At 45.2% G+C, this 144,179-nt stretch overlaps 1 protein-coding gene, 3 long non-coding RNA genes and 1 pseudogene across 4 annotated transcripts; 2 read left to right on the top strand and 3 right to left on the bottom strand.

The window, feature by feature from the left end:
• The first annotated feature begins 696 nt into the window (after nucleotides 1–696).
• LOC146891261 (uncharacterized) lies at nucleotides 697–3,057 on the top strand. The gene is made up of 2 exons (XR_014997811.1): nucleotides 697–834; nucleotides 2,596–3,057. It is a non-coding gene; the product is annotated as an uncharacterized LOC146891261 (long non-coding RNA).
• Nucleotides 3,058–7,640: 4,583 nt separating this feature from the next.
• On the bottom strand, nucleotides 7,641–12,750 carry LOC146891262 (uncharacterized). Its single transcript, XR_014997812.2, has 3 exons — nucleotides 12,450–12,750; nucleotides 10,292–10,461; nucleotides 7,641–8,007 (listed from the first exon to the last, which is right to left on the bottom strand). It is a non-coding gene; the product is annotated as an uncharacterized LOC146891262 (long non-coding RNA).
• Nucleotides 12,751–24,143: 11,393 nt separating this feature from the next.
• Slc16a1 (solute carrier family 16 member 1) lies at nucleotides 24,144–45,653 on the bottom strand. The gene is made up of 5 exons (XM_085677880.2): nucleotides 45,513–45,653; nucleotides 33,181–33,440; nucleotides 29,857–30,000; nucleotides 27,914–28,759; nucleotides 24,144–26,044 (listed from the first exon to the last, which is right to left on the bottom strand). Exons 2-5 carry the CDS (start codon nucleotides 33,395–33,397, stop codon nucleotides 25,770–25,772), a joined length of 1,482 nt encoding a protein of 493 aa, XP_085534006.1. The 5' UTR covers nucleotides 33,398–33,440; nucleotides 45,513–45,653; the 3' UTR covers nucleotides 24,144–25,769.
• A 92,757-nt stretch (nucleotides 45,654–138,410) lies between these two features.
• LOC146891264 (uncharacterized) lies at nucleotides 138,411–140,549 on the bottom strand. The gene is made up of 3 exons (XR_014997652.2): nucleotides 140,312–140,549; nucleotides 138,704–138,842; nucleotides 138,411–138,618 (listed from the first exon to the last, which is right to left on the bottom strand). It is a non-coding gene; the product is annotated as an uncharacterized LOC146891264 (long non-coding RNA).
• A 3,072-nt stretch (nucleotides 140,550–143,621) lies between these two features.
• Nucleotides 143,622–144,179, top strand: part of LOC148119409 (small ribosomal subunit protein eS25 pseudogene) — a 1,599-nt pseudogene continuing 1,041 nt past the window's right edge.

A 144,179-nucleotide genomic window follows, 5' to 3' on the forward strand; every position in this document is an offset into this window, starting at 1 on the left:
AGGCAGGTGCAGGTGAATGAACCTCTGTGAGTTCAATGCCAGCCTGGTTTACAGAGTGAGTCCTAGGACAGCCAGGGCTACACAGAGAAACTCTGGAGAAGAGCCCAAAACCTTATGCTCCCCTGTAGTGCATACTGTGCTATGTCTTTTAAAGGAAACCTCTGGTCCCTTTCTATTCGTGTGTTTTTGCAATTCTTTGAATGGCATTGAGGCCTCACCAGACGAGACCTGACTAGGCCTGCTTCCTTCTGCCAGCCTCTTCCCTCAGCTCCAGATCTCCCTCTGTTTAAACCTAAAGCTCAGGCCAGTTCTCTGAAGCTGGACTTCGGGTCACTGGGCCCCGTTACCTATTCCTCCCTCCAGGGTGCACATGGGTTAAATCTCCCTTCTCTACTTCTTGCCACTGCTTGCCTCTCTAACAAGCCCTGAGATGGGGCCAGCCCTAGTGCCTTGGAGCTGCTGGAGAAGGGGCCTTAGTCCTAAAACTCTGGGGAAAGTTCAAGGCTGTTTGACTTATGATTTAATGCCTTGTCAGTCTTAGGAGCAGATTCCTTAGTCCAGGTCAAGCCTTCAGATGGCTGTGGTGGTTTGAGTGAAAATGTTCCCCATAGGCTCATAGGAAGTGATACTATTAGGAGGTGTGGCCTCGTTGGAGGAAGTGTGTTACCAGGGGCGGACTTTGAGGTTTCAGAGGTTCCAGCCAGGCCCAGAGTCACTCTCCTCCTGCTGTCTGCCTAACTGGATGCAGAACTCACAGCTACCTCTCCAGCGCCACGTCTGTCTGTGTGCTGCCATGCTTCCTGCAGTGACAATAGCGGACTAAACCTCTGAACTGTATGTAAGCCAGCCCCAGTTAAATGTTTTACTTTATAAGAGTTGTCTCGTTCATGGTGCCTTTGCATAGCCATAAAACCCTAATGAAGACAGAAATCTACAGCCCTAAAAGACAGCTTATCTGAAACCTCAGGAGACTCCTAGCCAGAAAACCCTACCACTGAACTCCAAGGTTCCTGACTTTCAGACCCCCGAGAAGAAATAACCACCCACTTGCTAGGGCTGCTAAGCTTTGGGCTACTTGTTACACAGCAAGCAGTAACGAATGCAAGTACCCTGAGAAACAAAGCGGGCTTTGTCTTTCCATCTGCCTATCTGCCTGAGTCCTCCCTGTGTTTTCTCCAGGAAGCTAGGGAGCATTTCTGAAAACAGCAAGGCAGGACTCTCATCAGCTCCAGAAACTGCTTCTCTGGTTGTTCGCTGAGTCATTTCCCCCTCTGTCCCCCACCACACCCCAGACCATACATCAAGCTTCTAAATGGCCTGTACTTTGTACAGGGATGCTACCCCTGCCACCCTCTCTCCTGCTCGAAGCTGGGAGGCTCTTGAAGAACACGCATTTCTTTCCTTGCTAATCTCCTTCTTTGTTGTGGTTTCTGGTAATTGACTCTCAGTGGATCCTAATTAGGGAACCAACTTCATCACTCTCCATCCTTTCCCCGAAATGAAATCAAAAAGACTTTCTTCCCAACAAATGCAGCTGCCTGCTTGCTCATGCCTGCAGCATTGTGTCATAATTGGGGTCCTGGGACCCAGACCCTTCCCTTCCCAGCACAGATCACCCACCACCCCAGGGCAAGACATGCTTTGGGTCCCGAGACCCTGGCTTCACCTTCTCCTCAGTTCTCACCCTGGCCTTGAAGTTGCTGAAGTCCCTGGGATTGGGATCCAGGAACCTAGCGCAGTTCCGGGGCATTAGAAATGGTCCTGGGCTCTTCTTTCCTGCCAAGTGTTCCTCTCGCCTGCATGGCTCCCCTCGGGTGCAGGAGGTAGCTCCATCTCTTGGGGCTAAAGAGTTGGGCTTTTCAAGTCTGAAAACACTGCTTGCCTGTCAGAAAGCCAAGACACACAGACTGTGGTGCCATGTGAATTTACATTAATGTTTATTCAGGAGAGGCAGGAAAATGGCACTCAGGGAGGCCTGAAACTTGACCACTACCTCCTAGATTCTGAAAACCACCGAGGGTGTTCTAGATCAGATCAGTAGCCCCTCCCGCTCACCGGGTGGCAACATGCTTCAGGCCTCTTGCAGAGGCAGCCTAGGGCCTAGTGTCTTGGTCTACTGGAAGGAAGGCCTCCTTGGGGACACCTCTGGGTCAGGACTGGGCTAGGGACAGCGTGCAGTATGAGCTTATCATACCAGCTGCTTTACAGACGCAGTAGCCAGGCGGTTGGTCGGGTCCGGCCGTCATACTGTGCATAGATGTCCCATGACCCAGGCCAAAGTGTGTGCTCTAGGTCTGCTGAAGCGGCCAGGAACCTGAGCCTGCTCTTTGGACCCTGCCTGTCTGGAGCTCCTCAGCAGAGCCTGGCACGGGTTCTATCCAAAGAAGCTGTGCAACAGAAAATCCTGTAGCCGTCAGTCAGAGCTACGTGGGCACCAGGAAGGCTGTGCTGAGGGAAGGTGGCCTCCTCGCTGTCAGCACTGCCCAGGCCCAGTCCCTGGGCCCGATGCTGAACTGGGGCTGCCCTGTGGGAGGGAGATTGGCCTAGATGCCTTCTGTGAGCTGTCATTCACTTAACATGCTTCTCTTCCCACAGTCTCTTCAGTGGAATCTCAAGCGCTGCTCACGGGTGGAGAGAGAGGTCTTTGTTTCTAATGGCTCAGGAGCACCTTGATAGTCTTTCGTCTTTTTATTTAATTTTTAATTTAATTTTATTTTTTGAGACAAGGTCTCACTATGTACCTCTGGCTGTCCTTGAGCTCACAGAGATTCACCTGCCTCTAACTCCTTAGTAATCAGATTAAAGATGTGCGCCCCACGCCTGGTTGAAGTCTTCTGAGGTCATCTCGGCTGGCCAGTGGCAGAGGAGCAGCAATCAGAGAGCCGATGGCCCGCCCCATGCCCTCCTCAGATCAAGGTTCCAGGTGGCAACGCAGTGAAGGGTATCCTGGGCCGGAATATCTTTTTTATATCAACAGAATGTTCTAAGACATGACAGCCCTTTCTCATTCCCACCACACTGGGATCTTAGTCAAATATTAAACTCATGTTGCCTTTTTGTCCTGTTCTGAATTTCTATGTTTGAATCAAAAAGGGAAATCTCGCTCCTGTTGTGTGGCCTAAAAACAGTAGGTCGTTTCTTGAGCACAGAAGAACTTCTATTTGGGATGGAAGTGAGCTGTGAAAGGATCTCATTGTATAGCTCAGGCTGGTCTCAAACTCATGACTCCTGTCTTAGCTTCCCACCTGCTAGGATTCCAAGTGTATACCATGATGCCCAGGTTTGCATAGGAACTTGTAATATAAAAAGAGAGAGAAGCATGGAACGGGGGACAGGTACATTTCATCCCAGTTGGAACCGCAGTCACTAAGAAAATGAATAGCAACCGAAGGCTATGGACAGAAGGGGAATTTACCTGCTGCTGGTGAGAATGTGAACAAGCCTAGCCACTGTGGAAATCAGCATGGAGGCTCCTCACGAAACTCAAAACAGACCTACCACCATTCAGATCAGCTATCCCACTCCTGGGTATTAACCCTGAAGACTACAAGTCAGCACAGCACAGACATGCGTGCAGATCAGTGCTGACTACAGCGAGCCACCCTTGCCAAGTTATGGAACTAACCTGGGTGTCCATCTACAGAGGAATGGGCAAAGAAACCCTGTGTTGAAAAACCAAACCAAACCAAAACCCCATAAAAATAAGTTAACCTGTACAAGTTAACCCAAAGAGGATTTCCTGTCCACACCATCTAAACTAGCCTACTTGGGATTGTAGCTATTTCTCCTTCCTTTTTATTTTATTTTGGTTTTGAGAGGCAGGGTCTCTCTGTATAGTCCTGGCTGTCCTGGAACTTGCTCTGTAAACGGGTTGGCCTCAAACTCAGAGATCTTCTTGTCTCTGTCTCCCGAGTACTCGGATTGTAGGCTCCACCACTACTGCCCTGCTCTCTTTTTTTATTATTGTTGCATTATTTTTATTGTTGTTATATTATGATTACTATTATTATTATTATAGGTCGGTGAACAGCTCAATTTTGGCTCCAAAATGTGGAGACTCAGGATGAGTGACTTACATTTTGGCTTAGCTGTGTGCCCAGTATAGGAGGAACTCTATCCAAACCAACAACCTCCCATAGGTTTTAATTAATTTTAATTAATTAATTTCAAATTAATAAATATGAATAAAAGCAATTCATATTTCCATAACTGGGGATAAACTGTTTAAAGTTCAATTAATGATGGGCCATTCCGGTTTTCTTGGGAACTTGTTTTGGTTTTGTAATGTTGCTTTGTTTTCCTTTTTTTTCTGCTTCCTAAACGAAGGATTTCAGTGTGGGCAGAGAGACAGACGAGGGAATTCACTTCAACAGAGTTGCTAAGTACCTCGGGATTCCTGCTCAGGGCTCGCGTCAATGGAAACAGCGGGTTATCCCAGTCTGACCCACCGAAAGCCTCAGTAGGAAGAACGGGTGGAGCCCTGATATCCGGTGGGGACAGCTGGGGGAAGCGGATGGGGGAAGGAATGCCCAGGTGCGCGAGGGGAATCGAGGTTAAGTGCGGAGCTGAGGTCCAGGTGGCCAGCTTGCAGGGTGGCCCTGGGCCACACGAGGGCGCCCCACACTGCCACGTAAGGGCCTGAAGTGCCTGTAAGGCGTTATGTCGGAGGAAAGAAGGTGGGAATAGACCATCCTGGGTGCCCAGCGTGCCCAGACACAGGCACCTCTCTTCCTGTGTCTGGAAAGCTTGAAGGTCGGCATGATGTCTCTCTAGACTCTAGAAACAGCCGGCGTTCAGGTCCCGAGGAATTAATGCCTCTGTAGATCAGGTCCATCTGTGTGTGGGAGGGCTGGGTGTGTTGGGAATGACTGCAGTACCGGGGTGTGAGGGTGGGCGCGTTTCTACAGGGTTGTAGGAGGGAGGGAGTGGACGTTTCTAACCCGGGGAGCTGGGACTAGTGTCCTCTATGAGCAGCACTTGAAGCAGAATGTAACCACGGGTAGAATCACAGGCTTTCCCATTCCTGTTGGAGACAGCGGGGGGATGAATGGTTGCTTTAGCCAAAATGCTGGGATAAATGGCTCCCTCCAGCCAGCAGAAGCTTCGATCCCCTAGAGCATCAGACCCTGGAGCCTGTCCAGTCACGCAGCTCAAGAGCCTGGTGTCACCAAGATTTGCCCAGGGGCACAGCGGAGATCTCGTGACCCAGGAAATAACACTGGTCTTAGTTTAGATCAGGACATTTTTCCCTGAAAGCTGCGTGGGGCAGTGGCCTGGCGCCCAGACTGGAGTATGGGAGGGGCAGCTGGAGGCTTCTGCCCACAATCACCTTTGCCACCCAACAGCTCCTTCACATGAATCGGCTCTGCAGGCCGTACCCTGGCCCGGAGGCTCAGCCGGGGATTTGAAGGCATTAGATTTGGTAGATATTAAACCCAGGATGTGAGCTGCAGGCCGGTAGGCTGAGGCCCTTACATGGGAAGAGGAAGTACTGACAACCGGGTATCAGTAAGCCCCAGGGGTCCCAGATGCTGAAAAAACGGGGGTGGGGGGGTGGGGTGGAGAACAGACTCTTCAGGGCCCAGGAGATTCTCAGTTGGCCAAAGAGCAACAGGAAGGGTTAGTTCCTTGACTAGACACCTCTCCGGCCCAGCCCCTTCACACATCAGCCTGGCCCAGGCAGCTGCAGTTCCTGACCAGAGGGACTGAGAAATGAGAGGAAGCAGCTTTCTGGAGGCTGCCTCTAGGAGAAGGGAGAACCGCAGGGAGCAGGTACCCAAGGTCATCTGGGAGTAGTACAAGGGTCAGGCCTGAGGGGATTGAAATTTCAGGTGGGGGGGGGGGGTATAGCGAGCATTTGCTTAGGAGGTCCTGGGCTCAAGCATGAACACTGGCAACCTTCCTCTCAGCAGACCCGCAAAGGGTCATGTGACCTTGATGAACAGGAATGACTTAACCCAGCTCAACCTCAGTTTCACCAGCTGCAGAGTAACTACCCTGCAGGTGTTTGCAGGGTCAAGCATCAGAAGGGGGAGAGCAGCTGATTCGAAATACATACTGTCAGGGCATGCTGGCTCGCACCTGTGATCCCAGCACTTAAGAGGATAAGGGAGGAGAACCAAGGTGCTTTCGGACCAGCCTGAACTACAGAGTTCCAGGTTAGCCTGAGCTAAGGTGAGCCTGCAAATAAAATATAAAGAAAACAAAAATTCTGTTGGTTTAGTTGTTGTCTTTGCAATGACCAGAGCCCTAGGAGGGCTGGGCTTCTCTCCCTCCTCAACAGTTGGCCCGGGGTTCCACAGAGAGCAGTCCTATAATTTGCCTGCATAAGTGCGATAATACGAGGTCAATAGTAAATTGGGTGTGGTGGTGCACACCCAAAGTCCCTGCCACTCGGGAGGGAGAAACGAGAGCTCAGAAGTGTAGGGCCATCTAGGCAACATCCTGAGACTGTGAAGGAAAGAGGAGAAGGAAGAGAAAACATTAACAATAAGTGTAAACCAGGTGGGGTGTCGTATGCCTGTAATCCCAACACCCCCAAGACTGAGGCAGGAGGCTGTCAAATTTAAAGAGAAGCCTGGGCTACATAGTCAGATCCTGCCTCAAAAGACAATCAGGGCTAGAGAGATGGCTCAGTGGCTAAGAACACTGGGTGCTCTTTCAGAGGACCTGGGTTCAAATCCCAGCACCCACATGGTGACTCACAACCATCTAAAACTAGTTTCATGAATTTCAATGCTCCCTTCTGGTGTGTTGATACACATGCAGACAAAGAACAATATACATAAATAAATAAATCTTTTTTTTTTCTGAGACAGAGTTTCTCTGTGTAGCTTTGGAGCCTGTCCACTTTGTAGACCCCTCTATCTCACAGAGATCCGCCTGCCTCTGCCTCTGCCTCTGCCTCCTGAGTGCTGGGATTAAAGGCATATGCCACCGCCGGCTAAATAAATAAATCTTTCAAAACAAAACAAGAGGACTGAAGAGATAGCTAAGCGGTTAAGAGCACTGACTGCTCTTCCAGAGGACCTGAGTTCAAATCCCAGCACCCACATTGCCGCTCACAACTGTCTGTAACTCCAAGATCCGAAACCCTCACATAAACATAATGCAGGCCAGGCAAAACACTAATACACATAAAAATAAATGAAATGTAAAAAACCAAGAACAGGGCTGGAGAGATGGCTCAGAGGTCGAGAGCACTGGCTACTCTTCCAGAGGACCTGATTTCATTCACAGCAACCACATGGTGGCTCACAACCATCTGTAATGAGATCTGGTGCCCTCTTCTGTACTGCAGGATACATGCAGAAAGAACCCTGTATACATAATTAAAAATCTAAAAAAAAAAGAACAGAAACAAACAAACAAAACAAACAAATGAACAGAAGCAAAGGTAAAACCCATTTGATGCCGAGTCAGCCTGATTTGATCCCCAGATCTATACAGTAGAGGAAGAAAATCAGCACTGTCAGGATGTCTTCTGATCTCCACATGCATTCCCCCCTCCGCACAAGTAAACAAATGCAATTAATTTAAAAATAAATAAATGAAATATTGACCTAGTGGGAGGCTAGAGCAGAGGATTGGAAGTTCAAAGCCTGCCTGGATGGTAGGATGGTTCAGTTCAGTTTGAGTAACTTAGCAAGACATCATCAATAAATAAATAAATAAATAAATAAATAAAGGTAAGAATTATTTTTAAAAATAAGAAACATTTAAAAACACAATATGTTTTATTTTATTTTATGTGTATATCTGTGTTGGGGGGTTGGTTACCCATGGAGGCCAAGAGATCTCCTGGAGTTGGAGCTACAAGCGAGAGTGAGCGGGACACGGGTGCTAGGAACCATGCTTGGGTTTTCTGGGAGAAGAGCAAGCACTCATAACCACCATGCCGTCGCTCCAGTGCCTCAGAAATAAAAGAGATCTAAAGGCCTGGAAATACATCTCCATTGCAGAGCACTTCGCCTAGCGTGTGTGAGAACCTCGGTTCAATTCCCAGGACTACGGGGGAAAAAAATAAGTGAAATAAATTGTCCCTTTACTCTAACTTGGCTTGAAGTGCAGCTTCATGGCAGATGTGCAAGGTTCTGAGTTCAATTCCAGCAATAAAAATTAAAGGTTAAAGAAGTTACTACTAAGTCACCCCCTGGCAGTGGGGTTCTTATCTCTGTTAGCAGGAGGCCTCTGGAGACCGCCTGGGTCTGTAGGGGTGGATTCATTGGCTAGTGGCTGGGCCTAGATCACATGGGATGTTTCTCTGCTGGACCTCACCAAGGGAGGACATAGAACATTCAGGTCGTCTAATCAGGAAGAGGCTGGGGGCTTCCTATTACAGTGGGGCTGGCGGGGACCCTCTGTATTTCCATCAAGTGAGTGCAAAGCTAGTGTTTTCTATGACAGAGGGCCCGGCAGAAGAGCAAGGGATCATAGCTCTCTTCCCCGTGGCTCGCCCGGCGCTCCCATCTTCCCTTTCGTTTCTGCTCAGCAGAACCCCACTAGGGGATCTGGGGAAGTGTCCCTTGGGCTCCTGGCTCGGAATGCCTTGAAAGCAGGGGCAGGGTGGAGGGAAGGGGCTTTCTGTGAACCCCGTCCAGGACAGGGAGTTGTGAGTGGGCACCTCCCTGGGACCAAGTGTCAGTAGATGGGTGCCCACCCTATCAGTCGGCACCTGCTGCCTAACCTGGCAGGCACCCTGTGTTTCTACAAGACCCCACCCTTCAGCCCTGCTGTTCAGCCTCCCCTATCCTCCTCAGGCTCACGCTGTCTCCCCCTCCTCTCCCCCACCCGCCCCGCCCCATTCTCCTCTAAGCTGCCTTTATTTCCAGACCAGATGGCCCAATTTTAAATGAAATCTTGCACGCAGTCCTGCCTCCTTCTAGTCTGGTGCACAAACTACATCAGAGAGAAACGGCTGAAAACAGACCGATGCCCCACCCCACCCCCAGCTTAAAGGCCTCCCCTGGGACCCCGTCGGCCACCAGCTAAAGCCCAGGGTCTCCAGAATGGTCTGCTATGCCCCATGTGGTCACCTTGCCCTGCTTTCCTCTCTGGCCTCATCTTGTACCCATTCCCTTTACCTATCGCACTGGCCCCCCACTGAGATGGACCTGTCCACGCCCGCCCGGCAGAGATCAGGCCTCCTGTCTTCCAGCACTGGCACACACGGATACATCCCTGAAGGTGGAAGTGAGTATTGTCACATTGCCACATTAGGGGTCCCTTCTTCAGGGAGGGCACCATTGGCCTCCTCATCTGTCCCATTTAAGACAGGCCGCAGAGTCACCTTTGACACTGAGTATTTCAGGCTTTTATGACACCACATTTAAGCTTACTAATTTACTTTATGGTCTGCCTCCCCTTTAGTCTATATGCCACTACAAGTTACGACTTATTTGCTGTCGAACCTCCTGAGCCAGGCACAGTGCTCACCCATGGCAGGCAGGGAGCAGTAACAACAGAAATGTGGACAGGAGCCCACGTTTACTCAGCACCTGTGGCTGAGTGCCAGGAATTGTTCAGGGTGCCTTCCAGGCACAACGCTGTCCACTCTAGGCTGAGCAGCAGACCCAACCCGCCCCCACCTGTTTCCTGTCTCTCCCTGACAGAAGACTTTTCAGAACGGCCCTTCCCAGGCCTTCACTATGCAGGCCCCTACAGATAGGATCAACACAGGGACCCTCACACGGGATCTGGAAGTAGGGGGAAGGACAGAGCTAACTTCTGCTGCCTTGGCTGGTTCTCTGGCAAAGCAGGGCCAGGCAGATGAGTGTTCTTTCCTGCAACAGGGTCTGGTACCCAGTTACCACCCCGGGAGCCAGAGGGCAGTTGGCAACTGCAATGAGGCTGTGTCTTCTGGAACTCAGCCAGATGGGTGGAGCCCGGACCTCAGTAGAGCCACTGGTAGCTTTGGACGCTTAGACAGCCCTGCCTCTGCCTCCTGCCCCACCCCTATCTCAAATCACTTTCTGTTCAGAACTCCTCCAGCGGCCGCGGTGTGCTGAGTGCCGCTGACTCATCCCACTCTTCTTACCCTCATTTTAGAGGCCCAGAGCCACGTGGCCAGGGAGTGCCAGGCTTGACCCCAAGTTTTCATGACCTCAGGGCACCAGTCCATCTTCTTACTGTATTGTGGGCTGTGCGATACTCCATGCCAAGTGACAGAAACGTCGCAGAGCGATCCTGTGCAAAGGGCTGGGCTAACCCCATAAAGGCAGGTGCCCAAGGGGTCTGGCACCTCCTGGGCAGCACGTTCAGCTCAGCATCCTGGGATAGTCTCCAGACTGACCTGACCCAGATGGGATGTGTGGGGTGCCTGGGAGAGCCGGACTGACAGGTCCTGACGTCATGCTCATGGGAGAGATATCCCCTTTGTTCATCTCATTGTTGTCGCCTAATTGCAGTGACCCAATCTGTGTACCGTGGATGCCTGGACCACGCGGTTTAGACCTTGGAAACCTCAGGGAGACAACAACACACATCAGAAGGAGGGAGCCGATAATGGGAGTGTGTTCCTCAGTCAGAGTCCTCGAGAGCTAAAGCAATTGAAAGCAGAGAGAAACTGAAGGCCGATGCGCCTAGCACAAATTATAAACTCAGTCTACAGGAGGAAAATAAATCTGATGAGAATTCCTGGGCTGGGGAGATGCTTGGCGGTAAGGCGTCAGCCATGCAAACAGGAGGACCTGAGTTCAGGGTTTAGTGACAGAGAGGAGAGAAGGAAGTGGGGTGGGAGGGGGAGAAGGAGGGAGAGAGACGTAAACCAAATACATAAATGTAATTACAAATAAATAAATAAAGCCAGTTGGTATCTTTAATCCAAGCACTCATGAGGCAGAGACAGGTGGATCTCTGTCGATTTGAGGTCAGCCTGGTCTAAGAGCACATTTGATCCCTAGCACTAACACACACACACACACACACACACACACACACAAACACAGAGAGAGAGAGAGACAGAGAGAGAGAGAGAGAGAGAGAGATTGAGAGAGAGAGAGAATTTTTATTCCTTTTAGGCAGATGATTTAAAAGGTTAGGAAACTGCTGGGCCGTGATGGTGCACACTTTTAATCCCAGAATTTAGAAGACAGAAGCAGGTGGATCTCAGTGAATTTGAGACCAACCTGGTTCACAGAGTGAGTTCTGGGACAGCTAGGGATATTACACAGAGAGACCCTGTCTCAAAAAACAAAACAGACCAATAAGAAAGAGGAGAGGGGGGCTATTCACCACAAGTCTTAAACCAGGCAATGGTGTCAAACTCCTTTAATCCTAGCAGAGGCAGGAGGATTTCTGTGAGTTCAAGGCCAACCTGGTCTACAGATCAAGTTCCAGGACAGTGGAGCCTACATAGAAAAACCCAGTGTCAAAAAGCAAACAGAAAAGAAATCTCTTATTAATACTTCAAGGAAACTATAGGTTACCAAATTCTCATTGTGATATGCTTAATTTTATTTTACCATTATTTGTATGTATTTAAAATATACATGTACATGTGTGTACAGGTATGAACACATATGCATATTAAGGTCAGAAGACAATGTCAAGTGTCTTCTTCACTTGTAAAGTAAGTATTTGTCCTTACTTTAGACTAGGGTCTCTCTAGCATCTCTAATTTATGCTTGATGTTATTATTATTTTTTAAATGCAGGGTCTCAAGTATCAGATACTGACCTTGAACTTGCTATGCAGCTGAAGGTGACCTTGAATTCCTAATCATTTTGCCTCTACAGTGTTGGCATCGCAGGTGTGTACCACCACACCTGGTTTATGTGGCGGTAGAGATGGAACCCAGGTGCTGTGGACTATTAGTTTAAGACATGTTACATTTGTTTATGCTGTGGACCATTTGTTTAATGATACAAAGATGTGTTGCATGTTTTTGCGTTACATTTGTTTAACTCTGTGAAGCTGTGTTAATTTGCCTGTCTAAAACACCTGATTGGTCAAATAAAGCGTTTAATGTCCAATAGCAAGGCAGGAGAGAGAAATAGGTGAGGCTGGCAGGCGGAGAGAATAAATAGGAGGAGAACTCTGGGAAGATCAAGGAGTAAGAGAAGGCAGAGAGGAGGACTTCATGGGCCAGCCACCCAGCTACACGGCAAAACATGGAGTAAGAAGTTAAAAAACACACATAGAACAGAGAAAGACAAAAGAGGTAGACAGGATAATTTATGTTAAGAAAAGCTGGCTAGAAACAAGCCAAGCTGAAGCTGGGCATTTATAAGTAAGAATAAGCCTCCATGTATTTATTTGGGAACTGGGTTACAGGCTCCCCAAAAGAGCAAAAAGTCAAAGGAGAGGGAAAAAAAAACAAAAAACAAACAAAACCCTACACCCAGTTATTCCTACACACTAAACTCTCTTCCAACTGAGCTATATCCCAGTCCCCTAGTTCTAGTTTTGACATTAAGACTTTAAAAACCAAGCTGGATACAGTGACATACCTTTAATCCCAACATTAGGGAGGCAGAAGGAGTTGAATTTCTGTAAATTCAAGGACCCCCTGTTTTCCATAAAGAGCACCAGGCCAGGCCAGCCAGAGCCACATAGTAAGACTTTGTCTCAAAATAACAGCAGCATGCCTGTGACTTATCTTTTCAGAGTCACCAGGCTGTCACAGGATAAGGAGATGATCAGGAGAGCCACATGAACCTCTTTCTCCTCGTCCAGATCCAGGTCACCTGGGGTCACAGGGAGCCTGGGACCTGAAAGTCTAGCAGAGCAAAGAAGAAACTGCTGTATCCACCCACCCGAGGCATCTCACTGGGCCTCTGCTGAGGATGTGTCTGTGGGAGCCGCTGTCCTTCTCACAACAGCCTTCCACAGGGAGAGAAATGCATCCCTGACCTTCAGAGAACCAGACACACCTGGATTTTCACTCCAGCCTAAGTGAGGCAACAGAAGGAAGTATCAGAAGTAAACCAAAAAAAGTAGAATCATTCTAGAGGAGCGGGCAGGAGAAACTGTCGGTAAGAGGCATCTGGAATTCATATCTCCGAGAAAGAAAAATGAAGGAGATAAAATAAACAGCTCAAGGCTGGGAAGGACCGGAGAGCTAACAGGGCCATTGAGTAAGGAAGTAGATGAGCTTCTGATCGGGAGGCACAGCCACGTGGGATTGTAGAAAAGGGTCATCATCTTCGGTGGCCGAAGAAATAGTGCTAGCACTTGGGAAGTAGTTGCTAGGAACTATGTCGAAAACCTGACTCATGGACACCACCTACCGATTCCTTCTTGGCAGATACTAAACTCTTGGAAGCTCACACTCTGCTGCTACAACCAAATGTTCACCTAGAATAATTCTTTTCAAGCAACAACCGTTTTTCTTAACTTCAGATTATGTTACATGTAATCAATGTACAATGCCATAAAGGATTCTACAAGACCTAAATGAAAATGGTACTAGAAGGGACCGACTTGCTTTTGAAGCAAGATTGTATACAAACTATTTTACTTAACTACTTAACATACATTATTTTTATTTATTTATTTTCAAGACAGGGTTTCTCTGTGCAACAGCTCTGGCTGTCCTGGAACTCATTCTGTAGACCAAGTTAGCTTTAAACTCAAGAGATCTGCCTGCCTCTGCCTCCTGAGTGCTGAGATTAAAGGCGTGTGCCACCACTGCCTGGCTGTAAGATACATTCTTAAAACAAACAAACAACAAACAAAAAAACCCACTTTGTAATAACAATCCTGTGTGCATGCATGCACATTCATGCATGTAGAGGCCAGAAGTTGATGTCAGAATCTTTTTGTTGTTGTTGTTGTTGTTTGTTTGTTTTTTGAGACAGGGTTTCTCAGTAAGTATGGAACCAGTCTTGGAACTCACTCTGTAGACCAGGCTGGTCTCAGCCTCATAGAGATACGCCTGCCTCTGCCTCCTGAGTGCTGGAATTAAAGGTGTGCACCAGCACTGTCTACTTGAGAGGCAGAGGCAGGTGGATCTCTGTGAGTTCAAAACCAACCTGGTCTACAGAGCAAGTTTCAGGGCAGTCAGGGGCTATACAGAGAAACCCTGTCTCAAAACAGAACAATAAAACCAAAACATTATTTCTTCTGTGTATTTTACATGCTGAGTTCTTTACTGTTTTTAATAGTTTTAAATACTATTTATTAATTAGAATTCCTATTTATTTAGCTGTTTTTGAGGCAGGGTCTCACTGTGTAGTCTTGACTGTCCTGGAACTCAATATGTAAACCAGGCTGAACTCACAGAAATCTACCTGACTCCTCCTCCCTTCAGCCCTATCCCCCACCCTCCCCCAGGACTGGGATTAAAGGCATGCACTATTCCACTACACCTGGCTCTTAATTTTTTTGTTTGTTGTTTGTTTTTAAGACAGGGTTTTACTCTGTAACCCTGTCTGTCCTAGACTCACGCTATAGACTAGGCTGGCCTCAGACTCACAGAGACCGGCCTGCCTCTGCTGGGACTACCACCACTACCCAACTATTAATATTCTTGACATATATGCTTGAATAGCTCATGAAAATTGAGAGACATTAAATGAACCTCACCAACAGCTTAAGTTAATTTGGTTTCGGTGCCCAATCCATCCAGTATTAGCAATGCTACAGATGTGTGCCTGAGGATATAGGCTCAGTGGGTAGAGTGCTTGGCCAGCCCTCATGGCACAAACGAGATGTCATGGCACACTGGGCAAGCTCAGCAACCAGAGGTGGGGAGGGGAGCATGCCACATTTAACACATGTAGGCAGCAATGATCCTCCTTCCCCTCCTAGTGTTGGGGCTGCAGTGCACACCACTGTACCTGACTTTGGCAGGGCTGACGATCAACCCAGCACTTCATGCTCGCTAGTCCGGCACTGACAACTGCACAACAACCCCAGACAATCAAAACATTGTCTCTATCTAGAGCAAGCATGAGTTCAAGACCCTGACTACATGCTGGGATGTGACAAAAACACAGGGCTCCATCCCTAGAACTGCTGGGAAGGATGGAGGGGAGGGGGGAGGGGAGAATAAAAACATTTCTGCCTAGGGTAGGAAAGTGATTAAAAAAGCAAACATAGTTGACCTGAGGACTTAGCTGATGTGGGATGTCCTTCAATATATGTGTTGCTTTTATTGGTTGATGAATAAAGCATTTTTGGTCAATAGCTTGGCAGAGTAAAGCCAGGTGGGATATTCAAACAGAGAAAGAGAAAGTAGGCGGAATCAGAGAGATGCCATGTAGTTGCTGAAGGAGAAAGATGCCAGAACCTTACCAGTAGGCCCCAGCCTCATGGTGATACACAGATTAATAGAAATGGGTTAATTTAAGATGTAAGAAGTAGCTAGGAATATTCCTAAGCTATTGACCAAGCAGTGTTGTAATTAATATTGTTTCTGTGTGATTATTCGGGTCTGGGTGGCAAGGAAACAAACGTGCAACCTCCACTTACACTTAGCTTTTTGGATTCAACCCAGGACCTTACCCACTTGAGATGAGCACTCCATCTCCAGCCAGCAGGCTCTTTTCCTACTTCCCTATTCTGTTCTTCCTCACACTTCCTCCCGCACCCTCCCTGGTTGGCCTCAAATGACCTCTCCACCTCCTACCCCGGAGCTAGGACTACACAGCTCGGGCTAGAGCTACAGCTCCATTACCTAGCCGCTTTAGGGGTTCAGGGTGAGAAGGTCAACTGGGCAAATTCTTTTTTTTTTTTTCCTACCAAATTAGTTGCATAAGCTTTTCATTTATCTTTTGGAAGAAGTCTCAAGTAGGCTTTCTTAAGGTCTTTTTAGGAGCTTCCTCATGACCAAAAATAGGCGCCTAACTTGGGAGCATTTACTGTTACCTCTTTCTGTCTCTCTTGTCAAAGAAGTTGAAGATAAGCCTACCACCTACAGTGGACTCTTGAGCCGTGAGTCTATACAGTAGCTGGTGTGGGGATTAAGTTTCTTTGCAGGACTCCAATTGGAATAGGGAAAAGGAACTCCACATACTTGGCCACAGAGTCATTTTGTATTGAGTATGAGCATGCAGAACTATAGTCTGTTTGTGCTATGGAGCAGCCCACAAGCCTCCAGCAACTCACTGATCTGTCGACAGCTCTCGCTGCTTGTTGAGTTTGGCCTGTGGACTTTACGGTCCTCACCATGCAGTGTTGTGGTCATTTCCTTGTATTGCTCCCTACAGACTGAAAGCTGCTGCGGAACAGAGACCAGGCTCGCCCAGGGTATAGCCTAGTAGCAGATTTGCCAATCACTTGCACCACTGGTCCACACTCGATTGTTCTGCAAGCTTTTCTCGGGTAGTGTGGTTCCACCCTGCCTGTTGTTGGAGGCCGCGTTAGTTCCCTGCCTCTTAGACCCAAAATAATCACTCAGAAACTATATTATTTGCAATTGTTTGTCCAATAGCTTAAATGTATTGCTAGCTAGCTCTGACATCTAGAATTAACCAATTTTTATTATTTTATATTTCATCATGAGGTTTGTGACCTACCAGCAAGGTTCCAACAGAGACTTGCATCTTTCCCCTCTGGCGGTTCCATGGCGTCTCTTGACTCTGCCTACTTTCTCCCAGCATTCAGTTTAGTTTTCCCCTGCCTAGCTCTGCTCTACTAAGCCATTGGCCGAAACAGTTTCTTTATTCATCAATGGTATTCACAGCATACAGAGGGGAATCCCACATCACCTGCCTTTTCTGTAAGCATGGCCCTCCTGCAGAAACCTCCTTAGACTCTAAAAATCAAAAAGCGACTCTCATTTTGCATGTTATTCCTTGCTCCCCATCTCAGGCTAGTCCAGTAGAGATCTGGTGGTTCCCCTTGCAGCACTAGCAAAGGGCACACTGGAGGTGGTGTGGGACAGAGGGCAGGGTGTTCTGGAACAGGTCTTGTGGAATGGGGCAGTTGGGGTGGAGAACAGGCTGAGGATTGGCACTGGAGGACGGCCAGTGGACAGGAGATATCAGGGAGGGGCCCTGTGGAGCAGGCCAGGAAGTTTGGACTTTATCCTCAAGCAGTAGGGTTTTATTTAGGTAGAGGAGTGACACGATTTTTATTATTTTTATTTTTATCTTTATTGCATTTGTTTAAAGTTATAAAAGTTGAATAGTTTTTTTAAAAAATTTAATTTAAAGTAACAATGCTAAGAAATTTTGTCCTTTCAGAAAAATCTTTTTGGCAACGGTGTCGGAAGGGGATAAAGTACAGAGTTAGGAGGAGCCGCCAGGGAGGTTATTAGGAAGCAGGCCAACTGCGGGGAGAGCAGATGTGGTGGACTATCAGGTCTGGAAGATGATAGGTATGTGGGGGCAGTTAGGGGAGATAAGGCTGAACACACAAGTGCCCAGCTTTAGGAAGCTTCTGCTGCAGGAGGCTTGTGGACGCACCCATACCATTTGAGAAACAAAATAGTACGTGGAGTTTTATTTACTTGTTTATTTTTGAGATAGGGACTCACTTTGTAGCTCTGGTTGTCCTAGAACTATGTAAACCAGGCTGGCCTCAAATTTACAGAGATCTGCCTGTCTTTGCCTCCCAAGTACTGGGACTAAGGAGAATTTAGTATTGCAAATTTACATTCATTGTGCACGTGTGTGGTTTGTGTGTGTGTGTGTGAGAGAGAGAGGGAGACAGAGAGAAAGAGAGAGAGAGAGAGAAAGAGAGAGAGAGAGAGAGAGAGAAAGAGGTGTGGAAGTCAGAGGACAATTTACAATTTTTGGGAATCAGTTCTGTTCTACCATGTGGGTTCTGGGGTTTGAATTCAGGTTGTCAGGCTGGGCAAGCACCTTCACCAACTGAGCCATATCACTGGCCCAGCACTTGGAATTTAAAAGGAAAAATGTTATCTACCACCTCCACAGCCTTCCATTCTAAAAGTCCACACAAACAGCCTGGTGAAAGCACCCAGACCTTAAAGAGGAATGAGAGAGGGAAGGTAAGATAAACCAAGAGCCACAGCAATCACAGGCCTCTTAATTATAACATCCAGACAGTAAGCACACTAGGGGACATACAGACTGTGAGCACACCAGGGGACAGACTGTGAGCACACCAGGGGACAGACAGACTGCGCACACCAGGGGACATCCAGACTGTGAGCACACCAGGGGACATCCAGACTATGGGCACACCAGGGGACATCCAGACTGAGCACACCAGGTGACATCCAGACTGTGAGCACACCAGGTGACAGACAGACTGTGAGCACACCAGGGGACATCCAGACTGTGAGCACACCAGGGGACAGACAGACTGTGAGCACACCAGGGGACATCCAGACTGAACACACCAGGGGACAGACAGACTGTGAGCACACCAGGGGACATCCAGACTGTGAGCACACCAGGGGACAGACAGACTGTGGGCACACCAGGGGACAGACAGACTGAACACACCAGGGGACAGACAGACTGTGAGCACACCAGGGGACAGACAGACTGAGCACACCAGGGGACAGACAGTGAGCACACCAGGGGACAGACAGTGAGCACACCAGGGGACAGACAGTGAGCACACCAGGGGGCATCCAGACTGTGGGCACACCAGGGGACATCCAGACTGTGAGCACACCAGGGGACATCCAGACTGTGGGCACACCAGGGGACATCCAGACTGTGGGCACACCAGGGGACATCCAGACTGAGCACACCAGTTGACATCCAGACTGTGAGCACACCAGGTGACAGACAGACTGTGAGCACACCAGGGGACATCCAGACTGTGAGCACACCAGGGGACAGACAGACTGTGAGCACACCAGGGGACATCCAGACTGAACACACCAGGGGACAGACAGACTGTGAGCACACCAGGGGACATCCAGACTGTGAGCACACCAGGGGACAGACAGACTGAGCACACCAGGGGACAGACAGTGAGCACACCAGGGGACAGACAGTGAGCACACCAGGGGACAGACAGTGAGCACACCAGGGGACAGACAGTGAGCACACCAGGGGGCATCCAGACTGTGGGCACACCAGGGGACATCCAGACTGTGAGCACACCAGGGGACAGACTGTGAGCACACCAGGGGACATCCAGACTGAACACACCAGGTGACATCCAGACTGTGGGCACACCAGGGGACATCCAGATTGTGAGCACACCAGGGGACATCCAGACTGTGAGCACACCAGGGGACATCCAGACTGAGCACACCAGGTGACATCCAGACTGAGAACACCAGGGGACATACAGATTATCAGCATACCAGGTGACTTTTAATCCCAGTCCAGTTTCTCCTTGGCTCTCTTAATGGCTTCTAGCTATTTCCTCTTGGGATCTGGCCAGCATAAGCTCAGGAAATGCTAAGTTTTAATTCTGGAATCAGCAAAGCATATTAGCAAAGGAAATCCACAAATAAAAAACAACCACATCATGAATTTCAAAGCCAAGGGAAAGGATCACAAACCGGACTGTGAATTGCTGGGGACAGAAGTCACTTTATTCTCTTTGTGTGGGGTGCTTGAGATTGGCCCTGGATCCCCAGGATTTGGCCCCTCTTGTTCCTGTTTATTTCCAGAACCTCTATCTGGCACAACCTTTGGCTCTTGTTCTGGCCTCTTCTGACAAGGGAGATGTTTGACCGGGATGCAGACTCGGCACTTTTCAGAGGGTGAGTAGATTTGGAAAGACTTTGGTAACCAATGAGCTTTACCCTTACCAGTTGCTCTTTATTGTTGCCACCCTGCTCTGCAGAATGTCCGAGCACATTGATTTGCATATACTTTTTCTCCCTTCCTTTTTTAAAGGAATGATAGTTTTGTATATGGGGGAAAGCATCCATGTATGTAGATGCCCGGACAGCCTCAAGCAGCATCCTCAGGAACACCATCTCCTCTTGAGATAGGGTCTCTCATTAGCCCTCACCAATGATGCTGGAACCGAGTTGGTTGCGAGCCCAGGGATCCTCCCATCTCTGCCTCCCAGGCACTGCAGATTACAAACAGGCCAGTAAGGATGTTCTGGGGCTCAAACCCTGGTCCTATTTGTGAGGCAAGCACTTCAGTTATTTTATTCTGCAGCTTCCTGACTTCAAACTGACGAAAATCCTCCACACAAAACCTCCTAAATGCTGGATTTACAGGCATGAGTCATCGTGCCCAGCACCTAGATTTGTAAAACTACTTTACACTTGACAGTACATTACATGCGTTCACACTCCTCCCAGCAATATCCTGTTTAGGCGACTTTGCTCAAAAGCACCTTTGGGCAGATGTAGCTCAGTTGGCAGACTGCTAATCTAGCACCTCTCAGGGTCTGGGTTTGATCCCCAGTGCTACCTAAATCAGACATGCCTGTAATCCAGGTAAGGATTAGAGAAAGGAGGATCTGAAGTTCCAAGGTTAACCTCAGCTACACAGTGAATTTGAGGTCACTAGCCTGTGATACATGAGAGATCCTCTCACAATTACAAAAAAAAAAAAAAAAAAAAAAAGGGCGGGAGTAGGCTGTAGGATACCCGTGAAGATTTTATTTTTGTTTGTCCTAATGACTGGGCCCGTCGTCTGCTGCAAGGAAGGCACGCAACTCTATCACCGACTGAGCTATTCTCAGTCCTACCCTTGTGTCATTAGTGTTTATTTCTGACGCTGATCTCAGGATAGTGATGCTGATCTCCACACCAGCTCTGTGAGGGGGTGAGTGTGGGCCTCTGGCTTCCTGAGTTAATCATTCAACTGGGCTGGCTGCTCAGAAGGGAAGCACAGGAATGCAGCCTCTAAGACATCAGCCTGCAGGAAGGCCTTGGGGTTGGCAATGCACTCCACTGCCTTCACCCTTTCCAGCAATGCCCTGTCCTGAGTAACATATGTTCACTTCCATTTCCCCAGACAGTTCTTGAAGTAGGGAAATAACCTGACTGAGAAGGATATGGACTTCAAGTTCAGTCTGTATAGACAAATAAACACCCCCCCCCACCATGAGTCAATATGCACTTGCCTAGTTAGGGCCCTGGTTCCAGTTCCAAATGTCATAACAGAAAAGCCTGAATCAACCCAAAAACTGTAGCTGGGTGGTGGTAAACACCTTTAATCCCAGCACTGGGAGGCAGAAGCAGGCAGACCTGTGAGTTGAGGACAGCCTGGTCTAAAAAAGCAAGTTCCAAGGCTACACAGAGAATCCCTGTCTTAAAAACTAAAATCAACCAACCAAACCAAAAAATGCTGTTGGGCCGTGGTGGCTCATACTTTCAATCCCAGCACTTGGGAAGCAGAGGCAGTTTGATGTCAGTCTGGTCTACAGAAGGAGGCGAGTTCCAGGACAGCCAGGGCTGCAGGGTTTTATGTAGCCTAGGCTGACCCCTAGCTTTTCTCTTCAATATAGGATTTTTCTGTGTAGCCCAGGCTGTCCTGGAACTCAGAGATCTGCCTGCCTCTGCCTCCCAAGTGCTGTGATTAAAGTCAGTGCCTGGCTGACCTTCAGCTTTTTAGTATTTTATTTTTAATTATGTATTATATAAGTACAAGTGCCCTCAGAGCCAGAAGAGGGTGTAGGCTATCCCCTGGACCCGGAGTTGAGTTACTGAGCTACCTGACCCGGGTGCTGGGAACCAAACCTGGAATCTCAAAGTGCAGAAGTGTTTTTTTTTAGCCCTGTGCTAGCTCTTTAGTTCTCCTGCCTCTGAAGCACTCAGTTCTGGCTTCATTTGCCCAGAGACAACGGTTTTCTTGTTGCAAACGCCTTAGGAGTTTTCTTTTTAATCCCCTCTTGAAAGCGAGGGCCACATTACATTTTTCTTTAAGGGCAGGGTTAGTGCACAGTGATAAATATGCAAAAACAAACCAGCCTCCACAGCCTATACCCACAGATGCTACTGTTTGCAATTTAAGTTTGTCACCAAAGTCCAGGGTATGAAGTAAACAGTCACTGAATCTAAAGGTCCAGGGCAAAGCCTTTAATTCCAAAGGCAGGTATCGCTGTGAATATAAGGTCAGCCTGGTCTACATAAGAGAGTTCCAGGACAGCCAGGACTACCTGGAGACTGTGTCACAAAGTAATGTACTTAAGCTGCCCGCCTACCCCCAATCACTTTAGCCCAGATACAGGTTGGCTTCAGGCCAGGCAAGCGTGGGCTGTCATTTCCCATAAGTACTCAAAATTCAGTTACCCAAGTCTATCATTAACTTCTTTCTTCACGTCTTCCAGGCACTGTGCCTGACTTGATTGTTGCAAACTACGTGCTGGGGAGGGCGAAACTCAGACACTCGGGTGTTCAGATAAATGTGCAGCCAATACCTCGTTTTGTCACTCTGATGTTCAACACAAGATGGTGTACGCTCTGATGTCAGCACTTGGGAGGCAGATCTGAGTTCCTGGACATTCTTGTCTACAAGGACACCAGTGTGTACACTAATGTGGAGGAGCACAAGAACTGGCTATTCAACACCAAATGGTCACCCCTAAAAACATACACACAAGTGTACACGGAGACTGTTTTTGTTTCCCGGCCACCCAGACATGAATAATCACACAGAAACTATATTCATTACAACACGGCTTAGCCAAATGGCTCAGGCATGTTACTCCTTGGCTTAGCCAATGGCTCAGGCATGTTACTCCTTGGGTGGCTACATGGCATCTCCCCGACTCCACCTACTCGCTCGCTCTTTCTGTTTGGATTTCCCGCCTGGCTTTTTACTCTGCTAAGTCATTGGCCAAAATAGCTTTATTCATCAACCAATAAAAGCAACACATATACAAAAGGACATCTCACATCATGTCTCATTCTGAGGATTCCTGAAGGCAGGATTGCCATTTTCAGACTAAGATAGAGGTAAGAGCCAGTGGTTGGCTGTTTTGCTTTTCTGGTCTTCAGTTGAACCCAGGACCTGTCTCTGAGCTTTTATTAATCATGCTACACGCAAGTATCATATGGACTGAGCAGTTTGCATATTGTGTTTAGTCACACACATACACATGTAACAATTATAAAAAAGAGGCCATGAATTTGAATGAGAACAAGGAAGAATGTATAAGGGAAGGTTGGAGGAGGAAAAGGGAAAAATGACTTAATTGTAAACTAAAAAAAAAAAAAAAGAAAACCAAAACCCATAATTTTGTGCAAACTATTCATCTCAGTCAGCTGGTGAAGATATTCTCAATTTCCAACAGACTTCACCTGAATGTGGTCCTAATCAGTGTGGTTTATTTACAATATTGAAATTGTTCAAACTATCAGTTTCTTAACCAATGAGGTTTCACATACAATAGATGTCTGTACTCACATCTCTTACCAAGCAGCCCAAATAACCACGTGAACTAAAATAAACCTTCAAATGAAGTCAGTATCAAAAGGAGCAATGGACAAGGATCAGAGCGCACTGCCCCCAGGACTCACTCGCAGCACAGCTGACAAACCAGCGCATCCATGGGAAATGAGGAAAAGACAGACAGGGCCGCGCAGGTGTCACAGACTTTACCAACACTTACAAACAGCCCAGTGACAGAACTGAGCAGTGAGCAAAAAAAGTTTAGTTGCAAGTTTCAGTCTGATGGCAGCTTTGGCGTGCCTATAAACTCAGAATATGCATCATAAACTCTGGCTCCAACCCTGAGTACAGGAGCACACCTGCCTGGCAAATGGAGCTTCAGCATTTGAGATTGGACAGACAGGACTCCTTTACATACACATGGCTTAAATTCTGCCACCAAAAACTTTCATCTTTTTGTTTGTTTGTTTTTTCAAGATAGGGTTTCTCTGTAGCTTTGGAGTCTGTCCTGAATGAAACTAACTCTTGTAGACCAGGCTGGCCTTGAACTCACAGAGATCCACCTGCCTCTGCCGATCTAATTTAATCCTGAGTGCTGGGATTAAAGGCGTGCGCCACCACTGCCCAGCAGAAACTTTCATTTTTATAGGATAAAAATTCATAGAGGTTCGACATGGCTTCACAGAAGGTGGCAGAATCCAAACTGGAATGATGTCCGCCAAACTCTCAAGGTTTCCTCTCTAAATCCCACCACAACATATACTGCAAGGCAGTTTCCCGTTGTGTCTTAGGCTAACTGCATCAGGTGACAGCAGATTAAGACAAGTGGGTCTAAAATCCTTCCCCGCTTGTGTTAAAGGCGAAAATTCAAACTGTACACAAGTCACAGATTCAGTATTAGTAAAGGCAAAATGAAAATAAAAATGAAAACACAATTGTCTCTCAAATAAACATGTGGAAGAACTGTTTTCTAAAAATAAAATAAATGTTTTATTTGGAAAAAGTTGGCTTCTTACACAGGTTTTAAATCTCTATTTCCCCCCTGTCAATTTCAATTACAATGGTATTTTAAATGCATTGAGAACAATTCAGTGTCTTATCTTCTCTGCCTCTATTTAGAAGACATCGGGTTAAAAAAAATACAGTTCCCATCCGGTCTATTCTTCCTCCCACCCTTACACCGAACCCATTTCCTCCATTTCAGGTAACTGAAAACGGTCACGAAAGCTAAGGTTTGTGGAGGTAAGACTATGTCCAATAATTCTAAGCATGATAGAAGTTTCTCTTTAAGCCTTGGTGTATGTGGCAGGGAGGGGGGTACTTACTGAACCAAGTGAATTCAGCAAAGTCCCTTCCTCCCTCTATTTTATCTTTATTGGCTTCCCTGGAGCCAAACTCTGGCCCTCCTGGTTCTGCAAATACTGAAAAACAATGTAAAAAACAAATAGCACACACATTCAGTTCGTACTGAATTATCTCACATACAGTTCTAAACTAGAATATAAATGGAACTATCAAAAATCAAAGAAAAAAGGTCTAAGGAGGATTCCAGGGTGCTGGCGGGATGTGGCTCAGTGGTACAGCATGTTCTTAGCATGCCTGTGTCCCTGAGTTCAATCCTCAGAACCACCAAGCCCCCCAAACCCACACATACTTGAAGATATCAAGAGTTTCATACCATAACCAGGGTCTTGGAAAACCCAAGTTGAAGTCAGCTGATGCCTGCCTATATTAAATCAGACTGTGTTGAATAATGTTTTGTAGATTTTAATACTAACCTTTTTGCAGTAGAATTCAAAAATGGCAATGACTTCTAACCACTCAATGTCTCTGAACAGGAGCGAAGGTAGCAATTTAGTGACAACATTCTAGCGCTAGGCTTGTAGTAAGCATCTGAGAGGGAGCACCCAGCAGGTGACAGACAGACTGTGGCTACGACAGCCAAGATGTTTCCAGAATTTCATGCTTTAAATTTCTTAAATATATACCTAGCAGGCACCTACGCCAGGCAACTATGATGCTAGAAAAATACTTTAGTCAGTTTCTTTATAAACCTCCAACTTTTAACTATTCTTTCTACCCATAAATGTTCCAGTAACAATTTCTGACAAAGCATTACAAACAACAACAAAACAAGATTAAGGTTAAAGTTACCTCAAGCAAGTTAGTTGTTATTTTTCCTTTTAAAATGACATTTAAAATAGATGAATTCAGCAGAATGGTTTTAAAAGTTAAGGCTCTCTAAAGAGTTCTAAAACTAAAACTTAAGGCACATTATAATCTCCATGACACTGTTAAAAGCAAAGATTAAAACAAAACAAAACAAGAAAAATCCCTACTTCTTTCCCATATCCTTTGCCAATCACTCCCTACCTGAAGCATACATAGTAAATTTTAAATTCCGGCATTGGTAAGGAGTGAACAAAAACAAAACAAAACAAAACAAAAAAACAAAAAAATTCCACCAATGAACACCTGGTAGGTTTTCCACACAAATGTCCACTGTCTGCATTGAGCACCACTGGTAGACTAGAGGCCAGCAGAATGGTTTCAGATATCTTGGGTCACACATTGCTCAATTCATGCTTCAGTTCAGACAGGACTCTCCTCCTCTGCAGGGTCCCCGGAGCTGTTTTGCTGCGGGGATGGTGCTTCTTTTGTTACTTCCTTTGGCTTCTCATCAACATCTGTGCTGGTCTCGTCTTCTTTACCTTCCTTTTTCTGCTTCTCCTCTGCTTTCTGTTCTTTGGCCACAAGTCGATAATTGATGCCCATGCCAATGAAGAGATAGATACCCGCGATGATGAGGATCACACCACAAGCCCAGTACGTGTATTTGTAGTCTCCATACATGTCATTCAGGCGGCCTAAAGATGTAAAAGACAAGGCTACATGAGTAAGAGCCAACAAGGACACCTTCCCCAAAGTATAAACATCCTCTTAGAAAGATGCCAAACCAAACTTCAAAAAAACCCATAAATGACACATTAGCACAAAAATGAATTGCTAAACTTTCTATTTATAATGTCTCTGATTTTGACTGGCCATGTATTTTCTATTTTCAAATTGGAAACAAACTTGGCAAATCTGAACGAGAAGACAGGAATTATAATCCATTCTCTTAACACACAATGAAAACCCAATTCAAAGGAAGTTTGAGGGTGTCCAAGGCCACAAGAGCTACTCCAGTCACCAAGGTCAAAGTTCTTTATCAGCACTTCCAGAGAACACTTAAGCTCTGTAGCCAACAGCACCCTCTCAGCACCAAATTCGCAATGTATCTTCCAGTAGTTACAGAAATTCAAGTACAATGATTTAAGTAACTTCTTCAAGGTCATAAAGCTAGTAAGGGAACACACAAAGAGTCACAGGTGGGGCCTGCACCCGCCACCTCTGTGCTACAAGGAAGCCTCTCTACTGTTTCAACACTAAATTAATTTGGAAAATTGCATCATAACCTCTCCCAAAAGTTTGTAATGTCTGATGGCAATGAAACCTCCCCACCTGACCAACGTGATTGGAACTCCACAGGGCTAACTATTGCACAAACTGACAAGAGCTACAGGGAGGGCTCTGAACCAGAACATGGGTGGTGGAGACCAGGGAGTGGGTGAGGAATGCTGCTGCTTTTGAAGCATCACACGGAGCTGAGACAGTACGAACACAGACCTGTCCAGGAAAGGAGGGTGGAGAGGATCCAGGCAGAACAGCCAGTGCAAAGGCACAGGGCTGTGAGCAGGAAAGCAAGGGCAGGGTCCTAAAGCAGAGAGCAAGAGGCCAAGGGTGGGAAACAAAGTTGGAGAGACAGGGCTAAGCTCTGCAGCCTTGGAAATCAATTAGGGAATGGGATACTGAAGCAAGACAAGCGAGTGTGTAAAAGGGTGGCGGTCATGATAGCGTGGGGGATGACAGCTGACATGATTACATGCTAAGCACCTCTGTGGGGAGGAGCTGGAAAGGAGCACCCTCCAAATCCATTGATAAGTTTGGTGGCACCTGCCTATAATCCCAGCACTTGAGGGAAGGACACAGACGGGTCAGGAGGTCCAGGCAACCTTTGGCTATACAAGTTTAAAGTCAACTGGGTTGAGTAAGATCCCATCGCCAAAATAAATAAATCACCATGAACACCCAAAAGGAGTTGGAACATCTGTGGAGACAGTTATTTGAAGATCTGATTGTATGGCCAGTGCTGATCTTGAAGTCACAACCTGCCTCAGCTTCCAAGTATGAAACAACAGGTGTGCACCACCAGACCAACATGGGATTTAAAAGATAAAGGGTTTAAGCCTTTAATCTTGGCACTTGGGAAGCGGAGGCAGACAGATCTGAGTTTTGAGGACAGCCTGATCTATAGAGCGAGTTCCAGGACAACCCTGGCTACAGAGAGACCATGCTTTGAAAAAAAAAAAAAAAAAACACAGGAGTTCAGTAACCTGAGTTCTCAAATTCTATAATGACTATTAACTAATGTAGTTGAGTCCAATTATCCCACCTTCTAAAGCTTTTGACTTCACTTATGAAACTGCTACTAAAATAATCTTAGATCCAAGATACATACAGTGGTTAGGACAGTTGTCCATGTACTCTGACCTTAAGAAAGATCCACTCTTCTGCCTATTACTAAAATGCTTATTACAAATGTATTGCCCATTTGTACTTTAAAGGTGGAGCTCCTTTCTACATGTTCCTTTTTATAACCAGGACAGAATCAAAAATGTAGGGATATACTATACCTAAAAGTGGTGGCCCTAGGAGGACAGGACAGCATTCCACAATGGTCACCAAGCCCACGGCACTGGAGAATCTCTGGGGTCCAACGAGGTCCATCAATGTTTCAAATAATACAGAGCTGAGCCAACCAAAGGCAAATCCAAAGACTCCCGCGTAGATGCAGAACCCGACGTAGCTTGTAGACAAGGGTGCCAGCAAATGGCAGATTCCATTTGCAACAACAGAAGCAGCAAAGAAGTACTGGATCCGAGGTCTGACCCACTTGGTGTTGGCGGCAAGTCCCATGGAAGGTCTGGCTACCATATCAACAAAAGCCAGAATGGAAAGGAGGAAGGCTGATTTCTCACTGGAATAATGCTTACTCTTACCGTAATTACTAAGAAAGACCAAAGGAGTGAAGAGTCCAAAGAACATAACCACATTGCCAGACAGGTACAGCAAAAAGCCTCTGTGGGCAAACAGGGAGAGATCCAGGAACTTATTAACTGTTTGCAAGAATGATCGCTTTTCTCCTTTGGGGCTTCCTCCAATGAGATCTGTGTTTGCATCAGATTTTCCAGCTTCCTGAAGAGATTCTTTGGACTTTAGTTTTTCTACCTTGCCTGGCTTAGGCCCTATTGGTCGCATCAGGGAACCAGCTACACAACAGTTTAGCAGGAGGCCCCCAAGAATTAGGAAGCTTCCTCTCCAGCCAAAAATACCAAAGAAAGCCTGATTAAGTGGAGCCAGGGTAGAGAGGAACACAGGACTGCCTGCCATGGCCAGCCCATTGGCCAGTGGTCGCTTCTTGTAGAAATACTTGCCAATCATGGTCAGAGCTGGGTTCAAGTTGAAAGCAAGCCCAAGACCTAGGAAAGAAACGAAGACAACACTGTCATAAACAGAAGCCATCTTTGAAATTACTTACCAAGAAAAGACATAGGAAAAAATGAGGCTGAAAAGATGGCTCAGTGGCTAAGAGCATGCACTACTCTTGTAGAGGACCTGCGCTGGATTCCCAGCATCCAGAGGGAAGCTCACAATCACTCCTAACTCCAGTTACAGGGATCTGATGCATGCTGTCTCATACAGTGACTGACATGAGAAGCTGGTCAGAACACACAGTTGGCAGAAAGAAAATGATGAAAAAAATAAACAAAATTTCATCCTTTCTGGTGTCAACAAAACAAAAAAGGCTAGGTTTGAACACTGAAGAAACAGTGTGGCAGTATGTTCTCTCTTTTGGTCTGTGATATCCAAGTAACACTTCTAAAATGAGCCTAGAGGTGGTGTTGACTTTAATCCAGCACTGAGAAGGCAGAGGCAGGCAGATCTGAGTTTCAGGACAGCCAGCGTTACAAGAAGAAACCCTGCCTTGGAAAAAACCAAAAACCAAACAAAACACCCTTATTTTTGGGAAAAAGAGGTAAGGAGAGAACACCAATGAATACCCTTCCATGAATCAGTGCATAAATTTATCTTACCCTGTCTATTCTTTTTTCTGGTTTTGAGTTTGGCTCTTCACAAACTCTTGAAATCTGCCTGCCTCTGTCTGTTGTAGTGGGATTAAAGGTATACACCACCTTGCACTGCTACCACTGTCTATTCCTAAGAATGCAATTATCTCTCAATTAAATTAACAATAATTACATATCGTATGGCAAGAGTCATTCTGGTCTACAAAGTGAGTTCTAGGACAGTTAGAGAAACCCTATCTCGAAAAACCAAGAGAGAGAGAAACAACAACAACATGCATGTGCATGTCTGTGCCACGGTGAGAGTGCAGGCCACCCCCGTGGAGCTAGTTCACCCTGACACCATGTGGATCCAGGGGAAGACAGGCTCTTCCTTGACCCACTGAGTCATCTCACTAGTACTGAGTCAATCAGCAGCTCTCTAAAATAACATTTTCAAGCGCATTATCAAATAATGACAATAAAGATGAAACTAATCAGTAGCTACTCACCTCCAATGACGCCAATACACAGGTAAAGTTCCTGCACTGTGTTACAGAAAGAAGCTGCAATCAAGCCACAACCAGACAAGCAGCCACCAGCGATCATTACTGGACGGCTGCCATATTTATTCACCAGGACACTGCTGATAGGACCTAGGAAAGAATTAAAAAAAAAAATGTAGTAGTATAAACTCTCATATTCAAGAAAAGACAAACCAGAAAAAAAAATTTTCCCCTGTATATCTAGCTGTCTGAGGTGCTGAGTTGAATATAGTAAAATGACTTGGTCCTGATACTGTATGGTCCCAACGTGAGGAGTGCTTGAAGGAGGACGGCCATAGTGGCACAAGGCTGTCGGTGCAACGGCAAGCAATACTCCCATGATTACAGCAGGATGAAGGCAGACAAAACCAGTCATCCTCATCTATGTGGCAAGTTCAAGGCCAAACTGTGCCCACACTTCATAGCAAAGGACTTGTGGGAAGAATGACTGCAGGACCTGTAGCCTCCCTGGTCACAGTAGATGACCACAAATAAGCAAGGCTCTGGCTCCATCTTCACATGGAGGAAAACATTCATGTTCAAACTCAGCCCAAAAGCAAGGAACTTCAGGAAATTAGGTCAGAGTCTCAGAAATCTACATGTCTTTATTACTCTAAAATAAATATTGCCGTACTGTTGTTCCATGAGGTTTAAGTTAGTGTTATCAATTATATACTATTTGAAATACCAAAAGATGGAAAAATGACAAAAGCACTAAGGTCTTTTCTCCTTGGCCAGGTGTGGTGGCTCACATCTTTAATCCTAATCTTTGGGAGGCAGAGGAGGGAGGAGGAAGGATGTCTGTGACTTATGATCACCCTGGTCCACACAGCCAGGGCTCCATATTGACCCTGCTTCAACAAATAAAGAAAAAAACCCAAGTGCACAGTTGTGCCTGTGAAGTAGTGACCAGAGGCCAGAAGCTATCATTGTCATATGACATGACTGACAGTTGTATAGTGATGAAAGTTCTTAGGGCTGTTATTTAGAAAACAACCAAACAGAATAACCATTCAATAAGAATCTTGCCAAAGTTCACGACATGTAATCTGTCTTTCAGTTATTTTAGAAAAAAAATGGTCCTAATTAGCTATCTTCAAAAACAGAAAGAGGTAGCTAACAGGCCCACTGTCACATGAATTAGAGAAACATGGTAGTTAACTCACTAACTGGGTGAAGAAGACAAAGGAATCTTCCCCAAAGGAAGGTATCATGAGCAATTAGTGCAACTGACATCACTGACTTTTGAGGAAAATCTGGCAGCTAACATATGAATGACGTTCTGGTTTGCAGTCTGCTTAAACATGCAAGGCATTGACTGGAGTACCTCTGGAAGTTTAATCAAAGTCTGTTTATAGAGATCATGGAAGATTAAAGACTACTGTTGCTTGAAACATTTCTGGGAACAGAGAGATGGCTAAGTGACTAAGAGCACTTGCTCTTTCAGAAGACCTGAGTTCAGTTTCCAGCACCTCCATACATCGCCAACGTCAAGGGATTCAATGATAGCTTCTGGCCTCTGCCACTACATTCACATGCACAAAAAACAGACACAGATACACATAAATAAAAATCTTAAAGTGACATAATTTAGCCCTGAAAATTTATTTTGAAACATATTTAAATAGCCCAAACAGAACAGTGTTAACAATGTTAAAGACAAGAGTGAAACAGGTCTTTAACCCCAGCATTCAGGAGGCAGAGGTAGGAAGATCTGTGAGGCCAGCCAGGTTATCCTGAAGGCTCTATGTTGAGAGACTCTATAGAGACCCTTGTCAAAAAAAAAAATCAACCAACCAACTAAGAAAGAAAGAGGGAGGACTGCTGGAAAGACAGCGCAGCTGTGTGAGAGCTCTGGCTTCTTTTTGAGATCCTGGGTTTGGTTCCCAGAACCAATGGCAGCCAGAGCCAACTGTAACTCCAGTGCGAAGGGATTTGAAGCCCTCTTCTGGCCTGCAGGGTCATCAGGCAGGCACACGATACACAGGCACACACACAGACAAAACACCCACACACATAAAATAATTTTTTAAAGTTAAAGACAAAAATATACAAGAGAAAAAAGGTCTTCAAACTGCTGCTTCTGTCCATTTATCCCTCTTCAAATCAACCAACTTAATAATATTTAATTAAATTATGACCTCAACTAACTACACAGTGCTGTTTTTGTGGGCTTATTAATAACATCAAAAAGAATCCCAGATGTAGAGTTCTCCATCACTCACAACATGCAGCCAGAGCTGGATGCACTCAAGGAGCCTAGGAAAGACTGCTGAGTCTGCTACCAACTAAGATATTCACCATTGAACTGCAGAACAGAATCCTTATAAACATCTTATTAGATCTCTAACAAAACAACACAGAACACTGTCCACCAGGCTAAATGGTGGACACTTTGCTTCAGAATTCCCACTAAACAACCTCCAGTTTTTAACATTTAATTGTAGTTTGATGTCTTCAGGTAAAATATAGTGCTTTAAATAAGCAATTTACTTTTTTGGGGGAGGGGGATTGAGACAAGTTCTGGAACTAGTCCTTGTAGACCACGCTGGCCTTGAACTCACAGGGAACCGCCTGCCTCTGCCTCCCAAGTGCTGGGACTAAAGGTGTGCACCACCACCACCACCACCGGGCTCTCAGTTTACTCTCTACATAGCCTCCACACCGTGTCAAAGCAAACAAAAGGGGGAAAATGATATCTTCACCTCTCTGTGCCTATGGGACAGGCCCCACCCTAAATTATAGATTTTACCTGAGGCTTTGAACTAACTATTATTCCGGACATTCGAGTAACTTTTTAATATCTTGCAACTCATTACTTAAAGATGTTTACTTTCCAAGTGTCTGGCATAGAGCAAGAGGAACAAGGTTCACACACGTCATTTTACGAGAGCTTTCAAAGCACAGCTAATACTAGCTCCTCACGCTTTCAATTCTTCATTCCAAAAAGCCGTTAATGGAACAAAGGGAGTAAGAGCTGCCAGAGTTACCAGGGATGGAAAGCATGCTCCTCAGTACAAAACTTCAGCAAGCGCGACCTCAAAGAACTTCAATGAGTATGATATAAAATGTACAGACTCAGCAGGCGGTGGTAGCTTTAATCCTAGCACTCAGGAGGCAGAGGCAGGTGCATCGCTATGAGTTCGAGGCCAGCCCAGTCTACAGGTGTTCCAGGATAGCCAAGGCTACACAGAGAAACCCTGTCTTGAAAAACAAAACAAAAACAACCAAAAAGGACATACTCTGGCTGCCTAATGTAAGTTAAAAGAGCAGGCCATAGTGGGTACTCACCTCCAGCATACATGACAGCCAGCATGATGGATGATATCCATGACACTTCACTGGTAGTAGCGTTGAATATACCTTCAATTTCTTTAAAGAAGACAGTGATGGATTTGGGAAACGCATAAGAGAAGCCAATAGAAATGAAAGCTCCAACTACCACTGCCCACCCCCAGCCTCCATCTGGGGGGGTATATCCAACTGGTCCTCCAATTGCAGGTGGCATTTTAAGTGAAGATGAATCCCAAAATGCAGAGCAAATCTAGTATCTGAAAGATATGAAATGGGGGGGAAAATGTCAACAAGAAAACAGCACCCACAAATCCTTTTTCTGCAATAGACATATTTGCTTGGCTCTTGACACAGAGCCACACTGAATAACGGCTTTAATCATCTGAGGCTTTTGTTGTTTCAGGTCAGGGAAGGAAGGGTACACAGTGAAACCCTGTCTGTCACCCCCATAATCCAACGGACCTACTCTCTCACTCTTCTGTTTGGTTTCCAACCTTTTGTTTCTTTGCTATTTATTTTACATGATTTTCTTTTTAATGGCTCTCTAGCAGCGTTGGGCAGTGAACATTTAACCAATTCACTCTATGGAACATAAACACCACATACTCTAAAACTGCCAGTTTCTATAACGAAGCAAGCCAAACAGATTTCAATGGAAGTAAATGTGCAGATACCGTCGGTGTGATAACACCAATTCTAACTAGGAAAATAGAATAAGGTTAGTGGCTCTTCCAGTATCTTTTTTTTAAAAATTGGTTGCCTTGAGAGAGAATTTAGCTCAGGTTGACTTCAAATTCTTACGTGGCTGAATCTGGCTTCAATCTCCTCATTCTGCGTCTACCCTACAAGTGCTGGAATTTGTTCCCCTACATGCCCAGTTTGTTATCGGTGTACAAAGTGAGTTCCGCTGACATTCAAACGACTGCTCACAGCTGTAGCCCACTCCCTTGTCAGCCAGCTCCTTCTTCTTAAGCATAACTACTACAACACCAAATTCATCTCCACTCTGCCCCACGCACACATACGTGTCTGTTAAGAATCCAGCTAGGAGAAAACATGAGATCTGCTTTCCTCCCCTCTCTCCCTCCAGAGTCCTGGCCTAGATGTACGCACTGACAAGTTTTCCCTTCCTTTGGGACCCCAGGTCTTTACTCCAGTGAGACAAGTAAGCTGCACAGATCTTCTGTAACAGGGTGGGTCAAGAAAGACCCCAGGGAGCAGCCCTGAGAAAATCATTTAAAAGTCCTACCTGAATCTAAGCTCTAGATTATTCTTTTAAAAAACACAGGGGGCTGGAGAGATGGCTCAGTGGTTAAGAGCATTGCCTGCTCTTCCAAAGGTCCTGAGTTCAATTCCCGGCAACCACATGGTGGCTCACAACCATCTGTAATGAGGTGCCTTCTTCTGACCTGCAGAATATTGTATACATAATAAATAAATATTTTAAAAAAAAACACAGCCTAGAGGAAAAATTTTTGTTGTAGGGCATTTCACTCATACCCATAAAAACATTTTTGCAAGCTAAGTTTTCTTAAAAATCGAGGCAGGCAGATCTGAGTTCAAAGTCAGCCTGATCTGCAGAGCAAGTTCCAGGACAGCCAGAGCTACACAGAGAAACCTTGTCTTGAAAAAACAAAAAGCAAATTGTACCTGACTGAATAATAAAAAGCTGCTTAACATGCTTGTGGATTTAAATCTGCTAAGTATGGGTGCTCCAAGTATTAATTCTTTTTCCTTCATCTAAGCATAAAAATTTCCAAAGAACTACTAAAAGATGAATTCAAGAAAGAGTATTTACATATACAGAGTAACACCTACACACCTAACACATCAAGCCCTGACTAGAATGGCAATACGTGTTGGACGTGATTAAACTTTGTGCTTAGCTGCCAGCTAGGATTTGTCAATTAAAAGGCAGTTCTAATTTTTAGTCACGAAGACTTGCCTCATCAAGTTAATAATACCTTTTCTACAGAATCTAGATTTAACTTAAGTAACTTTAAGATTCACAAGTAAACGAGTGTCCAAAATAGCACTGGGGGGGGGGGATAAAAACCTCCAGAAACAGATTCAACATAATTTTTAATTTATTTATTTTTCCATTCAAAATTTACACTTCCTCCCCTCCTCCCATTCCCCTCCCTCCTTAAGAGAGGGCAGGGAACCCTGCCCTGTGGGAAGTTCAAGGCCCCCCCACCTCTATCCAGGCCTAGGAAGCTTTGCATCCAAATAGACTAGGGTCCCAAAAAGCCAGGACATGCAGTAGAAACAAGTCCCAGTGCCTTTATCAATGGCTTCTCAGTCAGCCCCCATTTTCAGCCACATTCAGAGAGTCCGGTTTGATCGCATGCTCATTCAGTCCTGGTACAGCTGAATTTGGTGAAGATTCAACATAATTTTATCACAACCATTATGCTATAACTAACATAAAAATTCTGATAGGAAAAGGGAACACATACAACTTCACATGTAAAAATCCAAGTTAAATGATACAAAAGTTCTTAAGATTTTAATCCTACAGTGTGCAGCAGCCCCATCAACTTAAATGTTATAGCCTTAAAAACAGGGGATTAAAAAAACACATGAAGGAGTGATGAGAAAATGTGCCTTCTAAGGACACAGAAGCCAAGCACAGTGGAGCATGGCAGAGACACCAGCACTCAGGAGGCGCAAAAGCCTGGATACAGGGAGAAGGGGGAGCAGGAGACAGACACTAGGAAATAAGCTCCACATTACTACTTTCAAAGACGGTAGAAACAAGAGCTTTTATTGTCTTTTCCAGACATGGTCTCTGGTTGTCCTGGAACTCACTGTGTAGACCAGTCTGGCACTTAGAGATCTACCTGCCCGAGTGTCCGGACATAATTTCATACTGTTAATCCCAGCACTTGGGAGGCAGAGGCAGGCAGATCTGAGCTCTGAGGTCAGTTTGGTTTACATAGCGAGTTCCAAAAAAGCCAGCATTACATAGTGAGACCCTGTCCGACTGCACACACACACACAAAAAAAAGACAAAACAACAACAAATTATACCAGCATGCTGGAAACACATGGTTAAAAACACATATTGTTCTTGCAAAGAGCCTGGGTTCATAAACACTAGACTATCCAGCTCTGAGGGCACCCACACTCACACTCTTTCACACGGACATGGGGTTGGAGCATATAAATGCATTTTAGTAAGGAAACCTAGAAAGCCAAAGTTGTATTCCAGATTTCATGCCCTAGACTCTCTACAGAAGTACAAAAAGTCCTAGGGAATGGTATTTCCCTGTACTCTCCATCCCAATGTGTAAAACAAACCCAACTCCCATTTTTCTAAGGGGACGACAGCCAGTTTGTGAGGGTAAAAGATACAGGAAGTATCTAAAGTTCAATATACGTTACTAAACTAGTTTTAGGCTTTAAATTCAGGCACTCAGATCCACAAGGTTGATTTAATGCAGTCATTATGCTATCATGGAAGCTTTCTGCTTTTGTTTTGTTTTAATTGTTTTGATCTAGTTTCTTGGCTTATAGAGCAAGTGGCCCCAAGTTAACCTCCAGTTTTCAAGGACTAGGAAATCTGTTCTTTTGACTTTTGCACCATTCAACTGAATAAGGATAAGGTCTCTCTCTCTCTCTCTCACACACACACACACACACACACACACAGAGAGAGAGAGAGAGAGAGAGAGAGAGAGAGAGAGAGAGAGAGAGAATGAGAATGGTGAATCTCAGTAGCAGAATGTTTAACTTAACATGCACAGGGCCCCCTGGGTTTAGTCTCCTGCAGTTACCACCCCACCTACACCTCCCCAAGAAAGGGGGGCGGGCATCTATGAAAAGTAAAATTCTGACTGCTGAACTCAACTAACACAACACTCAGCAATTATAAAATGTATAATTTTCATACTACATAAAGAAACACCACAAAAAGTGTAAACTGGTCTCTACAAACTTCTGAATACAGAGATTAAAAGCACAGGCCACCTCGCCCAGCTGATAATGTTGATGGAACAAATTCAGACTACAGTTGCCATTTGATCCAACCATGGCTCTTCTGGGTGCACACTTCTAAGAACGGGAATCTGGGGTCAAGGACATATCTGTACTTCCCTGTGCTTTGCAGTGTTAGTCAAAAAGAGGCAAGACTTGGGCTGGTGAGATGGCTCAGTGGGTGAAGATTCCACATAGGCCTGCACAAACACATCTATACAAATAACCTAAAAATTAAAACAGGCAGACGTAAAAGCAATCTAAACGGATCCAGAGAGGTAGCTACTGTAGCGATACTGTCCTATCTCGTGAGCAGCTTTTTGCAGAGCACTTTATTGCTAAACACACTGAACCCTAGGCAAGCACTCAACCACAGAACCACATGCCCAGCTTTAAATAGCTTTCCTAATTGCCGATGATACAAACCTTACACTATGTTGCCATTAAAATAATTACTGGATCTTTTATTAGGAATATACAATTTCCAAATGAGTACTTGATTTTCCTCAAATTAGAGTAATTATTAAACCACTTGCCTCCCTTCTGCTCGACTGAGATGTCCAGGTGACAGTGCTAATAGAGTAAGTACTCATGTTATAATCACAAGAGGCTGAAGTAATAATCTGCAAGAATTTCAGACCTGAGGTTTTAACTGAGCTGCTGAAGACAAGCTTTGAATGAATTTGAAGTATATTTACTGATATGAGCCTACTAGGAAACAGGGCCAGAAAATCCAAATCAAATTAAGATACTCATTTAATTGGTGGCACATACACTTTCTAAAAAGTATTCTGCCCGAATCTGTGGAAGTCACTCTACATGGCCAAAGATTTACTTAACCTGTGATATCACGATTACATAATCCAATGACAACAAGATCTATCTGCTGTGTAGGATTATGGTCTCTGGCTAGCTCAATCTCACATGAGAGAGTAATGGGACCAGGAGGAATCCTTTCCCTCAGGAACGTCAGATTCCTGTGGCAGTTTGGTAATACCTGTGGAACTCATCAGAGTACATTTTTAAACTGGGTATTGATGTGGGATTTCCCTCTGTATGCTGTGATTATCATTAAATGAATAAAGAAACTGCTTTGGACCTATAGCAGGGCAGAACTTAGCTAGCGGGAATAACTAAGCTGAATGTTGGAGGGAAGAAGGGCGGAGTCGGAGAGAAGCCATGGATCTGCCACCTGAGACAGACGCTGGGAACTTTAACTGGTAAGCCACTGCCACGTGGCGATACACGGATTAAAATGTAAGAGCTAGCTGATGAGAAGCTAGAGCTAATAGGCCAAGCAGTGATTTAAATAATAGTTTCTGTGGATTATATTGGGTCTAAGCTAGCTGGGAGGCTGGGAAGAACAAGCAGCCCCTCTTCCTACAGGGTATGGAAGGGCACACCTATAATTCCAACCTCAGGAGGCTGAGGTAATCTGCATAGTGTGTTGACATAGTGTGTCACAAAGTGACCCCATCCTTAATAAAACAAGACAAAAGAGTAAATGCATAGTGCATAAAATGAAATTCAAAAGTAGACCTGCCAAAATACTTTTAATTGGACCCTATGAGGTATTGGTGCACTAACCACAGTAATTTTGAAATGGTGACAACTTTCAGTCTGTGTCTAACAACTGATAGCAAGTAGGAGGCTTGCTAGTATTTCTAAGTCACAGGTACTGCCTACAACCACAGCTGAAATTCCAACAAATTAACAAACTCCACTGAATCCCACCTTGAAGATTAATCCTCCAGACTATAAATTTAAAATGTGATACGACAGAGGGGAAAACCTTCCCATAGGAAAACAGAAGAGAAAAATCAGGTAAAAATCATTGGTTCTTAAAACTAAGGAACTGGGCTGACAAGATGACTCAGCAGGTAAAGGTACTCGCCACTAAGACTGACAACCTGAGTTTAATGCTGAGATCAACTCTTACAAACTGTTCTGTCCTCCATAGGAACCTCCCAAACACACACACACACACACACACACACACACACACACACACACCCTCCCTTCTCTCTAAAGAAATAAGTTTAAAATAATTTTAGACATTAAAAAAAAAAGAAAACCTTGGCAGGCAGGTAGTGACATGCACCTTTAATCCCAGCATTGGGGAGGCAGAGGCAGGGGGACTTCTGAGTTCAAGGCTAGCTTGGTCTACAGAACGAGTTCCAGGATAGCCAGGGATACAAAGAGAAACCCTGTCTTGAAAAACAAAACAAAAGGAAAGAGAAGCTCACTCCATTTCACAAAGTTAAAAGACCTTCACTCTCCAGACAGTTTACAAACAACACAACAGTGTCATGTTTTCTTAGTTTTTTTTTTTTTAAAGAGAAAGAATGTACATGTATGAAGGTGTATGGACACACTCCATGGAGGTCAGAGGAACTGTCCAGAGTTGGGTACTCCTGCCACCTTGTGGACCCAGGAATCAGGCCTGCAAAGAACTGCCTCTACCAGAAGACCCAAGAGTCCATTCGTTCAGTTCTGTACTGGGTTCTATCCTGTTATGGTTTGGAAGCAAACAGTTTCCCACAGGTTCATGTATCCGAACACTTAGTCCCCATCTGGTGGCACTGTTCTGGGGAGTTAAGGAATCCTTAGGAGGTGAGGCCTACCTGGAGGAAGTGAGTCCTTAGGGGCAGGGTTTCAGGCCTGAAGGTCTGTAACCCAACTCTGCTTCCTGATTGGCCCAGATGCGAGAAAGCAGCCAGTGTTTCTGCCACCAGTTTCCTGCCACCTTGTCTTCCCCACCATGATGTAATACTCAAAACCTGAGCTTAAATAAAGCCTTCCTCCCCTAAGTTGCTTCCTGTCAGATACCTGGTCACAACTATGAGCAAAGTAATCAATACATACTCCCAGCATCCAACCCCACATGCCCAGAGGACTCATGCAGGTAAAACAGAATCGGGGATGTAGTTTTCAACCACCTGTTATGCAACTTAGAATATCAGAATATTTTTAAGTTCTTTTCTCTGCAAAGGCTAACTCTGTCAAATCAAATTGAATATTTCAACAGGGTAGTGTGAAAATGAACAGAACTGGATCCTGCTTACGTATTTATGGTCAGTGATACCCACTAAAGGCTCAGCCTTTGAAGCCCTTCTTGATAGGTAAGCTCATTCTGTGACCATGTGAACGCTGAACTTTGAAACCCTTCTTTGCATGATACTAGGGCTCACTCCCTACAATACAGATTGACTGTAAGATCTATGACCTTCCACTCCCCCTAAAAGAAAACAAATTACAGGGAGGAAAATGCCACTTTATTGGGTAAGTTGAAGAGCATACAGAATTCTAAAAGATTAGTGAGAGCAATATGCTTAAGAAGATTTAATTTGCCAAGCATGGTGGTGTATATCTTTGATCCCAGTCCTCAGGACGCAGAGGTAGGCGGATCTCCAGGCGCCAGACTGTGCTGCACCAAGAGACCTTGACTCAAAAAGACTTAGTTCTACTCAGACAAATTAATATGATAGAAAGTGGGAAACCATGAAAATGCGTGTTTACACATACAAGCAGGTGCATGTTCCTGTGGAAGCCAGATGTGCATGGTTTCTGCTGAGACAAGGTCTCTCTCATTTTGCCGGGAGCTTGCTCAGGCCTCAAACTCCCCCCCTCTCCAGAACTGGGACGAAAGTGCACACCACCCCAGTTTGTTTTCAGTTAGTTTTTGAGACAGGGTCTCTGTATGTAGCCCTGGCTGTCCTGAAATTTACTATGAAGACCATGCTGGCCTCAAACTCACAGATCTACATGCCTCCACCTTCTGAGTGCTGGGATTAAAGGCTCTAAGGGAGGGAGGGTCTCAAACACACACGTGCTGCACAGTGGTAACCCTACCTCACTGTGCTTTAATGTCCCTTCCTTCAAACTACACCTTTAATAAAGGTGTTCTGGCTAGTTAATTAAGGACGAATGGTAAAAATTAAAGTGCAATTAAATTACTGTCTCTTAAAACCAGAGTGAGATGATAGACTAGGTTGTAAACACAGCAGGAAGAGGAAAACCCCACCAACCTACAAGTAGAAGTAGCAAACATGAAATATACTTATCTCTCCCCTAAACCTTCACTCGGAAGTAAAAACCCCGACTGCTCGTCAAGTCTTCAAATGGGTTCCCAACCAGAGGAAATACAAAGGACAGCATGATCACAAAACTAGGACATATTAAAACTATGCCGTGAGGACAAATTCATCAAAATCCCAAACGGGGAAAACAAGTAAAGGAAGCCTGTTTCCTTCAAATCAGTTATGTAGATGAGGAACCTATTGATTTCACAGATATCAACTAAATAGAACATATGACCTTGTTTGTATCCTTGATCAAAGGAACTGATTACTAAAATCAAGACCAATAAATAAATATAAATACAATTTGGGAAAATCTGAATACTGATGGGTATTTGAGGATCTTAATTGTTAAAGGTAGGATAATGTGACTGTGGATTTCTGAAGACTATCTTTCAGATAGATAACTATGGATAAAGTTGGGGTTTTTTTGCTTATTTGTTTGGTTGGTTGTTTTCTGGGAGATAGGGTTTCTCTGTGTAGCAGTCCTGGCTGTCCTGAAAACTAGCTCTTGTAGACTACGCTGGCCTCAAACTCAGAGATCTTCCTGCCTCTGTTCCCTCCCCCCACCGAGTGTTGGGATTAAAGGCACCAATGCCCAGCTTAAAGTTGGGTTTGATCCAAAGCATCACATAAACTGGGTGTGGTAGTGTACACCTGTGTCCCAGAAGCAGGAGGTCAGGAGTTCAAGGTCACCCTTTGGTACAGTGAGTTCCAGGCCAGCCTGGGATACATGAGTCCCTAGATCTAAAAATAATTTAGTAAATTAAAAAGAAAATATCTTTTACGCCAGGCAAGTTGTGGCACATGCCTTATAGTCCCAGTACTCTAAAGGCAGAGGCAGCCCGATCTCAGTTCGAGGCTAGCCTGTTCTACAGAGCAAGTTCCAAGACTACACAGCTCTAAGTTCTAAGGCTACACAGTGAAAAGTCTGTCCTGAAAAACCAATAATAATAAATGAATGAACAAATAAACTTCTCTTTTAGAACTATGTACCAATATATTTAGAAATGGAATAATTTAATCTAGGACTTGCTTAATTCACAACAACCAAGTAGAAACTGGGGAAAGTAGACAGGGATAGCAATTATCAATTTCTTGTGATTAAAATTTTCTCACTAAGGGCTGGAGAGATGGCTCAGCGGTTAAGAGCATTGTCTGCTCTTCCAAAGGTCCTGAGTTCAATTCCTAGCAACCACATGGTGGCTCACAACCATCTGTAATGAGGTCTGGTGCCCTCTTCTGGCCTTCAGGCATACACACAGAAAGAATACTGTATACATAATAAAATAAATATTAAAAAAAAAATTCTCACTAAGCTGTAGAGAAAGGTAAAGAGGAAACAAAAAAAATTCAACTTTACCAATAAAAAAAGAGCAGAAATAGCTTTGAATTTTATGAACAAATTTTTTAAATTATTATATATACAGTATTCTCAGTATTTTGTCTGCAGGCCAGAAGAGGGCACCAGATCTCACTATAGATGGTTGTGAGCCACCATGTGGTTGCTGGGAATTGAACTCAGGACCTTTGGAAGAGCAGGCAGTGCTCTTAACCTCCGAGTCATCTCTCCAGCCCCCATCTACAAGTTTTATAAGTTGGGCAGTTCTGGTGGAGCCACACTACCTCAGGACTCCATTGGTTAAAATGAAAATCAAGCTTGTATTTGCTCCAGCTAGCAGCCTGAGCCTTAATCTTAACTCAAAACCTGTGTTTCCCTTTCGAGGATTCCCACTAGGTATTCTCATTTGGCCACACTCTGAATGAAGCCCCTTTAACCCTTTTTCCACAGTATCAAAAAATGATACTCCTAAAATGCAAATCTGCTCAGCCATATCCTTAAACAGCTTTCAAACAACTTCAAAAGTACGATTTCAAACTGTTCAGTCTCCTCCTGAGTCCTTAAAACGACTTAAGTCCCTCCATTAGTGGCCGTCTGCCCCCTCCCTCCTTCCTGCCCTCTATGCTCTGGTGAAGTTCTTTCAGCTTCTGCACAGCCCCGACTGTCTTCAGTACTCTGCAATGCCCTTTCGACCCATCACCACCTACGCCGGCCTTGCTCCTCCCTTGTCAGGCCTCAGATTAAAATGTATATCCTCAGAAAGACACTGCCAGGGTTTCCTCACACTGAGCATCTTCTCTCACCTACACAATACAGTATTTGTCCCCATGGTAAGTTACTATCTCCCTAAAACTCAGTAACTGTTTGCTAAGAGAACCTAGCTGTATCTGCTGTCCAGCTAGACTACAAACCCCAAGGGTAAGTGCTGGAGTCCATTCACTGCCGAACTCTAAATTTCTCAGTTCACAACTTTCAAGCCCTCACCGGCAACAAAAACAGCCAAGTGGGCAATATAGAGGGATCGGGACCTTAGATGGAAGTCTAGGAAATGGACTGGAGCGCAGTGGGGATGGCGGGTATAACAAGCTAAAAAAATATCAATCTAACACTATTTTTTTGCTCGAGTCGAGGTGTTCATAACCACCCCCCCCACTCCCTGCCCTTAATCTGTTTAGGGATTATATAAACCCACAGCTAAATCTTTAAAAAGCTTAAAATGCTCCTCAAACTAAGAATTTGCATAGTTAACAAGGTCACTGTAATCTGATAAACAGTACTTACTTAAACCTCCAGTGAAATTACTGAAATACACTCAATTTAAAAAGTAATTCTAGGATGGGTGTGGCGTTGCACACCTTCAATCCCAGCACCGGGGAGGCAGAGGCAGATCAATCTCTGCCTGTGAGGCCAATCTGGTCTAGAGAACAAATTCCAGGACAGCCAGAGAGATTATAGAGAAATCCTGTCTCTGACCCACCACCTAACATGCCAAAATAAACAAACAAACCCCACAATTAGTTTATTTTTACTTCGTTTTATGAGAAGGGTCTCCCTGAGTAGAGTCTATACCTCCTACCTGCACACCTTGGATTTAATTTATGAGACTAAAGTCACAAAGTGAGACCTTATCTCTCTCAGACACACATATACCGCCAAAGCCTTAGATTAAGAATCACCATTTAGCAACTAACTAAAATAAGTAAGCAAAAACGAGATAAAGTCTTTCTTGCCTTATTCAGCTGGCAGCTGAGAAAAAAAAAAGAACCCTGCTTGACTTAGCTCCTATCCACCCTTGCTCCAACTCTCGTACAATTACTAATCTCACACGTCAGCATGTATTCATTTTGTTACAAAATCAGAAGAGTTTTTTATGGTCAATGCTGGCGATCAAATTTTGGGGCCTCAGGCATGGTAGGCCAGGCAGGTACTCCCACTGTGCTAACACATCCCCAGCCTAAGTAGAATAATGCCTGAAGATTTCAAAATCAGTTATGGTTAATTAAGAAAAAAATGCAGAGTGTCACTGTGTAACCACTAGCAGGAGACGCCGGGTTTATAACGAGCCACTGGAAAACGGGAAAAGACTGAAGTAGTAACACGTGCGTTTCCTGGTTGAGAGATCAGAAACTAGTTTTCGCAACTGCTGGTTGCACCAAATACGCCACCATAAAGAAAGGCTAAAAAGGCACTCGGGAAAAGGATGTACTTGGCACAGAAGGCAAGCACCTAGCCAAATGTAACGCTATTTAAGTCTTCTCTCCAGGGATGCCACGCGACCCCCGTGCCCGCCGGCAGACGCACCGAAGCCACAGGTTGGACCACAAAGAGCCCCTATTCCCAACCTCTCGCCCCTCCCTCAAAGTTCACCCGAAGCCCGCAGTCTCGGTCGCGGCGGTCGGCGATGCAGCTCCTCACACCACTCTAGCGAGTCACCAGGTGGGACACCGATTGGCAGGCGGGGGAGGCTGGGCGGGCATGCCACGAGTCCTAAATAACTCCCGCCCCAGTCAGTCCCTTCCCTCCGAGCCGAAGGCGGCAGGAGTGCACCACGTGAACCGGCCTCAGGTCGTCCCTCTTCCGAGCTAAGCATCTCTCCAGGCGCCCGCTGGAGACCGGGCTGGAAGCGTCTCCCACAAGGTCACCCGGCACCGTGACCCGACTCCCGCAGCCCGGCGGCCACACCTGACCGCGGGGTCCCGCGCGGTCCGGCCGGGCGAGACGCTGTGCCCAGCGCCTGAAGGTCCCCTTCACCCACGCCGCGTGCCGGGGCCACGCGGCTCCCGCGCGCCTAGGATGCCCTCTGCCGGGGCCGCCCTCCTGACCCGCGGACGGGAAGTCTCCGCGTGCCCGGCGGACCGGGCGACCCCACCAGGGCACCAAGGGCACCGCAGAGTCCGTGCGGCGCGCTGCCCGCTCAGCCCCGGACTAACCGTTATGTATGTCTGGCGGCGCCCGGAGTGTGCGTGACGCGGCGGCGCGGGCCGCAGTTCCTCGGAACCCGGGGTCCCGCTCGCGTCCCTCGCCGCCGCCGGGCTCGTTGGCTGCAGCACCCACACGGCCGACCAGTCACGTCGCAGCTCGCCACTTTGTCTGGCGGGGCAGGCGCGGCTGCCTTATAACCCGCGGGGGCCGGAGCATGCGCACAGGGGGTGGAGTCAGCCTTCCCGGCCGCCGCCCCCTCCCTGCCATACATACTCCCTGCTCTGCATCTCGCGCCTCCACACGCCGTCGGCTGCGCGTGCCCGCCCGCTCGGCCGCGCGCGCCGGCGCCCCCCTCCCCGCCACGTGACCCGGCGCCGGGCCACGGAGACCCCCCGCACCGACCGCCCTGAGCGCTCTTTTAGCGAACGGAAGGGTTGCTGCATTTCGCGCGTGCCCGGGACGCCATCGCGGGCCTCACCCCTCCGGCTCTGCAGGAGAAAAGGGAAAAGCTGCCCTGCGGCCGACCCTGAGGTGCGGAGGATGATGGACGGGCGGAGTCGCGGGACCGGGCGGCGTTTGAATGGACGCCGAGTTGCTCGGACGCCGGTGGACTCCAATGTGGGCCTGGAACCCGGGCTGGGAGCCCCGGGGAAGTTGCTGGAACGCTCCGGGCCTGTTTCCTCGCGCTAAGTCAGCAGCGGTGGAGGCGTTAGGAAGTTTAATGTGCAGTTTTACGCCAAGTGTCTCGTCACAGAGCCTGACCTGTGGCATTTGATGAACGCTGAGTTTAAGGACGAGTTGGTCCGGGGCAGAGGGTGCGCACGTCGGAAAACGCGGACGTGAGCATGCTGTCAGGCCAGATTTTTACAGTCTCTGTGGATTTGGGGGACGGGATGGAATTATAGCTAGTGGAGTAGGGACCGTTGCATGCTAAGCACTGCACCAGAATTAACTTGTATGATTCTCACAACCTTAGGAGGTAGGTTCTCACTAAGAAGATTTTGTAAATAAGGATCCTCGGGCTTCACGAGGTGAACTGGCAGACGTCACCAAGCTAGGAAGGGACCAGCGTTTAAAAATCAAAACTCAAGCCTGATGTGTCACAAGAGCCATTTTTGGTTCTTGACTCAACCCAGATACCAAAATCTGTTGAAATGATAAATTACTATTTTTGAGGGGGGAAGTTTGTAGGCAAGGTTTCTTGGTGTAGCCCTGGCTGTCCTGGAACTCTGTAGACCAGGCTGGCTTCAAACTCAAGAGATCCTCCTGCTTCTGCCTCGGGAATGCAGCCATTAAAGGCGTGCGCCACCACACCCGGTGAGAAAATTATCTGAAGAGGTCTGGCCGGCAGTCTTCCTCTAGACTCTTACTGCATACCAGAACCCTACCCTCCAGTCTCTCCTCGGCTACACTCAACTTTCCAACACTCTGAAATAGGCCCTATAGTTCTCTCTTGTGAATGAAGAACTAGAGATTGACGAGAAAGCCCTTTGCCTCCTTTCAGTAAGAGTTCATTATGTTAGTAGGATCCAGTATGAAGTCCACCAAGTACTGCTGATGAGCAATAATTTGCCTTTTATATCCGATAAAAGAAGGGAAACTCTTCAGATCATTGGGGTGGTCGGAACTTCAAACAGCGATGTTTTAGGATTGTTAATGTAAGCCTGGGTTGTTCAGTGGTACAATATTTAGTTTTCAGGAGTCTGGCCCTGGGTTTGATATTCAACATCACAAAAGGAAAGTAGGGGGGGGGAGTACTTGGAACATTCTTGTGATAACAGTGTTCAGGGAGATGGTAATGGGGGGGGGGGTGGAGGTAGGTGGATTTCTGAGTTCGAACAAGAGCTAATTCCAGGACAGGCTCCAATACTACAGAGAAACCCTGTCTCGAAAAAAACGAAAAGAAAAAAGAAAAAAAAAGGTGAGCTAGAGACATGGGAAAAATCTGGTTTAGAATCTGGAATTTTTTTTTCTTGAGGTAGGGTCTATTCACCCTGTGCTGGCCTCAAACCTTACCTGTGTGGCTGAGGATGCTCTTAGACCTGTGACTCTCTCTACCTCCCTACACTGGGGTTGCAGGTATGCACCGATTTCAGCTGTGAGTTTATAGAGGAATGTGGTGGGAAACTGATAAATTCACAATACAAACCTGGGGCCATGTCCCTGAGTTCTACCTTTGATACTTGACAACTCACTTGTAAGTCAAGCCTCATTCTCTATTCTGTACAAGAGAGGTAGTACCCACCTCATAGGGTTACTATGACAATACAGTTAAACAATATTACAGACCTCATCCCCTACCCCCAATGCTGGAGGTAAGTACTCCACTACTGAACTTCACCTCCAGCCCATCTTTTCTTATTTCACGTATTCTTCATTTTTTAAAAAAATACTTTTTAACTAATTTAGTCATTTTATTTTCTATATATAGTGATCTGCCTACATATACACCTGCATGCCAGAATAGGGCACTGGATCTCATAGTAGATGGTTATGAGCCACCATGTGGTTGCTGGGAATTGAACTCCAGACCTCTGCAAGAGCAACCAGTGCTCTTACCTCTGAGTCATGTCTCTAGCCTTCTTTTCTTCATTAAAAAAATAATAATCTTTTGAAAAATATGTTTTTGTTTTTTTTAGGGCCATGAATGGAGCTTAAAGAATGGTGCTTGTCTAATGTACATGAGGCCCAGAGTTGGATCTCTAGCACCACTAAAAAAAGAGGCAAAAAAAAAGGAAAAATAGGTGTGGTGACGTACACCTTTGATGTCTCCAACTCTCTGGAGACAGAGGCAGGCAGATCTGTTTGAGTTCTAGGCCTGCCTGATCTATATAGTGAGTTCTAGGACCAGGCCAGCCAAGGATAAACAGTGAGACCCTGTCTCAAATAAATAAATAAAATCCCCCCAATCCATGCTCATCAGAAGCAACACTGATTAAATGTTGCTTTAATTAGTGGGGCAAAAACAACATAAAGACAGCAAAGTAGGAGAGGGTCTTGTTATGAAGAAAGGTTTAACAGGAGGGGCTGAGGTTGGCGAAGGGGGAATATGGTCAAAAGTACATTGTCCGTGACTTTATAAAAGAATAAAAAAGATTCTTTTCCCCATAAAACTAATCCTAGACCCTGAAGAGCCCTCACTTGAGTAGCCCCCATTCTGAGGCACTGACCCGGATCATATTCTTATTATATGTTATAATTTTGGTTTTTGAGAGAAATATCAAAATTCTAGGTAGTAAAGCCTGGATAGGGACTTAATGTTGTAAGTAGAATGCAGGCTTTGGAGTCACCTCTGACTCACAACTGCTCTCTGGGCAATTCATTAACTGAACTCTGGCTCCAAGTCCCTTCCCAAAGTAAGTTAAAGATAAATATTGAGAAGCTTGAGCTCTTGTGATAATCAATGAGATAGTATTTGCAAAAGTGATCAGTAATTCTTTGAAAGTCCTCCATAAGTTTATGAATTATTTATTTTTTTTCCAAGACAGGGTCTCTCTGTAGCTTTGGTGCCTGTCCTGGAACTAGCTCTTGTGGACCAGGCTGGCCTTGAACTCACAAAGATCCACCTGCCTCTGCCTCCCTGAGTGCTGGGATTAAAAGCATGCATCACCACCACCCGGCCCCATGAATTAATATTTTTATTTTTAACTAAACATGTTTAGTGTGTGTGTGGAGGTTAGGGAACAACTTTTGGGAATCAACTCTCTCCGTTCACTATGTGAGAGCTGGGATTGAACTCGGTTTGTCAGGATCAGCAACAAGTTCCTTTATCTACTGAGCTATCTTTCTGGGCCATGAATTAATATCACTGTTTACAAGATGCATAGGAGGGAAAGATCAAAAGAACTACAGGAGGCTGAACAAGGAGCTCTGTAGTAGGGCACTTGTGCATCACACTCAAGGGCTTTAATGTGATAGCCAGCACTCCAAACAGCAACCAAAAAAAAAAAGGCAAAGCAAACAATAGGGCAGGTGATTTGGAGAAAACAATGGGATAGTACCAATTAAAGTCCTTGTTCTAATTTAAGCCTTGACATATTGAGGAAATAAACTGAGAAGCAGATTCAAAAATTTAAAACTCAAGAACACTGCAACACACTTCCTCCAGACGCAGGTGGCTCCCCGGCTGAGCCTCCACCTCACCGGGGAACACTAACATTCCTGTGGGATCAAAGAATTTTATAAGAACGTGATGGATAGAGAGGACAAAGCCCATGGTGGTTGGGGAGGCCTTGACACCATGTCTGACAAATTAATACTGTCTGTTGGTCGTTCATCTATTGTAGAAAAAGGGAAGATACTCTTATGTCAGGACCAGTAAAGGCCTACTGAGTGGGAGAGGTCGGTTTTAGAGAGATCCCTTCACATGTGCTATCTAAAGTACTCATGTATTTGACTTACAAGTTCTGCTATGTTTACAGCACCGAGATTCTAGAATTCCGAACTGATCATAATTGTGAATTTATTAGATTGTTAAATATAATAATCTAATTGTTTTCATTATTATTATTATTATTATTATTATTTAACCATTGCCTGGCATGGTAGTTCTCCTCTTTAATCCCAACACTTAGGAGACAGGAAAACAGATCTGGGACTCTTATGCCAGTTTGTGCTATGTAATGAGTTCCCAATTTCAAGAAAAAGAAAAGAACCGGGTGGTGGTGGTGCACACCTTTGATCCCAGCACTCTGGTGGCAGAGACAGGAGGATCTCTGAGTTTAAGGCCAGTCTGGTCTACAGAGCAAGTTCCAGGACAGCCAGGGCTACACACACACACACACACACACACACAGAAATTCTTTCTCAGAAAACAAAACAACAGCAAAAAAACCCCAAAAACTTCCAGCTGAGAAGAGGAAAATGATGAACATACCTCCATAGACATTTAACACAGATGGAAATCGAGGGGCTGTGCCCACTTTTATGATTCTATCACTGGGAAAGCTGAGGCAGGAAGAGTGCATGAATTTAGACCTGAACTAGATGCTGCCAGACTGATCTGCCAAACATAGCAAGACACTGTCTCAAAGAGAAAATAAAATGGGTTCAAAGAAGCTCAAAAGATTTTCTGAGGGGATGATCAGAAGAACCAGGATATCCGAGCACCGACCAGGCTCTTGCTCTCTCAATTGCATTCCTTAAGAGCAGATTATCTTTGCATGGAGTCTTACAAAGTCATTACACTGAGGCAGAGGACCAGTAATGTGCTCTATAACTTAGCTTTATAGCAAGTTTCCCAGAATCTGCATCTACTTTAAGTTTAGTAAACTGAGTGGTGATTTGGATTCTGCCTCAGGGAATTTGTACGATTTGCAAACTTGTCGAAGTGAACAAACTAATAATATTTCCAGGTAAGACTTACAACTTCATAAATTAGTGACGGTGCAAAATTGAAAAATACTGACAATGTGCTTTATCTGGGAAGGAAAAAAAACACAGCATTTTTGTCTGGAAATTTGGAACTGCTTATGTCCCTCAATTCTTTCACCTTTTTGATATAGAAAACAGGAAGTTCCTGTTATCCCCATTTTACTAACAATACAGTAAAGGATTCTTTGTTTTTCGAGACAGGGTTTCTCTGTAGCTGTGGAGACTGTCCTGGAACTAGCTCTTGTAGCCCAGGCTGGCCTCGAACTCACAGAGATCCTTCTGCCTCTGCCTCCTGAGTGCTGGGATTAAAGGCGTGCACCATCACAGCCCAGCTTAATAAAGGATTCTTTTAAACACAATTTATTCAGTCAAGAACACACCCCTCACATAGAACTAATGTGGAACATGGAAAATGAAGTTTGCAAGTACCAGGCCACATAAACAATACAGTGGACCCTATTTATAAAAATGATTGGTAATCTTGGGAATGTGGACAAGTACTTGTGAATAAACATTATTTGTCTTTGTAACAGTACGTAAGAGGGAGAGATGGGAAGGGGCAGAGCTTGGAGTTTAATAGAACTGAGAGCCGTGTATGGAACAAGTGCTGGCTAAGCAAACACCAAAAGTGTGATTCCTGACGACCCTCTTTAAAGTGGAGAGCACTCGCTCCAAGCATCCTCATCTAGATGCTTGTGAGTCAGCTCTGGTCCTGCTGCTTCCTGAAGTCTTCGTCTGAATCTCTAAAATGTTTGAAGGGTAACCCAGTAATGATGGGGTGTGCTCCAGGCCCTCTCTGAACTCTTTCTCCTTGGCTCTTGCTATTTTGAACTTTTTATCACCAGCCTGCACCAGTTTAGCATCCTGATCTGCCGCTTCCCCGGCTTCCTGCGCACAGGAGATAATTTGGTCAAAATGGTTTGACAGAAAACAAATTGCCTGCAATAAAATTTTCTTCAGTGCAAAAAGTAGTAAACAGTTACTTAACAACACTTTTTAGTATATGTGCCTGGGCAGAAACATTTTGTCTGTGCAGTAGGGGTTGTAGTGGGATGGGGGATGTGGGGGTATGCCCATATATTGATACGTTTTTCAAAGAATCATATTGTGTCTGTTTTCTGCTTTTTTTACATTTAGACAAAACACCCATACACATACAAAAATAATTTTACAAATTATAAAAAATGCATGAGTATAACTTGCTTTATGTAGCTATTAATCCTAGAGGAGAAAATGCGGAGTTTGAGGCAACCATTATGAAAGGTGTTGACCATGAAAGCTGTCTTTAACACCAAAACGTCAGTTGGCTACTGCCCCGTCCTCATCTGCATTAGGAGTAGTGCGAGTCTAGGCAGCCAAGTTGGATGGAGGTAAAGATGTTGGAGATGGATTTTGAACTTGATTTTAAGGTCCCTTTTGGAGCTGAGGTATGACATAGTAGTAGAACACATGCCTAGCATTTATGAGGCCCCGTGTTCCCTCCCCAGAACCACGATAAATAAAACTCTTTGAGGTGACGTGTGAGAACCCCAAATCTTCCCTGAGGTCTGGCATAGCATATTGCCTGTAACACTTGTGTGTAGATGTGGTCCAGAAGCTACAAACCTACAGTGTAGTCTTCCCTGCCTCTCCATTTTACACCACCCCTGCATTGTAGCCAAGCATGTACTGCACACCTATGAACCCGGCATTCTTGGAAGCAGGCACAGGGGATTACAGCACCTGAGCTACAGGTGGGACCTGTATCTATAAATAAATAGCTTCAGATGTTGTGCCTCTATTTGCTTTGATGTGGGTACCTTTTTGTGCTCTTGCAGTCCAGCATCCCTCTTTGGGTAAAAATGTAAAGGTTTCCCCATTATAGTAAATGCCTTGCCATTCAGAAAGTAATTGTCACACAGAACAGCTTGGGACATGGAAGGTGGCACTTTATGGTGCTGATTTAAAGGAAGTGTGAACTGGGCAGAGGGTTCAGCCAGAAGGCTCAGTGGGTGAATCGCTTTTTGTGGAGGGTCTGGCCACTCAAGTTCAATCCTCAGGAACTGTTAAGGTGGCAGGAGAGAATCCTCTCCACAACGTTGTCCTCTGGCCTGCACGTTCATGGCACGGCACCCCACGCTCCCCTTACACACACACACACACACACACACACACACTCAATGGAAAGCTGGGGGTGGGGCTAAGTTGGCAAAGTGCTGCTGTCCGTGTATGAGGACCTAAGCTTGGATCTCCAGCACCCATGTAGCGGGGTATGGTTTTGGACACGCTTGTAGTCTCAGCACTGGGGAGGCAGAGATGGCATGATCTCTGGACCTTGTTGGCTACCTACTCTTGCTCAATCAGAAGCTCTGGGGTGGAGAGCAGCAGAAAATACAACCAGTTTTGTCCTCTGGCTTCATTCAGCATGCGCGATCGTACACATACAAAAGAACTCAGGGCCTGCCTCACTGATGGGAAAAGGGCCTCTGCCACAGTACTGCCTATTCCTGGAAAACAAGCATGTTGGGTATGTGTCAGTGCATGACTAATCTCTAAACTGTAAGTGTCCAAACAAAAGCCTGGAGGACCAAGAAAAAAATTTCTTCAGCCCAGTATAAGATAATGACATGTGAGCAGTGTGGGGAGGGAGAGCCCACTAAACCCTCCAGGCATCCAAATTCAGATGTTTAAAAGACTCTCTGTGAAGCCCACGACCTATCTAATGATTTTTCAAAAAAAAATTTAAAAAGATAGCACTTGAGAGGTAGAGGTTGAGATCAAGAGTTCCAAAAAGGGAGGCCAGTGAGCTAGCTCAGCATGGCAGGAGCTTGTTGCCAAGTCCAACAACCTGATTTTAATTCTCGGGAACCCACAGGGTGGAAGGAAAGAACAGACTCCTGTAAATTGTCTTATGACCCCTGCATGCTAAATAAATGTTTAACAAGGTTTTGTTTTGTTTTTCAAAATAAAGGAAGAAGCCATAAACTTATAAGCCCTGATTTTTGAATTTTTTTTTACCTTTGCTTTTTTGATACAGGGTTTCTCTGTGTATCCCTGGGTGTTCCGGAACTTGCTTTGTAGACCAGGCTGGCCTTGAACTCAGAGATCTGCCTGAACCTGCCTCCTGAGTGCTGGAATTGAAGGTGTGTGTCACCATGCCTGGCCCTTATTTTCGATCAGTATAAAGGAGAAACACAATGCAGGATGTTGGTCTCTGTGTGTGTGTATGGGGTGGGGGGTGTAGAAGGAGAAACGAGAAAGCATGTTCGGAGAGTGGGCCAAACAGTATTTCCGTAGACTGATTTATTCCAGCGAGGTCTTTTTGCGGTGTTTAGAAGGCAGACAAAAAGGTGCTTCCTCTGCCAGATGTCTTCAGTAGTACCTGTGGTGACTTGAAAGGTCTCCAGGAGAAGCCTGATCTGAGAACAGGGATCATAGTAACAGACTTGGCAATCCTCCCTCCCCACGTGGAGAGCTTTTCATGGTCACCTTTGGCAGAGCAGAGCTCCCCTTAAAAAGACTCATGCTTCCTTTGGTCACCATGGCTACACTTCATCTTTTGCACTAGAATGACCCAGACTCTGACTCCATAGCCAAAGGGACATTTTTTTTTTTGTTCTCTCCCTGGTGTCTTAGAACACTTGGTCCCAGGCTGGAGACTCAAGGGGAGCTGTTTGGTGTCCTGTAGAAGTGCACGTTCCTCCTACTGTCTACCACTTTTTTTTCCCCCAGGTAGGGTCTTATGTATCCCTGGCTGGCCTTAAGCTCACTGTGTTGCCAGATGTGATCTAGAACAGTAGTTCTCAACCTGTGGGTCTTGACCCCTTTTGGAGATCGAATGACCCCTTCACAGGGGTCATCTTTCGACCATTGAAAAACATATTTACATTATGATTCATAACAGTAGCAACATTACAGTTATGAAGTAGCAACAAAAAATAATTTTGCGGTTGGAGGTCACCACAGCATGAGGAACTGTATTAAAGGGTCACAGCATTAGGAAGGCTGAGATCCACCTACCTAGAGCTTCTGATCACCCTGCCTCTAACTCCTAAGTGGATAGATTACAGGTATGCGCTACTGTATCCAGTTTCTTTTTATTTTTTTTCAACCACCTCTGATTTAACAGGAAGAGGCTGGGCTATCTTGTAGTAGTGGAACTCCCTTTGCTTTTGTGCTACCTACAGCACGTCCACCCCCAGCCTAAAGCATAATTCATCTCCACGCTCAGAATACTTTGGCCGGAATTACTATTTTTCACCACTCCCAAATTCCACCCATATGCACACATCCCTCATTATTTTGCCTTAGTGCACTAGCCACAGCAGGTACTAGAATTAAATTCCGGAGAAATTACATACTGTGCCAGCGACCAGTGAGAGGTCCAGAGCCATGAATTGCACAGGAGCAGTGAGAATGAGCACCCTGGTAGAGCACTAGGCATAACCGTCTGGGGCAGCATCAGGCTCAGACAGGTTAGCTAATGGCTCTTTAGTTTTATTTTCAATGAAAAAAGATGAGTAAAAGTGTAACTTTCTATCATCTGTCCCCTTTCTGTTTCAGTAGTCATTTCATCAGCTCAGACAAGACCGCGCCATGAAGCAGCCAAATCTGTTTTAACTACAGCACAACAGCACATAACTCCAAGACTCCTGACAGTCCATGGAATGAAGGATGGATACCAGGAGTTACTCAGGGAACCCCAATCCCGCAGCCATAAAGCTAAATAAAGACCTTCTACAGATAACCCTAGGACAGTCCTGTCCTCCGAGGGTCGTAGGTGTGTCACCAAGTAGTCTTATGCTTAATCATAAATTGAATTAATTTTTAAAGAAAATGCTGAAGAGGGGAGATTTAAAGAGCCCTCCTTGACGACTCAGTTTACATGAGGCTATTATTTTATTTTGAAACAGCCTTGCCCTTTAACCCAAGCTTATCTTGAACTCTTGTTTCCTGCCCCAGCCTCCTGAGTGACATTATAATTATGGACCACCAGTAAGGTTGGTTTTTTTTTTTTTAATACTGTTGCTGGGTGTGATAGCACATACCTTTAATTCCAGCACTTGGGAGGCAGAAACAGGTGGATTTCTGTGAGTTTGAGGCCACCCATATAGCAAATATGAGTCAGAACTTTAAAAAAGAAAAAGACCAGTAATAACAATGATAAATAAACAGTGTTGCTATGTAACTGGCCTAGCCTGAAAATTGCTGTTTTTTGTCCAGATTCCTCCAATTTGGGGACTACAGGTGTCTACTACAACAATCCCCCCCACACACAGGGCTTCTCTATGTAACAATTCTGGCTGTCTTGGAACTCGTTTTGTAGACCAGGCTGGCCTTGAACTCACAGAGATCCACCTGCCTCTACCTCCCGAGTGCTAGAATTAAAGGCGTGCACCACCACCTCCCGGCTACAGTTAGCTATTTTTATTCATTTATTTTGTTCAAGTTTCTTATCACAGGGTGAAATGGAGATCTGGAAAATAAGAAGTAAAATGCACGCGTGTGTTTCATAGTCCCAATCCTCAGCCTTTTGGCCTCCGTGTGTTCTGTTTCTTTGCAGAGAGCTCTTCCTAAATCGAGGTGTAGCTCAGGGGTTGTGGTGGTTAGTGTTGTCAAGCTGACTTGCTCTGGATTCACCTGGACAGAGAATCACCATGACTGTCAGATCACGCTGGTCTGTGGAGAGGTAGGAAGACCTGCCCACTGTGGGCGGCACTATTCCTGGGCAAGGGACCCGGGAAAGGAGAGTTGAGCCCTAGCTTGTGTGCATTCGTTCCCTGTTCTCTGCTCTTGACTGTGGGTGTAGTGTGACCAGCTGTTTCCAGTTCCTGCCATATTGACTTCCCACAGTGATGGACTGTCACTGGGAATTGTGAGTCAAATAAACCTTTGCTCCCTTATCGTCTTTTGTCAGAGTGTTCTATCAGAGTAACAAGCAAGGAAACTTAAGACAGCCGTAGGGCCCTTACCCAGCCCATGTAAGGTTCTGGGCTCAGTTCTGGGCAAAGGGTGTGGTACTTCTTCCTTCTACCTGGTAAACTGAGAGATGGAAGAGAGATAGGTAGATTAACAAGGAAGTTTCAGTGATTCTGTTATATAATTCAAAGCTCTTATTTTAATTTAGCTTTCCCACTGATCATTGCGAATTAATGGGGTTTCATAGTTTATATATTTGCCAATGAGGTTCTTCTACATAATTGCTTTTTAATCCTCTAATAAAAAGCATAGGAAGACCACCTCCAAATCCAAGCTATTTTCAGTGTTTCATTTCCTAGTTCCTTAGCAGGAGTGGATAATTATTTTAGATAAAGGGTTAGCTTGCCAATTAAAGTCCACCCTGTTCTTCCTCCTGTGGAAGACATGCATCTCCTTCTTGTTGGTTTAATCCTTGTTGGTTTATTTGTTTCTGAGATAGATTTTTCTATGTAACCCAGACTGGTCTTGAATTTCCACATCTCTTGTCTCAGCCTCCTGCATGCTGGAGGTTTATAGGCCTCACCATCAGGTCTATATGGTTTTGGTTTCTTTGGATTTGTTTTGTTTTGTTACTTATTGGTATCTTGTGTGTCTGTGTTGTGTGTCCGCGCATGTGGGGTGCTGATTCCTGTGAACACCAACAGAGGATCCCCTGGAGCTGGAGTTACAGGTGGTTGCGAGCCACCCGATGTGGATGCTGGAGATCACATTTCGGTCCTTTGCAAGGACAGGAAACACTCTGAACCTCTGAGACATCGCTCCAGCCCCCTGCCTGGCTTTCTCTTTGTTTTGTTTTGTTTTTTTTTAAAATATTTATTTATTTATTATGTATCCAATATTCTTGTCTGTGTGTCTGCCTACGGGCCAGAAGAGGGCATCAGATCTCATTTCAGATGGTTGTGAGCCACCATGTGGTTGCTGGGAATTGAACTCAGGACCTTTGGAAGAGCAGGCAATGCTCTTAACCGTTGAGCCATCTCTCCAGCCCCTTGGTTTGGTTTTTAACATTACATATGCATAAGCTTTACCAGTCTGCAAACCTGCTATCACCAGGAGAACAACCCTCATAAGGGTAGAAGGAGAGAAATGACTCCTGCAAGCTGTCCTCTGACTTTTACACACACGCCCTCCCCTGTAAATAAATATAAATGTCAGTAAATAAAGAGCCCACGATGGTGGCACACACTTAGAGTCCAAGCTACTGAAGAGACTGAGGCAGGACGATGGTAAGTTTGGAGCTCACCTTGGAAATTTCGTTGAACTCTATGTTAAAAGAACTTTTTATTATCATCTTTAAAAGATTTATTTAAAAAGAAAAAAAAAAAAGCCAGGTGGTGGCGGCGAATGCTTTCTACACAGGTAGGTGTGGTTGCTAGATATTTGTTGGTTATTCCCAAGTGTGGATTCAGTGCCGTACAGTGGGGACACACAGCAGTTCACGTTAGCAATGCCTCTGTCCCAGGCACTGAGACACAATTTACCTAGAACTGCTCAGCAGGCAAGCACTTTTATCTGTGCTTGGGATCTGTGGTTGGATTTACCAACCAGTGCTAGGGGATCTGACCCTCTCTTCTGGACTCTACAGGCACTCACATGCGCACATCCCTTCACACACACACACACACACACACACACACACACACACACTTTTAAAAAGTCCTCTTTAAAGGAATTTTTAAATTGAAAAGATATCCATTAAAGTTTGGGTACGGGCCAGACAGTGGTGGTGCACGCCTTTAATCCCAGCACTTGGGAGCCAGAGGCAGGTGGATCTCTGTGAGTTCGAGGCCAGCTCTGGTCTATAAGACCTAGTTTCAGAACAGGCTCCAAAGCCAGAGAGAAACCCTGTCTCGGGAAAAAAAAAAAAAAAAAGTTTGGGCACGGAAGCACATTCTAACATAAAATTTGAAAGTGTTTTTTTAGTGCTAGGGCTGTAGACAAAATTTACCTTGTTTTTATTTGGGTTTCTTTGGTAATTTGTTGGCTTCCCCCATGCCCCCAATAGGATCTTATGTAGCCCAGATTAGCCTTGAATTGACTGTATAGCTCAGGATAACCTTGAATTGCTGGCCCTTCTGCTTCTACCTTCTGGGATTACGTGTGTCCACCACTAAGGCTGTTTGTTTGGTTGGTTAGCTTTGTTTATTTGTAATTTTTTTAAAAGATTTATTTATTTATTATTATAGATACAACATTCCTTCCATGTATGCCCACACACCAGAAGAGGGCACCAGATCTTATTATAGATGGCCATGAGCCACCATGTGGTTGCTGGGAATTGAACTCAGGACCTCTGGAGGAGCAGACAGTGCTCTTAACCTCTGAGCCATCTCTCTAGCCCCCTATTTGTAATTTTTTAAAGTGGTACCATGACGACCTGAGAGGAAAAGGGTAGACATTGTACAGAGATGGCTATTTTATGTTAAGCATCTGCGGTAAATGATTTTTTAAAAATGCTGTGTATGATGGTGCATGCCTTTCATTTCAGCACTCTGGAAGGAGAGGTAGTGGGGCCTCTGTAAATTCAAGGCCAGGCAAAGCTACCTGGAACTTGGTCTTAAAAAAAGAAAGAAAGAAGAAAGGAAGAAAGGGAGGAAGGGAGGAAAAAAGGAAGGAAAGAAGGAAGAAAAGAAAGAGAAAGAGAAAAAAGGGAGGAAAGAAAGCACAAAGCTAATTGTTTCCCATATATATGCAAAAAAAAAAAAAAAAAAAAAAAACGAGGATGAACTCCGAGAACCCTAGAAGGTGGATTGGAAACACTGTAACCAAGACCTGTTACTCTCTAGATGGAAAAGTTTGAGTTTATCCAAGGCCATGCAGGGCAGTGCTTCCAACCCAAACAACTCAGCTGTTTAATTCCCAGGCTCTTTAGCTCATCCGTTTTTTCCTTCCTACTTATGGATAGTGCCGTAGCTGGAAACAGCAGCTGCGACTCTGAGTAGAGGAGTAGAAAATTTAAAGATAAAAACAGCAACATTTTAAGTAACGTTGTAACACAGCTTTCTGTTTTGAATTGATAGCTGGAAAAAGAGATGGGGGGAAAAAACCACATACTTCATGGTTATAGGCAGAAGAGCCCATTTGAAAACAAAGCCTCATGATGCCGGTTTAACTATCACCCTCGAATATCTCCCTCTGCAGCTAGTACTGCTAATACCCCTGAAGTACAGAGACGACAAGAAATAAAACGTCACTTCTCAGAGCCAGTGAGATAGCTCAGTGGTTAAGGTGCTCGCCGCCAAACCTGGTTTCCATCCTTCAGCCCTTGGTGGTGGAAGGAGAGAACTGACTCTCGCAGGTGGTTTTCTGGCCTATCACAGCCATGGCACGCGCTTGCCTGCACACACTACACACAGAGAGAATAAATTAAAAAGAAAAAGCAGTAATAAACGTCATGTGCACTTCTTGATAGATTTAGTCATTCAACCAGTATTTACTTGTTGAGCTCCTGTCACGAAATTGCTCTGTGCTCTCTACTCTGATTCCCTGCTCAGTTGCACTTCATGAGGTTGCATCAGTGTCTAATCAGTACAAGGCATGGAACGGGTTTTCCCGGAATACTTGTGAACAAAGTGAGTCTTACCATGGCTTGCTTTGCCTACCACCTCAGACATACATTTTGGGAGATCGAGGAATAATGTAGACTAGCCAGCTCTGATGTGACCTTTCTCTTAATTTTAGCGTGCACCTTCCCATTCACTCTATAATCCAAATAGCTTACAACCAGGTCTAATGTCTGGCTATGAAAAGATTCCTGACACAAAATTCATCTGAATATGGTCAACGGATGACAAAGCTTTGGCGCTCAGCTGCTGCTGTCATTTAGATGTGGACAGATTGTCGTCATGGTTACGATTTTGCTCTTTAAAAAGGAAACACTTTGGTATTTACTACAGTTATCATAGTTTGCATGAGATAATTCGGGGATATAATTAGAGAGGTTACGTGACTGAGCAGTTTTGGAAGTTCCAGATTCCAACACCAATACTTAACATACATCTCGAAAATTGCGTGTTTACATTTGTATTAGACTTATTTCTTTATTCTATGGATATTTCTGCAGTGCTGAGACTTGACCTTAGAGTTTCACGCGTGCTAGGCAAGCATTTTACCAGTGAGTTTTATTCCAGCCCAGGGGTGTGTGTGTGTGTGTATTTAAAGAATTCTTATTTTATATGTATGACTGTTTTGCCAGCACATATGTACATGCATTATGTATGTGTCTGTTGAAGCCATAACAGAGTGTTGGATTTCCTAGAATTGAGAATACAGATGGCTGTGAGCCACTGTGTTGGTGCTGGAAACTGAACCTAGGTCCTTTACAAGAGCAGAAAGTGCCCTTAACTGCTGCTGAGTCGTCTCTTCAGTCTGAGGAATCCTTTCTTTCTTTCTTTCTTTCTTTCTTTCTTTCTTTCTTTCTTTCTTCCTTCCTTCCTTCCTTCCTTCCTTCCCTTCTTCTTCTTCTTCTTCTTCTTCTTCTTCTTCTTCTTCTTCCTCTTCCTCTTCCTCTTCCTCTCCTCCTCCTCCTCCTCCTCCTCCTCCTCCTCCTCCTTCTCCTTCTTCTTTTTTGAGACAGGGTTTCTATGTGTAACAAGAGCCCTGGATGTCCTGGAACTCACTCTGTAGATCAGCCTAGCCTCAAACTCACAGAGATCCTCCTGCCTCTGCCCCCAGAGTGCTGGGATTAAAGGTGTGGCCACCACCACCTTTCGAGTAATACATTTTAGAATGATGTGGATACTGGGAGCTTTAACAGCTATGGAGACCAAGTGATATTCAGCCATGCGATTTCGTTTACACCGCAGAGAAACTGGATCAAAGAAGTAAAATCTTTTTACGTGCCTTTCTCTGTAATCTCCCTTAAAGAACAATAGATTCTAGTGCTTTAATTTGTCAGAGAAAGCAAGCACAAGTCCAGTCCCCCTAGTAGATAAAGCAGTGCTACTTGGGACTTCCGAGTGTTATAGCTTCTATTGTGTCTTCCGAAAGAAAGGAATACTGTCCTCTGACCTGGGAAGACAGTGGCAGCGTGTGGTGTGTGACCTTATTCTCTGACAGCATTCTGGCGCCTGTGTGGGATTTTTTTTTTCATCGCTTATACTTTCTTACTTTTTAGCAGATACAGAGACAAGGCACCTGGCATCTGAATCTCAGCCAATCCACAGGCTTCCTAACCTTGAGGGCAGAAGAAAGGGATCTTAATATCGTTGCCACTTTTAGGTGGACCTAAGATCCCATCTGATGAGCTCACGCCAGCCAGTGGAAGAGATACACGAGCTTGGGGCTCAAAAGGGTATGTACTCTGAAGATGAAATCATAAACGAGGACATCTGATGTGTGTCTCATACACAATGAGCAAAGGGAGGCTGCTGACGGAAATGTCACACGCAGCTGCTTTGAGAGCTCGCTCTCCCCCGTGCCGCTCCGCCCCGCCCTCTTCCTGCGTGCCAGTCATTTGGGGCTCGCTGTTCTCATCCTGCGTGCTTTGAAGCGGGCTGTAAATTGATAGCTGTTACTGCAGTCTCTTCATGGTTGGTTGATGTGCCTGATGGGGCTATAAGAAAAACTGGCTCGGCTACAGTTTGAGTCACGGAGGAAGATTTACCTCGGGAGAGACTTGCCTGCAGTGCCCTGAACAGTTAAAAGTGCTGCCTGTGGTTCCCATTACACTGTTCATCAACGTACTCAGAACAAACTGTTTTCTCCTACAACTTCCTCAGTTGTTCAACTAAAGCCTGCAGCCCTGTGTGAATTAATGAGTTGGGGAACAGGCTGTTTCCTCCAACCTTGAGCTCTCTCCCCTCTACTTTTCCATCGCTCAGCCCTCCTTTTTGGGATTTAAGTTGAGAAACTTGCACATTTTGAAGACATCTTTCCTAACCCGACTGCTTAAAACGAGGATGACTCACTATCTCCCTCTGTAGCACTCAGTCTTGGTTTTTACAACCGATGTTAGGCTCACTTCCTAAGAATTGTTCGGTGTTTGTCTTCGCTATCAGATTGTGAGTTTCATGAAGGGTGAAATTGTGCCTGTCTGCGTCTTGACTCTCCAGCACCATGTTCCCTGCGTCACCAAGTTCGTTCGGGGAATAAATGAGTGATAAATTCTATCTCATAATCACTTTGAAATTCCTTTGTTGAAAACCCCAGTCCTGGACTCTCTGTGCTGTGCTAGCCATGCAGGTAAAATTAAGAGCAGGTGCTGAACAAGAGCCAAAAGGAATCCTGCTTATTGAATGGCTCTCTTTGCTCTGACTATTTCTTATCTTTCTATATCAATACAATCTAAATTCTTCTGTCATGGGAACTGTTCTCTCTAAGCAGCCATGTCTTCGAAGACTGTGGTCTATTTTTTATATGAGAACAGAAATCGCTGGGTACCCCCACCTGCACAACCTCCCTGGGAACAGCCTTTCTATATGCTTTGGGCCACCAACCAGCTCCCAAATCATGGCATGGAGACTTATGTGTTATGAATGTGTGGTCATAGTTTAGGCTTGTCCCACCAGCTCTTATAACTTAATTTAACCTGTTTCTCTTCACCTACGTTTTGCCTTGGGGCTTTTTACCTTTCTTTCATTCAAAAGTCCTACTTTGTGTCTGCCTGGCTGGCTCCGGGCATCTCCCTCTCTTTCTCTTCCCTTCTTTCTTCTCTCCAGCCTAGATTCCTTCTCCTCCTTATTCTCTCTGCCTGCCAGCCCCTCAGGCTATCCCTCTACTGCCTAGCTGTTATTAGACCAGGCACAACAGACATATTTACATCATTAAACAAACGCACCATAAACAAGTGTAACAATCTTTACCTAGTTAAAGTAATGTTCTGCAACATAAACAAATGTAATACACTTTACCTAAAGTAATGTTCTGCAACAGGAGGTGATGAGGGGAAGGGAAGGGAGGGATACAGTCAAAACAAGAATAAACCATCAGGTTACTAAAGAAAATATTTCATATAATAGAATATTATATTAAGAATGAGTTCACTGACTACAATAAACCTTTTTGTTTGTTTGTTTGTTTTTGTTTTTCAAGACAGGGTTTCTCTGTGTAACTTTGGAAGCTGTCCTGGATGGAACTCACTCTGTAGACCAGGCTGGTCTCGAACTCACAGAGATCTGCCTGCCTCTGCCTCCTGAGTGCTGGGATTAAAGGCATGCACCACCACTGCCTGACTTGACTTCAATAAACCTTTACTAAAATAACTTATTAACTCTAGGTGTTTCTGAAATATCAACCTGAACTCATTCAATTCTTGTTTTGCTGTTGTTGCAGTAATGTCTTACCCCATAGCCCAGACTGACCTGAGACTCACTGTGTATGTAGCCCAAGCTGCCTTTGAGTTCTCTGGAGTCCTCCTGCCTCAACCTCTTGTGTGCTGAGACCACAGGTGTGAGACACTACTATACTCATTGAGTACCTTGTTCTAGTTGGAAATGTCTTAGAATAGACTCATAACTGAGAGGGAAAATTCATTAATTCGTTGACTATTGACTGAACAATTGTTAACAAACACCACCAGTCAAGCGCTTCTCTAGGTATTTGGAAATGTCAGTAAGAGCAGGCATGGTGGAGCATGCCTTTAACCCCAGCAGAAGAAGGCTAGTCTTTGTGAGTTCTAGGCCAGCCAGGGCTACCCAGTGAATTCTGGCTCCTGGCTTCCCACAGCCTCTCTTGCAGTTAGGTTAGGCTCATGTGACTATAGCTGTATGGCCTGTGAGAGGATACCAAGTACAGATTTCAGGCAGAGGAAGGGATCAGTTCGTGTGTGCTTCTCCTCTGACACAGCGTCTCCGTGCCCATGTGTTTCAAGACAGAGTCTGAGCCTCCGTGGTCTCTGTTTGCTCATGCTTCTGTCTTGAAACGCTTGAGGCTAGAGGTGGCCATAGGGGAAACACCTGTGATTTTAGCATTTTCAGGGTGGAGACAGGGGGATTCCAAGATGAAAGCTAACCTGGGTTATAGAGTGAGAACCTGTTTCAAAAGTGAAAAACTTGAGCCTGGGTAACTTACAAATAATAAAAACTAAAACTTATTTCTCTCAGTGCTCACAGCTGTCAAGTTCAAGATAAGATAAGGGAGGGCTGGCATTCAGTGAGGGCTGCCGTCTTCCAAAGTGGATGAGGTCTGTGACCGCGCATGTGCAAAGGCAGCAGAGGAATGCACCTGCTCCCCAAAGCCCTTTTATGAAGCCCTAACCCACTAATGATGGATAAATCACAGACTAAGCCCCTCGAGACCCCACTTCTTAATATCATAATGGGAATTAAGTTTACACATGAATTTTGGAGAAAACAAACATTTGAACCATAATATCCTATTCCTGATCCTTCACAATCTGTAGCCCTCTCCCACGGGGGATACCTTCTTCCCATCTCAACAGTCCCTTGCATCTGAACTTGGCACCAATCAGCTTTAAACCAAGTCCAAAGTCTCATCCAAATGCAGCCTAAATCCGATAGCACTCAAGGTACAATTCATCTTAAGACAAGTAGAGAAAAGACACATCCCTGCTCCAAACAGTAGCAGTAGGCCAGAAGGACTATGTCACAGCTCTTAAGTAGACCTAAAACCCAGCAAGAAAATAATCTTAAACCTTGAGCCTGAGGCTGGGAACTGATTCTTAACTTTCTGTCCTACTTTCCAGACATGCACTGGAGCAGAGGTTAGGCCCTAGGCAGCTCCACCTCCACAGCTTCTCAGGGAGCAGCTGCTTGGAGTTGAGCTCCTGTGTCTCTCTCAGCCTCTGTGTCCCCCTAGACACAGAGCCTGTCTGTAATAGCCCTAACCTCCCTGCTCTATTGAGCGCCGTACCCCTCTGGAAGCCCTCTGCCTGGGCCTCAAGGCTTTCTGGGGACAGCTTGGGAAATGTAGGATGAAGCGGCGTCTCCACAGCTCTTGGTCAGTGCACACCTACAGAGCTGGCCCTAGAGAACCCTGCCAAAGTTTATGTGCTTTCTAAGGGGTTATGATGAGCCACTCCTGGGTCCATTGGAGTCCCAGCCTGGGTGGCCAAGGAGTGCTACATTGGAATGTGAGTAGAGATGAGGCAGTACTGGGCAGTGACCCTTGAGATCTCATTGTTAACTATTCTGCCCTCAAGGCCCTAGCTCTCTGGACAGGGCTAGGACTAGCAACCAGGAAGGTTTGAAGTGCCTCTCCATTGTTCTTCTTAGGCCTTACTCCTAGCCAAACTAACCCTCCTTATCAAATGATTGCTAGGACCACAACCCTGCTATCCTCCCAGTTGAGCTTACAGTCTAGTCAAGTTCTGTCCCCTCTGAATTATAAAGTCCATCTTTGTTTTTGTCTTCTCACATTTTACACATAAGTAGTCAAAAGAAGCCATGCAGCCTGGCAACATGACGCACACCTTTAATCTCAACCCTCGGGAGACAGAGGCAGGCAGATCTCTTGCGTTTGAAGCCAGCCTGGTTATAGGACAGCCAGGGCTAGCTACGTAGAGAGACCCTGTCTCAAAAAGCAAACAAAAAGCAAAAATTTTAAAAAAGAAGCCATGTAAGCCTCCTCGGTACTTTGCTTAGATGCTTCTTCCATCAAATATTTTAGTTCAGGCTGACAAGATAGCTTGGTGGGTAAAGGGGCTGACCACCAAGTCTGACAACCTGAATTTGATCCTTAGGACCCATAGAGTGGAAAGAGAAACTGACTTTCACAGTTCTCTGACCTCTACATATGTGCCTTCACACACACACACACACACACACACACACACACACACACACACACACACACACACACGATGCATAATTTACATGTGTATAAATGTAATAAAACAATCTTGTGGGGCAGTGGTAGTGCACACCTTTAATCCCAGCACTTGGGAAGCAGGTAGGCAGACCTCTGTGAGTTCTAGTCTACAGAATTCCAGGACAGCCAGGACTACACAGAGAAACCCTGTCTCAAAAAACAAAACAAAACAAAAATCTAGTTGATTGCTTGTAAATTCTGCCTAACATGAGGCACGGGGGCAAGGACACAATGCAGTCAGATTCTTTGTCACTTTGTAACAGCGTGCTCTTTGCTCCAGTCTCCAGTACCTTGTTCCTCATTTCCATCTGAGACCTCATCAAAATACCTTTTCCTGCCAACTTTGCTACCAGCATTCGGATTACAACCACTTAAGCAATGTCTAAGGTTTAGGTTCTGACTTTGGCTCTTCCGGCCTGCACCAGAATTGCCCTTAGCGCTCCTTCACAGCAAGCTAGGCTTTTTCTGATCTGCACCTCCCAGCTCTTCCAGCCTCTGCCCGTCAGGCAGCCTCTCTCCATCTCCCACTTCTGGAGCTGGGTCCCCATTTCCAAATATCTGTTGGAAGCATTCTACTCTCAATACCAACTTGCCTCTAAATGGATTTGTGCTGTTATTTAGCTTTTGTTTTTTATTTTATTTTATATATATGAATATTTTGCCGGCATGCACATATGTGTACCGTGTGAATGTCTGTTGGGGCCCCTGGATTGGGGTTACAGATGATTATGAGCGACTGTGTGGGTGTTAGGAATCAAATCTGTGTTACCTACAAGAATGAAAAGTGCTCTTAACCACTAAGCCATCTTCCCAGCCCTTTGGACTGTTATTTAAGAATAAATAAATACAATGATAGATGTGGGTGCTGGAGAAATGGCTCGTTAATTAAGAGTATAATACTCTTGCAGAGAATCCACATCCAGTTTCCAATACTGTTGGGTGACACACAACCTCCTGTACTCTGGCTCCAGGAGATCTCACACCCTCTTCTGATCTTCACCATCTCCTATGTGCATGTACACACACACACACACACACACACACACACACACACACACAAATAAATCTTTAGAAAAAAAAGTGAGGTGTAGTTTTTGTACACACGTGTAATCCCAACCCTTGGAAGGCTGTACTGGTTAGATTTATGTCAATTTGACACAAACTATAATCATTTGAGAGGATGGAACCTCAGCTGAGAAAATGCCTCCATAAGATCAGGCTGCAGTGGCTGGAGGGACGGCTCAGCTGTTAAAGACTAGGCTCATAACCAAAAATATAAGATCAGGCTGCAGATAAGCCTGTAGAACATTTTCTTAATTGATTGATGGGGGAGGCCCAGCCCATTGTGGGTGATGCTACTCCTGGGCTGGTGGTCCTGGGTTCTATAAAAGAGCTGAACAAGTCATGGGAGCAAGCCAGTAAGCGGCACTTTATTCTCCATGGGCTCTGCATCAGTTCCTGCCTCCAGGTGCCTGTCCTGTTTGAGTTCCTGTCCTGACTTCCTTCAGTGATGAAGTGTGATGTGAAAGTATAAGAGGAGTGAGCCCTTTCCTCCCCAGCTTGCTTGTTTGGTCATTGTGTTTCATTGCAGCAATAGAAACCTTAATCAAGACAGAGGCAGAGGCAAGAGAATGGCCCAGAAGTTTAAAGCCAGCCTGGGCTATATAGTGAAACTTTGTCTCAAAGAGACAAAAGAAGCCAGGGTTGGTGGCAGGCGCCTTTAATTCTAGCCCTCAGAAGGCAGGTGCAGGTGGATCTCTGTGAGTTCAAGGCCAACTTGTCTAAAGACTGAATCCCAGGAGAGTCAGGGCTGTTAAGCAGAGAAATTCTGTCTCAAAAAATCAAAACAAACAAAAAGACCAAAGAAAAAGGGGCCTTTGAAATGTGTTGGTGGGTAAACGTGCCGGCCACACAAGCCTGACTTATCCTCTAATCTCCACGTATGTTGTGACTTGTACACAGCATACACACGATTTCCATAAAACTAACAAACAAGTGAATGAAGCAGCCGACACAGAGCCAGTTATAAATAATGGAAATGACCCGTCACAGCTGTGGAGACTGAGAAGTGTAAGAGCAAGGTGTCCAAGAGCTAGGTGTCTGCCAAGAGCCAGGTCTCTGCTCATAAGATGGTTCCCTGACGGAGAAGGGTTATCTGTCTATGTGTTACTTTCATTGGTTAATAAAGAAACTGCCTTGGCCCTTTGATGGAAGAAAATTAGGTAGGCGGAGTAAACAGTACAAAATGCTGGGAAAAAGAAAGCAGGCAGTCGCCATGACTCTCCTCTCCGAGACAGGTGCAGGTTAGAATCCTCCTGGTAAGTCACCACCTCGTGGTGCTACACAGATTATTAGAAATGGGTTAGATCAATAGGTAAGAGTTAGCCAATAAGAGGCTACAGATAATGGGCCAAGCAGTGTTTAAATGAATACGGTTTCCGTGTAATTATTTTGGATAAAGCTAGCCGGGAGCCAGGCGGCGGGAAGCGGCCTGCTGCTCCTTCTGCAGAGCGGCGCCCAACGACTAGGCTGGCCTCAAACTCACAGAGATCGCCTGCCTCTGCCTCCACAGTGCTGGGATTAAAGGTGTGCGCCACTACACCCAGCTACAAGCCCACCTCTTAATATTATAGATCTCGATGCGTATTAATTTCTCAAGTTGTAACCATGACTCAGAGGATGCGAGCAACGTTCGACCTGCTCTGATTGCCGGCCCGGGCTAGACGGATGACGTGTGGAGTACACACTTCTGTTGTTCAGGAGGCTGAGATTTCAGCTGTGGCCGCTGGGATGGCCAGCGTTCTCTGCCCTGAGTACAGCCCCGTCACTTCTAAGACCTTTTTGTGTGTTCGGCGCACTGCTAGGCTATATGTACTGGTGATTTGTTGTTGTGAAAGCCATGAAAGTCACTTTGCCTGCCAAAGGAGACATAGTCAATATTCATCATGAGCTGTTACTTCTCTCTTGCCAGCTACCCTTCTCTCTGTTTTCTTTTAATAACCATTCTAAGACTGATGCAAATCCTGACATTTTAGAGAGAAAAAGAAAGATTGGGAGGTTTTACTCTAAAAGACAGAGATTCATGAGTCGTTCAGATCCTGAGTCTGTGGCGTTACAGTAGCATATTAAATTGGAGATGATATTTTGCTACTCATAGCACGAATTTATGATAATCTAAATGAGCTAACTGAATTACTGAAACACTGAATGGAAGACATTGCTTGCGAAGCGCTGCTATATGGTACTCAAACCACGGGCTAAAGGATGACTTATTGTTTTCTCGTCACTCAACCTGTATTGACAGGCCTTGCTGGAACCTATTTATACACATTGACATTGTTCTTTTTCTTTTTTGTGATACCGAGGATTAAACCCAGGAGCTTCAGTGTGCTAAGTGCTCGCTGAGTGATCGCCTCAGGCCTATATACCTTGGCCCTTATCGTACACCATGCTTCTGTATTGATAAAAGCAAAATATAAAAGAAATAACTCAGCTGAGGTAATTCAAAAATGCCTCCCTAGCCATCCTGTCTTCTGAGCCACTTCTGTCTCTGAGTCACAGACATCTCTATTTCAGCCCAGTGCCACCCATACCATCAAGAATACCATCGATGCAGCCTTCCTCAGGCAGGTCTCCACTGTTCATGTTTTTGCTGTTATTTTGTCCCCCCCCCCGTTTGTTGTCTTATTTTGTTTGTTGAAACAGCTTTTCTCTGTGTAGCCTTGGCTGTCCTGGATTTGAGAGGTGGGCCTGCCTCTTCCTCCGTAGTGCTGGGATTCAAGAGTGGGATTAACCTTGCCTGAGGTTGATTTTTTTTTTTTTTTTGAGAGACAGAGTATCACTATGTAGCACAGGGTCTTGTGCATGCTAGGCCTGTAGCCTACCAAGTAAGCTGCATTTCTACCCAGAAGGGTTATATTTACGGGAAAACAAAAGAGAAAAGAGCAACAAAAACAAGCTGCAGTGACTCCATTGTTATCGTCCGTCCTTCTGTGTGTACTAGTAGGTACTATGCCTGTAGCATACCGCCTACACTACAAGACGGTTCACGTTCGTGAGCCAGGCAAAGGCCTGGAGATTTAAACACACAAAGACCCACAAACAGAGAGACACAGGTCTTCCTTGAAACAAGAATGCCCCTTTTTTGTGTGTTCAGGGGAAGCTTATATAGTGCTCTGGCCACGCCCCATCTCTCAGGATCTTTCCACTGCAAGCCACTAGAACCCACTCCCCTGCCATCAGGGTCTCATGCTCAGAGCAGCTGCAGGCTGCCCAGAGCAGAGGAAAACAAGTTGTTTACAGGAAATACAGGGTCTTGGGGTCTGCAGTCCCCACCACTCCATGATTCAGGATGCTGACCTAAAGGCCTTTAAATAGTTTATAACATGATTAATGAACACAAAATGTTGGTGACCATAAAATACTGGTCATAGAGCCAGGCACAGTGGCACATGCCTTTAGTCCGATCGCTTGGGAGGCAGAGGCAGGAGGCTCTGTGCCTTTGAGCCTGGTTGACAGAGCAAGTTCAGGGAAAACCAGGGCTACACAGAGAAACCCTGTCTCAAAAAAAGGGGGAAATTACTGACAAGAAACCCTGTATCAGAACCAGAAATCAAAGCAGAGCTCTCGCTCCTTACACACCAGGAGTCAGACTGCCTTTGAGATGCCTTCTGCCCCAAGTACCTGTCTCCTCTTTCTCGCTGTGCGACGGTTTCCTCTGTAATTGATATCTTCCGTTTTAAGCCAGGTGGTGGCGCACACCTTTAATCCCAGCACTCTGGAGGCAGAGGCAGGCGGATCTCTGAGTTCAAGACCAGCCTGGTCTACAGAGCTAGTTTCAGGTCATCTAGGGCCACACAGAGAAACTTTGCTCAAAATAAAGTAAAATAAAATAAAACATAATCTTCCTTGTTGGAGGAAAGCTCATTAAGACACAGGATTTTAAAAGGGAGGCCAAACAGTCCGCTAGCAGAGGCTCCTTAAGCTCAGGAAATCACCTAATGGCTTCAGAAAGTCCCTGAAAGTTATCCTTACTTTGTTCTGTCCTCCGTTCCCTATCTGGGGTCAGTGAACATTTTCTCATGTCGATCCAGAAAGGCTGTTACATAATGTTCTTCTAGAAGAAAAAAAATGGACTCCAAAGACCCATCTTAAGATGCCTTCTTTAGGACACTCTTGTCAGACATTTAATCTCTGTGACAAGTGCCTAAGAGGAGCAGTTAAAGGGATGAAGGGTTTACTATGGCTTGCAGTTTAGGTGGTTCCAGCCCGCAGTCAGCCAGCTTTCAGATCCAAGGCAGCAGAGGTGCATCATGCTGGAAGGGGAGGCGGAGCACTGGCTCACCCTCAATGGCTGCCAGGAAGTAGAGAGACAGGAGAAAGCCTGGGGAAAGGTAATCCTTCCTAAGGCATGACTCCAGTAACCTGCTTCCTCTAACTTGGCCGCACTGCTAACATCTCCACCTCGGATAGTGTCACTGAATTATGAGCCCGTTGGTATTGTAATCCATGGACTAGTCAGAGCGCTCAAGCTCCAAACACCTGTCAATGCTTAGATTCACTAACTGGGTTCCAAACTTTTACCACATGAGCCTTTTAGGATATCCAGGCTTCTTCAGCAACAATATGGTAATATTTAATTTGTAACTGACTTCAACTTTCTGGTTATTTTATCTATAGGCATACCAACTCCTTATTGAGATCTGTATGCATTTGTGCACTTGCTCAAACATGTATGTGCATGTGCACAAGTGTACATGTCAGTGCACACAGGTGGTACGCATGAATATGAGGCCAGAAATTGACACTGGGTATCTTTCCTATCACTCTTCAGCTTATCTTTTGACAGAGAGCCTGCCGGAACATGGTGCTCACTAATTGTCTGCAGTAGTGGCCACTGCACTCTTAGGATCCATCTGTTTCCACTCTTCTATCACCCAATGATTGGATTTACAGAAAAGTGTGGCCACCCAGAATTTGCGTGGGTTCTGGAGATCGAAACTCAAGTCCTCATGCTTACACAGCAAGCATGCTCCACTGAGCAGTCTCTCCAACCCTTCAGTGAGATAAAACAATGGGAAAAAAAATCTGTGTATACAGTGTAGCATAATGCTATGTAACAAAAAAGAAAACTAACTGGGCCTCTTCCTGTTTAAACCTGGAGGAGATACATAGTACTTGCTGTCTGTAAAGGTGATATCCTAGATTACTTTTCAAAGAACTGAGCCACTCCAGAAAAATCCATTTTATTTGCAGAACTGTTGCATAACCCAGCCCTCCTCTACTTCAGTGGAATGCTTCTGCCATTGCCAAATGTTGCTTGCCTCGTGGAGATTCTTGGCCAGACCTATGGATCGCCAGACCTTGCAGCTGTTTACCCTTGAAGTCCAATTCTCCTATCACACCAAACCCAACAACATTTTCTAATGACCTAACAAGAGCGGTCTCCGAGCTAGTTGCCAGTGAGGATAAGATGTCACTATTGCTACCCTCAAGTGGTACACGACCGATATAAAAACAAGCATCTGAATATCAAAATAGTAAATGCAGACTTAAGTGGCACCTAGGAATAATAGAGATCACCAAGACACAACACAAAGAAAAAGGCTGTGTTATCAACGTGTATTTTCTGCTCCTAGAACATTGTGCGTATTATTTCTACACATCCCTATCTTTCAGCCTAAAATGTGACTTTCCCAGGACCACCCTTTCTTCTAAAAGGAAGAGGCTTGGCTTTGTCTAAAACAGTGCAGCAAGTACAGCTGAGAACGGTGGGACTTGCCTGTCTTTCCAATATTCAGAAGGAAGAGACAAGCAGATCTAGAGTTCATGGCCAGCCTTTGTTGCATAGTGAAACCTTGTTTCGAAAATGCAAAAACCCAAGCCAGTGCGAACAGAAAAGTTAGGTAGCCACTGCCTCCTCTTTCCCTCCTGCTTTCCTCTTTCCTGCCGACCTCTCGCCTGCGGCCACTTTATTCATTTCTTTATGAGAATGAATGCCATCCCATTCCAGGTCTTCAATCAATGTGTTCTAAAAGGAGAGAAAGCCTGAGAGTATGAGTCAACTTTATTCCTGGTACTGAACCCTGTTTGTTCTTGTATTAGTTGCCCTGAGGAACAGGGAAGAGAAATGCAACTTCGGCTTCTCCAGCTATTAAAAGGAAATGATTGGCAGTCAACCCGTTTGACCGAGGGAGAAGGAAGAGTTTGCACACTGAGCTCCTGCTAGGCTGTACACTGGAACTTTTGAAGTATCTGCTTTATAATGCTTACTGAGGGCTCCCTTTGACTTTGTTAATCTTGGTGCTGGCTTCTTAGGCACAAAGAGAATCCAGCTACCCCCGCCCCCCCAGGAAATCTCCCAAGTAGCTTCTTGGTGGCCTGGTAAGTGAAATGCTCTCCTTCACCTTTGCCAGGTAGAGTGACTCTCATTGACCTGCCCCCTCTGTCCCTCCCTCCATAGTACAGCAGTTTGTGTAGGAGCCAATGTCCTGGGCAGAACGCAGCCTTCTAGAGGACGAGGTGTAGAGTTAGGGTCAAGAATTTATTTCTTGAGCCTAGAGAGATGACTCAGTGGATAAGAGCATTGACTGCTCTTCCAGAGGAACTAGGGTGCAATTCCCAGCACCCACATGGCAGTTCACAGCTGTCTGTAACCCCAAGATCTGACATCCTCACACAGACATATATGCCAGCAAAACACCAATGCACATAAAATAAAAATAAATATGTATAAAAAGGAATTAATTTCTTATGTATCTTCATTCCTTGTTCATATCAAATTCTGCAGCACACATGCCAGTACTCAACAAAGGTTTGTTTCTTTTTCAGTCAATCAATTGATGAGTTGACCAGACCTGAGTAGAATAAGTCTGTTAGTATTGCCTGACTTTATTAAACTGTATCATTACTATATGCCAGTTCATTAAGAGTTTAAAAAAATGGCTGGGAAGTAGTAGGACACTCCTTTAATCCAGGAGGCAGAGACAGGCAGATCTCTGTGAGTTTGTGGCCAACCTGGTCTATAGAGCAAGTTCCAGGACAGATTCCAAAAATTACAGATTTAATTTAAGAGATAAAACTGCCTTAAAAAAGATGACAAGGGGGCTGGAGAAATGGCTCAGCGGTTAAGAGCACCCGGGTGCTCTTCCAGAGGACCCGGGTTCAATTCCCAGCACCCACATGGCAGCTCACAACTGTCTGAAAATCCAGTTCCAGGGGACCTGACACCTTCACACCAATGCACATAAAATGAAAGATAAATAAATCATAAAATTTAATAAAAAAAAAAGATGACAGGGGCCTTTAAGGTGACTCAGTGGATAAGTGCTTGCTGCAAAGCCTGGCAATCTGAGTCTGATCCCAGAACTGATCTGAGTTTGTTCTCAGAATGGATGTGGTGGAGGAAAAGAGCAGAGTCCTGTAGGTCATCCTCTGACCGCCACCTCTGCAGGTGTGCTGTGGCACAGGCTCTATTCCACTTTACCCAAAAAAACAAAAAAAAAAGAAGTGGCAGCAGTTGACAGCAGTAGTTTCTTGTAATGAATCTTTAACAACTTCCCTGACAGGCAATGACAAGCAGAGACAGGGTAAAGACTCTTGCGGGGAGTGAGCAGTTGTCAGAGCCATGTTCGGACTGACACGGACAAGGGAGCCTTGCAGATCACCCAACAGCAGTATCTCTCTGGCCTTTCCGCAGTCAGCAGACAGCCTCTGAAGGACCTTGCTCTGGAGCTCACCCTGTGCTCGCACGCTGTGAATGGAGAAGCTTGTAACCCTGAGAGGCTCCCTGACAGGGCTGCTGAGAGACTGACCAGATGTACAAGGAATGCCTGAGCTCTTCCCTGACTGCCTATTTTGGCCATCTCCCTGCATTGAGCCGCTGCTGCGGAGGGGTCAGAGGCTTGAGCCAAGCCAAAGATATAGGAGAAAGATCTGGAATCTACCTCAGTGGGTAGGGCCCATTAAGACGAAGGGGAGTGCACTGTGGGGAATGCCCAGAAAAAACAAACCTATTGGATGGAGCACAAGGAGCCAAATCTTCCCACTTAGTTAACCCTCAAGCGTTGATAGGAACGTCAAGCATTTCAGCATGTAGATGTTGGACGGAGCAAGAAATGGTAATACGTCTCCCTGTCTTGAGTAAGTGGACTTGACAGTCTGCACCCCCCCTTGGTCTTCGGTGAAGAGGACAGTGCGTGCTTCTTCCAGCCACATCTAGAGATCTCTCCAAGAAGAGGCTGTGGATCATCAAGTGTATTCAGCATTCTGTGGCCCAGAGCTCTCTCTTTCTACCTAGGTGTCTTTCCACCCTGAGGAGAAGAGTTGGGAAAAATGAGTCTCAAAAGGCAAGGTCTTGGCTGGGGAGGAGTGCCACGGGGCTATAAGCCCAGCACTCTGCAGGCTGCACAGGAGGGCTGAATTGAGGCCACCCTGAGCTCTTTAGTGAGACCACGCCTCCACAAAACAAAACAGAGCAGAACAGAACAACCACAGCAAGGCTTTGGCTCCCACTACCCTGCCCTGTGTGGGAGCCCAAAAGTGCAGGGAAAAAAGTCCCCCAGAGTTCATAAGGCCCTATGGCCCTATCCCTCCTGGAGGCACTATTGGCCGTTAAGGGTTGCCAGAGAAGGAAGTCATTTTCCCCTGTAGGGTAATCACTGATAAATTGCCCAGGCTAACCACCCAACTGTGCTCATAAAAGCAACCCTACCTAATCTCTCTCTCTCTCTCTCTCTCTCTCTCTCTCTAAAGGAAAGTAATAGTCCAGTGTGGTGGTGCATGTGTTTACTCCCAGCATTTGGGAGGCAGAGGCAAATAGATCTCTGTGAGTTCGAGTCCAATTTGGTCTGCGTAGGGAGTCCTGGATCACCCCAGACTACACAGTGAGACTATAGATATAGAAAGAAGAGGAGGAAAAGGGAGGGAAGATGAAGGTAGGCTGTATGGATCAGCAGTTGAGAGTGCAAGAGTTCCTGCTGCTCTTGCAGACTACCCGAGTTTGGTTCCTAGCACCCACGTCAGACAGCTCACAGCAGCCTGTAGGTCTAGCTCCAGGGGCTCCAGTACCCTCTTCTGGCTTCTGAGAGGACCTGTACTCATGTGTGCATGCCCACAAGAGGACAGAGACACACACACACACACACATACACTCACACACACAATTTAAAAATAAAAGCCGGGGGTTGAGGTACGCTTCTTTAATCACAGCACTCCAAAGGCAGAGGCTGGCAAACTCTTGTTCACTTGAGGACTGTGCTGGTTAGTTTTATGTCAACTTGACACAAGCTAGAAGTGGGGTCCTTAATTGAGAGAATGACTCCACAGATTGACCTATGGGGAATTTTCTTGATGGTTGACTGATGTTGGTGAGCTAGCTCACTGTGGGTGGTGCCATCACTAGGCTGGTAGTTCTAAGTACCATAACAAAGCAGGTGGGGTGAGCCATGAGGGAGCAAGTCAATAAGCAGCACTCCTCCATGGCTTCTGCTTCAGTTACTGCCTCCAGGTTTCTGCTTGGGTTTCTAGCCTGACTTCAACCTTCCATGATGGAGTATGGCATGTTGCTTTTGGCCACGGTGTTTCATCACAGCAGAATAAACCCTAAGACAGGGTCAGCCTGGTCTACACAATAAATTTCAGTGAATCCAGGTCTCCATAGTGAGACGCAGTTTCAAAATTAAATAAATAAATAAGACTAGTTAAATAAACATAAATAAATACTTTTTATAAAACAGTGGGTTATAGGTTCTGAAATTGACCAAAATTCATTATGTACATATATATGAAATTGTCAGAGAATAAATAATAAGGCTACAAGCAAACCTGCTCTCCTAGAATCTACAAGCTCTGAAAGTTCAAGAGAGGTGAAGGGTTTGTCTATACTATTTCCCCACTGTGCAAAGTGTTGTATAACATGCACAGGCAGGGGGTCATCCTTCCCTTGTGTTTTAAGCTCTGACATGACCTGGTTCCAGGGATCTGGAAGCAGCCATTCTCCTTAGAGTCCTGGCTGCCCTAGCCGGTAGGAATTGGAGCCTTGTCTTTCACTGGTTGTCAGCAGGAGACTCCCAGCGTGCTAGAAGCTCCGCATGAGAGCAGGAGCCGCCGCCGCCGCCGTTGCTGTAGCCGCAAGAAGAACTGTGGCCAAGAGCCAAGAACCAGAGCGGCCGCTTGCTGTGTGCAGCGACTCCCCCAGAGCTGGCACAGCCAGGGAGTCTGCAGAGCCATGTAAATCTTTCTCCAAGCAGTCTGTCTCTTCGGTAGCTAGAGAAACAGTGTTTGTTATCCTTTGCTTTTCAGTAGACAGGCAAAAAACTGATGGCGGCAGCCTCTGTTTCTGAAGCTTGGGAGCCCACCCACCAAAGCCTTCTGAAATGAAGGAGCAGCGCCCACCAGTCGGTCCTGTCTCTTAGGCTGCCGTCAGGATTTGGAGCCTCAAGAACTTGGCACCAACTTGTCGTTTTAAGCCCAGAAAACTGAAAGGCAGTGCAGAAGAGATCTGTATAATATTCAAAGATTTAGTTAGTAAAAGGAAACCATGGCCCCATGGCCAGCAAGATGATGCTGCAATGTGGATAAAAATTGACCTCAATTCAAGAAAGGACACAGCGATCAGAACCAGAGCTGGTGAGCCCAGGAGGCTCAGGGACAGAGAGGGTCTCAGAGCAAACACTGAGTGTGTTTATCCAGGGGCTGGTAAGGAAGAGATTACCCTCACCTGTTCAGTTCTCAAAGCAAGTAAATTGATGCCTTGGGGTTCATGGACCTGATTTTGTCATGACCTGTAATACCCATTGCATAAAACAGACGTCCTAGAAGCAAATGAGAAGAGACTCCCTTGCTTCTGACTCCCAGCTGTGCAAACAAACGACCTTGGCCATCGGCTTTGGGACATGAATGTTTTGGTCCTCAGCCTATATGTCTCCTTTTGTATCGATTCATAATTTTATGACTAAACTGCTATTGTGACTTTAAATACCAGCCTCTAGGACTTTGAATCGGCTCTAGGAAACAAATTCGCAGCCTAGGTGTTAATAGGTTGAATTAAAAAACAAAACAAAACAAAACAACAAAAAACCAGAACTCATCCTGTAGTCCCAGGCTGACCTCAAATTTATGATAATTCTTCTGCTCTAATTTCCCAAGTGGTGGTATTACAGGTGTAAACTGCCATACCCAGTAAGGCAGACTGAACTTTTAAACATGTGTGACTGAGAATCCAAACCTCACCATGGTGAAATCATGCCACACAGGACCTGTTGGGGGATCGGAAAGTCTTTGATTAGGTAGTAGCCAGGATGATTGCTAGTCTGACTAACAAAGTCCCCAAGCATAGGAGGGTCCCCTCAGTGTGCAGGGATCAGCAGGATATAATGGTGTTTGAAATCCTGGTCTGGGATCTGACTTTGTATACCTCCTTCCCTCTATCGTCTCTTTAAGCAAATCCCCCAGTCTTTCTCTGCCTCTGTCTTCTCATCTGTGAACTGGGGATGACAAAGTGACGTCTTGGAGGGAGTGTGCAGCATGCTAATGAGCACTGCATGTGGTACCTAACCTCCTGGGTGCTCAGCTTGAGCTAGTGTTTCCATTTTCTTTCTGAGAGAGTCTCTCTACACAGCTCTGGCTGTCCTGAAACTCACTCCGTAGACCAGGCTGGCCTTAAACTCACAGAGCTCCTCCTGCCTCTGCCTCCAGAGTACTGGGATTAAAGGCCGCCATTTAATTTTCGAGACAGGCCTAGACAGACACCCCAAACTTTTGAGCTCAAGTGATCCTCCTCCTGCCTCAGCCTCCCGAGGGAGAGGGACCGTCACACCCAGTTGTTTCTTCAGTTTGCTCCCACAAGATGCTATCACCGTGCTAACTACTAATAAATTTGTTCAAAGTTGAACTCTCGGCAAGAAACAGAGCCAGAACTGAGAGTTAATCAGGCCCAAGCTTATGTGTTTGACAAGCAAGTTAAACTGTCTGACAGTTTAATAAACACACAAGAAAGTGTTGTTGCCTTTAAAGGACCAGACTTGGAAGGCTGTATGTTATTCCTATTTGGAAACTTTTGTGGGGGACTTACCTATGAAACCTGTGATGTTTGTGGGATTTGCTTTGTTGATTTGTTTTACTTTTTGAGACGATTTCATGTGGTCCAGGCTGGCCTCAAACTCACAAGGTAGCTAAGGATGAGCATGAACTCCTTGCCTTTACCTAACCTTGCCTAACCATTTAGGGTTATAGACATGTGACACTAAGCCTGCTGTTTTAGGTGCTGGGGATTGAACCCAGAGTCTTATGCATGATAGATAAAACTCTCCCAATGGAGCTGCATCCCCAGCCCTTTTGAGCGTTTTTGGTTTTATTTTGTTTTGTTTTGACATGGGGTCTATTAAGTAGTACTGGCTGGCCTTAACTTACTATGTAAAGGAGGGTAGCCTAGACCTCACAGAGATTCATCTGCCTCTGTTTCCTGGTGCTGGGATTAAAGGTGTGTGCCACCTTTAATTTTTTTAATTTGAATTTTAATTTCTGGATTTTTATGCGGGTTCTGGGAATAGTCGTCAGGCTTACTCGGTAAGCCCTTTGATCTACTTTTTTCCTGGGCCTGTTCGTTATTCATTTGGGGCAGGGTTTCACTTTGTAGCTCAGGCTCTGGCCTTTAATTCATCGTGTGACCCAGGCTGACCTCGAACGGGCAAGGATGGGTCTGGTTGAGCCTAACAGTTTTGGGCTATCTTGCTCAGCTTGAACCTTAACTTTTGTCTTAAATTAGTATGATTACACTTATTTATTTGGACCGGTGGCAGCGTGAGTACAACAGGAGACGGCCTGGTGTGGTAGCAGAGGCCTTTAGTCCTGGTACCTGGAGGCAAAGGCGAGCACATCTCTGAGTCTGAGATCTACATAGCAAGATCCAGGCTAGCCATGGCGACACAGTGTGGCAGCCTTCTCTCTCCAAAAAAAGGAAATACAACAACAACAAAAAAGAAATCAGAGGATGCCCCACGCCCTTAATTCCAGCACTGGGGAGGCAGAGGTGGGAAGATCTCTGATTGGAGGCCAGCCTGGTCTACAGAGGAGTTCCAGGACAGTCAGAGCTATACGGAGAAACCCTACCTCAAAAAAGAAAGAGGAAGAGGAGGAGAACTTGGGGGAGTCGTCAGGTCTCTCCACGATATAGATCCCGGGGCTCCAATTTGTGTAGGCAGGCTTGGCAGCAAGCACCCTTTTCTGCTGAGCCATCTGGCTGGCCCTTGAAGCTTACTTTTGCTGTGAGATAGGGTCTCTTGTATACCTCTGGCTGGCCTGGAACTTGCTAAGTAGACCTGAAGCCTGGCCTCAGATTCACAGAGATCAGCCTGACTCTGCTTTTCCAGGTGCTGGGATGAGTGGCATGTGTTACTATGCTCTGCCTTCAGTAAGCTCTTAAAATGCCAACACATTCATTTATGTACTGGACTGAACATGTCCTAGAGTATGTTACATGGTTCCCTATGCCATCTACTAAACAGTATGGAATGTAATTATGCCTTTTGATAATAAATAAGATTGGAATCTAAGGGAATAAGACAGAATCATGAGGAGTCAGGTTTTGAAGTCGACAGGTACGTTTCATCTTGCTTCTCTTAGTTACACGTGTGGACTTTGACAACTTTCTAAGTCTGTGACTCATTCCTGAGTGAAAAAAAAAAAAAGACGTAAAAGGAGGACATGACTACTCCTAAGCATGGTGGAGGAGAAGGTTTATTGTAGATAGGAGGGAAAGCACAGCCAGAGGCAGACAGACATCTGGGTGAGTCCAGAGTAGACATGACCGGTTAACTGGACTGGGCCATGTGAAGATGGGGAGAGAGGAGAACCAGGAGTAGTGGTCAAGGGGGTAAAAGACCAAAAAGGTAAAAAAGAACAACATAGTCAAATTGCTATGATATAAGCATATAAGAATCAGAGAAGCTGGGGGAAGGGAAGCCCAGGACCTGGGCTAGAGAAGTTTAGGTACGGGGTGGGGTCTGCCTAGCCGGGAGACCGCAGTAGCAGGTAGGGAATGAGCAATGCTGGGAGAACCTAACAGTCAGCATCTGTTTTGATATGCTAATAGATGCCTCTGTTAGCGATTTGTCTTGGGTTTGAGACCTAACAATTCTGGGCTGTCACTTGGAGATATTTGTGCCTAGCACACTGATAGTATTAAGTGTGAGAAGTTAGTAGAGCGTACTTCTGGATGTATCTGTGAGAGCATTTCTGGAGATAACTGGTACTTGGGACAGTGACTGACGGGGAAGGGTCTGTCCAGTGTGCCGGAGTCTGGATGGAACAAAGTTAGAAGAGGATGAAGCCAACCCACGCGCACGCGTTCAGCTGTTACTCCTGCTGCCACGGCCACAGCCAGAAGACTCCAGTCTTTTCGAGCTTCCAACATGGACCCACCCCAAACCACTCTCCAGAGAGCATTGCTTCAGGCTCCCCCACTGGAGCTGTGCCATTGGTTTCCCATATTCTGAGGCCCCTTGAACTGAGAAGCTCCTGAGTTCTCTGGCTCTCCAGGACACAGCCAGCCATTGTTTTTTTTTTTTTAAATATATATTTATTTTTTATTTTGTATACAATATTCTGTCTGTGTGTATGTCTGCAGGCCAGAAGAGGGCACCAGACCTCATTACAGATGGTTGTGAGCCACCATGTGGTTGCTGGGAATTGAACTCAGGACCTTTGGAAGAGCAGGCAATGCTCTTAACCACTGAGCCATCTCTCCAGCCCCACAGCCAGCCATTGTTATACCACCCAGCCAACAGTGAAGTCCATTTAACACGTCTCTATGTTTACATTCTATCGGTTCTGTTCTTCTGGAGAACTCTAATATAGCAAGTGTTTTATCATTTTGTTGATGACCTCCGGTGTTATCAGTGGGTGAGTAGCTCTGCTGTGCACTGTCACTGTGCTCTGAGTCATCTGGACGGACTCTGTTCTTGTTTCATTTTGTTGTTTCGAGACAGCGTTTCTCTGTGTAGCCCTGGCCGCTCTAAAACTCTCTTTGTAGACCAAGCTGGCCTCGAACTCACAGAGATCCACCTGCCTTTGCCTCCCGAGTGCTGGGGTTCAAGGTGCGTGCCACCACCACCTAGTATCTCTTCTATCTACATGCACTAACATCTCTGCTTTATTTTTTGTCTGCTTATTTTGTTTCCAGTTATTTTGCATTTTATTTGTTTGGGGGCACATGTGTCACACAAGTACAGATGTCAGAGAAAAACTTGTGGACATCAATTCTTTCCATCATGTGGGACCTGGGGATAGACCTCAGGTCATCAGGCCTGTCAGCAAGCACCTTTACCTATGACATCTTTCCGGCTCCTATTTTGAACTTTTCAGTCAGGGTGTCCTGTAACCCGTGCTGACCTCGAACTCACTATGTAGATAAGAATTTTCTTGAACTCTTGCTCCTCCTGCCCCAGGCTCACGAATGCTGAGATTACAAGCATAGACCTTGTTTTTGTGAATGGGCCCTGTAGCCAAGATTGGCCTCAAAATTACAAAAGTAGCAAAGGATGACCTTGAATTTCAGATTCTCCTGCCTCTACTTCCATACATTTTTGGTTTGTATGTGTGGTGCTGGGAATTAAACCTGTGTCTTTGTGCATTTTACGCAAGATCTCTTATCAACTAAGCAGCATCTACAGTCCAACCTTGATAGTTTAGACAATAAAATACATTAAGCTGGGCACACCCTTTAATTCCATATTTGAGAGGCTGAGGCAGGCAGATCTCGGTGAATTTGAGGTCAGTCTGCTCTACCTAATGAGTTCCAAGACAGCCAGAGCTACATAGAGAGACTCTGTCTCAGAAAATAACAAAAACCCAGGTATGGTGGCACATGTCTTTAATCCCAGTACTTGGGAGGCAGAGGCAGGTGAATCTCTGAGTTCGAGACCACCTGATCTACAAAGCAAGTTCTAGGATAACCAAGACTACACAGAGAAACCCTGTCTCAAAACCAGCAAACAAACAAATAAATAATAAATAATATACACAATAATAAATAATATATATGCTAGTTGTAACATTCAGGAGAAACTAAAAAAAACTTCATATTGTCTTTATTATTAAAATAGAGTTTACATATATGCAAGGGGAAAAAAAGCAGAACTGTGGGTCAGGCATGGTAGTGCACACCTATTATCTCAGCACTTAGAACAGAAGCAGATATAGAAAGAGCAGAAGTTCGAGGTTACCTTCCTTTACATAGTAAGTTCGAGACCAGCCTTTCCAATCAAAGACCCTGCATCACACAAACAAATAGAAAACCCGAAACAAACAAACAAACAAAATACACACACAAAAATTGCAAAACATTCCTTTTTTTTTTTAATTGAGCTAGTTAATTAGTTGAGACAAGGTATTACTATACATGACCCACCCTGGCCCGGAACTCACTAGGTAGTTCACGCTAGCCTCAAATTTTTTGGCAATCCTGCTTCAGCCTTGTTGGTGCTGGGATTGCTAGCTTGCTTTGTGACTTCTGGCTTACTTCCAGATCTGACCTCCCATTTCCTTTTATAGATGCACACATCCATTCATTCCACGTGCCCTGAAAAATCAGAATGAGGCCTGCTGATAACTTAGCTGGGACAGATGAGTAACTACCAAACTCTGAAGAGTTGTGCAAGAGAAGCGGACATTGCTTGTAAGCGAGCCTCTCTGGATGTCCAACCAGAGATAAGGGTTGAGGGGAGCGAGAGCTGTCCAGCAACGTCTGCCTGGAACCAGAGGCTGTGCCTGCTTAGCAGAAATACGGAGCTTTAGCTTGTCAGCAAAGTTTCCTACATGAAAGGTCAAGCTGAATGACCTTGAATGCTCTTCCTGTCCCTAAAATAATCAATTATTTGCTAGAAGTATATATAGATGTCTGAGATTCCCAGCCTGCAGGGGCGATTTGGGTGATTCTTCCTTCAAATCCTGGATAGTGAGGACAGCTCCAGATTCACGCCATGAAATTCATAGGAAATTCCTCGAATAGCTCAGATGGGGGAATCTCCTCTCCTTTGTCCAAAATCGAGGACGACAATTCCACCAACGAATCGTGGTCAATATGGAAAAGAAATCAAAGGGCGGGGTGTGCCTGCAAAGGCCTTACATCTGATCTCCAGACATTGTTTGTCTGGTTATTTTTTTTATTAATCTGAGGTTTGTTTGTGAGAAAAATTCCTGACCTGGCAAAAATTCATAGTAATTACTCAGGAGAAAGGAACGAGAAGAAGCGAGCAAACAAAAACTGCATTAGTAAGGTGGGGGAACCTGAGCCCAGGGCTTCAGTGGGAGAAAGACGAGCTGTCTGTAGAAGGCCCACCCAAGTGCTTTTGATGTTTGACCAATTATTATGTTATTATTCTTCCTGCTATAGATGCAGCTGGAATTTATGTAACAGGATGTTTAAAAAGATGAAAGGGAAGGTGTAGTGGGGTTTAGAGGTGATAAGAGCTCCTAGAATATGTATTTATGGACGTTTAGAGTATAAGTTCCCGTACATTCTTAGAATAAACCATCTATTTGTTTTTCTTTTCATAAGAGCAACAACTAAAAATTGGGCTTCGATATGGCCGCTTCCTGCGGCCAGCGATATAGGAATAACAGCAAAGAGAGCGAACAAAGAGCATTGCTGAGGGGGTTGGAATTGGTTCAATCTGTGGCCCCCGCTGGTTCTTAATTGGCTTTGAGCTTTGGGTCCAGAATGTTTCATCTTTGTATTATACAAGGGTTGGAATTTATTTGGTTTCAACCTGTTTATCAGAAAGTGGATTCTTCTATTGTACAAGAAGGAGAATTTGTGGGGAATTTGTGACCGAAATCACCCAGTGTGAAGATGAAAGCAAGAGAATAGTCTTGCTGAATGGTTTGTGGGACCAAAGTTGAAATGAGTTGAACCGGCTGTGTTCAGAAAGTTCTGTGTTTGCTGGGCATGCTTCTAACCCTACCTCTGCGGGGACAGAGGCGGGTGGATCTCTATGAGTCGGAGTCTGGTTTACATAATGACTTCTAAGCCAACCAGAGCTGTATCATGAGAACCTGTCTCAAAACAAACAAAATCTTCTCTAGGTGTCTTAACTAGAGTGACTCACAGGGACTGGAGACTCCTGATGGGTGTGTTGTCAAATCTTAGAACAAATGGGTGCAGGACACCCCATAAAAAAAGTCTTTAGCAGCACCCCATAAAAAGAGTCTTTAGAACACATTCTCAGAATTGCTGTCAGCATTTATGGATTATTTGCTAATTTCAGTTATTCCTCTTAGCAACCTAGGTAAATGGTGCACCCCCCCCCTCTGTGTGTGTGTGTGTGTGTGTGTGTGTGTGTGTGTGTATGTGCATGTGTGTGTGTATTTGTTCATGGCTGCACATAGGTACAGTATATGTGTCAGCATTTTTCTGTTTGAGATTAAGTTGTTGAAGTACTGTCTCTTTCCATAAATACCTCAGTATGTATTCCTAACATATGATGGCATTCTCAACCAGGCAGGGGTGGCACATATCTTTAGTCCCACACTCGGGAAGCAGAGGCAGGCAGAGTTCTGTGAGTTCCAGGACAGCTAGGGTGACACAGAGAAACCCTGTCTCGAAATATCAAAAGCAAACAAACAAACAAACAAAAAAACCAAGGGCATTTTCTTTCATAGCCACAATAGAAATACGAAAACTAAGAAGTCAATTCCAACTAAATCATAATTTCCAATCTATAAGTCTCATTAAAACATGTTCCATTGTCCCAGAAAGACTATAGTACATTGCATGCCAGATCATAGATCACATCCACTTGTCAAGGATCCTTGGTGGTACAATGAGTTGTGCCCAGGTCCTGAAGTATGCTAGGCAAGCACTCATTCACACTTGTACTTTCTAATCTGGAATAGATTTTCTGCATTTAGGGCCATGACATGCTGAAGACATTTGTAGAATGTCCTCCCATGGGTTGGTTGACTCAAGTTATTCTTAGCAGGAATACAAGAAGTGGTGGCACTATTTATAATCGCAGAGACTGGTTTATTGCATTGCTGCCTAAGTTAATTCTGGCTGTCAAATGACTTGATCAAAGTGGTGTCTCCCAAGCTTTACTTCAAGGACAGTGGTTTTCCTTTGTTTGTTTGTTGTTGTTTTGCTTTGTCTTGTTTTTCAATACAGGGTTTCTTTGTTAGCCTTGGCGGTGCTAGAATGAGCTCTGTAGACCAGACCACTTTATTTATTTATTTATTTATTTATTATTTATACGGTTGTCTCCCTGAATGTCTGCCTGTAGGCCTGAAGAGGGCACAAAATCTCATTATGGATGACTGTGAGCCACTATGTGGTTGCTGGGAATTGAACTCAGGTCCTCTGAAAGAGCAGTCAGTGCTCTTAATCACCGAGCCATCTCTTCAGCCCCAGATCAGACCATTTTAAAAGGAGAATAAAAAAGTATTTTAATGTGTTTCAGGGTAATTAGAAGGGTTTAGGATCAAGGGCTTCAGATGTATGGAGATCTTCCCGCCTCTGCCTCTGGAGTACTGGGATGTGCCCCCACTACCACCGCCCGGTGTGTTTTCCTTTCGTAGTTGATTGACACTTTGTTGGGAGATAATTTGGGATGATATAAAGAGCCTGCGTCTCATCCAACTTGTATTCACTGGCTTTAGCATTCCATGATGATTTCCTGTCTCTTCCTCTCAGATCTGGGACTACACACATGCATTCATTTCCTTTCTGTAACTCCATTTGCTGACAGTGAGAAGGGAACCACATTCTTCATTACTGTACCCAATAGCTCTTGCACCCGGTACAAGTATCTCTTTTCTGGTTCACTTCAGTATGGTTCCTGTGATGCTGAATAAAGACACAGCATAGCTCGCTCCATCCAAACTGTCTTATCACTTGGACAAATCAAAGTCCTTCAGGAAAGTTTGCTTGTACTAAAGATCCCTTAGAAAACACTATAAAGTGTATCCAAAATGTAGCTTGGGACAGCGGTCCCTGTGGCCATTGTTTTGGTCTCTCCCCTTGAGAGTGTGCGTCGCAAAAAGCACTGTCTTTTATGCCACTCTCTGTGTGTCTCATGAAGGCTTTTAACACAGATCACAAGGACTAAGGAGACAACAGGGGTCTGGACCAAGATCCCAGTGACATTCTGTCGTTTTGAAGTCAACCTATACAAATACTGATTCTAGGACACTAGCGCCTGATGTCAGTTATATATAGCCAGTGCTCTCCAGATCCAATGCTGCCCTGCTTCTTTGGGACCATGATGTTGTCTGCTTCAGCCTGTGATGTCTTTCGTAGACATTCAAACTGTCAAAATCGTCCTTCACCCCAACTTGGTTCTACACAGAGAAAGACATGACAAATCTGAAAGAGCTGACTTAGAATCCTAATGCTTCACTGGATTGTATACGTAACACACCACACACACTTTATAAGGCAGGTCTCATAGTACAAGCTACTTTTTGTAGCTGAAGGTGACCTTGAACCCCGATCCTTTTGCTTTCAACTCCCAAGCGCTGAAGTTGCAAGTGTGTACCACCGTATTCATCTTGCATGTCCTTGTTGATTTTAGCTTTCGTAATCTTGATTCAAACAGGAATCTGGTCTGTGTCCAGAATCTCTCCTCTCTTCCAGCCCTGTCTAGCAGCCTTTTCTTCCCATAGGATGATCTTTTCTTCCCATTGTATGAGCTGCCAGAGTCTATTAGCTTGAACTCTCTAAACACTGCCTAAATCACATTTGCTACTCTCTGGAATTACATGCATCAATAGGAAATTTGAAAATCATCTGGAAGACAGAAGACGGTACCACAGCTGCAGCAATCCGCTCCCAAAGATTTGATCCAAAGAAAAGAAGTCTGTTTTGAGCCTAAAGATTTGATCCAAAGTAAAGAATTCCTTTGCTAGGTGAGGTGATAAAACATGCCTGAAATCCCAGCACCCAGGAGGTGGGAACAGGAGGACCTGGAATTCAAGGCTAATCTAGCTATACGAACCTTATCCTCCTCAAAAGGAAGAAAGACAGAGAGGGTAGGAAGAATGAAAGAGGAAGATAGGGGAGAAGGGGAGGGAGGCAGTAGGGGAAAAGGAGGGAAAGAATGAAAGAAAGAAAAGGAAAAGGCAAAAAGAAAAGACTCCGATGAACATGCTGGCTGAAGGAGAGAAGGGTCTGGAGAGCCCTGAGCCACAAGCAATTGTAATGATACCATTGGTCATTCTGACTCATTAAAGACCATCAGCAAGTCATAAATGTTATTTTCTTTTTTATCAACAATGTTAATCTGTCCCTAATATATCATTTTCTCTCTTCTCTTGTTTCCGACGAGTGCATCTAAAGGAGAACTGACTGGGGCTAGCCAAGCAGTCTGTGGCTATGAGACTAAGAGGTATTAGCGTATTTGCACATGGAATAAGTCCAGCACTTTCTAACACTGATACCATTAACATTTCTCCCCAACTAGGGAGTCAGTTACGCACAGACTAGTTAACAGGTATGCATTTTATTATTATGTATCTAGCATTTAATTACTTGCATTGAGATAAACATCTCTTGATTACATTAAAGATATGTGCAAGACAGGTAATTATGAATTAGAGCCAAAATGCATTAAATCTTCAGTATTAAGATATGAATAAGAGGTTGTCTATTATGACTACTGAAATTGTTTTTGGCTAATGTTTGCCCAGCATGCGTGAGGTCCTAGGTTTGATCCCTAGCAGTCAATAACCAGGTGTGGCAGCACAAGCCTATAAAATTCCAGCACTCGAGAGGCAGAGACAAAAGGCTCAGGAGTTCAAGGTCATCCTTGGCTGTACAGTAAGTTTCAGGCCAGCCTACACTGAGACCCCTCCTGTCTCTAAAAAAATATTTTCTTTACTTGACTGTACTTAAGCTTCATGAAGGATGGAATTTTGCTTATAACTCTATTTCTAATATCCAGTACCTATGCCTGACACACAGTAAAGATTTAATATTTAATAACTATTTGTGGAACAAATGAAAATAGTTTGGTGCATAATAGAAGGAATTAGAAACTACTACACTAAAACCTGAAGGAATTATTGACAAAGAGAAGTAGGGAACAGAACTGCTGGAGAGTCTCTCAGAGAATGATTACTGCCGGAGAATCCTTCCCCTCCTCCCCACCCCCTCCTCTACTTCCCTCCCCCACCTCCACCTTCACTAATTCAAAGGCTCCCTAAGATGATAAGCCTTTCTAAGCACTGACCTAGATCCCTAAATAGACACTTAAAAATTTCATGTGTTTTGGGAGTAGCTAAGGGGGTGCCTGAGACTTGAAGTTCCAAGGGACACATTTTAAAAGGAGAAGGTGTTTTAATGTGTTTGAGTGCAATTAGAAGGGTTAAGGTCAGGGGTCTCAAACTCAAATGCCTTCAGAGGAGAGGCCAACAGCTTAACAAGGTGAAGCAGTTAGAATATGTCAGGATCATGGAGTCTGAAGACGTCAGTAGCTGCGTACACCTGAACCTTTTAAAGACATTAACGGGTCAATGAGATTGGTTGGTGGGTAGAAGCGCTTGCTGTAAAGTCTAATAACCTGAGTTTGACTCCTGGAACCTGTATAAAACTAGAGTCTTCTGACCTCCATGTGGGTTCTGTGGTACACACACACACACACACGCACACACACATGCACACACACACTGAATAAAATAACTACACTATTTATTACTGCATCTCATAGACTTCTACTGTCTTGTGCAGTGACTCTCTGGAGAAGAGGATGAATCTATAAAGGGACATGTGTCTTGCTCGCATTTACGCTTTTGCTAGACACATCTCAGAGTCCAATACCCTTCAGAAGAACAGGCAGTTCAGTCACAGATAGGCCTAGGGGAGACCTAGCTGGGCAGCATGCGATGTAGAGGCAGTCTGGGGACTTGAGCAGGCTCACATGTATGTGTGGGTGCTCATGCACGGTGTGAATGCAAGTGTGGAGAATTCAAGTTGATGCCGGCTGTCTTTGACTATACTCCATTTTATTTATTGAGGCAGGACGTCTCGCTGAATCTAGAACTCAAGAATCCTATCCAGCCTGGTTTGCTAACTCGTTCCTGGGGATTCAGTCTCTGTCTGCTGAGTCCTGGCGTTACAGGTGATTGCCACACCTACCTGGTTTTTATGGGGGTTCTGGAGTTCCAAACACACCTCATGTTGGCATGGCTTTCTCCCACTGAGCCATCTCCCTAGCCACCCCTTTTAGAAATGTATGCATATGTATGATATACGTGTGCTTAATATGTATATGTGTGTGGGTGTGTGCATGAGTGAAGGCACATTCCAGCCACAGTACATATGTGGAGGTCAGAGGACAATCTCAGTGTCAGTCTTTACTTTCTTCCTTGTTTTAAGGCAGAGTCTTTTGTTAACTAAAGAGTGTGTTAGGCTAGGACATCAGTGATTCTCCTGTCCTCGCTTCCCATCTCGCTGTAGGCATACTGGAATTACAGATATGCACTACTGCATCCGATTTTACATGGGTTCCGGGGAGGCAAAGTCTGGTCCTCAGTGATCAAAGGACCATCTCCCCAGCCCAGCTATTTGTTCTCCCACAGCCTTTCCTGAGAGCATTGTACATCATTACTGCTGGCACAGAGAACAAAGCTATAAAGGCTAATTGGTGTCAATTTGACTGGATCTAGAATCACCATGCAACGTAGCTCAGAGTATGTCCATAAAAGTATTTCTCGAAAGGATTGGCTGAAGAGGAAAAACATGCCCTAACTGTGGGCTGCACCATTCCACAGCCTGGTGCTCTGGACTGGAGTAAGGAGAAAGAAGGCCGAGCATCAGTACTCAGCTCGCTCTGTTTGCTGGAGGTGGACACAACGTGAGCAGCTTCCTCATCCTCTTACCACCGCGCTTCTCTGCTATGACGGGCTGAACCTGCCCATCGTGAAACAAAAGGCTGGAGAGGTGGTCTGATGATTGAGAGTACTGGCTGCTCTTTCAGAGGACCTGAGTTCGGTTGCATGTGTTGAACATTTTGATATGTAACAAGATGCAAGTGGTGGTTTAAATGAGCATGGCCCTTACGGGCTCATGTGTTTGCAAACTGGTGTGGTGAAAAAGTTTGGAAAGGATTAGGAGGAGTGGTCTTATTGAAAAAGGTATCTGTGGTGAAGGTCACTGGGAGTCAGCTAGGTGGTTTCAAAAACCCACGCCGTTCCCAACTCTCTGTCTGTCTCTCTGTCTCTCTGTCTGTCTGTCTGTCTCTCTCTCTGTCTCCCTGTCTCTCTCTCTCTCCCTGTCTCTCTCTCTCTCCCTGTCTCTCTCTCCCTGTCTCTCTCTCTCTCTCTGTCTGTCTCTCTGTCTCTCCCTGTCTCTCTCTCCCTCTCTCTCTCTCTCTCTCTGTCTCTCCCCCCCCTCCTCTCTCTTTATGCCTGCCTGCTGCCATGCCCTCCATCAGGATGATCATGGGCCCCAAACTCTGAAACTGTGAGCCCCTATAAATGTTTTCTTTTATAAGTTACCATGGTCTTGGTGTCTCTTTACAGCATTAGGAAAGTAACTAAGACAGCAGTTGGTACAAGGAGTGGGGTCTTGCTGTGACAGCCCTGCTCGTACTGTTTTCAGGAAGAATGTGAAAGACTTTGGGACTCTGGACCAAGAAAATGGTTGACTGCCGTAAGCAGGGCTTAAGGGGTCATCCCTGTAGGAACCTGGAAGACAGTGGTGCCGAGAGCAAGGTGGGTGATGAGGCCCAGCTTCAGAGGCTTCAGAGAAGAGTATTCGCAAATGGTCTAGGGACCGTTGTGACAAAGAATTTGACCGCTTTCTGCTCTCATTCTAAGAACTTTCCTACTAGGCAGTGGGGGCACACATCTTTAACTCCAGCATTTAGGAGGCAGAGGCAAGTGGACCTCTGCATTTCAGGCCAGCCTGGTCTACAGAGTGAGTTCCAGGACAGCCTGGACTACACAGAGAAACCCTGTCTCAAAAAACAAAAACAAATAATAATAACAACAAAAACTTTCCTGAGGCTAAATTAAAAGTAATGGAGCAATTTCTTTGGTGGAAGAGACTTTGAGACAGTGTAACAATTCTGTCTTGTGGCTATTAGTAATCACTCTTCTGCAGGTTACAATGAAAAAGACCAAGTAAGGCAAAAAGAACTGCAAAATTATAGACAGTTTGGAGAGAAAAGAGCACCAGGAAATGTAATGCTGGAACCAAGGCTTGTGCTGAAAGAAATACGAGGACTGAGGTGAGGCCTGATCTGCATTGGAGTAAAGGGAGGGATGCTCTCAGGTAAAAGCCCACCCAGCTAAGCTTCCAGCATGTGGAAGGAAAAGCCTAAGGGATGTCTTGTTCCTAAGAATCAAAAACAAATAAAATATCCTGCAAATGTTATTCAAGAATGTTCAACCCAAGTTGGGAACCAAAGGTGGCAGTGTCATCCACGTGGTGCTGACTTTGGAGTTGTGCAGGATACACTGGTGAATATGTTGTGGGACCTGCAGAGTTACAGAGAGCTGCTGAAGCCATGTGGCAGGCAGTCCCTGTATGGAGGCCCAGAGAGGCTATTGCTTGGAGCTGTTCAATTGGAGGCTAGCTGTTGGAGACTCCAAGATGTTGGAGATGATAGAGCCATGAGATGTCTTGCCAAGGAGAGGTTCACATAAGAAGTGCAACAAGCCTAGGAAAGAGACGTTTGATGCGGTCAACAAAATTGGAAGGGTCAGGCCTTTCAAGCCCTCTGACATCAGACACAGAGCTATAGGATTTGAAGTTTGCCTTGCTAGCTTCCTGTCTGTTTTGATCCAGTATTTCCTCACTATGCCTCTTTTCTTCCCTTTTGGAATGGTAATGTATATTCTGTGCCATTCTATGTTGGAAGTATGTAATTTGCTTTTTTTTTTTTAACAGGGTGTTACAGTTAAGAGATTGCCTTATTCTCAGAAGACTTTTAGCTTTTGATTTTTTTTTTTATAATATTGAGACTGAAAGACTATGGGGACTTTTGGAGTTGAACAAACACATTTTGCATTATGATGTGGCCATGAGCCTATGGTGACCAGGGAATGACTCCCATGATCTTATATGTTTGAATACTTGGTCCCTAACTGGTGGGAATGTTTGGGAAGGATTTGGAGGTGTGGCCTTGTTGAAAGAGTGTGTCTCTGGAGACAGGCTTTGAGATCCAAACGGCTCATTCTCAGTGCTCTCTCTCTCTCTCTCTCTCTTTCTCTCTCTTTCTCTCTCTTTCTCTGCCTCTTCCTTGCTGATTAAGAGGTGAGCTCTCAGCTGTTCTTACCACTATACCTTCACTCTGCCATCATGGACACTAACCCTCTGGAACTTTAATCCCAGTTAAATGCTTTCTTTTATAAGTTCCCTTGTTCATGGTACTCTATCCCAACTGTAGTAAAGTCACTAAGAAAATGAGTAAGTGATACAGAGACTGTAGCTAAAATAATATTTTCCAAAATGAGAAACTTCTGAACTTCAAGACCAGCAAAATCTGGACCTTTCCAGAAAGCACAGGGCAATGATTGTCCCAGCTGAATCTCATCAGCAAACTCATAGGCATGTAACTGCCTTCCCATGCTTGAAGCAATCATTAATTTGCATTTCTCCTAATGTAGAAGCCTATAAATGAAGGATTAGTTCATTTTTCTATCTTTCAGAGCTAAGGTTGAAAGGTAAGGTTCAAGTCAGGGCATAGACTGGGTGTGGTGGCCTACACCTGCACCCAGGAGCCTGGTCAGGGATGGTGAGTTAGAGGCCTGCCTGGACTACATAGGAAGACCCTGTCTCAAAAATCTAATCAACCAGAGGCACTTTGATAATGGTTTGGACAGTAATCCGAAGCGAGGTGGATAGTGTTGAGAACTGGGAAAGTTTTCCCCATGCTTGGATTTTTTTTTAATTTTTTGAGACAGAGTCTCATGTGTAACGAAAGCTAGTCTCAAACTTATGATCCTCCTGCCTTAGTCTCCCAAATGTCTAGGATTATAGGAATATGCCGCTATACCCAGATCCCCTTTAAAAAATTTTATTATATTTATTTGTTTGTTTGTTTATTAGGGTTTTTTTTTCTTCCTTGGATTTTTCAAGACAGGGTTTCTCTGTTTAGTCCTGACTGTGTTGGAACTCTGTAGACCAGGCTGACCTTGAACTCAGAGATCCGCCTGCCTCTGCCTCCCAGGTGTTGGGATCAAAGTCATGTATCACGACTGCCTGGCTTATTTTCATTTTACATGTATGAATACTTTCCAGCATGTATGTATGTGCATCATATATATGTCTGGTGCTTATGGAGGCCAAAAGAAGGTACTGGAATCTCTGGAACTAGAGTTACAGGCAGTTGTGAATTGCTATGTAGATTCTGGGAGCTGAACCTGGATCCTCTGCTAAAGCAGCCATTGCTGTTAACCAACGAGCCATCTCTAACCCTCCCTTTTGTTTTTAAATCATAGAAGATGACTTGAGGTATCTGCCAGGTGAAGAGCAACCCATGTTGGACATAGTATCTTCCAATTGGCTCTCCTAATAGTAAAGATCAAGAGAATTACTCTGAGGGGTGACTCAGTCCATATTGTCCCGTGAAGGAGATCAGCAAATATGAACTAAGGCATGGCTTTAAGAGTGAGTGGAGGTCATGTCCTACTCCCAATGTTTCTATTGTCTCAGCCTACTGAACTTTCACCCACTTAAGACCTTCTTTGAACAGTCTGATCAAAAACAAGATCTTAAAATAATTTTTTTTCTAGATTGTTTGCTTACAGTTAAACCTTTAGACAGGAGGCCAACTCTCAGTGGTCAATTTCATGAACTTTGGACTAAATAGATTTAAAAAAAAAACCTACAGCCTTCAAACAGGCATGTGAATGATGCCAATACGTTGCATTATCTGCTCTCCTGAAGTGTTTCCTCTTTCCCAGCGAACCTTGGGGAAATAAGGAGGCTTTAAAGGTGAATCACTGGCCAGTCCTGAAGAGAGGAGTGCAATTGCTTGGGTCATAGTGTTCCACAGATACAGGTTGGAATGGGAGGCCTGCAAAAGGCGGGGAAGAGAGGCTAGGAAAAGCCAGTTTGGTCCTGTGAGGTGCATGTTCCTGCTCCCCCCATGGCAGGTGCCTTCTCCTGTCAACATTATCTTCTCTTCAGTACAGATCATAGGCAAGATCACACAGGAAAAAACACTGTCTAAAAGTTGCAATTTTGCAGGGCGGTGGTGGTGCACGCCTCTAATCCCAGCACTCAGGAAGCAGAGACAGGCAGATCTTGAGGTCAGTCTGGTCTACAGAGTGAGTTCTGGGACAGCCTGAGCTACACAGAGAAACCCTGCACTCATTCTCTCTCTCTCTCTCTCTCTCTCTCTCTCTCTCTCTAAGTGTGTGTGAATCTTACACTACAGAAATGTTTTTCTTGATGCTAGGCAGTAGTGTTGCATGTCTTTAATCCAGGAGACAGAGGAAGGTGGATCTCTGTTGAGTTTGAGGTCAGCCTTGTCTACAGAGTGAGCCCCAGGACAGCCAGGGCTACAACCCTGTCTTGAAAAACACCAAAAAAAAAAAAAGGAGGAGGAGGAGGAGGAAAGAAAAGTAGAGAGAGGGAGAGAGAGAGTGAGAGAGAGAGAGAGAGAGAGAGAGACTGTCTAGGAGAAAAGAAAGCATTTTGGATATGGGACACTCTACCTGCTTTTATAATCTCTGTGTGTTGCTATGTAAAATGTTGGCAGTTAGTAAGTCTTATGCATGATTACTTCAGTAGTTTTGTTAAAACTGAAATTCCATTCCTCTTCCTTCCTTTCTTTCTTTCTTTCTTTCTTTTTAACTTCTGAAGGTCTTATCAATAAAACTAAAGTTGCTGGGTCAAGGAGGGTGGAGTTTTAAAAATAAAAGCCATAGCCAAATTGCTTTCCAAAAAGGCTATAGCAATTCACATTTCAATAACAGCACAGGAATACACCCTTTACTCCACAGCCCAGTAAATGAAATGAGGATGCAACCCCTTAGGGATGATTGAGGAGAAGGGTTTTATTGTCAAAATGAGGGAGCGTACAGCCAGAGGCATCTGGAAGGGTCCAAACCAACCAGGCCATGAGAGGAGGGGGGAGTGCAGGAGAGGAAGAAAAGAGAGAGAGAAGAGCAGAGAGGACAAATGGACCAAGAGAGGAGTTGAGGACCATAATGCCAAGAGTGGAGGTCCAAGAGGGAGCCTGCCAGGCGGTAACAGACCGAGAGAGCAAGCAGCCAAAATGGCAGGTGTATACAGGAGCCAGAAGCTGGAGGAAGGGAAGTGAAGGCCACCCCTGGACCAAACTGGTTTAGGGTAGGGATCTGGGTGAGAAGTGCCAAGAGCCATGGGTATCGAGTGAGCCTTTCTTTGGGACCCCACACCCTGCAACAATAGGTATTACAGCTTACTCAGCAGCCATTCTAAAATAGCATCCCCCACGAAACTAGAGACCAAAGGAAACCACTTAAATGTATGTAATAAAGATTACTTACCCTAAACTGGTGGGTGGTGGTGAACACCTTTAATTTCTTACTAGAGAGGCAGAGGCGGGTAGAGTCCAAGACAGCCAGGGCTACCACACAGAGAAAACCTGTTTTGAAAAACCAAAACAAGAAAGGAAAAAAAAAAAGATTTTTTCTTTTGGTTTTTCTTTTTTGAGACAGCCTTTTACTATGTAGCCCTGGCTGGCCTGAAACTCACTATGTAGCTCAGGATGGCCTTGAACTCTAGATATTTACCTGCCTCTTTATCGGTAGTGCCGGGATTAAATGCATGCATCTATATTAGATTATATACAACAGCTATGATATTAATTGGTAAATTGTAATTATTTTATTTAAATTCAGTGAACCTTTTATTCAGCATATCTCTCCAGTTTATTCTACATTTAAGTTTAAGTTTATATGTAAGGTACATATAAAATGAACATTTCATAAGTGTACAGGTCAGGGCATTATTATTCATCCACACAGTCACCAACCACCTCAAGGAACAGAGGTTATGAGTTCCTTAAAAATCTCTATTCCAGGAGCTGGAGAGATGGCTCAGAGGTTAAGAGCACTGACTGTTCTTCCGGAGGTCCTGAGTTCAATTCCCAGCAACCACATGGTGGCTCACAACCATCTGTAATGAGATCTGATTCCCTCTTCTGGCCTGCAGGGACACATGGAGGCTGAACACTGTGTACATAATAAATAAATAAATCTAAAAAAAAAATAGAAAGAAAGATCTGTTTTTGTAAAAAAAAAAAATCTCTATTCCAGCCGGGCGGTGGTGGCGCACACCTTTAATCCCAGCATTCGGGAGGCAGAGGCAGGTGGATTTCTGTGAGTTCGAGGCCAGCCTGGTTTACAAGAGCTAGTTCCAAGACAGACTCCAAAGCCACAGAGAAACCCTGTCTCGAAAAACCAAAAAAAAAAAAAAAAATCTTCTCTATTCCCAATCTCAAACACGGCCCCTTGCCCCTTTGCTCCTTCCAAAAGGGAATCAGGGAATCATTGCTCTGATATTCAACACCCAGCGGCTTCCCCTGGTCTTGAAGTGGACATACTGGGTGGATCGCAAGGCCTTTTCTATTGTTTGGGAGTCTACTTTATTCTCCACAGCATCATCTTTGCCCCTCTCTTCAATTCACACAGGGGTAGTTCATCCACGCTTGCTGCTATGAATTAGTTTGTTGAATTACTCATATTCCCCCAAGCCATTGCCCAGTCTGTGGTTCACGGACCCTGAGGTCCTTTGGAATCAGAAGTCTGTCACCATGTCATTCATTGCTTTGTGCCATCCAGAAGTCAGATGGTTGCAACATTTTCTGTGTACATGAATTATTGATTTTTAGCTGTTTCACAAAACCACCCAGACAGGGATCAGCAAGAGTCAAGAGCTCTCTGTCCAGTAAAGCATCAATATCTCAACTAACATTATTTGAGTCAAATTGTTTAAAGAGTTTAAACTATAACTGTCTAGTGGAAATGCATATTTACTTGTGCAGCTTGTTTAATTCACATATGGAGTAGGTGTAGTGATACATGCGTGGGGTTAGAATTATGAACAAAACAAACCAGAGTCCCATCCTCAGAGTAGTTACATCTTCGATGATCTGATAAGTATAAACACAAATTAAGTCATTTGGATTTCTTTTATTTAGAGGCACTTTTACTTGCATGAGGAGGTAAAGGAGGCCACACTCTAGAAAGTGATAAAGACTTTAGAAGGGAGACTAAAGCTTTAGAAGGAAGCCCCAGAAGACTGGAAGACAGGAGACAGCTGAGCGCCAGCATACTGGATACAGGAAGTGGGAGAAAGGGAGGCCACAAATGGATCAGTTACCACCTTGAAGGGCTTTCTTCACAAATACATTGGTGGGCGAGATGCCAGGTGGTGGTGGCACATGCCTTTAGTCCTAGCACTCAGGAGGCAGAGGCAGGCAGATCTCTGTGAGTTCGAGGCCAGCCTGGTCAACAGAGCGAATTCCAGGACAACCAGGACTACACAAAGAAATCCTGTCTTGGGAAAAAACCAACCAACCAACCAAACAAACAAACAGAAGCCATTGGTAAGCTAGACCAGAAGATACATCTTGATGATCTGCCTTTAAGTGGAACTTGATGCTCAAACATGAAGAGAACGGTTGGTCAGCAAACAACTTTAAGTTGGCAACTTTTTTAGGGTTTGCTGCTATAGGAGAGAGTTCTGCTGTTTGTTGCTGTTATTTGGTCGCCCTCTTTCCCTCCCTCCTTCCTTTTCTCCCTTCCTTTCTATTCCCCTCCTCCTGCACCATCTTTTTACCCCTTTCTTTCCACGGTGTCTCATCAGTGTAGCCCTCGTTGGTCTGGAACTCCCAATCCTCCTGACTCAGCCTCCTGAGTGCTGGGGTCACAGGTGTGCCCCTCCTAGATGGTCTCATTCTCGCCCTGTCTGCTGTGGACTGACCGAGGACCTGCACTTGCCTCCATCCTCAGCGTGGCCAGCTTGTTCTTTCCTGGTCCCTTCTTTCACAGCAGGTTTTTAGGGTCTGTCTGCAGCACTTTTCACACGTCCACCTCAGCTCTGCTCATCCTTTAGGGCTCAGGGTGAATACTGCATCCTCACAGAGGCGTGCCCTGATCCTGCTCCTCGCACCCCCACCTCACAGCTAATTCTGCTGATTGTGAGGTCACAGACGGCTCTGGGGTTTCTTCCACGGCACTCACGATCATTCTGTGACTTTTTGTTGATTGACTTCTGGCAAAGAAACAGGAATTGGCCTGTTTTGTTTCTGTCTCATTCTTGGTTCTTCCTCCAGTGATTGGAACCTAGAAGGCATACAATAAATATTTGCTGAGTGGATGAACTTGCCCTTAGTGGATCCACGTTGGCAGTTAGGGTCAATTGCTTTAAGTGCTCATAAAACATGTTTGGATATTTGATGCCAAATTTTTCCAGGGATCGTTGAAGGTTTTGTTTTTTTGTTTTTTTTTTTTTGTGGGGGGGGTACCAAGGATCGAACCCAGGACTCCTTACACGTCAGACAAGCACTCCCCCACTAAGCTGCCTTTCTACCACTTCTACCCCCTTTAAAAACTGTTTTTATTTTGATACAGGATTGTACCAAATTGTCCAGTGCCCAGACTGACCTGAAACTCACTTTGGGTTGTATAGGTTTTATTGTTGTTTTGTGAGACAAGGGCTCACTCAAAAACTCAAGCTACTAGCCTTGACTCTGTAGTCCTCCTGCATCAGCCTTCTAAGTAGCCAAGATTACCAGCATACATCACCATGTCTGGCTCCTTGAAGACTTTGAAACCACAGTTTTCAGGATCTTAATTATTCTACATAGAAAACACAGTCTTTGTTTTAAATTTAATTCCCATGTTATATTAGGTATAATTTTAAAAAACAGTACCAAATATTGTCTGGGGTTGTGATTCAGCAGTAGAGTGATTGCCTAGCATACACAGAGTTCTGGGTTGATCCCCAACAACACATACACACATAAGTACATACTAAATAAATAAAAAAGCAAATCTGAGCTAGGCTGTGGTGGCACATGCCTTTGAGCCCAACACTTGGGAGAAAGAGGCAGGTGCATATCTCTGAGTCTGAGACCAGCCTGATCTACAAAGTGAGTTCCAGGACCACCAGGGCTGTTACACAGAGAAATACTGTCCTTGCAAAAACAAAACAAACAAACAAACAAACAAAAAAGCTAATCTGGGTGGTGATTGTGTAAGCATTGTAGCTCAGATGGAAAGGGATCCTGACAGTTGGTAGCCAAGGAATACTAAGTGTTACAGCTCAGTAGAAAAAGTATTCTGAGAGTCAGGAGGCAAGAAATACCACAGTTCACATTAAGGGTAGCTACTTAAAGCCCTGCTCCAGAGAAAAGTTTCCTCAATGTAACAGCCTTGCTCCACGGGGGAGGGTTTCCCCAGCAAAGTCGTTACAATTTTGCCATTCTCCCAGAGGGTAATAACTCTGTTCTGCTAGGGGAAGGTTTCCAGCGAAAGTGTTACAGCCTTGCTCTACTCTGCGCTGCTCTGGCAAAAAGTTGTTACTTCTTTCCTCCACTCCATTCCATTGAAAAAAGGTCTCACCCAAACCCCTCATTCAAGAAATTTATTGGGAGGAAAGATTCCAGGAGAGTGGCTGCCTCTGCCAGGTAACAGGCATGTGGTTTATACAGGGCTTCTTAGGGGCAGAGCCTTTCCAGGGAGAAGTTTTCAGGGTGGGAATTGGTCAGGTTTCAGTCCCTTAAGTTCAGATTGGCTAGATCTCATATTCAGGGATTGGCTAATTTTCCTACTCAGGGATTGGTTGATTTTCTGCTTATTTGGTCCAGGGGCAGATTTGGCTCTGGTTTCAGGGCCAAAGTGTGACATGCCCCCCCCCCCCCCCCCCCCCGAACCTTTTTAACCTTTTGGCTCTAAATTCAGGGCCAGGGCATATTTCTTTCATTGGATCTGATTCTAGGGCCAGGGTGTGCTTCTTTCACAAGCTCTGGTTTCAGGGCAGGGTGGCTTTCCTTGGCTTGCCCTTTTACCCTACAGTCATGCCTCATGCCTTTGATTCCAGCCCCCAAGAGACAAAGACAGGAGCATCTCTGAGTTTGAGGGAGATTAGTCTACAAATTAAGCTCTAGGACAGCTAGGATTATTACACATAGAAACTCTGTCTGGAAAAACAAAAACACAACAATAAAACTGTACCAAACATACTAAATAATAATTTTTTAAAAAATCTGTTCTATTTTCCAATTATATTCCCTGGATATATAATTACTTTAGGCAATTTTGGTCAATTCTCTCTATTTTGGCTATTATTTAAGTTATTTATTTACTTTTTAAAATTTACTTTGTATTTTTATGTACATTGGTGTTCTGCACACATGTATGTCTGTGTGAGGGTGTCAGATTCCCTGGAACTGGAGTCACAGATGTTGTGAGCTGCTATGTGGGTGCTGGGAATTGAACCTGGATCCTTTGGAAAAGCATCCAGTGCTCTCAACTACTGAGCCATCTCTCTAGCTCCCTTTTGTTTTTTGAGACAGGATCTTAGTATGTTACTCTAGCTGACCTCAAATGCATAATCCTCCTGCTTCAGTTTCTTGAATGCTAGGATTATAGATAAGAACTACCAAATTGGCTTTCTGGCTTAAAAAGAAGTCCTTTTTCATACTTGACAATCAGGGCATTTTGCCCGTTAATAATTTTGACGAAGGCCACACATGGTAGTACACACGTGTGATCCTAGCACAGGAAAGACAGGGGCAGGAGGATCCTAACTTCAAGACAGCTTATATAATATATATAAAAATATATAATGAGATTGACACACAAAAAAAGTGGGTGGGTAGAGCTAAGGATGATGGCACACACTTAAAAATAAATAGCAGGATTCAAGAGGTGGAGAGGCAACGTTGGGTAGAGTTCAGAGATAACCCTGGCTACATAGTGCCAGGCTAGCCCCAAACAAAACCAAAGGACTAGAGGTGGCTCTCTTGGTAGAGTACCTGCCTCACAGGCACAGAGACCTGGGTCTCAGGCTCAGTACACCGCAGAACAACTGAATGTGACCCACGCTAAAAGGGTGGAGATTAGAGAATGAGAAATTCAAGGCCAGTTCAAGGTAGCTTGGTCTACATAGTAAGTTCTAGGCCAGTCAGAGCCACAGAGCGAGACTTATAATTTATCTCAAAATGACAGCAATAAAAACCTTACTTTCTCTTCCTTCCTTCCTTCCTTCCTTCCTTCCTTCCTTTCTTTCTTTCTTTCTTTTTCTTTCTTTTTCTGTGGGGAGTGGAGGTGTGTGTGAGACAGGGTTTCTTTATGTAGGTAGTGCTGGCCTCCCTGGGACTCTATAGATTAGGCTGTCCTGAAACTCAGGGATCTGCCTGCCTCTGCCTCTCAAGTGCTAGGATTAAAGATGTGTGCCACCAGAGCCCGGCTAACAAAACCTTTGTCAATGAAGAAGATAGACAAACAGGCCTTGTATGATTCACTGGCTCTCCAGAAGCAATAGTGACTTGCTTTCCATCCAAAATGTCACGAGCTCTTCCAGGACAGGCTCCAAAGCTACAGAGGAAACTCTGTCTCGAAAACAAAACAAAACACAAAACAAAACAAACCCCTCCCCTAAAATGGCATGAGCTCAAAAGTGAGGCAAGAAGGAGAGAGAGCGCGACAGCCAGGGCAGAGAGGGGCAGTGTAGTATCCATCACTCAAGTCCTCCACACTAGTCTTATTATCTTGAATATCCTTTCTAGAATAATATTGATATGTCACAATACGGTTACAGTCCCGCATGAAATATCAGATTTTTCCTGGCATCATATCACAAACCTGAGATTCTAGCACATTCCAGGCTAAAACTGAAGGATCATGACCTCCAGGCCAGCCTGGGCTACAGACCAAGGCTAAAAAAAAAAGTAAAATTCTGCCATGATGGAACCATCTGCCATGATGGAACCATCTGCCATGATGGAACCATTGTGTCTTATGCTAACTGAAAACCTTACCACTGCTAATAAAAGAAGTTCTGAACAGAGCATGGTAACGCACTCCTGTCGAGTGCTAGCCTTCCGGAGGCCGAGGCAGGAGGGCTAAGAGCTTGCGACCCAGCTTAGGGTACACAGCAAGGCGCTTATCTCAGCAGAAAATAACCAAACAAAAAGTAAATAAATCTACTTCAAAAATCTCTTCACAATTTCCAACTCTGCTTCAAATTTAAATTTTTGTTTTGTTTTGTTTTGTTTTGTTTTTCCCCGGCAGAGTTTCTTGTTGAAACAAGCAACCTGCCCTGGGCTCAAGACCAGAGTTCTGGTCACGCGGCAGCTCTGATATTCATTGGCTACGTGACCTGGTGCCTGCCGTGAAGGCTCGGGGATACCTCTTCCTCCCTTGGGGCCCTGGAAGGTGGATGCAGTCAGCGGGTCAGTGGCGTGAGGAAGTGCTTAGCTCCTCGCTGGCCCATTTCGAGCCTCTGTGCTCTGTGACCTTTGACAGACTGCTCTGGGCGGCCGGCGTTTAGGTTTGGACAGAAGAAAAATAACCTTTTCTGCCCCAGCGGCTGTGAGGATGGGGAAAGTAAAGGATGGGTTTAGGCGGAGCTGTGCGGCCTCTGGCTACGGTGCCTTTTCTCCCTTCTTTACCTTCCTTTCTGTCTAATAAAAACCCACCCACTGGGTTTTTATTAACTTATTTCTACTTTATAAAATAGAAAAATTTGAACTTTGTAAAACCTGCTTATTCCAAGCAAGGTGGCTCTGGCGTGCCATCCCAGTACCAGGAAGGCAGGATGATCACCAACCCGAGACCAGTCTGCTACAAGAATCAAGTTGCTTTTTTTTTTTTTTTGCTTGTTTTACTTTCTTTTTCAATTAACAAATTAACTTACAAAATGAAATGAACTTAAGTAAGACCTCTGTATTATGTAGATTCCCGCCCCTCACAGCGCGGGGTAAGCCGGAAAAGAGAAAACAGACTATTCGGTTCTTTGTGCGCGGGGCTGTGAATTGCTCTGACCTCTAAACCGTGCTTGAATTCCAGAGAAGAGCTCTGTTTTGCTCGTTTGGAATTAGGCAAGCTTTTCCTGGAGCTCGCCCCAGGCAGCGGGTGAAGGCTGAGAGCTGAAGGCCGATAGAGGGCTTCCCTTCCGCGAGGGGATCTGGGGTCAAGTTCGCACTGAGCGGACACACGGTTGTGACTCTCCTTCAAAAGGAGAAAAAAGGCTCTGGCACCCTGAAGCACATCCAGGCACGTGCACAGCGGGGACACACTAGTAATCCCAAGACTAGGGAAAGGGATGCAGAAGGACAGACAGTGAGTTTGGAGCCAGTCTGGGCTACACAATGAGGCCATGTCAAGAAAAAGGAAAGAAGGAAGGAAATAATATAAAACACACAGAGAACCCAAACTATGCTGCTGCTGTTAAAGCCTGTAGCGGTGCATGACTATTGACCCAGCAACTTCTGAGACTGAGGCAGAAGAAACGTTGGAACCCAGGCATTCGGGGCCAGCCGAGGTAGCATAGCATCTCAAAATATAAATAATTAAAATAATCATTATTATAATAAAGACCACACTTGCTGTTTAGAGGTTTCTCTGGAGAGACGTTAACAGAAGGGTGAAGGGCAACTTCAGCCCAGTATTTTTTGCTTGTTTGTCTGTCTGTTAGAGTCAGGGTCTCACTACATAGCCCAGGCTGGCCTCTAATCCTAAGCAATTCTCCTGCCTCTGCTTCTGAGGGCTGGAGTATAGCCGTGTGTTTTGATTTTTTAAGGCTTTTACAGCATTCCCTATCTCTCTGGATGCTTTGTATTTATGTTTTGTTTATAGGTATGCTACATAACTTTTTAAAATTTGACTTAGTGAAGAAAATTTTTAAATTAAATTGATGCCTACATTATTTGTCAACAGTAGTAACAACAACAAGCTGGGCTGGGTGGCAGCACACCTATAAATCCCAGCCCTTGGGGAACAGAGGCAGGAGCTACATCGGGAGCCAGATAGTAAATTTCAGACCAGCCTGGGCTGAGCCTCTTAAAAACACACAAAACCACAAAATGGCTATGAGAAAAGAACCACAGGAATTGAGACATACTAACACTGAAAATGAGTAATTCGAGTGACTCTATGGGACAGGGTTCTTTCTGGGCAGGAAAGAGAGTCCATACATGTTTAAACCAAGTTCCTGTGGAGATTACAGTTGAGTAGCTCCTCTATCAGTGCTTCCCCCCCCCCCCCCACTTAGACACGCCCTCTGCTGAGCCACTCCACAGATTGTGATGGTGAGCAGCAAGGAGCTACTCTCCACAACACTGAGCTACAGCTCCCCCCGGCCACGACGGCCACTTTGGTGTGTGTATTTCAGAATTTTCGAATTAAAGTTTCCTTGCCGCTACCTTTACGTTCTTTTCTTAAAGGGCGGGGGAGGGGAGGTCTTGGAAAGAGCAAGGGGAGAGAGCAGGCTTCCTTACTCCACAGGTCAGTTTAGGCAGATCGCTTTCCAAAACGCAGTGGGCGGAACTGGAAGCTGGGCGCTGTGTGGTTCCCGGGGCGGGGCATCTGGCCACCTTCACCTCAGCCAACTGCTGTTACCTGGCTTTGGCTCTGACTGGCCTGCCAGAGACAGCCAAGCCCAGAAACCTGACAGATGGCTAGCATCCTTCTAGTCTTCCTTTTTCCTCTTTATACTTTTCCCTTCCCTTGCCCTGAAAATGGCAGGGAAAGGAATTTCTCCTTCATGCACTGGTGGCTGGGGACACTCTTTCCTTCTCCTCCCTTCCTAAAGGTTAATCATGTCAAAGGCTTGTCCTGGCTAGGCCAGAGAATGTTACATCAGAAACGCTGCTATATTTAAGTCCCACTTGCCTTTCAAGCAGAGCGATTTGTGTGATGAAAAACAGCCCTGACCAACTGTCCTGGGGATCTTCTCGAAGAGAAAAACATTGAATTTTAAAGTTGGGTATGATTTTGTTTCGCAGTATGTTTCTCTAGGAGATAAATTTCCTTGCTCATGTTTCAAATCCTCCCTGTGGGGGCAGGGGTGGGTAGTTCAGTTAGACTCTAACTGTTAGAGGGTGCAGGTGCAAGACCATGGCTCATCTACAACACCGCAAAAAAGATAAAATAAGATAAAGAAAATGTATAACTTAAAGAATTGTATAACTTCAGCCCAGGCCCAGTGACCCGCAGTGACTATTTAGGCTCCAGGCTGCCACCCAACCCCTGAAGAGACTAAATAATCGGCAGAATTGCAAAGTCTTTGTTGGGATGCTCCAGTCTGAAGATACCCTGTTTCCTCCCACCTCATTCGGATGGATCAGTTTTCTTCATTCTCCAAGCCTCAGTCTTCTGCTCCTCAGTAGACAGAGAGGATCGGTCCTATTTTGCAATAGGAGGGGTATTTATTGTGAGGGGTTTCAATGTGGCAAAGTGAATCAGGCCTCAAAACCTGGCAGAGTGGGGCTTTCCTGAGCAGGAGTTGGAGGTCAGTCAGGCTATGAGAGGAGACCTTGTCTCAAAAACAAAGTGGATATGGTTGGAGAGGGCAAACAATGAATTCAACTCTGATTTAATCTAACAGTCTTTCCTTCCTTCCTTCCTCGTACCTCCCTCCCTTCCTTCCTTCCTCCCTCTCCCCTCTCTCCTTTCCTTCTTTCTTTCCTTCCTTCTTTTCTTCCTTCCTTCCTTCCTTCCTTCCTTCCTTCCTTCCTTTCTTTCTCTCTTTCTCTCATTTTTATTTTGTTTGTTTTGTTTTGCTTTTCTCAATACAGAATTTCTTTGTGTAATCTTGGCTGTCCTGAAACTTGCTCTGTAGACCAGGCTGGCCTTGAACTCACAGAGATCTGTCCACCTCTGCCTCCCAAGTGCTGGGACTAAAGATGTGAGCCACCACTGCCTGGTTTACTTTTTTTTCTTTCTTTCTTTTTAAAGATAGGTTCTTAAACATGCTGGCCTGGAACTCACTTTGTAACCCAAGCTAGCCTCTGATTGACAGCCAGTCACCTACCTGAATGCTGGGATGGGATAGGAGGCCTGTCCCACCATTTCCACAGCTGTACATGTTCTTAAAGGCTTTAAGATAAATTTACAAAGAACCATAACCCCAAGATGCCTGAGAAAGAATACTGGGGGAATTAGGAGATTTTCCTGGAGGAGCCAGGGTTCAGGATGTGTTTGGGGACAATGACAGCAGCAGTCTGCCGTCACTGGGAGCCAGGGGTCGCAGTTGAGGTCTTAAGAGGAAGCTAAGGAGGCTGAGCTTAGTTTTATGGACAATGGAATGTTATGGGTATTCTACAAAAGATTTATTACATTTCTTTTAATTGTATGGGTACATGCAAGGGCATGTGTGAAGGTGGGGCTGGACTCAGGTCATTAGGTTTGGCAGCCAGCACCTCTGCCTGCTGAGCCATCCTGTTTGTCCTGTGTTTTTTAGAAGAGGCAGGATATGATGGAAATAGTGCTTTAGGTCCTTTCATATGACAGACAGGAGCTTCAGTGAGCGCCATGGCAGAGCATCCCTAAGTCTTCCTCAGGCCTTCATCCAAAATGAGCCTTTGTACCCAATTCATGGGACCAACTTCCTTAGTTAGCCAAACACACTCTAGATGAGTGTCCTTTACTTCCCAAGGGAATGGCAGTGAGGTGAGAGACATGGGGACATTCCAGGCAGAACAAAGACTTCTGGCTCCCCATTAAAGGGTGTCTTTTCAGAGAATGGGGCCTTTCTTCTTTATCTCTTGCTTCCCTCTGGGGCAGAGGTCCAAAGACCCTGTGTTGACTCACTGAGTCAACAGACTGACTGCAACCCTTCAGCCCTGCTACCCATCACCCCTTCTCTTGTTTCAGGGCCCGCCTTCATCCCTCCCTCCATTCCTTTCCATTCTTTCTTTCTTAGCTTTTGTTGAGTTGGCCTCTCCACCTTCCTGAGTGCTGGAATTACAAGTGTGTGCCACCGTGTGCCACCGTGCCTGACTACGGAAGGCATTTTCAATACCATCGGGAAACGCCCTATTAATAGAGAGTTAGCAGGGAAAGCAGATATAGGGTAGGGGTGAGCGTGTTTATGTAACAACGAAAGGCAAAATTTGATCATGGCCCTCCCTTTAAAGTTTGTTTTATGACATCTGTCAAGTAGATCGAATATGCCAAGCATCTTGCAACTTATTTATGCTGTGGTGGGTGCTCAGCGAGTGTTCCATCCTGAGGTGGACAGCCAGCGCCCACCTTGCCCTTTAAGTGGGGTTGGCATTCCTCCGAGGTAGGTGTTATTGCTTTGTAGATGAGAAAGTTAATGCACAGAGAAGTTCAAGGATTTGCTCAGTGACTCACAGCAAAAACACTGAGTCAAGATTTGACCTGTGTTTCTTTGCCTTCCAAGTCCCATTATTTATTTTGTTTTGCTTCGTGGAGATGGGGGTTCCACTACGGATCCCAGTCTGGCCTGAAACTCATTATGTGCTCAAAGCGGGTCTCCTGCCTCAGTCTCCAAAGTGCTTGGATAATAGGTGAATGCTTCCACATCTGCTTCTGAAATGCTTTCGTATTTTAATTTGTAGCATGTTCTGGCTTCAGGTTCTTATGGTGAATCAAGGCTGACAGTGGAAAGTACAAGGTCCGCATCGGAGACCTAGATACCAAAGCCCGGGTGACTTTCCTTGTAATATAAAATGAGTCTCTGTGTAAATACTGCTCAGGGAACAGAAGACCTTCGTTCTTTGGATTGTATCATCAACAAAGGCCTGTGCAGCGGCCTGAGTGGTTCCTGTCCGTCCCATCTCCCCATGCTGGGCAAACACTCTACTGTTGGGTTGCACCCCAGCCCTCTAAGTATCCCCTGAGATTAAACTACAGTTTCCTAATCTCTTCACTACTAAGTAGCTCTCCTCAAATCTCGGTGCTTATCATTAAATGGTTTATTCCTTCTCCCCTTTAAGATAAGCGGGCCAACCACAACAATTGATGGGATCTTCCACAAAAACAACTAAATTTGGGTATCCTCAAAGGAATTCACAGTTTCTACTGGGCTCTTTTGAAATGGGCGGAACTGTTCACAAGTCTCCAATAACGCCTCCACGGAGGCAGGGACCCTGGAGGGTAGAGGGCAGTAGAAGTCCCATTCTCACCTTTCTCATGACAATGAGGGCGAGAAGGAGATACCCAGGAATGAGTGAGGTAAAAGGAAAAAGGAAGAACAGAAGGAAGACACTTCCACCTTGGTTGCCACCTGGAGCTTCAACCAGACGAGCTGAGAACAGTTTAAGATTCTGGAGAGGGGCTTATTTAGATTTCAATTTCTGCTTCTCACCGACTTTATTTTCTGAATCTCATGGACTAAAATAATTCTTATAATTATTATAATAAGCATATGATAGGAGATCCTGGGCTTAGGATGTAGTTCAACAGACACACACACACACTCACACTCACGCACGCACATGCACACATATGCACATGCACACACCTGCTGCTGTCAAACAGTGGTTTTAATTAGCATCAATTGAAAGTTTGAGTGTTACCAATTGGCTTTGTTTGTGCGAGGAGCAGGGTAGGGTCCCTGCGTATTTCAGGCTCTCCTGGAGCTCACGACCCCTCTGCATTGCTTCTCCATGCTAAAATTACAGATGTGTTATACCACACTTGGCTACAATACACATTTTGTTATGAAATTCGAGTCAGGTTGAAGTAAACTAGAAAGACCTCGGGTATTTTTAGCTGAGATAAAGTGTGAGCCAGGACAGCATTGTGACCTGGATGAAATCTGCCGTCCCCAGGGGAAGAAAGAGGGTGGATAGAGCGGCCATGGTGCCGCAGCTTTCCCTTCGGCTTCCTAAGGCCATCCTGCTCTGTCTGTGACCGGGAAGAAATTGTTTCAACGTGATGATCACCAAAAATACACAAGGGGGCTTTGCTTCAAGTTAGATTCTGAGACACACTTTTTGTTCATTTTAGAGGTCTCCTTCCAAGGCCTGGGTTGGAGGCCTGGTATTTCAGGGGTGCAGTTTGAGCTTCAAGCTCTGCCAGATTTTCCAGGTTTGTTTTGCTTCGTGGCTTGAGGCCAGGGACTGAGCATGTGCAGCAGGGCTCCTCCGCGTCCTGGGCCCTGAACCCTGGGGCCTTACCTCCCTGGAGCTGTGGAGGGTGAGAGAAGAGGGAAAGGCCCCTAGCACAATAAAAAGCGCAGGAAAAGCGGGGCTTCCTTCGTGGCTTCTTTCTTCCTTCTTCCTATTTATTTATTTATTTGAGTGGTGTGTGTGTGTGTGTGTGTGTGTGTGTGTGTGTGTGTGTGTTTGAGACTGGTTCTCCTGGAACTCAGAGCAGTATGCCCTCAAACTCACAATGAAGAAAAAGTATATTTCTTTTTTAAAAAGCTTCTGTTGGTAGTGACAATATTTATCGATATTGAACAGGTTTATTGGGTTCCTTAATTCCAACAAGAGTTAAAGAAAACAGAATCACCTACTTCCATTATACCATTATAATGAATCTTAAAAAAGTGACATGAATGAACTAGTAGGTGGGACCATCCTCTTCTTTGCCCTAAGGCTGTTCTCTAGGAAACCGATTCTGTCAGGTGGGAACAGACAGCCTTCTCTAAATTAAGCCTATTCCACAGATAGGAGCTGTATCAGCGAGAGTTTGGCAAGTGGTCCCCTAGAATTGGTCAGGAGCTCTTGGCACAAACCGTAAGCGATGAAATAAGGCAGTCACTAAGCTGAGGCATGGCCTAATGGAGGCATCCTTCCCAGGTCTTCCTTTGGTCACATCACAGCTGACTGCGCATGCGTCTCCTCTGGGCGCCTTCTCCTCGCCTCTCCCCACAGAGATGCGGTTGGGTGTTAGCTCGTTGCCTCATTTCACACAGCCTAAAGCTCAGTACAGCCTTCTGACCAGTCGATTTCAAGGTGTTCACCATGGCAATTACTTGTGGATCTCCTCTGTAGAAGCGAGCAGATCTGGGATCTGATAAGAAGTCAATACGGGTTTGCTGATGGAGAGAGGAAAGGTAGAAGGGAAGAGAGAGAGGAAGAAAGAAGAGGAAAAAAAGGGTGAAGGGAAGAGACCGAGAGATGAGAGATAAAGGGAGAGGAAATCCCATCACTTCTAAGACAGGAGACAGGAGCAGGCAGTGGTGGAACCACAGGAGGCAGAGGAAGGTGGGTCTCTGTGAGTTCAAGAACAGCCTGGTCTACGAGTGACTTCCAGGACAGCCTGGGCTGCACAGAGAAACCCTGCTTCAAATAAATAAGTAAGTAAATAAATAAATAAAATTAAGAGAGAGAGACCGGAAACAGGAGAGATAGCTGGTCAGGAACCAGGACCAGCTCCAACCCTTTAGACAAACTCTGTGCTGTCAACCCCAGATGCCCCATGGATCAAAGCCCTTTGGCTTCAGCATCTTGTGTCCGAGGAGAAGACAAGCCACCCTTTTATCTCTCACCTGCTACTGTTTCCTTTGTTCTGTATCCTTTTTAAAAGTCCTTGCCACTTGGCAGGTGTTCTCCCTTGGAACCCCTCCCTTATAGAGTTTGTCTTTCTTTCTAACAATTGGTGTTGGTTGAATCACTCAGCTCTTGAGTCCACAGGCTTCATTCCTTATCATCCACAGGACTCCATCCTGGGGAGCCGGTCGCTTACAGCGTTGGTCACTGCTGCTCCTCTCTTGCCCCCATTATAGTTCTTTTTCCTCAACTGCCCCCCCTCCCCGCCTTGCTGCTTCTCCCCTAACACACCCACCTTGGTGAGGAGGACAGCCCCAGGAACCACCAGTGGAAATTAGTATATATATTTTTATTTTGTTTCTTTTGTAGTTTTTTTTTTTTCCTAACAGAGTCTCATGAAGTCCAGGTTGGCATGGTACTTGCTAACATAACTGAGGCTGGTCTTGAACTCCTGATTCTCTTGTCTCCTGCTCCCGAGTGCTGGGATTACAGGAGTTTGCCTTCATGTCCACCTCTGTGTTTTGAAGAAAAAAAATTAAGAATGATAGAGTGTGTATAAATGCAGACCAGGTGACTTTTCAACATAATACTACATCCGAGAAAATTTCCAGGTAGGTATAGGGGTCATACCCATGGTCCTAGTATTCTGGAGACTTGAGGCAGGAGGATTCTGCTGGTCTGAGGCCAGCCTGGGTCACATTACAAGATCCTCTCTCAAGTCTCCTAGTTTCCCTACCCCAAAATGGGAAGTTACAGTCATGAGCCCTTTCTCTGAGCCCAGTTACAGGAAAAGCTACAAAATGAGTCCGAGGTTGCATCATCAATTCAGGTTACAACTGGTGTTCCCATGTTGAAATCTCCATACACTGTGTGGTAGGCTTAGGGACGCTTCAGGCAGGAACTTGGTTTAGCTCTAATTTGTAACATAGGACTTGAATCACGGTATCAAATGCATTTCGTACTCTATGCCAGCTTTCAAGACAAATTAATAAGTAAATCGACAAAACTAACCACAGCAAAAAAAAAAAAAATGTCATAACACTGGACTAAAGGAAAGTGAGGCCCTTCTCGTTTTAAAGCCTTGAATCTGGCAGGACTATGGTGTAACCGTGGTAGGGAAAGGAAGGCTGTGGCAGGGATGGAAGGAGGTAAGTTAGAATAGCTCGAAACAGGACAGGAGGAACCAAGAGGAAATACCAAAGGTAAAAAGTAGGCTCCCTGTATCAGGCCTGCGCAGCCTGTCCTTTGGTCTCTGGCCAGTCCTTTGCCTTTATCTCTTCAGCCCACACCTCTTTTCTCCACCTCTGGTTACGTACTGCATGCCCATCTGCCCCACTGACTTCTCCCTGACCAGTCTCTTTCAGAGTGCCCATCTGAGCAGGCAGGTGTGAGGCCTAATTACCACTGAATGTCTGGTTTGGGCCTATTCCCTGTTCCCATGGTGGTGATCTGCAGTGTAAGACTCTTAACACTTGGAGTTTGTTTGCCAGGCAGAGGCGGTGGTGACAAAAGCGCACACCGATAATCCCAGCATTCAGGAGGCAGAGGCAGTCAAACTTCTGAGTTTGAGGCCAGCATGGTCTACAGAGTGAGTTCTAGGACAGCCAGGACTACATGGAGAAACCCTGTCTCAAAAAAACCAAACCAACTAAACAAAACACAACAGTCTTGGAGCTCGTGTATATTTGAAATATGGAGTAGGATGGGAGGTGATGAAAAGGTGACAAGTTCAGAAAAATGGTATATATATGGTATTATAATATGTATTATAATGCATATAATACCAACACTCTAGAGGCTGAGGCAGGAGAATTGTTTTGAGTTCCAAGCTAACTACATAATGAAATTCAGGTCATTGACAAGAGTCTATTTCAAAAAGCTCAAACAGGGGGCTGGAGAGATGGCTCAGTGGTTAAGAGCGCTGTCTGCTTTTCTGAAGGTCCTGAGTTCAATTCCCAGCAACCACATGACAGTTTACAACCATCTGTAATGAGATCTGGTGCTCCCTTCTAGCCAGTAGGCATACATGCAGGCAAAATACTATATACACAATAAATAAATCTTAAAAAAAAAGCTCAAACAAACATGGTAATAATGAAGAGAGAGAAAGAGTTAAAGTGTCAATAATTCCCATGTTATAGATTAGGAAGCATGGCACAGAGAAGTTTAGTCCCTTACCTAAGAGTGCCCTGGGGTTCAACTCATGCTTGGCCACACCCGAGGCTCTTGGACTCACAGTGAGTAACCTGTGCTGCTAGCTAGGGCGGGAGGAAGTGATAAAAGAGGAAGCTGCAGACTATTTTGGCCCCGTTCTGGATCAGCCATGCTGTGGTACTTTGTGGGGAAGGCAAATCTTGGACATTCTGGTTCCTCCCAGAAATAACATTGGCCTACAGCTGCAGTCTTCATGAATTTTTGCTCTTGGACTTTTTTTTCTTTTAAGCCAAATAGTGGTGCCTACACTCTCCACTTGAGAGGCAGAGGCAAGAGGAACAAGAACATGTTGGACATGGACAGCCTTGGTTATACAGTGAGTTTGAAGTACATGTTAGAAACAAAGAAAAATTTTGGTGTCCTACAAGGGAACACACAAACAAAACAAATGCAACTCGGCAGGCAGCTTTCTTTCCTTCTGCACAAAGGGTACCACAAACCAGACCAAGCTAGCCAGCCCACAGGGGCAGAAGTCCACCAGGTTTTCATTCTCTGCAGGTGGTGACTGTGTCTTTTCCCCATCAGCTGGAGTTCCACCTCGCAGTCTTTTGAAACTGGCTAATTTTAAAAGAATCTGCACAAAAGGAATGAAGGATGGGGCAGGAGGCCATAGGTTCTGGGGATGCACGGTGGGGAAGCTGGGTGTAAACAGATTTACCTGTTGGTGAAGAGGGGGTGGTGGTGAAAAGATTTGCAAAAAGGGTTTTCAAGGTGGGAGAGATTGAAAGTGGGGAATGGGGGGCGGGGCTAAGGGGTGGGAGGAGTTTTTTCAGTATTGGGCCAGCCGACCTTTGATGAAAACAAAGCGAGAAACAAAGTAACACATATCTCACACCCTTGCAATGCTGGGCTGCTGAGCTGGCTCATCAGGTAGAGATGCTGGCTGCCGAGCCTGACAGCTGAGTTCAACCCCAATGACACAGGGTAGAGGAGCGAAACAACCTCTAACAGCTGTCTTCTGACCTCCACGTGTGTGCCCTGGTAGGTATCACCCCCCCACCACCACCACAAAATAAACAAATAAATAAAATGCAATATAAAAAATTGAAAACAGCAAAAAAAAAATTTGAAAAAACATATACTTCCTTGTTCATATTCTCTCTCTCTGTCTCTCTCTCTGTCTCTCTCTCTCTGTCTCTCTCTCTCTCTCTGACAAGGTTTATTGTAGCCCAAGCTGGCCTACAACTCCCTCTGTGGCTCAAGAAAGCCTTCAACTCTAAGCAGTCTCTCTTCCTCTGGTAGAACAGGTCTGTGTTAGCATGTCTGGCCACCCTTGTTCCTTTAGAAGTTGCTATTTACACCAGGCATGGTCATGCCCCCCTGTAATCTGAGCACCCAGCACCCAGGAGGCTGAGGCAGGAGGATTGAGATTTCAAAGCCAGAATGGGCTACGTACTAAAACCGGAGCTCAAAATACCAAGCCAGGCCAAGCCAAAGCAAACTCATAAGCTTCGGTGTTGTATAAGACCCCCTTGAATTACAGACACACAAAAAATTCCAGAGACCAGAAAGCTGTAATTTTTAAGAACTATTGTTGTAAGTAGTATTTATCAAAATAACAGAAATGTACATTTTTGTTATTAATTCCCTTTTGGGAGGCATGGTGGAGGGAGGGGATATCCTGGGGGTGGTTACAGGGACTCACAAGGACTAGGCAAGTTTCTTCCACTGAGTTTGGCCTCAAGCCCTCAAAACAGGGTCTTGATAACTTGCCCAGGGTGGCCTTGAACCAAGTAAGCCCTGAACACAAGCCCTATGTGGTTTAGCTTCTCAAGTAAGGGGTATTCCAGGCCTATTTTACCAGTCTGGGTTGATAATTCACTTTCTGTCCTTGCTGTTTTTGAAGCAGGACCTTATACCCAGGCTGGTGTCAAACTTCCTATGTAGCTGAGACTGACTTAAAAAAAATTTTTTTTTAAATTATAATTCTTTTATATGTCCGAAAGTTACCTGCATGAATGTATGTGCACATAGGCCTGCCTGGTGCCCTCAGAGTTCAGAAGAAGGCATCAGATCCCCCTGGAAATGGAGTTATAGATAGTTGTGACCCACCGTGTGGGTGCTGGGAATTGAACCCGGGTCCTCTGGAAGAGCAACAAGTGCTCCTAACTACTGAGCCATCTTTCTAGGCTTCCTTCCTCCTCCTCTTTTCTGAGACTGGGACTCGCTATGTAGCTCAGGCAATCCTAGAACTCACTATGTAGACTCACAACTCAAACTCACAGAGCTCTGTCGACCTCTGCCTCCAAAGTTCTGGGACTAAACGGGTCCTCCTCCTACTACACCTAGTCCTTCTTCTTAAAAAAAAGTTTGAAAATTTATTTTATGTGTGTGTCTGTCTCTGTCTCTGTCTCTGCCTCTCTCTCTCTCTCTCTCTCTCTCTCTCTCTCTCTCTCTCTCGTGTGTGTGTGTGTGTGTGTGTGTGTGTGTGTGTGTGTTTGAGTACCATGGCACACTTGTGAAGGTGGGAGGACAACTTTGTGGAGTTGGCTCTCTTTCCACATTTATTGGGTTCTGAAGCCTGAACTCAGACCATTAGATTTTCATGGCAAGCACTTTTACCTGCTGAGCCTCCTTGACAGACCCGTAATTCACTTCTTAAGTCATGAAAGTTTATTGGTAATTTGCCTCATAAAGCTTTGGGGAAAGGAGGGTGGTGCTTATGGCCTCTTGATGAAAATAATCGAGACTGGGCATGGTGGCACACTTGCAATTCCAGCCCTCAGGAGACAGAGGCAGAGGATTGCTGTAACTGTGAGGCTAGCCTGGGCTATATGGGCAGTTCCAGGGCAGCTTGGGCTACCTAGTGAGACCCTATCTCAAACAAACAAACAAACAAAAAAAACAACAATTGCAACAGCAAAAGTATAAATTTAAAAAAAAAAAAAAGGAAGGAAGGAAAAAGAGAGGAGTCAGAAGGGAAGATAAGAATTGTGGAGGAAGCGGTGTGGTCACATGCCTTTCGTCCCAGCACTCAGAGGCAGAGACAGTCGGATCTCTGTGAGTTCGAGGCCAGCCTGGTCTACAAGAGCTAGTTCCAGGACAGCCAGAGCTACATAGTGAGATTGTGCCTCAAAAATAAATAAATGATAAACAAAAATGAAATAAAAAGTGGTTTAAAATTATGGCATGAGAAGGCTTTACACTCAGCAATGTGGTAGGGCGTCCTTAACAGGAGTGTGTGAGTGGGGGGCAGGGGCGGGGAGGGGTAAGAAGTGACCTTTTTGTTGTTGTTCTTTGTAGGATGAGGAGAATTAAGAAAAGGAGGTGGGAGGCAGTAGTTCAGGGCTGCAGACACCTCACACCCACCCAGCATATCAACATCAGTTTCAAGGAGAAACAGAGACTGAGGATCTCAAAATGGATTCCTTTGAAAGTATCCAGAGCTGGCATCTCTCACTTCCTGGCGACTTGTGGCCTTCCTAAATTCAATGATAGTTTGTCTTTCTTATGCCCTACTTTCTAGGGAGGAAACTGGATCAAAGGAGTAGTAAAAAAAGGTCTGCTCTTTGTCCCTTATTCCGCCAGTTAGGCACAGCTAAGAGTCTCAAGGATCTTCTGAGGCCTTCTAGAGTCCCTGAGGGTGACTTTTGCTTTTCTTTTTATTCCTTGTTAGGAGTGAAACTCGGGGCCTTGCATTGCAGTAGGGAAGCTGTCTACCTCAGAGGCTTAATTCACTGTGTAGAACAAGTGGGCCTGCAACTCACTATGTAGACCAGGCTGGCTTCAGACTCAGAGAACCGTCTGCCCCCGCCTCCTGAGCTCTAGGCTTAAAGGCCTGTGCCACTATACCCAGCTCAATTGATTATATATATATATATATATATATATATATATATATATATACATATATATATATATACATATATATATACATATATATATTTAATTATAAAACACATTTAAAAATTAAATTTCTCTCTCTCTGCCTCCCTCCCTCCCTTCCTTTCTTTCTGTTTGTTTTTTGAGACAGGGTTTCTCTGTGTAACCCTGGCTGTCCTGGATCTCACGTTGTAGACCTGGCTGGCCTCGAACTCCTAAAGATCTGCCTGCCTCTGCCTCCTGAGTGTTGGGATTAAAGGTGTGAACCACCACTGACCAGCAACATCAAATTTTTTCTAAAGTATCAGGATCAAAACTGTAAGGCAGCAATGTAAAGCTACAGCAGGTTCCCTGGGTCTTAAAAACAAGCTAAGTTAGTATACATAGGACCTCGGTGCAGTTTTGTGTGCCCATGCTGATTCCTGCCTGATCCCTTAGGCTTTAAATACAATTATGTTCCTCTTATATTCTAGAAGCCTTCTAAGACTCAAAGCTTAGGAGACTGCTTTACCAAGCTGCTGGGCTGCGAACTAGAAACATGAGTGAACTAGAAACCTCTCTCAGCCCTGGGTTCGTGTGCTGATCATTATATCATTACTATTCTTTTGTAAGCAAAACTACATAGGCATGTCCTAACACTATCATTCCAAGTAGTGCCCTCGAAAGGATTTATAGGTCCTGGGTATTGGTCTCCTAAGAAATCTATATATAAAGAAGGTCTTCATTTTTTCTTTAAATATTTTCTTTTTTTTTAAAAGGCATTTCATTACCATCATTGCTATAATTATTGTGTGTGTGCATGTGTGCATACATGTGTGTGTGCATGTGTGCGCGCGTGTGTGTGTTATGAAGAGCTTCTGTGAGTGTGGGAGCATGTGTGCTGTCATACAATGATTCTCTCACTTCAGTTGTGTGTCCCAGAGATTGAACTCGGGCTGTCAGACTTGCAAGGAAAGTGCTTTTCCTGCTGAGCCATCTCACTGGCCATTAGTTGTCCCTGGAGGCTGTTTTGTGTTCTCCTTGTCCACCTTGGCAATGGTTTTCCTTGGATGTCTGCAGAAGAAGAATGTTAGCCGCAGAGTGTTAACCCTGAACAGTATTATTTTCGAGATGTGTCATTCACAGGACAGACAGAATTAAATTCCTGACGGATTCCAGGCAGGCCTGACTTAAGAGTCACTTCTTCCCTGCCTCTTAGTTGCTTGACTTTAGCCCTAAAGGGTTTTACTGGCATTGGCTCTTTGTTATTTTTTTGATAACTCTCATAATGTGGACACATATCAGACTGAGACAGGACTCTTCTCGGTGGCTAGGGACAGTCAACGTCAAACCACCAGATGGTTCATCACAAGTGTCTTCAGAGATGGAGGAGAGACTTGTCAGCAGAAATGGATTGCACTTCCAAAGGTAAGAAAAGTCCAGAAGTTTCCGGGTTGCATGATTGCTTAAAATATCATCCTGATGTTTGTTCCAGGCACCGGGCATAGCTCAGGAATTCTCCCTTCAACTGCAACCTATTACCCCAAATAGATTTTTAGATGGAGATCTAAAAACAAATAGAGGAGAATTAGGTCCTGGCAGGAGGGAAGGTCTTCTAAAGAGACCCTGTGCTCCTCTCTCCGGTTATGGATTAAGGAGACAATGGTCCCCAGGACTTTGGAATTCCCAGTAATCTCAAGCTGGGAGAAGCCCTGGTGCCAGGTAGAGGAGGAACCTGTCTCCCAGGAAGAGATCTCCCTCACATGGTGCTGAGGATTTAGCAGACAAACTACCTTGCCAGACAGACTGGAGCCAAGACCAGAGCATCTTACTTCTGCACAGCTGATGTCTGGGAGTAGCCTTGGAGGTCACAGGGCCTTTTTTATCGGTTCTTCTTCCTGTTCTGTCCACATTGAGCCGGTCTCCTCTCTCTGCTTTTCATTTTTGCTTGCCGCTTTATTTTTTTAGAAACTCTAGGACCCAGGCTTATACCCTAAAAATTATGACCATGGTTTCTGCCTGTTTCGCTTATCCTCTTTAAGTCTTAACGACAGACTTTCTAGCCTCCTCCTCTATTACAGTGACTATAGCGGTCACCTTACCCAGGGTCTTGGTTCTCAGGTTAGTTACCCCCCCCCCCCCCCGCTGCCCTCTCTAGACAGGGTCTCATTATGTAGTCCAGGCGACCCTAAGCCATCCATTCTCCTGCCTCAGCTCCTAGGACTGTAAGCATGCACTACTACTCCTTGACTGTGTTTTCGGAGACAAAGTCTGGCCGCCATATTGTAATCTTTCTGCCTTAGCCTCTAGGGTGCCTGGTGTTCATTTCATGTTACAACTTCAACTATAAAAGTTGTAACTGTAGCACGTGGTGAGGAGTTAGGATGAGGACAGAGTCGAATGTGTGGGCGGAGAGTGTGACAGGAAGCCTATTCCAACCGGCAACAATGTGTGTCTGAAAGTACCGAGCCTGCTGGAGGATTTCATTCAGCTAGGATCCCTGGAAAAGAACAGCACTAAGGAATAGAGGCACAGATTCATGGATAGACTTGGACACACACACATATATATGTATATATATAATATATATATATGTATGTATATTTATAAATATAAATATGGACAAGACAGGCCCAGTATACAGAGCAAGAAACACACCACATACTCTGAGAAACAAGAACAAAAATGATCTTCTCATGTTCCGCAATAATATCAGAAAACATGGGTGGCAGATGTCTTGTTTATGGGCTAGTTCCAGCAATATTTCATCTCAGAACTAAGGCAAAAACCAAAGAATAAAACAAAACACCCAAAAAACTAGGAATTAAAATGGTTGGAATTTGAAGGTCCGAGAATGGGCTGGAGAGATGACTCATCAGTTAAGAGCCCTCCTTGCTTTTCCAGAGGACCTAGGGTTGGTTCCCAGCGCACTATCAAGCATCTCACAGCTGCGGGTAACTCCAGCTCCAGGGGACGCCGACCCCCTCTTCTAGGCACCCCTCCCCCAGTGTGGCACCTAGTCACACACACACTAAAATAAAAAAGAAACCCAAAACAAAAAAAGCCCCATCAATGATAGATCATTCAAAGAGATGTGGTAGCGTGCACCTTTAATCCCAGCATTTGAGAGGCAAAGGCAGATGGTTTCCTGGGAATTCAAGGCCAGCCTGGTCTTCATGATGAGTTCCAGGACAGCCAAAGCTACATGGTGAGAATGGTCTCAACGAAACAAAGCAATGATAAAAAAAAAGACCGTTCACCTGGCCGTTCATAATGCACTATGAAAATGAAAACATAGAGGGTACAGTCTTACCTCCAAATGCAGCTTTATAATCTCCGCCCTTCGACCTGGGAATGATTTGGTTTGTCAAAGGCCGTATCTACCCACTTGGTGTTTGATCATATTTGGTCCGCGATTGATGCAGACCATACATAAGTCTGGGTACAACACAGGGCCCGGAAGCCATTCACTGTTGCTTGTGGAACAACACTGATTTCATCCAAGCCTTGACAGACAGATTAAAGCCTAAGACCATAAAAACCACTAGAAGAAAGTATGAAGTCACGATCGACTTTAAGGGCTTACTGGGGATGGTGGAAAAGCTAGAGCAATCCCTCTCGTGCCAAGACAAGTCTGTGGAAGAGCATATGCTAGCGTGCTGGAGGAGGAAATGGAGGAGCATACCGAAGGCAGCGGAGAAGTGTTAATTAATAAGTGAGGATTGGAGGAGCCTGTGGAGAGGGCTTCGGAGGGAGGTAAAGATAAGGAAGAAATAGAAGCAGAGCTGGTGATGCCGACAGGACTCAAACATGCCCAACTGCTGAGTCACACAGAAATTGAAGCACAAAATTATGGGATATGATCCTTGAATGGAGCATCACACAGAGTCACCCGAGTCACTACTGAAGGTACCCCCTCAGCACCGTGGGCCTGAAGTCCTCGGAAGAAACTGTATTTCTATTGAAGATCCTGCACATAGTGTGAGCTTGTCTGATAGAAGACTGTGGACCGGGGAATGTGCTCAGTCCAGAGCCAAAATTATCTTGAGCTATCTTGGGTCCCTTAACAGCCACTTAACTTTTGTAGCTGACCCAACATTCTCCTGGCTAATAGGTAAACTTCTTGGAATGTGTCACTAAGCCTAGCACCCCTGAGCCGGCACCAAGCCTACAAGGACCGAGAGATAACATCTGTGAGTCTCTAGAAAAGATTTCCCGGCTGTGGAGCCTGCCTACCTGAAGCTTCCGCCCATGTAATTAGGAAATTGATATATGGCTTTCTTTTGTTCTGTGGCTATAAAAGTTCACCTTTTCCATAGTGGGATGTATCATTTAGGGTAATTGGAGTAAGAGTTCTTGACCCGTAATTACACAAGTGGCTTGGAATAAGCATTTTCTTCTTTTCTTTAAAGCAGTTATTCTTTTAAGTTTGACAGCGGCACTGATGAGTTATAAAGCAAAGACCACAACTTTGTTTTTACATTGTATTTTATCATTGTGTGTGTTACATGTTTGTGCCTGTGTGAGCACAGGTGTGCATGTACTACACACATGCAAATGCATACACACAGACAAATAAAAAATGTAATTAAAAAATTAAAGACCAAGGTTCACTATACATGCTAGTTGAGACTCATGATCTAATTGCCTTAGTCACCCGGGGCTAGGATTACTTGGTTCACCGTGTTTGGCTTGCTTCTTGGTCTTTCTTTTCTATTAGAATATGGATTATTTTAGGGTACAGAGAGTCACTAGACCATCTTCAAATAGGATTGTAGAAGACCACAATTTGCCTTTCTAAAACATGTTTTTCTGATATATTTATTATTTTAGTTACCTTGAAAAACTATAGACACAGAATAAGAGAAATTTATACTTTAAAAAGAAATTTTCATTTTAAAGGTCTTTCTTCTTTGCACCAAAAAGAGAAGGACTAGATACTTTTTAACAACAGAGAAGTCATGCACCCCACCCCACAAGAGTTTATTACAGTCTTTGAAATCTGGGGGGTAGACACTGGGAATGGACCTGAGAAAATTTAGCTGCCACCCCAGTTCCAATCAGGTGCACAGGACCCCAACATTATCTATCCTGGATCAAGATTTCTTCCTGCAGTGGGACCAGCTTCCTCGCTCAATGACTGGGGGTCAGGGTCAAAGATCAGGAAGATTACTTTGGCAGAGGTGTGTGTGTGTGTGTGTGTGTGTGTGTGTGTGTGTGTGTGTTCTGGGGGCTGTCAGGTCAGGATATACCATTGAGGAGATGGAGGGCTGAGCAAACTGGCCAAAGTTAGAGACAGCTCTCTTTCTTATTTGGCCAGGTAGTTACAGCCCCGAGAGGGTTGGGAGGTGGAGAGAGCAGTAACTCTATAGAGATACTGGGCCACCAGGTTGCTCCAAGGACCCCTGGGTTGTAAATAGCAGTATCACAGCCCCCCCCCCCCCTTCTTGGTTTTTCAAGACAATCTTTCTCCCCTGGAACTCGCTCTGTAGACCAGGCTGGCCTCGAACTCACAGAGATCCGCCTGCCTCTGCCTCCCGAGTGCTGCGATTAAAGGCGTGTGCCACCACCGCCCGGCTTCTTTTTCCTTTCTGAGGGAACAAAATCTTGATGGTTTCACACATTTGCATGCCGTCCTTACGGAGGGCCCAGGCTAACCTCTGTATGGTGCACTTCTGTTGTACTCGATGACAAACTGAGCACGTGAACTTTAATCCGTGTTACATATCCTGCTTGTATTGAGGTGCTTTTCCTGGCTGTCGCTTCTTGATACATATTTAACTCCTACCCCTCATCCTTTCTTTTTTATTTCAGATGATGAAGAATTTAAGCCCTAAAGTTTAAACATTTTCTTGGAAACACTTCTAGACATTTACATCGAGCACACGAAAACATACATATATTAATAAATCCAAGTTTTTCTTATTTCTTGTTTATGTATTAAACAAGGCATCTCAGTTTAAGAACTAGAGGACAAACCAGGTGCTGGTGGCAACCTTGCTTTTGATTCCGGGGGCAGGGGAATCAAAGTTGTCTTGATCTACAGAGTGAATTTCAGGACAGCCAGGACAACACAGGGAAACCTTGTCTTGAAAAACCATAAATGGACGAATGAATGAATGAGTAAATAAATAAACAAACAAGCAAATAAATAAATAAGATCTAACAGTCAGAGAGAAGATTACACCTTTCCTCTTATAAGGGCTAGGAATAAGTTTCCTGAGGTAACTCATTTTGCCAAGTAACAAAATTATAACCATATTTATTTTATTTATTTATATGCCTTTTTAAACTGTGTGTATGTCTGCATGTAGGCATATGCAGGTGCCAGGCCGGTGGAAGTCAGGTAAAGGTGTTGGGAATTGAACTCAGGTCCTCTGGAAAATAGTAAGTGTTCTTAACCATCTTTCTAGCCCCCTTGTTTATATATTTTGACACAGGATCTCCCTAGTTATCCCGGGTTGTTCTGAACTTGTTGCATAGACCAAACTGAACTAGAACACAGATATCTGCCTGCTCTGCTTCCTGAGGGCTGGGATTAAAGGCACGTACCACCAGGCCTGGCAGAATTGCAGTTTTGACTATCTTAGCAGTCTCCTTTGGTTCAAAAAACTATGTAATACTTCACTCTACAAACTAGAATAAATGTTCCAGTGGGCTGAGAAGAGCTGAATCAGTTTTTTAACGAGAAAGGCTGAAAAAACCAAAACTAAAACCAAAACGACGACAAAAAGACTCACAAGTCAAATCTGTCACTTGGAAGTTACGTGTCTTGAAGGTGGGATAGGACAATAGTAGCATAACTGCCTGGTTGAGGGTTGAGATTGGTTTCTTTCACATTGCTTCCCTGTGTAAGATCTGAGGCAGAATAAACAGATTGCCAACCATACTGAAATTGTCCTGTTCAGGACTTTGCCCTGATCTGGGTTCTTGGAAGGTCAGAGAAGCTAGTTTCTTTTGCATTGGTGATATGGAAGTACAAGCAACTCCATTTTGAGTTTTAACCTAGTCAGTGGGCCCAGTACAGGACTTTAGTAGTGATCAATGGCCTCCTGGAACTTCTATTTAAAATCCCCTAGTACTTAACCCAGGAGTGGACAAAGAAAGGTCTCAATGGGATTTCACTGCCTTGGAATTCATGCCTTTGGAGAAATTTGAGCCTTTTTTTTTTTTTAAAGGATAATTATGCTGGTTTTGGCATATGTAACAAACGGGGACAAGAAGCATCCTTTGTGTTAGGGCAGGAAGTTGTAACAGAAGACCTGAGACTGGTAATTTTGTTGTTACTGTTCTGTTTTGCTGTGGTCAGGTTGATGGCACCATGGGGCTTGTGTGAAAATCAGAGGACAACTTGGGGTCCATCCTCATCTTCCATTATAAGGGACCTTGGGATTAAATTCAGATCATTAGACTTGGTAGGAAGCAGCTTGACCCGCTGAACCACCTCACTGGCTGAAACATGGCTTTTGGTTTGCTAGAGAATAGGATCTCGGCTGTACCCCAGGATAGCCTGGAACTCAAGATCTTTCTCCTTCTGTCTCTGAGTTTTGGAGCTATCTTCATGTCCAGCTTTAAATCGCGTATCCCAAAAAGATATAGAAATTGCTGCTTGTAGTTGTGGAGACTAGAAAGTTGAGGATCAAGGGGTCAGCAGATTTGGTATCCAGTGAGAGCCAGTTCCTTAGAAGAGGCGGTTATTATTATTTTTTGGAGGCAGGATTTCAGGTAGCCCAAACTGTCCTCAAACTCCTATTTAGACAATACTAACCCTGAATTCTTTTGATCTTATTTTTCAAAAAATGGAATGTTTCAGAATATGTTTTAACTATGTAAAGATAGTTTTACATATTGTAACTGTGTAAAGATTGTTTCATTTGTCTAACTATGTAAAGATGTGCTGCTGTTTTCCCTTGTCTGCTTCTGGTACCTGATTGGTCCAATAAAAAACTGAACAGCCAATAGTGAGGGAAGAGGTATAGGGGGACTTCAGGCAGGGAGAGTAAGTAGGAGGAGGAATTTAGACTAAAATAAGAAAGAGAAGAAGACAACAGAGAGGTCCCAGGGGCCAGACAGACAGACAGACATGGAGGAAGCAGGAAAGTAGGACTTGCAGAATGAAAGAAAGGTAGATGGAGCAAAAATGAAAGCAAACATGAAAGAAAGGTAGATGGAGCAAAATGTAGATGAGTAGAAACAGTTTATTATAAGTTAAAAAGAGCTAGTGGGACAAGCCTAAGTTAAGACTCAACATTCATAATTAATAATAACTCTCCATGTCTTTACTTGGGAGATGATTGGCGGCCCATAGAAAATTGAGTTTTACTATTTGAGTGTGTGTGTGTGTGTGTGTGTGTGTGAACACACACACAAGAGTACACTTGCACACAAGTAAGTGCATGCCTTGGCACATGTGTGGAGGTCAGAGGCCAATTTGAAGGAGTAGATTCTTTACTTTGGGGGGTTCTGGGGGTTGAACTTTCGTCTACTGGTCTGGGTGGTAAGTGCTCACTTACTGACTGAGTCTTCTTGCAGGCCCTGACCTCTGAACTCTTAATCCTTCTGCCTCCACCTCCAAATGCTGGGTTAACAAGTATTTGCCTCCTTACCCAGTTTAGACAATGATGTTTATGTATTCTCACAGGGTACAGGAAGGGACAAACACCCTCCCTCGAACCTCATTTATTAGGGTCCTTCCCTCATGACCCTTTCACCTCCCAACAGCCCCCACCTTGGCATTGTGGTATAGTTAGACTCGTGAGGTCCTGGATTTGATCCCCAGCACCATAAAAATCAGCAGAAGGCACCGCCTCTGTTTTCTTTTTCTTTTTGAGACAGGGTCTTGCCATGAACCCCTGGCTGGTCTAGGGTTCTGATACTGATCTGGAGGTGTTGGGGTGCTACCATTCTTGGAGGCACTACCTCTAAGAATTCACAGGGGCGGGAGGAGTATGTCACCCACACTACTTTTTCTGTCATTTATCTTTCGGTAATGAACAGAAGGAATTCTCTTTCTGAGTGAAAGGGCTTCTAGGTGTCTTAAGGACAAGGGCTCATTCCACACAGCTCTGCCCCCTGGAGGTCCTGGATCTGGAGAATGCTGAACAAGGGACAGAGGACAACTGGGCTCAGGAATGATTATTCATTTTAGTATAGAGGAGAAGCCGTTCCTGCCCAGGGGTGAAGGAGAGGCTGACTCTGCTTCTCCAGCCAGCGGTGAAAGAAACAGTCAATGGAGAAGCCGCCTATTATCTGGACTCAACCCCCTCCAAACAATGCTTTTGTTGACACATTCTCTGCTCCTTTTCCAAGGGGGAAGGGACAGCAGTTGGCTGATCTATGAAGTCTTACAGCTTGGAGTTCGGAGAATCTGGAGGCCATCTTATCAGAAAGTTATCCCAGCAAGCCCCGGACCCAAATTGTAACAGTCTATTCCTAGTCTCTAAATTTGAATCCCACGGAGTACCTCGGAAGAGTTAATGCAAATGCCTGGGCCCCTCCAGACTGCTAAAGCAGAATTCCAGGGTGAGGCCCAGGAAGCCGGGTTTTAACAAGTTCTGCAGGGGATAGTTAGATATGCTAATAATTGGGGTGGGTGGAGGGGAGACGGAGGGAAAGAAACCCCTGCAGCTGCTAACGCCACTGGGTCGTTTTCCTATGGTTTCCCTCAGCAGGCCCTGGGGTTTGTTTTTTCTCCACTGTGAATTCTGTTCATTTCCCGCTGCTCTGTGTTGAGAAAGGGATGGAGAGCAGCGAGAAAAGTGGGAGGGAGGGGGAAAGGGTCAGCCAAGGCAGTAGCGCTTTCTGGAATGGAAAGGCAAAAACTTCGTGACAATGTCCCTTTGTCGCGCGTTCTGTTGATGGAACTGCAAGTCATTAGCAGCTCGGGAGTTTGACCCGGTCGTTCTTCAGGGCCAGATCGCCCCCTGCTGCCCACCAGTAAATGACACTCTAGGACGCCAAGAAAAAGAGGAAGAGTTGGGGCAGCAGTGGGATGAGAAGAGGATGTGACGAAGACCAAAAGGTCATCGGGTCACCACGCGGGCTATAGCAAAACCATGTTAAAATCTTGTTTGCTGGAAGAAGACTTCGCCAAAGCCGTGGGTGTCTCCAGGACACATGGAGCAAACACGGGTTTCTGCCAAGAGCCCTCCTGTTCCCATGATTCCAAACTCCACACTTGATTTGACTCTGCAGCTACTTTTCCCTTTAGCTCACCCTTACCTCACCTTGAGCAGACAGGGTGTTTAATAAAATGGGAAGAGGGATGGAGGCAGAAGAAGAAAAGTGATGGAAAGGTTTGGTGTGCAATTATTTATAGGCAATTAGTAGAGTCCGCGGTGGGTTTTTTTTGTTTTTTTTTTTTCTTCCCCTTCCCAAATCTTCCTTTCTCAGCCTCTCTTTGTTTTTTTTGGTTCCCGGGAAAGTACCAGTCTTTCAGTCTGTCTTCTCCTGCCAGGGAACTCTTGCCCCACAGCTGCGGAGCCAGCCCTTCTTCCCAGCTTTATTGCCCCATTTTATTGCTGTCGGAATTGAGGGTTCACGTAGGTCACTGGTGGAAAGGAGCAAAGATTTCTTCCCAGAATAAAAACTCAAGCTAGCAGTTGCCCCTGCCAGCCCCGGGCAGTGACCCATTTCCTCCTGCCTCCTGTCTTTTCCCCTCCAGCTCTGACAGCAGTGGAACCCCGGAATATCGCAACTCCAACCCCAGGTTTTTGCAGGGTTTCTGCAGCGGATCTGGCTAGGGAGGGAGGGGTCTGGTCTGGGAAGTGATTTAAACTGTTGCAAAAGGTTTGGGGTGCAATCCAGGCAGGAGTGTGGGAGGTGGATTGGGTGGAGGTGAAGGGGTCAGGTAGGGAGGAGGTAAGCAAGGCAGCCAAATTCTGAAGAATGTTCTGACGTTCGTCATGAAAGCCTCGGGCTCTGCCCCTAACAGCCTCTAGACCGGGTGAATCTGTGTGTTTCGGAGGGGGAAAAAAAAAAAAGAGCAGACTGAGCAAAGCCAAAGGGAGTAAGGCAGTAAATAGTGCCCTCCATGGCCTCTGCATCAGCCTCCAGGTTCCAACCCTGCTTGAGCTCCTGTCCTGGCTTCCTTCAGCGATGGACTACAATGTTGAGGTGTGAGCCAAATAAACCCTTTCCTCCCCAGCTTGCTATGGTCATGGTGTTTCATTGCAGCAAGAAAAACCCTAACTAGGACAATAGGACAACTTCATGGAATCCAGACTGGCCTCCAACTCCCTGTGCAGCCAAAGTTGTCCTTGAACTTCTGCTTTTCCTGCCTCTCTGCCTGAGTGCTGAAAGTCCCGGTGTGTGCCGAGACTAGTTTGCATTGCTAGGTATGATGCGGGGCTTCGTGCATGCTAGGCACACGTTCTGCCAGAAGAACTACAACTCCAGCCCTTGAATAGTCTGTTGGCTTCCTCCCATTTTGCCCTCAGCCAGTCCTTTATGAAGGCTAGTGACCTTCAAGCATCTCGCCCTGGTGAGTTCAGAAGTTGACAATGGCTGACTGCCCAATTTAATCTATTTTCCTTCCTTCCATCCTTCTTCCCTTTCTTTCTTTTTCTTGTCTCCTCTCCCCCCCCCCCTCAGAAAAGGTCTCACTATATATCCCTGGTTGTTATGTAGACCAGGCTGGCCCAGAACCGACAGAGCTCGGCATGTACCACCCTAGCCACTGGACCTTAAGGCCTCACTTTTCACAGACATCATTCCTTAGGGTGTCCAGTCTAGGCTGCACACCAATGAAATGTAACAGTAAGTAAGAGAGCATATACTTTAAATGTTTGTTTTAAATGTTTATTTATAAGTCAAAATAATTGAAATTTCCATTTAAATTTAACTAATCATGGTTAAATTAGTGATTAGTTGCTGCTTCTTTCTTCTGAGGGAGGTGGCATCATGCAGATTGATGGAGAAGTCACCTTGGTTCCTGCTGCATCCAGAGGTTATTAGGGGGATGGGCTGGGTTTGAAAAGATGGCTCAGTGGTTAGAGCACTGGCTGCTCTTCCAGAGGACTTGGGTTCAATTCCCAGCACCCACATGGCAGCTCTTACCTGTCTGTAACTCCAGTTCTAGGGGTTCTGACATCATCACATAAACATACATGTAGGCAAAACACCAATACACGTAAAATAAAAATAAATAAGTCATTAAAAAAAAGAAAAGGTTATTGGGGAAGGAGAAAGGGAAAGAGAAAGAGCCAGACTGGAGGCTCCCAGGGGGTGGATGGAGGGAAAATGCTGGCAGACCGACTATAGCAAGGCTGGCTCTGCAGGGAAGCCTGAGGCTGATTTGAGTCAGGGAACAGAGGTCAGCTGTTTTGCAGACAAAGGCAGAGAAATGGGGTTTCTGGAGAGGATAAAGGAAGAAGCACTGGAGAACTTGATAAACCAGCAGACTGTAGGGAAGAAAAATGGGCAAGTCCCCTCTGAGTGGTGACCCTGTGTTTCTATAGGGTCCTTCTGTCCTCTTGGGTCTGCTGTGGACGCGAATGCCTTCCATTAAAAATAGAGAAAACAAGTTCTGTACTCGCTGAGCATTGCACAGTGTTTCTGAGTACTTTACGTATTTAAACACATTTTATTCATTGTTTTTGTGAGATAGGATCTCCTGTAGCTCAGACTGGTCTCTAACTTATTACATAGCCAAGGTGGGCCTTGAACTCCTGATCCTCCCGACTGAGGACTTACAGGTCTGTGCCACTGTGGCAGGCTCTCTTATTTGTGTGTGTGTATGCGTCTATATGTGTGCATATTTGTATTGGTGCCCTTATGTGCCAATAGACACAGAAGCCAGAGTGGACCTCAGGTGTTATTTCTGCGATGCTGTCCACCTTCGTTGTTTTTGCTTTTATATTTATTTTATTTTATGAGTATGAGTGGTAATTTGCCTGTAGGTATGTATGCATGCACACCACGTGCATGCCTGGTGCCGGCAAATGTCAGAAGAAGGCATCAGATCCCCTGGGACTGGAGTTAAGGATGACTGTGAGCCACCATGTGCATGCTGGGAACTGAACTTGGAACCTCTGCGACAGCAAAAAGTGCTCTTAACCACTGACCCGTCTCCCTAACCCCCATCCTCGTTTTTTGTTTGTGTGTTTTGTTTGCTTTATCTTGTTTTGAGACAGAGTCTTGCACTGGCCTGAGATGGCTACTACGGGTAGGCTGGCTGGCTGGGGAATACCAGGGACCTGCCTCTCTCTGTCTCCCAAGCACTGGGATGACAGCTGTGTGCCATCAAAGTTTCCTTTTCCATGGAATCTAAGGATTGCACTCATCAGACTTACACACAGGCCGTTTGCTGACTGAGACGTCTCTGCTCATTTTCTGTGGAGTTAGAGATATATAACTCGGGGCTGTGCCTGTGAAGCGAGAGCTACCACGCAGCTGGACCGCGGCTCCAATATATAGGGATCCACATAAGCATGCAAATATACACTTTATTTTAAACTTAAACTATTTTATCTTAGCTGGGCGTGGTGTCTTATACCTTTAATTCCATCCCTCAGGAAGCAGAGGCAGGCAGATAGATCTCTCGTGAGTCTGAGGCCAGCCTGGTCTACATAGTGAGTTCCAGGCTAGTCAAATCCACATAGGAAGATTCTGTCTCAAACATCCTGACAAAGATATTTTATTTATGTGTATAGTTGCTTTGCCTGCATGTATGTGTGTGTTATATGTGTGCCTAGTACCTACAGAGAGGTTAGAAGAGGGGGTTGGATCACCTGGACCTGGAATTACAGATGGCTGCAAGCTGTCATATGGGTGCTGAGAACCAAACCTGGGTCCTCTGCAGGAGCTGGGAGTGCATTTAACTGCCAAGCCATCTCTCCAATCCAGCTTCACTAAATATTAGTGTAGCATTATTTTATCTATCTATCTATCTATCTATCTATCTATCTATCTATCTATCTATCTATCTATCTATCTATCTATCTCTTTGAGACCAGGGTTTCTCTACATAGCCCTGACTGCCCTGGATCTCACTGTGCAGACCAGTCTGTTGGTAAATTGTCTTAGGTAAGTACTCTACTATTGACCTATGGCTTGACTCCAATTAACTCATAAAAAAGGCTCATTTAGAAAACAAAAACCAGGAGCTACAGAAATGACTCAGCAGGTAAGAACACTCACTCACTGTTCCTCCTGAGGAGCTAAGATTTCTGTTCCCAGCACCCATATCGCGGCTCACAACCTGCTACAACTCCAACTCCAGTCCTGGGGGATCCAACGCCCTCTTCTGACATGCAAGGGCACCACAAGCACATGGTGCACACACACACACACACACACACACACACACAGATAAAACACTTAAGACACATAAAATAAGTAAAAACAACACTAGGAGCAGCGAGAGGGCTTATTGGGCTGTAAAGTTCCTGTTGCATACATAGCTCATGACCCACGTTCAACCCTCCGGCCCCACGGGGTTGAAGGACAGAACCAGCTCCTGCAGTTGTCCTCTGACTTAAATACACGGGCAAAGCCATAGCATGTGTTTTCAATACACTTGCATATACATACACAAAATTTAAAAGCAAAAATCCAAACAGGGACTGGAGAGACGACGCCCGGTGATTGAAAGCACTGACTGCTCTTCCAAGCTAAGCACCTGGTGAAGCTGATCTCAACAGTAAAGAGGGACGTAACTTAACGGTGGAGTGCTCACCCAGTGTGGGTGAAGTCCTGGGTTAAATCATGAGAACCAACCAAGCAACCAACAAACAAAACCTACCAAAGAACCCTTCCTTGTGTGGGTCCCATCTGGATCTTCATACATGTGGGGGCCAGCCATGAAAGCTGCCTGGGCAGGTCATCAAAAAGAAGTTCTTTACTTCCAACCTTTATCACCTAGGACTCTGGCCATCGATGAACTTAAATGGAGTCCAGAGTCTCAATAGTTTACCCTGAGACAATGCCTGGCAGGCCGAGATTACCCGACCCCCACCCAAGAGCAGACCATTCAAAGGAAATTCCTGGCATTCCAAGCACTGTAAATAGAAACACCTGCCAGCACTTCACCAGGACACCCCTAGACAACTGTCAGCCAATCAGGGGTTCTGAACCTCAGAGACCCCTCAACCCCACCTTTCCTACTATAAAAACCCAATTCTAATTGAGCTTGGGGCTCTCTGGATATTCCAATATGTTGGACATGCCAAGAGACCAAGTTTGCAAACTTGATTAAAATAAAGGCTCTTTGCTTTTACATATGAGACTCAGTCTCCTTTGTTGGCTTTTGTGGAGACCCGTGGATTTTGGCATAACAATACATACTGGATGTGCCTATGTTAGGGGAACCCTTGTAAAGCTGGGGAACACTCAAGAATGGTAACACTGGGCAGGGGCTTTGTCGCACACCTTCTGTGTTTGCTCTTGGATTTTTTTTTTAATGGTGCCATTCTTGTTTCACAAATTAAGAAAATAGGCATAGAGGCTGGGCCATGGTGTGGCATATGCCTTTAATCCCAGCACTCAGGAAGCAGAGGCAGGTGGATCTTTGTGAGTTCGAGGTCAGGCTGGTCTATAGAGTGAGTTCCAGGACAGGCCTCAAAGGTACAGAGAAATCCTGCCTCACAAAACCACAAAAAAAAAAGAAAGAAAAAAGAAAGAAAGAAAAAGAGAGAGAGAGAGAGAGAGAGAGAGAGAGAAAGAAAGAAAATAGGCATTAAGTCTTTATTCCATATCATGAATGAAACTATATCAGCTATATCAGAATTTAAACACAAATTATCATGGCTTTTTTCATATGCTGAGTCACTGTGTACATGGGCTTTCAGAAGAAATAAGACATGGCTAGTGAAGTCATAAATTAAACTGTACCTTAATACAAATTGTTAAAGGCCTTGGGTCTGTTTAACTTAGCGAACAGAAGTGTTGTGGCTATTTTCAAGTATTTTTAATGTTTCTTGTGGAGACTGTAGGTCTTTATTTGCTCTGCTCTACATAAGGAAAGGCTCTCGATCATTAGAAATGTGTGAGATGAAATGCGGTCTGAGGAGATGGCTCAGTCAGAAAAGTGTTCCTTGGCGCCCATCTCCAAAGCTGGGGTTAGCGGTGTGTATGTTTGTAATCCTGGTGGTGGGTACTGAGGTCAGATAATCCCTGGAACTCCCTAATCGGCCAATTTAATTGTCAACCCCCAGCTCTCGGTGTGAGAGACTGACTTCAGAAACAAGGAGGGTAAGGGGCTGAAGGGATGGCTCAGCAGTTAAGAGCATTTGTTACTCTTCCAGGGGACTAGGGCTTAGTTCTCAGAACTGAATAGAACATCTGCAAACTCAAGTTTCAGGGTAACCTAATGCCCTCTTCTGGCCATTATGAGTACTACACACACATGAAACTCATTTAGGGTCCTACACATACATATGAAATGAATACATCTTAGAAAATAAAATCAATCAATCATTTAAAAACAACAAAATCCAACAGGACATGGTGATGCAAATCTTTAATTCAGATCTTGGAGGCAAAAGCAGGTGGATCTTTGTGTGTTTGAGGTCAGCATGGTCTACATATCAAGATCCAGGACCACCAGGGCTACCTAGTGACACCTTCTCGCAAAACAGAAGAACAAACAAAGAATAACAGCAAAAAATAAACAAAGCAAAACTCAGCAAGCTCATAAAGAATGACACCTGAAGCTCACCTTTTACCCCTCCACAAGAATATGCACACGCGTGCTGGGTGGTGGTGGTGCACGCCTTTAATCCCAGCACTCAGAAGGCAGAGGCAGGTGGATCTCTGTGACTTCAAGGCCTGCCTGGTCTACAAAAGCTAGTTCCAGGACAGGCTCCATAGTTTCAAAAAACAAAACAAAACAACAAAACCAAAACCAAAGAAGAAGAAGAAAGAAGAAGAGGAAGAGGAAGAGGAAGAGGAAGAGGAAGAGGAAGAAGAAGAAGAAGAAGAAGAAGAAGAAGAAGAAGAAGAAGAAGAAGAAGAAGAAGAAGAAGAAGAAGAAGAAGAAGAAGAAGAAGAAGAAGACAGGGGGAAAAGTCCATGTGATTTCTTATCTCTACAAAACTCTAAGACTATACGCATGAATCTCTATTAACAGAAAGTAGATAGGTGCTTGATCACAGATAGCACAGGAAGATAAGGGGTGGCAGGTGGATTACAGAGGAGCATGGGAAATTTAGGAGTGAGGGAGGGTTGATGCATTTTTCACGTGGTGAAACTTATAGTGTCTGAGGTATACACACATCTATATATCAAAACCCAGAAAATTGTACTCTTTAAATAATAAATAACTAGTATATTGATTAAACTTTAATGAAGTTGAAATTAAAGAAAAAGAAATGTAAGTAATTACTTCTGAAGTTGGGACTGTAGAAGAGATGACTGAACCCCTCTCTTTGTGCTGTTGAAACTATATATATATATATATATATATATATATATATATATATATATATATATATATACACACACACATATATATATACTAATAAAGATGTTTTCTTTATTTGGAAATACTCATTTTATTATTTATTTATGCATATGTGTCTTATCTGTGTGTGTGTATATGTGCACACTCACGTAAATGCCCAAAGAGGCCAGAAGAGGGCTCTGGATACTCTCTAGCTATAAGTAGTTGTTAGCCGCCAGATATGGGTGCTGGGCCCTAAATTTAGGTCCCCTGTAGAAGTAGCAAGTATGCTGGGCAGTGGTGGTGCATGCCTTTAATCCCAGCACTTGGGAGACAGAGGCAGGTGGATCTCTGTGAATTCAATACAAGCCTGGTCTACAGAGAGAGTTCCAGGCCAGCCAGGGCCAGCCAGGTCTACACAAGGAAACCCTGTCTCAAAACCACAAAAGGAAAAAAAAAAAAAACCCAAATACTCAACTACTATACCATCTCTCAGTTCTTGTTTGTTTGTTTGTTTGTTTATTTATAGACAGGGTCTTATTATGTGGCCTAGGCTCTCCTGAACTTTTGATCTTCTTGGTTTGGCCTTCAAGTGGTATTAAATGAACACAGAATTAATATTTTTATGACAAAATTAAAATATTGAAAGAAACCATAAACCTAGTCACAAAGGAAAAAAAAAGGTTATCATTGTGCTCTGGGTTTAGGCGTCCATGGATTCAGGAAAATTTCCAAGTGGGTTCCGTGGAGAACAGAAGAGGCTGTTGTAGAATGGAATGTCCAGAGCGGCCCTAATTACTGAGAGCGCAAAGGCTGAGCTGCAGCCTTCAAAGGTTCCCTTATTTTCCTATTTCCCTGGGTCAAAGTCTTTGGGACCCAGTAATACTCCCAGAATAGCCTTCTGTCTTTCTGGGATTAAGGAGCCATCATTACATTAAGACATGTGGTCACAGGGCTTGGTCGATGGCCCTGAGGTACAGGCTGCTTTTGCACACTTTTGCACAGGACCTTGGATTTGATTCCCAGCACCCATACGGTAGCTCACAAACATCTGTAATTCCAGTTTCAGGGAATCTGATGCCCTCTTCCAGTCTCTGTAAGTACCAGGCACATCCATGGTGCACAGATATGCATGCAGACAAACCATATATGTAAATAAATAAATCATGCTTTTTACAAATATGGTGGTTTTATTATTTAAATATTTATTTATTTGTTTATTATGTATACAATATTCTGTCTGTGTGTATGCCTGCAGGCCAAAAGAGGGCACCAGACCCCATTACAGATGGTTGTGAGCCACCATGTGGTTGCTGGGAATTGAACTCAGGACCTTTGGAAGAGCAGGCAATGCTCTTAACCACTGAGCCATTTCTCCAGGCCCCAAATATGGTGGTTTTAAAAAAATATGGCTCTTTACATAGATGCTTGAAATTCAAACTCAGGCCTCTTGCTTGCAGAGTTAAATGTTCTTACCCATGGAACCATCTCACCTGAATTTTATTTATTATTTATTTATTTATGTATTTATTTACTTACATTGTGTGTGGGAGGGGGGATGGGACAACTTTTGGGAGTCTGCTCTCTCCTACAGTTTAAGTCCCAGGTATGGAACTCAAGTCCTAGGTTTGATAGCAAGCACCCTACCCACTGAATCTTACTGAATTTTAATCTGTATTTTACAGATAAAGAAATTTGTCAAGACTGAAAGAGAGCTGGAGGGTGGTGGCGCACGCCTTTAATTCCAGCACTTGAGAGGCAGAGGCAGGTGGATCTCGGTGAGTTTGAGGATAGCTTGGTCTATAGAGTGAGTTCCAGGGCAGTCAGGGCTACACAGAGAAACCCTGTCTCAAAAAACAAAACAAATAAAAGGGTCAAAGAGAACTTAACTATTTTATCTTAGGTTACTGAGTCAGTAAGTGGTAATGTTGGTGACCAATCCCAGGCCTTTGCACACACGCTGGGCAAACACCCTTTCACTAAGCTACACCTCTTATTCGAGAGCCAGGATGTTAAGGTAGGTGCTCTGAAGCAGTTTCCTTTAGTCACCGTGAAACAGCTCTCTGGTGATCGGGAAAGAAGAGAGAGGCCCTGTTCTCCAGATCTCATCACGGGGAGGCACACTGGCAGAGAGACACATTGGCCTACCGTGTGATAAACACTGTAGTCGAGGTGTGCACTTCGGACTCTGAAAGGGCCAAGGAAGGCCCCTGGTCCCCTGGGATTGGGAAGATGTCATCGAGCTGTACCTCGAAGCCTAGATGGGATCTGCCTCCTGGGAGGGAAGTGGCAGCAAGGAATCACATGCCCAGTAGGCATAGGGGGATGAACCCTGAAAGCCTGTCAGATCGGAAGGAGAGCAGAGAGCACGCAGAAAGAGGAGCGCAGAGGCACACGAGGACGGAATCAGTTTCAGAGCCTCGGGTCGCCTTTCTGGATGTCCCTCCAAGTTAGTTTCCCCAGGATTGTGCAGCTCTCCAAATGAAGAGTGGAATAACTGGGAAAGGCAGGACCGGCAGGTTCCTCTCTCCTTGGTGAACCAGGTGCAAGGTTAGGCGGTGCAGTCCTGTGGCAGAACACTTGCCCTGTTTTGATTTTTATGAAACATGTTACTAGATGTTGTTGTGTGCAAATACATGCTTTCATATTGCCTGAGCGTGCCATTGCTGAGTCCTTGAGCACATAGATACTTAGTTACACTAGAGAGAAACAGAAATGTGCCTGTCCTGCTCCAAAGCTTCCTGAATATAACCCTGCTAAACATCTTTCCCGAACCATGATTATAAGAGCTCTCATTTACACTTTAACCAACACTGACACACCTCTGCATTTGGCAGGGCCTGCCAAGTCACATTTAGGTGGGGTTTTATTTTTAAACCACCTCCTGGGGCTTTATGTCCTATCTTCACATTTTATATACACAGTATTGCGGTACTCGGATTATTCTTAGAATATTGTCTCCTTGTATAAAACGGGGAGTGATCGAAATATGTGCTAACAAAGTATAAGGTGTGTATTTAGAGTTTATACTAGTACATACATACTTCTGTTTTATACGCCCATAAAAGGTTTACATTTTAGGTACTGAGGATTGCCTCTAGAGCTCTGTGCAGGTTAGGCAAGGGGTCCACCACCAGCTGCATCTCCAGCCCTGAGCCTGGCTTTGGACTAGCCTTGTGCACCTCTACGACATTCGTTCAGTCTTTCAGGCATCTGCAAATGAGGAGACAATGGATGCTTTCAACCTGCAGGAGACTATCTGAGGATCAGATGGGCTCCCACACCCAGCAAGTCTTACCCGCGCATCTTTCTTTTCCAGCTAATGAGCTGACCGTATGAACTGCCATAAAGCCGCATGACGCAACGCCCGGTCTCTGGCTACCCCTGTTGATAGACGCCTCTCCCCTGCTTCTCGTCTGCTCACACGCTTCTGAACTCTGTGGAAAGAACAGGGGTCAGAGATTGAGTTGAATAAGAACCAGGAGAAAGGGCAAAGGATAGGAGGAAATAGAGAGTATTTTCTTGTAAACTACAAAATGTGCTGTTGGCTAAAATAGAAGAAAATAGCAGACGGGTGTGTGTGTGTGTGTGTGTGTGTGTGTGTGTGTGTGTTTGCTGAGGGTGAGACCCAGAGCGTCACATATGCTAGTGAAATATACTACCATTGAACTGTATCTGTAGCCCCACGAATGACAATTTATGTACTCTGTGAGTATGACTTGATAAAAGAAATAACAACCATTATATGCAGAAGACCTAGTTCAGACCCAGACAGGCTACCTGCTTGTCACTTTAGTCTCTGTGAGCCCATGTTGCCCCGGTTGGCTGATTCTGTGGCTTGTGTTCTTGTGGTGTCCTTGACTTCTGTGGTTCCCACAACCCTTCCTCCCCCTAGACTGAGGGCTTCGCTGAACTCCATCTAAGATTTGGCTGTGGGTCTCTGTACCTATTCTCATCAGTTGCATGATAAAGTCTCTCTGATGACAATTATGGACCTCACACTTCTGATCCTCTTGTACCCACCTTACCTCCCGAGAGCTAGATTTTTGTTTTGTTTTCTGAGACAGGGTTTCTCTGGATAGCCCTGAATGTTCTGGAACTTCTTCTGTAGACCAGACCGGCCTTGAACTCACAGAGATCTGCCTGCTACTGTTTCCCGAATGCTGGGGATAAGGCATGAGCCCCCACCACCTGGTTTAGGATTGTTCTAGGCAGCATGTGCTGCCGCACCTACCCTGTTTATGTAGTTCTGGGGCTTGAACCAAGGGCTTTGTTTGCAGTGGACACCCTACCAACTTCTCTATCCCTGAAGGCTTCCTTTTTAACTTTACATTTGCCCGTGTGGTTTCAAAGTGCCTACAATCATTCATTACTATTACTTTAAGAAGTGAAATATGAAGGGCTGGAGAGTTGGTTCTGTGGTTAAGAGCACTCACTGCTCTTGCAGAGAAACCAGGCTTAGTTCCCAGCTCCCACATGGCTGCTCACGACCACCTGGAACTCCGGTTTCAGGGGATCCAACACCTCTTTTTGCCCTTGGCAGGCACCACAAACGTGTGTTACAAAGACATACGCTCAGGTCCACACACACGTAAAGTAATAAATCATAAACTCTCTCTTTCTATTTTAAGTGAATTATGCCCTGGTCAGGGAATAGCTAGGTAGGCATGCGTGAACTCTTGTGCCTGTGCCCTTAACCCTTGGCTCCTCTCCGCAAGGCCACTCTCAGTCCCGGGAGGGTGTTGACCATCTGTCCTATTTTCCACGTGCTGTTCTGCCGTCCACATCAGCTGCCTAAGCAGCAGGTTCCCAGTGGCTGGTCAGCTGGAACTGCTTCTTCAGACAAACAGGAAGGACTCACCATACCCTCACTGGCCTCACTGACAGAAAAGAACAAGAATTCAACCTCAGAAATGTCGAGGGAAATGTCGCGCACTCAGCACCCACGGGCCTCTTCTTGGATCTGGCAGGAAGCTGGACTTGGATGCTCTGAAGGATCCTTGTCTGTGTGTGTAACAGGCTGCTCCCCTGGCAACCTGCCTCTTGCTTGGTTCGGGTTCTAACTACGTCAGCTAAGTTCTGATGACCTTCGTCCTCCGTGTCACCCTGGAGCTTTCTGTGGACAAATAGGAAGCCTCATCTGATCGCCTTATGGAAGAAGCCTGCCAGTTCTACCGTGTAGGAACTCATGACAAAGGTGGATTCCTTAAGAAAGGCAGTGGGATAAAGGCCAGAACTGTGAAGGATGGTACACAGCTACTCCAGACACTCCTTAGTGTTATCAGGTGGCTGCAACTCACACCTTTAATCCCAGCACTCAGGAAGCAGAAGCAGGAGAGTCTCAAGTTCGAGACCAGCCTGGTCTACAGAGCAGAGACATGCTCAGTAAATGCTCTTGTTTGTGTGTTGATTTGAGCTTGGACTCCTAAAGGACAGGGCAAGCAGTTATACCCCGCCAATTCCAGCACTTGGGAGATAGAGGCAGGAGGAGGACCCGTTTTGTCATCTTCAGCTACCACTCCAGTTTAAGGCCAGCCTGGGCTAAGTTTTGAGATCTATCTCAAACAAAGCAAAACAAAACCAAACAACAACGAGAGGTCTGGACCCCAGAGTCAGTTCAGGTCTCCCGTGACCTTATGCTTCTCGATTTTCTCATAGAAAAAAAATGAGTATTGGGTTCCCCTCTGATGTGACTCTTACAAAGATTATCTAAGATAATATAAAACAGTAGAGAGGCTGGGATTTCAGAAGTTAGGGATGGAGCTGATTTGTTACTGTGGCCTGGTGAACAACCTCCCTAGGAAGGATGTGAATTTTAGCGAGGAACGGTAGGCTATGATCACAGCCCTGGGCAGTGGAGGCAGGAGGTTGACGAAACTGAGGTCATTTCTGGCTAAGTACAGATTTCAAAGCCAGCCTGGGCTACCTACGACTTTGTCTTTTTATAAAGGTCAGGGAGATAGATAACACATGGGCCAAGCATCTGTTGCTCAGTCTAGACAACCTGGGTTCAAGTCCCAGAACCAGCCTAAAGGCAGAGGAAAAGCTGACTTCATGCAATTGTCTTCTGACCTCCACAGAGATGTGATGCCCCTTCCATCCTGCATACACATGATTATAAATACAATTTAAAAACAAAAAAAAAGGAAAACAAGTTTGTTAAACTGTCTTCTAAGTCTGCCCCTACACCCTCCCCCAAATACCGAGAGTGTGGGCCATTGGTTCCATCCTGAGATCTCCTTCATTCTTCTGTGTGCTAAGTTCTTCCCAGTTTCCCAGCCCCCTCCTCAGTCTGCCAGCTTCTCTCTCTCTTCCTGCCTAGGCCTCTCATTAGTCCAATTAATAAATCATTGCTGTCATAACAGCCTCCGGGATCGGGGTCCCTTGGGGATAGGCATTCTGCTGGGGAAGTGAAATGGTTGGGGGAGTCCCGGGGGCATTCTCATTTCCATAGGGAGTGGACCCAGGGAAGCAGGGTTGGCAGGGCCCAGGTCTCTGGGGACACCATCAGGACACTCATCGAGGACTTTATTATACAGTGAAGGACTGTCAATTTGGCAGAACACTGGGGCCCACTCAGGGACAGGAAGGCTTGGAGCTAATGACCAGCCTCAGGCTTCTGGCTTTTTTCCATGTTTTGGCCTTCAGCTTCCTCTGGGCATTCACGCATGCATTCACGCAGACATGCACACCAGTTCCCTCAGTGTTCTGTCAGCTAAAGAGTTTGTGGGTATGTTTCTAGCCTGGAAGGCTGGTGAACGGGTGAAGCTTGGAGGGCCTAGGAACGCATGAGTGTACCTGCTGATTGCTGAGAAGAACCAAACTCCGAGGTTCCCAAGAGTCGTGAACCATCATCACATCCAGGAAGCTTGGTTCTCTTCCAGCCCTGGAAAGAGGAAAGGAGCAGGCCTGAGGAGTGGCCTCGCAAACTGAAAACCCCCAAATGTGACTTGCTTCAGATGTGCTCAGAGGCTCAAGCAGCCTAGGGTCTGGCTGAGATGATGGCCGGTGGAAGTCAGTGCCGTCAAGCCTCTCCTCCAATACCCTCAAAGCATGAAACCAGCATTTAGGCCAAGGATTAGGGGTGGACCGGAAATCAGGGGGCGTGACTCTGTGGGAAGTCAAGCCCTTTATCTTCCGTCCAGCTGTACCGCGCTTCTTGGGTATGCAGTTGGGGAAAAGGAGTGAGAATGGTGCCCATTGTGCAGACACCTGGTTCCTACCTGCTGAGCTGTCAACACTCATGTTCACCACCCAGAATTACGAGCTTCTCTGCTGGCCCCAGCCCGGCAGGAATGGAGGAAGTATGCTGGTGTTTTCTTCCGTGCTTGGTTGGAATCTTCCTTCTTCTCAGCCACAAAACATACACGGTGTTTGTTTAGGAGGCTTTTGCATAGGAGGCTTTTGCAGATCTCAAAGGGCAGTCTCAACCTTTCTTTCTTTCTTTTTTTTTTTTTTCAATTTAGTTTTTTGAGACAGGGTTTCTCCGTATATAACCTTACGTATCCTGGAACGCCCATCTCTTCCACCTCCTTCTCTGTGTTTGTGTTGCTGAGACAGGGTATCATTCAGTGCATGCTGTCCTCAGACTTGATATGTGGCCAGAGAAGACCTTTGATGCCAGACCCTCCTGCCTTTGCCTCCCAGATGCAGAGGTTATAGGCAGGCACCAGCATGCCTGGGTTATGAGGGGCTGGAGATGTAACCCGGGGCTTCCCAAACCCTAGGCAAGCATTTGCTATCTCCAGCTCCCTGGAACATCCTCACCCTGGTGTTTGTCATTTTTGTCTCTGCTTTTCCTGCTGTTACTACCTCCATTTTTGCATACTTTGAACTTGGTTGTTTTGGCTAAACTGTGCTTACTGGTAGCCGTTTTCCCGGTCTCTGCTGAGTGTGCAGATCTATTTTCATGCTCCTATACCCCTGCCTTTTCTAGTCGGTGGACATGGGGTGGCTGCTAAGTATAACTTTCCATAGTTAACACTTGTGAGTGTGGCCCTTTCTACCAACGTGTAGGACTTTCTCCAGGATTTACGTGTAGGAATGGAACAGCTGGGTCCTTGGTAGTGTGCCCCGTCAGCTTTTCTAGATCTTTTCAAAGGACTCTCCAATGTGATTATGTTGTTGGGATACATAGTGACAATCTGTCTAAAGAAACAATAACACGCTTCCCCCCCCCCCCCACATCTTAGGGAGGCTGCAGTGGTCGTCTCCACTCTCCAAGCTTTATCATGCCGCCCAAGGATGACAACAAGAAGAAAGATGTCAGAAAGTCGGCCAAAAAAGACAAAGACCCAGTAAATAAGTTCGGTGGCAAGGCCAAAAAGAAGAAGTGGTCCAAAGGCAAAGTTCGGGACAAGCTCAACAATCTAGTCCTGTTTGACAAGGCTACATACGACAAACTCTGTAAGGAAGTTCCCAACTATAAACTTATTACTCCAGCTGTGGTCTCTGAGAGACTGAAGATTCGCGGTTCCCTGGCCAGGGCAGCCCTTCAGGAGCTGCTTAGGGCAGGGCTTATGGAGCTGGTTTCAAAGCACAGAGCCCAAGTAATTTACACCAGAAACACAAAGGGTGGAGATGCCCCAGCTGCTGGTGAAGATGCATGAACAGGTTCAATCAGCTGTACATTTGGAAAAATAAAACTTTATTAAATCAAAAAAAAAAAGAAAGAAAGAAAGAAAGAAAGAAAGAAAGAGAGAAAGAAAGAAACAATAACACCCTCAACACCTAGACAGGCTCGCATAGCCCTGACTGTCCTGGAACTCTACTTG

The sequence above is a fragment of the Myodes glareolus genome, chromosome 17 (assembly GCF_982192425.1).
Source record: "Myodes glareolus chromosome 17, mMyoGla1.1, whole genome shotgun sequence".
NCBI lineage: Eukaryota > Metazoa > Chordata > Mammalia > Rodentia > Cricetidae > Myodes > Myodes glareolus.

What these genes read in the sequence shown, in the direction of transcription:
- Slc16a1 (XM_085677880.2), bottom strand. Translation starts at nt 33,397, where the DNA reads ATGCCACCTGCAATTGGAGGACCAGTTGGATATACCCCCCCAGATGGA. An exon ending in GGCTGTCATGTATGCTGGAG is followed by an intron (nt 30,001 to 33,180) that starts GTGAGTACCCAC and finishes ATTCTTTCCTAG; the next exon opens with GTCCTATCAGCAGTGTCCTG. An exon ending in CCTAGGGCCACCACTTTTAG is followed by an intron (nt 26,045 to 27,913) that starts GTATAGTATATC and finishes TTACATCTTTAG; the next exon opens with GCCGCCTGAATGACATGTAT.